Source organism: Marmota monax, unplaced genomic scaffold, assembly GCF_021218885.2.
Source record: "Marmota monax isolate L192 unplaced genomic scaffold, Marmota_monax_Labrador192_F-V1.1 WCK01_AAM20220418_F8-fsc00016, whole genome shotgun sequence".
Taxonomy (NCBI): domain Eukaryota; kingdom Metazoa; phylum Chordata; class Mammalia; order Rodentia; family Sciuridae; genus Marmota; species Marmota monax.
The window spans coordinates 21,533,664-21,677,842 of record NW_026695209.1 but is presented as its reverse complement, the minus strand read 5'-3'; the positions used below and the strand labels follow the sequence as shown (position 1 = coordinate 21,677,842).

Below are 144,179 nucleotides of genomic sequence, written 5' to 3'. Positions count from 1 at the left end.
TCATAGTAATTAGCAAGAGTCTAGTCTTTTCTAGTGTTCTAACATTCATATAAGAGATATGGCTAAACTGTGAATTAATTGGCACTGTAATTCTGCAAGTTACAAAGTCAATATCTGGGTTTGTTCTTGGTTATTTCTGTTCTCAGCAAAGTCCTGTTCTTTAAACTAGGTCAGAAGAAGTCTGAATATTTTCCTTTTCCTTGGGAGAAATTAAGGAAGTTGGTTTGTCTTTTATTTAGTTTTACTCATCAAATGTTTAAAATATTCATCTGACCCATGATGCAAGAGTTTTAATTTCTCTACAATAGAGGTAATTTGGTTTTTCAGAATTTTATCCTAACTAGTAGTCAATTAATTGTTGTTTTCCTTCTTAGCTTCTACTACCCTATTTCTTCTTTTTCTAAATGTACTAGTAATATTTCCCCTTCTTGAATTACATGAAAACTGAGTCCATTCCAGTTATAAAGAAAGGCAATGATTTTCTTTAGGTAACAAGTACTTTACATTCCCTAGCTACAATCACCACTTCATGTATAACCTAGTTTGTCCATTTAAGCTAAATACCAATATTAATTTTGGAAGAGTGGGAAAGTGATATCTTCATATTAAGGTTAGACTGTTCCACCAATTTTACCCAATGAGAGGTGCCTGAGAAAAGAAGAACAGTGCATACAGGATAGGATGAAGAGGAAAAAACATTGGATAAATGACATCCGTAGCCAAATAAAAGCATGCATGCATATAATTTTTTTTTGCCATTTTTTGGTCTTCACAATTACCACTCTTTACCCCAAGCCCCCAATACAACTTATTATGGCAATTGGAAGTAGTTTCTGTTACTTAGAGAATGAAGTCTTCTATTGCTAATTCTTGACCATGGTTCTAGAAGACCACAAGCAATAATTTTACCTTAAAGCATATCACTGTTCTATAGACAGCCAGAAATTTATTCTACATTATGAATGAAGATCCTATTTTTTCAGCCTAACTTATTCTAACTAAATATGTTTATGTTTTCTAATCCATTTTCTAGTAATAATTTCTGTATTAGGACTTTTTTCTGTTGCAATTATTAGAGACACAGTTAAGGCTGCTGTGGGCAAAAAGGGGAAATTATAATCTCATTTCATGATAGTTCATAACAATATAACTGGTTTTAGTCACAATAGTCCAGGAGTTCAAGAGATTTCACTAGTGTTTCTCTCTCTCTCTCTCTCTCTCTCTCTCTCTCTCTCTCTCTCTCTCTCTCTTCTACCATCTTCTAGTTTTCTACTTTTATTTTTCCTATTTCCTTTTAACTAAGATTTCTGCTTGAGTTGGCTAGGTGGTTAATAGTAATGCTGTCAATCACTCTAGCCAGGAACTCAAATTATCCTGACAGAATGGGCTGTGGACACATGTACATTGCTGGAGAAATTGAATGGGGTAAAGTTCCACCCAAGCTTCATAATCCAAAATTTCAGAAGCAATAGTTTTACTCAACAGATATTGGATATTGGTGATATCTTAAAAGTGCTACGAAATTTCAATTTTGAATTCTTTGTTCTGTTCTAATATTTCTATGTATGGTTTTATTACATTTAAAATGAAAAGAATGGAGAGCTATATGGCTTTCTTGAATCTGTTTCTTAAGTGGCTTTTTCCCTGAATGGTAATTCTACAAGATACTATATATACAAATTAGTTAAGTGAACAGTTGGAACATATTTTTAAAAGAGCCCAATGGCAACCAAGTATTAGTCTTAACCCTCCTAATCCCCAAACTTCCATGGTGGTGCGGGGTTGAGTGATTATGGGGTTGATCGAGTACAAAGATTTGACCACAATATGGTGATATCATATATACACTTTTCCTTTGTTCTACATTGATAGTTTTGCAAGCAGAGGAAGTTCCTCTTAGCGCAAGACTGTCCAGAGCCTATGACAAGTTCACCATTCAGAAAGGAAGAAAGTCAAGGGAGTGTCCCAGGAAGAGAAGGGATGGGGGACTGAGAAGCATGGTAGAAAATATTTTGATGAGAAAGTTTGAATGAAAGTAGTGGCCTGGGTACTTTATAACTCTGATATTAATCTTATCCATGATTGGTAGATTTTCAGCAGTTTTGAAAGTTATGCAAAGTAGGTAGACTATAAGTGGCTGAAATTCTGCTTATTTGAGCTATGCTTAGAACAATTCAATGTGTAAAAATTTGCATTCCCCATAAACAGGCTTTTGATTAACTGGCTACAGCATACTATGAATGTAAATAACTGGGATCCAATATACAAAGACCACCTTTGATTCTTTTATGTATTTTATGTACCATCTATTGAATCCTACCATGGTAGAGTGTTTTATTGAATTGTCAAAATCAAGATGGAATTTTTAGCTCACACCAGATATTTCAATAAATTTACTTGGAGAAAATAATAATTCTTTTTTTCAGACTATTCCAGGTAATTTCTTGTTATCACAGACTGATTTGTTTTTAGAAAGTTCCTTCAATCACTTTTCTATGTGTGCCTTTTGTATTTCTGTTTTGTTTTTTAGTCTGAGAAAAGTTAAAAGCAAACAAAATCACAATCCATTAATATGATATCTTGAACTGAAACTGAATGATTTTGACAAATGTTTATTTAATGCCTACTATGTGCACAGTAGCAATCAAAATCTGTAAAACCCTTATTTCATCAAGATTCCATTCTACTGGATAAAAAAAAAAAAAACTTCCAGGCTGGATTTCAGTAGAAGGATTAAAGTGTCCATAAATCTCAGACAATTACATGAGCTGAATGACAATTACATGAACTGAATGGAGGTATTTTTAATGCACCCTCTAGCATATCTGAACTTAATAAGGAACTCATCGATTAGATTACAACATGTTTTGTGAATCTTCTTTAATTTTTTATGAGAATCATTTGTGGGTTTTATAGTCAGAATTTAATTCTTTATAGCAGTAACTCATTCTTGAGCCATATTTCCATGAAGATGATTTTTTTCTTGAAATTCCCCTCCCCAATCTTATTTTCTAATGTCCAGAGTATATTTTAAAGTGCTCAGATATTTCTTACAAATTCTATAAAGACATGCTCACTTTTTCCCCAAGATTTCTGCAACATTACACCTTAGTTAACTATTTCTTTTTTTGGTCAATATTAAACAATGAATGAATAAAATTTCATTATTCTGTGTTGACATAGAGAGTATTGATCAAATATAACTCTTAGTATATAGTAGTATGGTTTTTGGAAATTTTAATTCTTACTACTATCTTACTATTCTGTGTCTTCCATGTAGTATCATATAACTCAAAATAAATAGCTACTTTCTGTAAATTATTCTGGATTGGATCATTTGAATGTGATATCACATAGGATGATTTTATCTCTAGCTAACAAAAACTGGCAAGATTTGGCTTGCTTAGTGAAAATCAGTTCATTATTTCATATACTTGTGAAGAGAAGAGACATGGACTACATGCATAGTATGATCAGAAACCTGGGGTTATTTTTCTCTGCCATTCTCTCTGCTACATACTCCTCTTTTCACCTTCCTCTTCAGTGTGACTTCTTTTATGGTTATCAGAATAGCAATGTCTAGGACAACCAATTTCCTCTCTTACATATTACGTGAAGACTTTTCTCCTTTAAGCAAGGATAAAAAGAAGCCATTCTTTGTAGTCTTACCTGATCAGTCTAAATACCATTCTTTGAAGTCTTAACTGATCAGTCTAGATCATTTGTCCAGCTCAGCAAAGTTATTGGCCTCTGTTGTGTTATAGTAGTATTTTTGATGGACACAATGCCTTTATTTTATTTGTTTTCTGTGGTTCTGAGAATCAAACCCATTGCCTCACATGTGCTAGGCAAGCATTCTACCACTGAGCCACAACACCAGCTCTAGAAGTATTTATCTATTTATTTTTTGGTACCAGGGATTGAACTCAGGGACACATGGCCACTGAGTCACATCCCCAACCCTATTTTGTATTTTGTTTAGAAACAGGTCTCCCTGAGTTGCTCAACACTTGCTGTTTGCTGAGGCTGGCTTTGATCTTTTGATCTTCCCATCTCAGTCTTCCAAGCTACTGGGATTGCAGGCATGAGCCATGGAGCCCAGCTAGAAGTATTTTTGAAAAAGCAAATTATTGCCATAGTTTATTTAGAAAAGCAGATGTGGTAGGCAGAAGAAATTTTGTATTCTTTTTATATTGCTTTGTAATAAATCAGCACATTTTATTGGTTTAAAACAATACTCATTTATTATATCATAATGTCTATATCTTGCACTCTAGGTGGGCATGCCTGAATTCTTTGCTCAGGTTCTCAAAGGGATGATATCAAGGTATTGGCAAGCTGTGTTCTTATTCAGGACATGCATTCATCTTATGGAATCATTCAGTTTATTGCTCATGGTTATAGGATTGAAGATTTTATTTTTATGCTAGCAGATGGGTCTGCTCTCAGCTTCTAGAAGCTACCCATATTCTTTGCTATGTGACTATCTCTATTTTCAAAAACTAATGAAGAATTTTCCTCCCATTGGATTCCTCTCAGGTTTAAAATCTCCTTCTTCTGGAATATTACCAGTGCCTTTTAAGAACTCATCTGATTAGGTAAGACCCATGCAGGATAATCTTTTCTAAAGGTCAATCTTGCCATAAAATATGCTATAATATAATATGATATAATCACAAGATTTTTTTCCATTCATATTATATATCTTGCTCATACTCAAAGGGAAGAAATTATATATGACATGTACATTAGGAGTTGAGAATTCTGGACATCATCTTATGATTCTACTTATCATAAATATCTACTATTATCTACTTATCTTAAATATCTATCTATTTTTTTTCTTGCAGTACTGGAGGTTGAACCCAAGGGTATTCTACAAATAAGCTACATATTCAGCCCATTTTATTTTAAAACATGGTCTCAATAAATCGTCTAGGCTGACTTTAAACCTGAGATCCTCCTGCCTCGGCCTCCACATAAATACCTGCTAAAAAATAGATGTAGTAATACTTGGTAATTTTATGGAAGTGTATTGTGGCAAATGGTGAAGTAAGAGAAGCATGTGGAATGATTTCTTGATTTCTGGAATATATGACTTCCTTTACTATTGTTTCCAAAAAGTAAATCTGAATATGAAGAAGTAGAGGGTACAGGAAAATTGTGGGTTTAATTAGAACTTTAATGGTTAAGATGCTTTTAAAAAATTTAAACACCTCATTGTTAATATTTTAAAAAGGGATGGATATAGAACCAATGAGCTGTCTGCATCTCCTTTTGGGAATTACTTAACTTGTACACGTCTTTATAAGTCTCATTACTACACAAATGATGGAAGTTCTAGAAAATGTCATAAAATCTAACAAATATAAAGCTGTATTGTGGAGATTCAAGATGGTGGATGAGAATTCTTCATTTCCACTTTCTCTGTGGCTTGGGATTCATGCTTCAGGAGCATATCCTCCTAGCAAGGTGGGTGAAAATGGATTCATTGAAATTCAACATTGGACAGTCATAGACTTGAGAGATCCAGATGCTTAGAACACAAAGGTCAAGAAAGAGTAAACTGTACCTAAGCCTGTGGCAGCAGTGGTAGCAGCAACAGTTTGCTCCAGAGGGGTAGCTGTAACATAAACAGAGTGAGACACACAATGGATAAATCTGGGACAGAAAACCTATCGAACAGAAAAGCATTCTGAACTTAGCTAAACCAGAGTCTGCACAGAGATCTGGTGTTAGAAAAGTATGTTTCTCAATTGTCAAGGAGAGCTGAGGTGGGAGGCCAAGTGCACTTTGCTCCTGTAGGAGAGAAGGACATCACAGCAAATATTATCATACTCTCTTGGAAAATGCCTGTGATGTGGCCTAGGATCAAATTAGCAGAACATGAGTGAAACAGGCACAGAGGAGAATAGACACAAGGGAATTCAAGTTAAAGATATGAAGGGGAGAACAACTTGCTTTCCATTTGAGTTTTGCAGCTCATGTGATCAGCTGAAGAAGGTCAGAAAACTGAACAGGTGGGAAAAAATGCACTTGGGGTCTGAGCCTGGAAATACTTCATGCGTGTGATAGAGAATGCAAGACATGTGGAGGTTGGCTCCCCTGACCTACAAATAGAAATCTTGGGAGACCTTTGAGATCCAGATGACTAGCAGAGGTTAACATTCTCCTAGTCCTAGGAATGTGGAAGAATGTGTTGGTCTTATCTTTCCAGAGCAAATACTAACCTAAACCACTAACTTAAAAAGCTCTAAAGGAACAAGAAGAAATGGAAAGAAGGAAGTTTGGCCTAGGCAGTGGCCATTCATACCCAGCAGAGACAATTCTTTCATTTTTCATTAAGAACTTGTGGGGTTTTTAAAATTTTGTTTTGTTTTGGTGTGTGTGTGTGTGTGTGTGTTTTCCTGATATTTGGTTTATGGACATGGATATATATGTATGCATATATGAATATATGTATGTATATATTTTCTCGTTTTTCTTTGCTTTGTCTTTTGAGGATTACTGTTTTTGTTTCTTTTGGTTTTGTTTGTTCCTTTTGTTTTTTCTACTTAATTTATTTCTTCTATTAATTTTTTTCAATCTCTTCTATAGCCATCACTGGCTTCATTCTTCTGCTATATCTCTCTTCCATATTAAAAATTCTAAAATTTCTTTTACCTTCCAACCATATTTTCTTTTCTCTTAGTTAACTGTATTTTTTACCATCCTTTAGAACTCTTTGATTTATATAATTTCTGCAAAATAATTTATATAATTGGCTGGTAGAATGGAGTAAAAAATAAGACCCAACCACATGTTGCTCGCAAAAGACTCACTTTGCAAGCAAAGACAATACTGGCTGAAATTGAAAGGATGAGAATTTATGCATCATGCAAACAATTAATACTGGTAACAGAATAATCTGATAAGAAAATAAGAACATAATAAATATTTATGCTCCAAATATTGGTATACCACATTACATAAAACAAATGCTATTTGACTTAAAGACTCAGATAGACCCCCAGTACATTAATAGTAGTGGCTTATTTCAACATACCTCTCACACCAATAGATAGATCACCCCAACAAAAACCCAGTAGAAAACATTTTAGACCTGAAATAATTATAAATCAAATTGACTTAACAGACATCTATAGAATATTTCATCCAACAATAGATTAATTTACTTTCTTCCCACCAACTTATGAATACATCTCCATCCTACACCACATTTTAGGTCACATACCAACTCTCAGCAAATGCAGAAAAAAAAAAACCAAAAACTTTGCATCTTATCATATTATAATGGAATGAAATTAGAAATCAACAACAACAAAAACTTCAGAAACTATGTAAATACTTGAAATGTTTACAAAATACTTTGGAATGATGAATGGATTATAGAAGATATCAGGAGAATTTAAAAAGGTTTTAGAATCAAAACATTTTTATAACCCACTGGAATATTATGTAGGCAGTTCTAAGTGGAAAATTTTCAGCCATGAATGCCTACATAAGAAAATTAAAAAGATCTCAAATAAATAACCTAATGATGCATTTCAAGGTTCTAGAAAAACAAGAGCAAACCATTTCACTGTGCTTAATCTGTTTGAATGACCAGCAACCTGAAGAGCAGCTGTCCTGAATAATGCAAGGAAGGAAATTATTAAGCTCAGAGCCATTATCTATAGAAGACAAAGTGAAACAACACAGAAGATCAATGAAATAATTGGTTTTTTGAAAGATAAATAAAATCAATAAATCCATAATCAAGCTAACCAAAAGACAAGGGCAGAGAATACCCAAATTAATAAAATTAGAGATGAAAAAGGAGATATCACCAGACATTGTAGAAATTCAGATGAAGTGTGGGACTATTTAAAAAACTTACACTTCAATAAATTAAAAAATCTAGCAGAAATGAATATGTTTCTAGACACTGACCTGAAAAATTGAACCTAATGGATAGAGAAAACCTAAGCATACCAATAACCATCAATGAAATAGAGGCATTAAAAATAACAATAATTACTCCACAAGCAAAATCCCAGGACCAGATTGTTTCTCAGCTGTATTCTACCAGACTTTTAAAGAAGAACAAATACCAGTTCTCCTCAAATTATTGCATAAAAAAGAAAGGGGTTGAGTACTTTCAAATTCATTTTATGAGGCCAGTATTACCCTCACACCAAAATCCAGTAAGGAAACATCAAGGAAAGAAAACTATAAACCAATATCACTGATGTGCTTACATGAAAAAATCCTTAAAAAAATATTAGCAAATCATATTCAACAACCTATTCATAAGATAACACATTATGACCAAGGTAGTTTCATTCCAGTGCTGTAAGGATGGTTTAATATACACAAATCAACATATGTAATTAAACACATAAATAGAAATAAGGACAAGAATCACAGAGTCATCTCATTAGATGCAGCAAAAGTCTTCAACAAAATTCAGCACCCGTTCATGAAAAAATACAACAAACTAGGGACAAAAGGAACTTACCTCAACATCATAAAGGCTGTGTTTGACAAACCCAAAGTCAACATCATAATGAATGAAGAAAATATGAAAACATTTCCTCTGAAATCCAGAACAAGACAAGGATGTCCAGTCTTACTATTCCTGTTCAGAATAGTACTAAAATTTTAACAAGAGCAATTAGGCAAGAAAAGAAAAGAAAAGGGATAAAAATAGTAAAGGAAATGTCAAATTATCACTGTTTTCAAATGATATGATCTAATACTTTGAAAATTCAAAAGCCTCTATCATAGCACTGCTAGAGCTAACTAGCAAATTCAGCAAAGTAGCTAAATATAAAATCAATGTATGAAAAATAACAGCTTTCCTATATGTCTATAATCTTTTGAGAAAAAGGAAACTAAAGGAAACACTTCTATTCACAATAGCTTACAAAAAATATATAAGGCATAATCTAACCAAGAGGTGAAAGACTGCTACAATGAAAACTACATACAATGAAGAAAGACATTGAAGAAGACACTAAAAGATGGAAAGAAAGATTTTCCATGTTCATCAAAAGGTAGAATTGATATTGTTAAAATGGCCATACTACCAAAAGCAATATAAAGCTTCTATGCAACCCTCACCAAAGTAACAATAGCATTCTTCACAGAACTATAAAAAAAATCCTAAAATTAATTTGGAGTATTAAAAAAAAACAGAACTCCTCGAAGCAACTCTTAAGAAAAAAAATGCTGGAGGCATCATAATACCTGACTTTAAATCATACTTCAAAGCTATAATAAAATAAACTGTATGATTCAGGCATAAAAGAGAGATCAGTGAAGCAGAATGAAAGACATGGAACAAACCCACACAGATACAATCATTTGATTCTTGAAAAAGATACCTAAAACATATGTCAGAAAGAACATAGCCTGTTTAACAAATGGTGCTGTGAAAACAGATTATCCATTTAGAATGAGACTAGATTCTTATCTCTCATCCTGTATAAATGTAAAATGAAAATGGACCATAGATTTAGGGATTAGAAAAAAATCTATTCAACTCCTGGAAGAAAATGTAGGTCCAACACTCCACCATATGGGCACAGACAAGGACTTCCTACAGCTCAGGGAATAATACCAAGAATTAATAAATGTCTGGTATTAAATTGAAAAGCTTCTACATAGCAAAGGAAACAGTTAAGAATGTGAAGAGAGAACCTACAGAACAGGAGAAAAATCTTTCTGACCAAGGATTAATATCCAGAACATATAAAAAATTAAAAAAAAACTTACCACAAAAAAACAAATAAGTCAATAATCCATTTAATAAATAGGCAAAAGAACTAAACTGACACTACTCAAAAGTAGAAATTCAAATGGTCAAGAAATATATGAAAAAATATTCAACATCTTTAATTTGGAAAATGCAAATCAAAATTACTTTGAGATTTCATCTCATTCCAGTTAGGATGGTTGCTATCAAGAATACAAACAATAAAACATTCTGGAGAGGATGTGGGAAAAAAGAACACTTTTACTCTGGTGGTAGGATAGTAAATTTTTATAATCACTATGGAAATTAATATGGAGTTTCTCAAATGTCTAGGGATGAAACTACCATATGATATTGAAAAACTATTCTTCAGTGTTTATCCTAAAGAATTAAAGTTATCATGTGATGGTAGTGCAAGCTTACCCATGATTATAGCAGCATAATTCACAACAACCAAATTCTGGAACCAGCCTTATTATCTATCAATGGATGAATGGATAAATAAAATGTGTTATATATATATACAAAATAAAATTTTATTCAGTCATAAAGAAAAATAATATTATGTCATTTGTAGGAAAATGGATGGGACTTAAAAGAGTTATGTTAAGGAAATAAATCAGACTCAGGAAGTCAAGGTTGTTATACTTTCTCTCATATGTGGAAACTAGAGACAAAAAAGAAATATGGGCAAGGATATCCTATGAAAATGGAAGAGAGACCAGTATAGTAGGGAAAATGGATCAGGAAGAGAGGGGTGGGTGGGAAAGGGAAAATATTGTTGAATAATATTGACCAAATTGTATTATAATATTGTGTGCACGTAAAAATATGTGACAAGAAATTCCACTATTATGTACGATTATAATGCACCAATGAAAATATGGGAAAAATTGTATTGTGTAAGAAAGGACAAGTTCTTGAAGAGACTCACTTCCAAGGGAAATCCCTGGGTGTGCTTTATTTTCCATTTCTTCCAGATGCACTCATTGCCATTTTTTTTTGTTAAACACTGATTTTAGTTGAACTCTTAATATTTTGATCTATATACTTTTATTAATAGAAGCTGTATCTGTTTACTTTTTCATTCCATCCACCCATAAATCATTAATCTCCTAGTTTTCAATCTGTTACATTAAGATTCAAAGCCCTATATTACTATTTTTAGAATAATTGACCTTTTCTTTTAGTGTTTTGAGATCCCTGATCTTCATTTGAACTTTACTTGTTCAGTCATTTTTGAATTTTAATCTTGGTCTTTAATCTTTAATCTTGGTCCTGGTATGCTGTATAATATCAAACACCAGAACTTCAGATGAAAGCAAAGATAAATTTCTAGAGTGAATTTAAGAAAATGTGCATGTGTTCTATGATATATTTTCACATACAGCTCTTTAAGATGATAGACTTTTTTACAGGTGCTTTTTGGTAGATTCAGTCTCATAAATATAAATCATTAGAAGTTGAAGTTTATTTATATAGACAGTTTAGTATTTATTAAATACTGTTAGTAGTATAAATCCAAAGAAAGATTTCAATTTGATTTTCCTCTAAAACATTGTCTTTCTGGGCTCGTGGGAATCATGGAATTTAATGATTAGAAAGTTGTCAGTGATTTTGAGTGGAGTTTGAGTAATGTACTAATGGCAGAAGCCAGAGAGCAAAAGGTTAAGGATAAACATTATTTCTAGAGTGATCTTTGACAAAGCAACTGGTTAATCTCTCATGATTTTGAACATCCATATTTACTAGAATAGGAAAAGATAAGGTCTTTATTATATGTCAAAAGCCACAAATAAATAAAGGGTTAGTTTCTGTAATCCATTTATTTAAAGGCCTTTGACATTCTAGTGGCACTGCTCAATGCTCATATAAGTCAAAATCAGGAAATGAAGCACATTTGCTTTCACTAGAAATATATATATATATATATATATATATATATATATATATTAAATATATTTTACATATATATATATATATTTAAATATATTTTAAAGTGGGTTTCTTATTTTGTTCTTCTTAAGCTGATAATTTGCAAGACATTGATTAGAAGGGTTCCTCCCTCCCCCGCTTATAGCTTACAATTTGACTTACATTTGTGTTTGAATGAATATAATGCTTAGTAAACAAAGCATTCTTCTTTTGTATTGGCACTTTACAATTGAGTCACACCCCAAGTCCTTCTTATTTTTTATTTGTGAGAAGGTCTCGTTAAGTTGCTTAGGGTCTTCCTAAGTTGAACAGGCTTCTGCCTCAGCCTACTGTGTACCATCACACCTGTAAGAAATGAAGTAGTGGGAAATTTACCTCCTTGGAAAATTTTGTAAAGCCGGCAAACTGACTGGATTGGCTCAGGTTATTTTAGTAAATTAGACTTGTGTTGGCAAAGTAATAAATTTTCTTATAAAGAAATTACCCATTTGATTTTATTTTCACTTTTCCTATTTTATGTTAATTTGCTAAGTAGTCAGTCCACCCAGAAAATTGATCACGGAGTAATAGTTACTAGACAAGATGATTTGACTTTTTATAATATAGATAAGTTACCCATTCATGAAATATGTTTGGCTTTTATTGATCTATCAGTTCTCTGGTCCTATAGTTTTCATTTTTGAATAACTTTAGTACTGAAGGGCGTCATAATGAAAATAGAGTGTTGATTCATTTTCTATAACCTGCAGAAGTTAGAATAGACAACTTTTTATTTTGTATTTATAATTTATATTATATCATCTAAATAGCTATGCCTGGTTGTAATATTGTTGAGAGCCACAGTTAAGTCGGAATGACGCCTGGCATTTTGCCAGAGGTATGGTTGAAAGGTGACCCTGCTCCAGGAATAGGGCGGCTCCGGGATTAGGGCGGATCCTGCTGCCTCTGGCGCCGGCTACTTTGGAGTTCCCTTTGAGTTCTCGCGGGGTTCTGGGAGAGTTGGCGCTTGGAGCCTGGTGGAGGGACTGTGTTCCCAGGAAGTGTGTGTAGAGTGCCTGTGAGAGTTGGGGAATAAAGAGTTGCTGTTTGAACCTACAAGGCTTTGTGGCGGCTTGGTTATTTGTGCCCAGCCAGACTGCTGCATAATACTGATATTTAAACCTTATTCATTATAGGTTTTAGTTTTATAAAAATAAGGGAAGAGATTTATCATCTCTTATGATCATTATAGGTTTTAGTTTTATAAAAATAAGGGAAGAGATTTATAACCATGTAATAGATGCCATCAGCAACATAATCCAGGTTTATAATATATTAGACTAGGTTCCCTGGAAGCAGACCTGGGAAGAGAATTTGTGTGTGTGTGTGTGTGTGTGTGTGCATAGTTTCAAAAGGATAAAGTAGGAAGCAAATTAAGAAAAACACTAAAAAGATGACATCAGAGGTCTGCCTCCATGTAACCTCACAGGCTATTTTGAAATAAAAATTCCACCATAGACTTAGTAGTTTCTTAAGGAAGGAAGGTCTGTCTTTTATACACCACACTAGTCAGTGACAGGCTGAGGTCCAGAGAAGGGAAAGCATAAGACCAGCCAGGAAAGTGAGATCTATCCTCATACCTTGAGATATTTGTCTCTTTACAGTAGAAAAAATGACCAGATGCTCGATCAAAGAATGCTTATGGGAAAGATTTTCCCTTACTTCTTTCTTTTGGTACTATTCCTTATTGTGTCTGGAGGCTGATCAGTCAGTCCATGTTTGTCTAATATTCAGAAAACAAGAAGATGCATGCTTAAATATGAATGTATTTTAATCCTCTGTTAAATAGTCTGAGGTGAATCCTGTCAGGAGGTCTTTAGTCTGAGACAAGGAAGAAATATTTATGCAATAAGTGACATGGAAGTCTCACAGACTCCACAGTCACATAGCTTATTGTGCCTTCTGGATCTGTTCTGTTTCATCTCAGAATTTCTACATCTGTTTAAGGAAATATTGCTCCTGGACAGTGGTGCACATAATATGTTTAGCTCATTTAGTAAAGTTCTGACTTCATGGAGACTTCATTTTAAATTGGTTCATATGCATCTGAGTCAGATGCCTGCTGGAAGCTGTGTTTTTGAATAGTCTATATTCTTCTGTTAAAGATAGTATTACCATCTCTAAGTTTTAGGATTCTGCACTATGACAGTTCCACTGAGGCATGGCAGACATATTCCTTATTTTTCTAATACATCTGAATCACCAAGACATGCTGCTGAATTTGGCCTATTTGTACCATAGTCAGATCCTGCTTTATATCTTTCTTGTTCTAGATGTCACTTAACACTGGCAGCTGTACACATCATCCAATAGATATGTTTAAGTGGTAGTCTCAAAGAGAGGAATGATGCCTCCTAAACTCAGGGGAATTTACTGGTAGGAATTTCAATGTGCAAATGATGTCTTTCAATTTTTGGCATACTGCAGACCATTAGACTGCCAAAAATTTTCTAATATTGAAGGCTAAAAATTATTAGAAGCTTATTTACTTATCATTCAGTGTGGTTTATATGCCTTTCCAAGGAATTCAGAAAACCCACTACTTCATGTTAGCACTTAAAAAGATATTTTGGATCTACCTGAGTTGTTTTCAAAATGTCTATGTTACTTGAGTACATAAATGTTCATAAGTCTCTTTGGAGACCTGGAATAATTGTTCCTCCACTCATTGTAGTATTGCAGGATCCTTCATGTGGAGCTTACTTCTTTTTTGGCCAGTGAGTTTTGGGTCCTAGAACAAACCTACAGTTTGGAATGGAGTCACTGACTGCAACTTCTTGTTGTGGCTTACTATTGATGCTCGATTCTTTGCTCTCTTTGATTATGTATATTAAATAATATCTTCCTTGGATGCCCATTTAACTTGCTTCTAAAAATACAAAGCTCTGAGTCTTCTCCATGGATACCGGAGAGTCTAGCCCCTAGCTGATTTTAACTAAGATGTCCTTTACTATAACTATAAACAGTTAGCAAATTAGCAATTATTCTTGTATATCTCATCTCATTCTCAAGAGTCCCAGTTTTACCTACAAGCATTCTTATTTGGCATAGAAGATTTGCTCACAGTGTGAATTATGCATTGTCTGAAGTTTGGGCACACTTAAGTTTGATGTCTGATCTTTTGCCACCTTTGAGCTTCACAGGCAAATGATAAGAATCTCAAACACTGCCAAAAGCTCAACTCACACACATTGCTTTAAATCAGCGATTACAGATTTGAACCGCATAATTCCTTTAAAGTTTTAAATGGTACTCAGGAACATTCAACACCACAATCATCATAATTGTGATATCCTCTAAACCTGTCAAATGTCCCACATAATGCACTAACTAGTACTTTTTCTTACACCTGTATCTCATCCCTATTTACCACAAATGAATGTACAAACAACCTCATTAATAATATATTTTTAAAAAACTGTCATATTCTACATATCACTGGTAAAGGAGTCCTGTTTACTATCCAATTGGTGAATAATCTAACTAAAGAATATAAATATTCAAGTCAGTTTCCTAGGATGACTTTTAGCACAGCTTGTTTTAGGTCAGGTTTCCTAAAAGGAGCCCAGGACACAAATTAATCTTCAAATTAGTTATTGGGGGAGTGCCTTGAGATGAACAGGAATCAGAGGAGCAAAGTAAGATGGAATAGAGAAGGTAATTAAAATTCCTGTCTTAGCTTATGCTATAGTTTGGATGTTGAACATCCCCCACAGACCCATGTATTAAAAGCTTTGTTCCCAGAGTGGTGTTACTGGGAGGTGGTGGGAACTTTAGGGTGTAGAATGCAATGGAGGTCCTTAGGACATTAGGATTCTGCTCTTGAAGGATATTGTTAGATCCCACCAGCCTTTTCCTCTTTATATTTTCCAAAGTTGGTAATATAAATAATTTTGTTCCACCACATGCTACCACCATGATAGACTGCTTTTTCATAGGCCCCAAAACAACAGGGACAACTAACTATGCACTGGAATTTCCAAAATTGAGAGGCAAATAACCTTTATCTCTATATGAGTTAATTATCTCAGGCTTTTCATTATAATGACAGGAAGTCACCTAGCACAGCTTAGAACCAGCTGCACTGTCTTCCTAAAAGAAAGTTGTGGAACACAAGTTGCACAACAGAGCTAGCTAAACTTGAGGTAAGGGAACCTAATTTGTTACCTCCTATCAGTCATCTACTTGTCAAGATAGTTAAGGATAGAGTTGAAGAGACATAGCCTCCAAGAGAAACTGACCCAATTTGGCTGAGGACAATTTTTGGTCAAAAATGTAGCAGGTATAACCTAAGATTTGCAGCTTCTTATGAGGGAGTGTGGGTGAGTGCACTAGCTACAAAAGGGGATCTGATTGCATCTGCATTATCTGCATAAAATTCCAGATGCATAGATTAATCTTTACTTTAAATCTCCCAGATCCCTAAAAGTACAGCAACTGAAGTACTTCAGGTGAACAAATGACATCTGATGTAATCTTGTTTGGTTTCCTTTGTTCAGATAGAATATCCACACTGCAAATTACTCAGATGACTGTCAAACCTCACTTTCACTTTGGGCTGTAAAATCCTATACATTAGCTTTGTTCATATTATGCTGTGTGAAATGAAGATGTGACTATTATCCTGTTATTTGGATCATCCAGGGTGGATAACTTGGGCCTCAAATTGGCTTTTCTTTTCTTACTTGAATGAATCAATTTACCTGTTTAAATTGATAAAAGTTAGATTTCAGCTTTAGTATATTGGTCTGTACCTGAGTGGGATTGGTTTTTCTGCACAACACCAAACAGTTTAGATGAAATGCTAAACATCAGGTGGCTCATATGAAGAGTTTGGCACCCCAGTGTCCATACAAAGCTAACCAAATGATTCAGCCACTTTTTCAAATTGTGATGAGTAATGAAATTGTATTTTTATTTAATCTCTGTCTATAGTTTATGCTCCCTTAAAGATAGTTGATCTGATATGATAGTACTTTTCTCATCCAGTGAAATGTGATTGCCTTTTTGCTTCTGGGGAGCAGTGGGAAGTCAGACTTAGATGCTGAAACCACATTTAAAACTGAATATTGTTCAATTTAAAAATTGGATTTGGGATTATCTGCTCTTCTAAGACTTTTTAATGCAGAAATTTGGATTACTGATCCAAAATATCACTTTAAAAATATTAGTATGATAGTATTTTGGACTGTAGAGTAAATGAGGTGATTCATAGAACCAAGTCATTTCCATGGGCATTTTAGGAAAGTATTTATTTGTCCCTTACATTTTTTATTTAGCTGATAAGAATTATATTATTAAGGAAAAAAGAATCCCTTGAGTATTTTTGAAGACTTTTCACTTTCTTGGAGATAATAGGTTAATTTGTTTATTAACAATTTAAGTGTTAATTTTGTGAGGCATATAATAAGAAACAGTAAAGTCTAACCGCCTTCTTTCTGGATTTTATAATTCACATCACTTAGAAACATTTTTGATTTTCCCAGGGTGTAAGAAAATGTCTTTTTTTGGGGGGGGATGTTTTCTTTTTTAAGTAAATTAAACAGTTGCCTGAAACTTCCCAAGGGGGAAATAAATAAGTTTTCTGCAAGGAAATATCTATAGGACATCTAAGACTACTTTTAAAAATTAAGTGTTACATAGGGGCAGAAATGTTTATGTGATTGTGTGTTTCTGTGTGTGTGTAAGTGTGTGTGTGTGAGAGAGAGAGTGATAGAGAGATAGAGAGATAGAGAGAGAATGGGAGAGAGAGAGAGAGAGAGAGACAGAGAGAGAGAGAGAGAGAGAATATATGAGTATGTTACTCGGGATTGAACCCAGAGAGCTCTATTACTGAGCTACATCCCTTGCCTTTTTACTTTTAATTTTGAGACAAGGTATTAACAGGTTGCTGAGGCTAGACTTGAACTTGTGAATCTTCCACTTCAGGTTCCTGAGTAGGTGGGATTACAGCCACTTACCACTGAACCCAGTTCAAAAACATTTCATATATTGCCTAACTGTGCTTCAAATCCTCAGTTCCCACTCACTTTGTAAAACTACACTTCCTATCATAGGTATCTTTGAGAGAAGAAATCTTTCAAGTTTGTGTTATATATTACAAGTGTTATATACTGAATACAATTATGTTAAAGTTCATAGTTGAAAACCTAACCATCAATGTGACTGTATAGAAATTTCACAATGGACCAAGGAAATTTAGAGAGGTAGTTAAGGTTAAATGAGCTCATGAAATTGTGGTTCTAATTGTCAGGTCTCAAGTCCTTATTAAAAGAGTAGGGGATACCAAAAATCTTTCTCCCTAAACACAGAGAAAAGGACACGGGAGGAAATAGAAAACAAGTGACTCTAAATCAAGAAGATAGCATTATCCAGGAACTGAATGTCCCAGTATCTTAATCTTTGGCTTCTATCTTCCAGAAAAATTCATAAATTTTTATTCATTAAGCCACTCAACCTATAGTATTTTTTCATGGCATCCTGGGAAGACTAATACAGTAAATGATTGGTGACAGGATTTAGACATCTCAAGATTCTGTCTGACTTGATATATATTAAATCATTTTCTTATTATTGGCTAAACATTTGTAGAAATTATTCAACTCAGAGTAATATTAATGATTGACTTTCTTGATGACATGATGCAGACACCAATTCTGACAGCTAATCTGATTTTCACATGGGGAATTTACTTCTAGAATCAGATAAAACATTTGTAACTATTTGTAAATAGAACTAACTCCATGTGCATTGATTCTTCTTGTTTACTTTCACTTTTTAAAAAAAATAGGGGGAGAGAAGATGGAGGAGTAGAAGAAAGAAGCACCTCACAGCAGCTCCTCAGCACTGGACTTACAAAGAGAGAAAATGCTTCTTAGGTACGAAACTGAAGGGAACCCATTCCAACTTAATAATGAACTATTTAAAAAAATAGTTAAAATTATAGAGAAGCTTCTAAGAACTTAGAAGCCCCAGCCCAAGTGCCAGCAAAGGGGAGGGGTGACACAATTAAACAAAGGAGACCATGAGGCTGGTGGATAAAGAGGAAAAAATGATGGCTTGAGGAAACCTGTGTATTAGAGAGGAAGGCTGATTTCAATAGACACAGAGGTGGTAGGGGAAACAGATTAGTGTAAGAATCAAAATTAGTGACCCCAGATAGGGAAATGCTCTGGGTATGGAAAATGCACCTGGGTAGGGAAAAGGAGAGTGCTCCTGTCTGTGGGCAGGAAAAACGTAAGTGGCTGTAACTAGGCTCCAAATGTGCATTGGGAAGGAAATCACCTGCTTCAGTAACCATGCTCCAAGCCTGTACCTCAGGGTAAAAGCCACCCCTGGTACCTGTACCCCTTTTGCATGCATGCCCTTTGGGAAAAGCACCCATCGCATGCATGCATGGTGGGAAAAGCCACTGCCACCGCTGAACCCCAGATGAGAAAAACCACTTCTGGTGCCAGTGTCACCCATGTGCCCAGCACAACTTCTAGTAGTGACAGGAAATTGGAAATACCTGCAGCCTGAGAATCAGAGAGACCAAAATATTCTAAGAGAGAACTGTACCTGAACCATTCAGTCTCTGTATCCCAAGGGAGAAAGCTAACTTTATTTCTCACACTATAGTGAAAACAGGAGCATCTGCACTCCAAGGCAGATAATCCTGTATTTCCTACATATCATGGCACAGCTGAAACCTGTGGAGGTTTTGTTGTTATTATGTTCTAAAAGTGAAATATAGATATCCTGCAGTGACAAGCATCCCCCTAGTAGTAGGGCTGTGGACAAATTCTAAGTCCCAGCCACAGAGTTCCAACAATCGGTTGACACTAAACCCCAATTACCAGAATATCCAATTTAGAACACCTGAACCAACCCTGTTACAGAAACACAATTTGTCAGCACCCAAATTGTGATAATTCACTGTATACTGAGAAATTGAAAGCTGGATTTAGTACAACCAACTATGCCCCCTAACCACAAAGGCATGCAACACTCTTGACCCAAAGGTGACAAAGTCAAAAACATATAAGAAGATTGAAATTCCATCCTTGCCAAAAGTTTTGACAACCTCAGCAGGAAAAAACTCCATATTTCTCAGCAAGATTTTTTATATATTTTTTCTTTTTTCCTTACTTCTGTATCTTTATTTTATCCATACTCCCATTTTTATTCTAGTTTTTTTTTTTTTAAAAATTAACAATTAAAAAAATTCACCAACATCATTTCATCATATTGACTTAGTTTTTACTTTTTCCTGTTATGCACAATTTTGGATATGGGTAGGTGGTTATGTGAAGGTATCTGTGTACTTAATGTAAAGATAAGTTTTTAAAAATATATGTATATTCTTATAACTTTACCTTCATGTCTTTATGTTAATTGCTTTCTTCTGCACTTATTATTTAGTCTTGATTTCTCTTGAGTGGGGTTCAAATATATGTGGGTTTGAATTGGTTTGATCTTAAGGTGCTTGTTTGCTTATGCATTTTTTTCTGGCCCCTCTTATCTCACTTTCCTTCCTCTCTTCCTCTACTAACAGACAAAATTTCCTATTCCCACCCCTTCTCTTTCTTTATTATTTTCACTTCATTTTTTATTCCTCTTCTTTACAGCTGACACTTACTACCTATGTCCTGCTTCTCCTCTAATCACTCTGTAAAAATATTTCAAACTTTCTTCTACCTTCCCACTATATTTTCTCTTTATTTAAGAAACTGTAATCCAAATGCACTATATAGAATTATATAGTTTATGCAATTCATAGTATATTCTTGCTGATATGATTATTAATACATTGGACAGCATAGTAGGCACCTGAGGTCAAATTCTGGATCTTGTTCACAGTTGTGTATTGTGGTACTGATGTTAATCACTAGCTCCATCATTCATATATAGGTGCCAATTAATGTTACAGAGGTCAAAGTAGACACCAGACATTTATCTTTACATATTAGTTACTGACATTCCTGCTTCTCCTAGCTCCTCCCACCCTCTAGGAGGACTAGATGGTGATTGGGACACTTTTCTTACAACCTAACCAAACAACACAGAATCTCTCTTCACCCAAGATCTAACCCAATGTGAGCCAACTCAAAATTTCAACTCACAGAATTGAGGAGAGAAAATTCCAAAAATCAAAACAAAGCTCTGAGGAGGAAAAAACAGAAGAGATCATCAGCTCCCCTTGACCTCTACCTATAAATCAAAAACAGAGATAAATCATAGAATTAAACAACAAACAAACAAACAAAAACAACTACACACATAAGGACACAAATATAAAAGGAAGAGGGATTCATCTCAATTTATGAACAAGTTTAGGATCTCTGAAAATAAAAGGAAACAAATAAATCTCCCTCGAAACTCACCACAACCTTAGAAAGGATCCCACTGATACAAAGTGAATGAAATTTCAGAGAAAGATTATGAAAAAAAAAAAACTTGATTATTATAATGTTTAATGAAGTAAAAGAAGAGCTAAGGAATGAATGAAGAGAATAAGTTCAGGAAATTATAAACCATTTCAACAAAGAAATAGAAATATTAAAAAGAAACTAATCACAACTCCTAAAAATGAAAACCACAATGAATCAAATAAAAAATTCACTTGAAAACATCACCAACAGGGGGCTGGGATTGTGGCTCAGCGGTAGAGTGCTTGCCTACCATGGGCAGGACCCTGGGTTCAATCCTCAGCACTACATAAAAAAACTAAATGAATGGAATAAAGGTATTGTGTCAAACTACAACTAAAAAAATAAAAATAAAAAATAAATCACCAACAGATTAGATTGCATAGAAAATAGAACTTGAGCCCTTGACTACAGATGCTCAGGTCTTAAAGACAGGATACATGAATTTGAGTACAGAGTATACAATAAAGTGTAAAAAATTAGAACATGATCAGAATATACAAGAAATCTGGAGCAGCATGAAAAGATTCAACCTGAGAATCACTGGGATAGAAGAGAACATGGACATACAAGTTAAAGGAATCAAGAACATTTTCAATAAAATAGTCACAGAAAACTTTCCCCATCTCAGAAACAATATAGACATACATGTACAAGAAGCATAGAGGACCCCAAATAGACCTCATCAACAGAAAAGTTCTCCAAGAAACATCACAAACAAAATGTCTAGTGTAGAAAATAAGGAAAGAATATTAAAAGTTGCAAGACAGAAACATTAGCTCACATTTAGAGGCAAGCCACTTCTGACTTCTCAGTGCAGACACTAAAACCAAGAGGATCTTGAATGAGATATTCCAAGCTCTAAAAGTAGACAAATGCCAACCAAGATTGCTATACCCAGCAAATCTCTCTTTCATATTAGATGAGGAAATAAAAACTTTTGATAATAAATAAAAACTAAAATAATACAGGACAACTAGCCAGCACTATACAGAATTTGCAAAGACAGTTTGCACAAAACAATAGACAAAACCCCTGAATAAATAAAAATCATAGAGGACTAATTAGCCAAATGACAATACAGAATTTAAAAATAAATAAAAATGGCAAACATATTCATAATAACACTGAGTATAAATGATCTTAACTCCTCCACTAAAAGACACAGACTTGCAGAATGGATCGAAGAACAAGAACCAACTGTATGCTGTTTGTAAGAGATTCATCTCAGAGGCAAAAGCACTCAGGCTGAAGGTAAAAAGATGGAAGAAAACATTCTATGTAAATGGAGTTTGAAAACAAACCAGAGTAGCTATCCTCATATCTGACAAAGCTGATTTCAAGCAAAATTTTACCAGAATAGACAAATAAGGCCATTACATTCTGGTAAAGAGAATAATACAACAAAAAAATATATATAACACTAGTAAATCTATATACCCTAAATGTCAAGGCAGATGTTTACATTTAAAAAAATACCCTTTGATATTAAATCCCAGGTAGATCACAATACAGTAATACTGGGTTATTTCAAAAAATCCTTATCACCAATACACAGGGCATCAATGCATTAAATCAATAAAGATATATGCAACCTAAATAATACTGAAAATCAAATGGATCTAATAGACATCTATAGACTGTTTCACCCCAGAGACCTAAGATGGTGGGCTAGAGGAAAGATGCATTCTATGTAGCTCCATGAACTGATATTTAAGCAGTGGGAACAGTGTTTCTCTGTGAGTTGAGGACCCGTGACGGTTGCTCCCATGCAGGAATCCTGGCTGCTGTGCTTGTGCCTGTCCCCAGGCCTCAGCATCAAGAAGGACTGCTGGCTGCTTGCCCACACAGGACCTCTGGCTGCCATGCCAACTAGGAACTGTGGCCCCAGTGCTCACTCAGGATCCCTGGCCGCCTACCTGCACAGGAATCTTGGCCACTGCTCCCACACAGGACCTCTGGCTGCCACTCCCATGTGGACACTCATGTACCAGTGTGGGGGTCCATCTGTTGCCTCCATCTTGGGACACTGCAACCACTGCAATAATGCCCTACACTTGGTAGCCTGCACCTGGGGACACTGGACAGGGTCTAGAGACATCCGCCAGCCACAACACTGCATACCACAGAGCTGCATCTCTGAACACTCTGCCCAATGCCACCACCCACTCCCACCTGACCCAACATCCAGTCTCTGAAAGCAGCCACCTCCGTCTTGGGACACCTTTGTTGCCATCTTTAGTTGGAGGCAACTCCCAGCTTGGGACACCAGCTTGGCCTAGAAGCAAAATCAAGGTACCTATTTTCCCTATAGTCATTAACCCAGCACAATTCTTATACCTATTGTCCCCAACTCCCCCAACTGGCTCCTGCAGCCACTAACCTTGCACAGTGCTTGCTGCTGTACGGCCATCTGTAGTTCACAAAACCTGGTCCTGAACTGTCAAATACAAAACAACTCTTTGTGGCAGGTGCACAGGCCCCAGAATGCAGCCCACAAGACCTGCAGAGAAAGAGGTACCTGAATGAGAAGCAGAAAGGGAGTGGGTGAGTGACATACAGTTTAGAGACTAAATTAGAGACTAGGAATTGTGAGGTATATAGGTGATATAAGGAAATAAATCCAGGTGCACATTTTACATGAGCAGGCCTCAAAGGAGATTCTTGGGGTGCAGTCTCCAGTTGGAGACTGGTAAGTACTACACCCCACTTCCAGGAGTTATGCTCACAAAACCAACCTCTCCACCCTAATAACATTTACCATCCTGAGGGTAGAGATACCAGCAAACAAAAGACAATCCCACCTATTGGATGAGAAAGGTAGCAGGAAAGATACTAAATGCAAACAAAAATAATCTTTGTATTTTCTTTCAAGATTTTTTTTTATTTTCCCTTTTTCTTCTTTTTTCTCTCTCTCTTCTCCTGGCTTCACAACCTCAACATTTGGGAAACAAAATACTTTTCATAGATTAGGCTACTGAGGTCTGAGTTGTCTGAATAGTTTATTACAGTAGTGTTGTATATTTTCTTATCTCCCATTTTTACAGTTTTTGTTTTTCTTAATTTTTATAGTTGTTTTCTGCACTTTATCTATTGTCTTCCCACTTACTTGTCTCCCCCAAATCACTTCCTCTCTTTTCTCCTGCTACTAGCTAACTTCTTTAGATTCCTCTTTAATGCTTCCTAGGATCTATTACCTCCTACCTCCTTAACATCTCATCCTACACCCCACTCACCAATTCTCTCTTTGTTCACCATCAAAAACTGTAAACTATTTTGCAAATCTACTATTTATATTGTAGATAATAATTGAACTTACTATTTCTGTACATTGTGATAAAACTGGAAATGTCTTAATAGGAGCTATTTGCTTTAAGACTGTATATTGTTTGTATTGAGATCTGTTAATATTGATCTCTTTCTTAAAGGACAGGTATTGGAACTCTGCAGGGACACTATAAGCCTATAGGGTAAAAACTGTAACACCCCAGACCTGCAGTGCTAGAAGGGAAAACACACAAACAACACAAAAAAACAAGGGGAGAGAGTGCCCCAAACAAACCAAGATACTATATTATTAGAATCCATGGCCAGCACAGCATAAGAAATGACAGAAAAGGAGTTCAGGATATACACAATTAAAATGTTCTGTGAATTTAAGGATGCTATAAGAGAGTGAATACAGTTAGCAAAAGGTCATTTTGATAAAGTTCTACATAAGCAAATACAGGAAGCAAAAGATTACTTCAATAAGGAGATAGAGGTTCTAAAAAAAAAGACAAACAAACAAACAGAAATCCTTAAAATGAAGGAGACAATAATCCAAATTAAAAACTCAATAGAAAACATCACTAACAGATCAGATCACTTGGAAGACAGAACCTCAGACAATGAATACAAAGTATATAATCTTGAAAATTAAATTGACCATGCAGTGAAGATGGTAAAAAACCAGGAGAAGAACATTGAAAGATTATGGGATAACAACAATACAACATTTAAAAACTATTGGGATAGAGGAAGACACAGAGCTACAAACCAAAGGAATGAACAATCTGTTCAATGAAAGAGTATCAGAAAATTTTCCAAACATGAAGAATGAATTGAAAAATCAAACATAAGAGGTTTACCGGACACCAAATGTGCAAAATTACAACAGATCTACACCAAGGCATATTATAATGAAAATGCCAAGCATACAGAATTAGGAGAGAATTTTAAAAGCCACAAGAGAAAGGAATCCAGTTACATATAGAGGGAAACCAATTAGGAAAGGAAGAGATGGGGAAGGGATCAGTTATCATAACGATAGAAGGAAGATCAGTGGAGTAGAATATAACCATAGTTTACTCATTGATTCTATTATGTACTAAGGACATAGATCAATTTATTGTTTTATTCTTCTAAAAAAATTGAGACATGATTCATGTACCATAAAATTTCACCTGTTCTTCTTTTTCTCAAGCTTTTTTGAGGTGTAACTGACAAATAATATTTTACATACTTGAAGTGTGCAATCTGATGATTTGAAATGCATACACATCATGAAAAGATTGCCACATAAAGTTAATACATCTATCAACCTAAATAGTTACTTCTTTATTTTTTTCTATTTCTCCCTCTCTCTTTGTCTCTCTCTCAATCTGTTTTACTTTTGTGCCCCCACTCTGTTTTACTTTTGTTATAATGCTTGATATCTACTATGGATTTGATAAGTGGACCCAAAAGATCATGTTTTAAAGGTTTGGTCACAAGTATGTGGTACTATTGGGAGGTGGTGGAAACTTTATAGAATAGTTCTTTCTGGAAGGCATTTAAGTCACTGGGACTTGTCCTTGATGAAGATAGTGGGACTCCAGCTCCTTTCGCTCTCTTTGCTTTCTGGCTGCCGTGGCATGAACAGCTCTCTCTGCCATGTGCTTCTCTCTTTCACGTACTTCACCCGCAGGCCCAAAGGCAACAGGGCAAGCAACCATGGAATGAAACCTCCAAAACTATAAGCCAAAATAACACTTTCCTCTTTTTAATTTGATTCATCTCAGATTTTTATCACAGTAAAGAAAAGCTCACCAGCACAATAGCTACTCTTGCAGCAATTTTCAAATATATGTTATTATTAACTGTAGTCACCTCTGTTCATTGGATCCTCTGAACTTATTCATCATATAAATAGAAAGTTTGAACTTTCTTAATATTGAAAATATTTGCACAGCATTGTGAAAAATTAACACATGTTTGCAAAGTATAATGGTCAGTTCAGAGTAATTAGGACTCAGGTGTATCTCAGTAGTATAGCACTTACCTGTGTGAGGTCCTGGGTTCAATATCAAGCACTACAAAAAATGAATTAATTAAAAAATTAAATTTAAGGGTAATTATGAACCATCTCCTAAAACTTATTATTTCTCTATGTTCTAAAACTTTGCTCTCTTCTAGTTATCTTGAAGTATATCACAAAATGTTATAGACTACAGTTACCCTACTGTGATATATAAAATACCAGAACTTATTTATCATGTCTGTGTTTTGTTAACCATTACCTCTCCTCTCTTCTGCCAATGTCTTAGTCTCTAATGACTACTATTCCATTATCTTCTTCTATGAGATTTAAAAATCTTCCATAAATGAGTGAGAACATGTGGTATTTGTCTTTCTGTACCTGACATATTTCACTTTATGTGTTGTACTTCAGTTCCATCCATATTGAATAAAATGACAATATTTCATTCTTTTTATGGTTGGGTAATGTTCCAGGGTGTGCATACATACCATATTTCTTTATGATCCCGATTGTCTATTTTTACTTTTGTTGCCTGTGTTTTCAGTGTCTTACAGAAAAGGAGAATCTTTGCATATACTATGTCTTGAAGTATTTCTTGTATGTTTTCTTCTAGGAGTATCATAGTTTTAGGTCTTACATAGAGGTCTTTAGTTCATTTTGATTTGATTATTGCATATGTTGAAAAATAGGTCAGTAGTTGCATTTTCCTTCAGTTTTTATCCATTCCCTGCCCTCCGAAACCTTTATTGAAGAAACTATACTTTTTCTACTTCTAAAGTTGGCTGTAGGTGGATTAATTTTGGGCTTCCTTATTCCCCTATGTCAGTTTTTCTATCAGTACCATATTATTTTGGTTACTACAGATTAGTGGTATGTTTTGAATCCAATGTTGTGATACCTACAACATTTTGTTCTGGATTCCTTTGGCTAATCTGGGTCTTTTGTGGTTCTGTATGAATTTTGTGATTGTTTTTTCTATTTGTGTGAATAATATAATTGATAACTTGGTGGGTATTGAATCGATAAATTGCTTTGAGAAGTATGGACCAATTAAGAAGAGTCATTCTTTCAATTTATGAACATGGAATTTCCTTCTTTTTTTTGTCTTTGGTTTCTTTTATAGTGTATTATAATTAAAATTCACTTTTTAATGTAAATAATTTGATATTTTTTTAGTATACTCACACACTTGTTTTATCATCTCCACCATCTAATCATAGAATATTTTGATTACCCTAGCAGGAAATGCCAGATGTTTACAATTACTAATCTTTCTGTCTCTACAGATTTTCATTTCAAGGACATTTGATATAAATAGAATAATGCAGAATATGGATTTGGCTTATTTCACTTATAACAATGTTCTCTAAGTTCACCATGCTGTGTGTATCACTTCAGTGCTTTTTATTATTTAAGTGAATGATCCCCAATTTACAGTGATTTTACTTACCATTTTCAAATTTGTAATAGTAGGAAAGTGATACATTCAGTAGAAACAGTACTTCAGATTCTGAATTTGATCATTTTCTGGGTTAGCATTGTGTGGGATGATACTTTTCATGATTATGGGTTGTAGCCAACAAGCCACTACTCCCCCAGTCAGTCACATGATTATGAAGGCAAATATCCAATGCTCTTCTGTGTTTCTAAGCCATGACATTCAGTAAGATAGATCTTTCAGGTTAGGACATCTTCAGTTTGTGATGAATTAATTGGGACATATTCCCACCATAAATTCCAAAGTAGCTGGATTCACCTGAATGTTTAGGCTATCTTTTGTTTACTCATTGATTATTTAATGAACATTTGGATCAGTTGTACATTTTGCCTACTTTGAATAACATTGCTATCAATGTCTGTTTTTTTTTTTTTTTGTTGTTGTTGTTGTTTGTTTTTGTACCAGGGATTGAACTCAGGGGCACTCAACCACTGAGCCAAATCTCCAGCCCTATTTTGTATTTTATTTAGAGAGGGTCTCATTGAGTTGCTAAACACCTCCATGTTGCTGAGGCTGGATTTGGACTTGCAATGCTCCTGTCTGAGGCTCACAAGTTGCTAGGATTATAGGCATGAACACAGAGCCTAGCTCAATGCCTATTTTTAAGTTTTTGTTTGGCGGTATATTTTCATTTCTTTGAATATATATTTCTCTAAAATTTCTCTAAAAGAGAAATTGGTGGGAATTTCCAATTTTCCAGAAAAGTGTGAAGTTTCCAATTTCTCCATATTCTTACCAAATACTTCTTATTTTCTTCTTGGTTATAGACATTTGGGGAATGTTAGTATTTCATCATACTTTTAATTTGTGTTTACATTTCCTCATGCGCTTATTGGACATTGGTATATCTTGTTTGGAGAAATGTGTTTTCAAATTTTCATTGACCATTAATAATTGGATTTTCTCTATATTATTATGTTTAAGAGTTGTTTTGTTTTGTTTTTGGGAGGTACTGGGGTTTGAATCTCAGTTTAACCACTGAGCCACATTCCCAGCCCTTTTTCTTTTTTTTTTTTTAATTAATTTTTTTTAAATTGTAGATGGACATAATACCTTTATTTTGTTTATTAATTTTTATGTGGTGCTGAGGATCAAACTTAGTGTCTCACATGTGCTACAACCCCAGTTTTAGCCCTTTTTCTTTTAAGACAGGGTCTTGGTATATTGCTTAGGGCCTCACTAAGTTGTAGAGGCTGGCTTTGAACTTGTGATCCTTCCGTCTCAGCCTTCTAAGCCACTGGGATTACAGACATACACCACCATTGTTTAAAATTTCTTTATAAGATACTAGCCCATATCAAATATATTTTCCTATTATGTGGACATTATTTTCACTTTTTTATAGCATTTTTTGAAATTCAAAACTTTATAATTTTGATAAGGTAAAATTTATCTACTCTTTATTAGTTGTTTTGCTTTTGGTGGCATATCTAAGGAACCATTGCTTAATTTATGGTTAGGAAGGCTTATGTCTATATTTTATCACAAGAGTTTTATAATTTACACTCAAGAATAAGAACAATTTTTAGTTAATTTTTGCATGTAGGGTCAAGATGAGGTCCATATTCATTGTTTAGAAAGTGCATCCAGTTGTCTCAAAGACATTTGTTGAAAAGATCATTGTTTCCCCAGATGAATTGTCCAGGTGCCCTTATTGAAAGTCAGTTGACCATAAAAGTAAGGATTTATTTTTGCATTCTCAATTCTTTTCAGTAATCTATGTTTATTCTTGTGCCAATATCACAATGACTAGTTTATATAGCTTTCTGCAAGTTTTGAAATTGGAAAGGGAATCCATTTTTCTTTTTTTTTTCTTTTCAAGTGAGAAAAGAGAGAGAGAGAGAGAGAGAGAGAGAGAGAGAGAGAGAGAGAGAGAGAGAATTTTTTAATATTTATTTTTCAGTTTTCGGTGGACACAACATCTTTATTTTATTTTTATGTGGTGCTGTGGATCGAACCCAGGGCCCCACGCATGCCAGGCGAGCGAGTTACTGCTTGAGCCACATCCCCAGCCCTGAATCCATTTTTCTTAAAGATTGTTTTCTTCTTTCTGGTTCTCATATATTTCCATGGGAATTTTAGGATGATTTGTTCATATCTGTTAAAAATGCATTTGGAGGTTTTCTTATAAATTATGTTAAGTATGTAGATCAAGGTTAATTCCCTTAATCTGGGAATTTTCTCAGTCTGATTTCCCATTTATTTAAATATTTAAAAATTATATTATAGTTTTCTTGTTATGGGCCAGACTATATGGGCAATGACTAAACAGACTGCATTTTATCCTGAGTCTTCATGTTGTAAAATAAATGCTTCTCCCATGGGAACACCTGCCTCTGTACCCATTAATAGTTGTTTAGTATAGAACATTTGGCGATGCAAAATGGCAGTTCTTACACGATATAAGATTGTTCTCTCTTTGGTTCCCATTTTTCTCGGACAATGTACCCTGTTGGAGAATGATTGTCTAGGCATTAGTAACCATTCTTTATCTTGTACTCATCTAGGGTATTTTTTACCAATTTCCTCTTCTGCTTATGATTTTAGATCTCATGATGTTTGTTTATGGTTTTGAATCATAGCAACAGCCACTTTTGATTAATGTGGTTTTGGGCTATGAATATGTACTCTAACCTTTGGAGGGGTAAAGGGTGTAGGCTTGCACCTACCTGTTGGCCCACCAGGCAGTGAATCTGAAACACCAGCTGAAAAATATAGATGGTTTCATCTCCTACTTTAAGATCAACTAGGTGATTTATTACAATCTCACCATAACATTCTTTCAATAGATCTTATAAATTCAGTGTATAAGTTTTGAAGTTCTTTAATTACATTTAATCTTAATTTTATTATGTTTATCCTATATTAAATGAAAATATTTTGTTAATTTAATTTTCAGATTGTGTGTTGTTATTATATGGAATTTGATATTTTATGATTTTGAATTCTGCAACATTAATAAACATGTTTCTTAACTCAGTTTTTTTTGTGGGTTTTTAATTGCTTTGATACAAGACAATGTCATTTACAAATAGCTAAATTTTATAGTTTCTTTTAGTGTTTCAAATGATTTCTTCTCTGTTTCTCTCTCTCTCTCTCTCTCTCTCTCTCTCTCTCTCTCTTTCTGTGTGTGTGTGTGTGTCTCACTCCCTCTTTTCTCCTTTGTCTTTGTCTTTGTCTAATTGCCTTGTCTAAAACCTCCAACATAGTGGTCAATAGATATAATTAAAGTATATATTAGCCTCATCTTCCTGATCTCAAGAGGAATGTTTTTAATGTTTTACATTAGTTAAAATATTATTGCTATTTTTTCATGTATTCCTTTTATCAGGCTGAGGAAATTTTGTTATATTGTTAGTTTATTGAGTATTTTTATTATAAAAGGATTTTGCCAGTTTATTCTGTGTATATTGAGTTGATAAAAGTGTTTTTATTCTTGGCTATTTATTGTAGTCATGTGTTACAATGATATATTTTTGATTGTGAACTTATTTTGCAATTCTGGAATATGTCTTGTTTGCCCATATTGATAATAGCTTTTATACATAGATGGATTCAATTTACATTTTTTTTTGAGGATTTCTCCTTTCATAATCATTAGGGAATTCTGATCTGTATGTGTTTAAAAATTGTGTTGTTTTTTTTTCTGGGTTTAATGTCAGAGCAATAGTGGCCATATAGATAAATAAGGAAACATTTCTTTCTCTTCTGGTTTATGGAAAAGTTGGCAAACATTTAGAATTAATTCTCTTCTAAAAATTTTCCAGTTACATCATTTATTTTTAAATCATTAGTTTAATCCTTTTTACTTATTGGTCTATTTGTTTTATATTTCTTATTGACTCACATTTTTTAGTATTTGTTTTATGTAGAAATTTGTCCATTGAATAATATAGGTATTCTGTTTAGTTGTAATACAATTGTTCACAGTATACTCTTATACTACTTTATATTTCTGTAACGTCAGTAGTAATATATGTTTTATTTTTATTTCTGATATTAGTAATTTAAAAATCTTTCCTTTTTTCTTATTTATTTCAAATCTTTTCAAAGAATAAATTTTGGTTTTACTGATTCTATTATTCTTCCAATTTCTATTTATTTTCTTTCTAATTATTATTCCTTTTTTCTGTTTATTTGGTTTTAGCTTGCTCATCTTTCCTTTTAGCTTTTATAGATGGAAGTTTAACTTATTGACTTGAGATGTTTTCACATTTTTTAAAAAACAGGTTTTTTTAAAAACATTTGTTTTCAGAACTGATTTAGCTGCATCTCATGTTTATGCGGTGATTTTTTAAAATTTAATTCATCTCACAGCATTTTAAAATTTCCATTTTGATTTTTTAACCTATTTGTATTATGGGATATTAAGTATGATTTGTAGTTAATATATATTTTAAGCATACTTTTAATCCATTCTGACACAGACAATCTTTGCCTTATATTATTGTCAAATCTATTTATATAAGATGGAATTTATTCATAACATTTTGATGTATGTTTTATAAGTCAAATATCTCTGATTTGCCTATTTATCCATAATAGTCTTATTTTGTGTTGAACACAAATTTTCTTGCTTACATTTTAATTTACTTTTAATTTCTTTTTATTATATTTTTGAATTATTTTCTCAGTGCTTGCCCTGACTTTTCAAAAGCAAATTTAGTTCTCATTTAACTAAAACAGTTTAGTTTGGATTAATGCCAACTTAATGTCAAAAGAACACTAACACATGGCTCCCGTGTGGCTTCATTCCCTCATGTTATTTTGTGTCCTTTACTACTGGTACCATGGAATCTATAAATTTTTACTTATGTGACCATAAATACAGGTTTATATCTATTACTATGCAGTTATCTTTTAAATCTGGAAAAAAATTATAAGAAAAAACTACATTTATACTCTTTTGTATTTATTAATGCAGTGACCTTTATCAGTACTCTGCATTTCTTAGGATAGATTTGAGTAACTGTCCTAATGTCCACTTTTATTCTAAAAGATTCATTCTAAAAGAGTTCTTATAATGGAGATCTGATAGCAACACATTTTGTTTATCTAGAAATGCCTTAAATTTTCCTTTATTTTTGAAGGACTGAATATAGAATTCTTAGTTGACAGTCTTTGTCCTACAACACATTGAAAATGTCACCCCCTTACTTTTTTTACTCCTTTGTGTTCTGATGAGACTTACCTGTTCATCTAACATACTCTTGCTGTTTTCAAGATTCTGTCTTCATTTTACTCATTTATATATGATGTGTCTGGGTGAGGATAGCTTTCAATGTTGTTTTTTTTTTTTTCCCCCCTTACTTTTAGTTGATTGAGTTTCTTGGATGTTTCTCATCAAATTTAGAAAAAATTATGGATTTTTTTAATGTTCTTTTTATCTCTTTCACTATGTCCTCCATTTCTTGGAGTTTCAAGTACTTGATGGTTTAGTACTAGTCTGTTAATTTTTTGTAATTATTCAAGATATTTAAAATAGCTGGCTTAATGACTTCATCTTCTAAGTTCAACATGTTGGTTGGTTTTTACAGAGATAGTTTCTATGTCTAATTTGTCCTCTCTGTGGAATCTATTCTTTTTCATATGTCTAATTTTGAAGATTTAAATAAAATAATGTAGCAACTGTCAATCAGATCCCACTTCCTTGCGTTTCATCATTGTTTTTAATTGTTGCTATGGTTTGTGCTCTTTGTTTAGTAACTTATGTGAACTAAAATTGGAAACTGTATTCGGGTCTTCTATGGTCACTGATATCTATCAACTCTGACAGCTTAGTGTTCAGGTAACAATTGGATAGAGATATGTTTTAAATGCCTAGAGGCAATAATCTTCCGACTTTTGCTGGAGGGGTGTAGGGTTCTGTTCACCTTCAGATCTGTGAGTTAATGTGCAGAAAGTTAGTTGAAAGTTGTTGCAGTCTTTACCTCTTTGTTTTAAAGAGCCTCCAGATCAGCTAGAGGCACTCCCAGGTCTTTTCTAAGCTAATGTCAGTCCTAAACATGAGTAAAGCTGTAGATATGTACTTGGATTCTGAGGTTCTGAGAGGAATATGACTGAAAGAGTAAGAGCATTTTGAAACCTCCCATGAATATCTCTTACCTCCTCTTCCTTTTAAGTACTATTGATTAGTTTCTTGTTTTCTGTTATTGCTTTGTTAGGTAACTGTGATTTAAACAGTTTTTGTTGATTGTTTTTGACGAACTCCTCCCAAGAAAAGGCTATTCTCACTGGATGAGTTTTTAATAACAATAGATGAAGACAAACCCTAAAAATGGTTTCTATGGAACTGCCTGACAGATCAAAAGATGGTAATTGTGTGAGAATGAGGCTTTTGAGATATAACTGCAGCATATTTCTTCAGTGGCAGCTGGACTGCCACTTTTCACTGATTGTATACCTATTAATTTCCTTCCTACCACAAAACTGAAAGGAAGAAAATAGAAATAGGACAAGTTAAAACACCACAAAGGTCATTGTTATTACTGAAATTCAACCTGTTATTTTTGTTTTCCTTAGTAACTCCATGACATTGGTTAATTTCTAGAATACTGAAAAATTGATTTTCACAGTTATTGCCAGTGTTTTTATTCCTTTTATGGAGCACAAGATGTTTGTGGGATCTACCTACAACATCCCCACTATATTCCTCAACTAGTTTTTACATTTTAATAGTAATGGTACTTAAGTAGCTTTCTAATTTTTGTTATTAAGACAAATTGTTCCAGTGTTATTTTTGTTCATGTCATTCTGTAAATGTTGGGTGCAGAGCAGGCTGAACTGTGTTGTCTGCAGGGCAGGCTGAACAGATGTTGGCTGCAAGATAGCCCATGCACTCAAACCCCCCTCTATCTGGTCCTTTATCACCTGTTTGCCTCAAGTCTGAACATTCAACCCTGCTCAAGGCTGAACACTTAACCCCCCCTTGGGCCAACAAGGCAGCTTGCAGACCCAGAGGCCCCATTAGATTTGGGCTATAAAAACTCCCTCCGGCCAGGCCCCCCTCTCTCTTGCTCTCTCTCTCTTGCTCTTTATCTTTCTTGTGCATGCTCTCTGTCTCTCTCTCCCTCTTCATCTCTTCTCTTTTCTCTCTCTCTCTCCTTCTTTCCTTCTTTCCTTTCTCTTTGTTGCACTGCTGCAATAAAGATCTTTTGGTTGCTCCGAGTCTTGTGGTCACTTTCCTTTCAGTAAATATGTGAATTTCTTTCTTTCTTTCTTTCTTTCTTTCTTTCTTTCTTTCTTTCTTTCTTTCTTTCTTTCTTTCTTTCTTTTTTTTCATATCACAATGGTAGACTTCTAGTGTTCATCATTTTTGGTTTTTCTTTTCTTTCAGGCATGAGAGTTTTGTAGGACAATGTTACATTTTCTTGACTGTAGGAAAATATGCCTGTCCATAAGACAGTTCTGGCCAAGAGACCATAAGAAGAAGTGTTATGACTATTAGGTTCAAGTATCAAATCATTGGCAAACTATCTTCTCTCTCCTGTTACGATTCTGGAAGAGCAATATTGTTTTAACATCAGAGTCAAAAGATCATTGCCTCCTAGATTACTGAGTCACTGCATGGCAGACCGGAAATCTAGTAGTCTTGTGCATGTTTATTTATATTTTATAATCATTTTGTCAATTTCCTTGTGAAAACTTGGTAAAACTTTAAGTAAGGAAATTTAATCATTTTAGTATTGAGCTTTCAATAATATTGGATATCCAATCCATGTTCTTTATGTAAACCAAAAATATTTTAATATTTTCTATATAGATGTCTTGCGCATCTTTTTCAAAAATTGATTCCTGATAGGAGAGAGGGGAGATATAATTAACACACAACATATAATGTATAGAAATGTCACAGTGAAACACATTATTTTATACAATTTATATAAATTAATATTTATAATAAATATATGTAAAGGAAAAATTGATTTTGAGCATTTTGTAATATTATTGTGAATTATGAGTGTTGAATATTTATTTCTAAATGCTTATTGCCAATGTACAAAATTTATTTTCCAAATGTTTGCTGATTTTGTTTTTTATATATTTTATCTTGCAAATTGGTAAACACATTCACTTGTTCTGCTAGTTTTTTTATAGACTCCATTGGATTTTTAAATCACAGTATTGTCATATCTTAATGCAAATAGTTAGCTTACCTTTATTTTTTTAAGTTGATGATGACTCTTCTTTCTTTCTAACCCTTTACTTTAGTGCTATGACTAGATTCTCCAACACAATGTTTATTAAAAATGATTGGATACCATATATTTGGCATATATCCCTTTAGTGAGGATGTGTTAATTTAATGTTTACTTTGAATTTTTCTCCAAATACTCTTTAACAAATTGAAGAAGTACTCTTCTATTTATAGTTTGCTTAGAGTTTTTATCATAAACATGGGTTGAACATTTCTAATCTTAAAACCTGAAAATCAGAAATTCTCTAAATTCTGTAACCTTTTGAGGATTGATTGACATGAAGTCATAAGTGAAACATTCTATATCTTGCTCATGTGAGAATTGATAGTCAAAACTTAGGTATTCTAAAAGTTATTTTATAATTACCCAGAGATTTTTATGTATATATGTGTATATATTTACATATATACACACAAACACATACATACATATATATTTTGTATATGATGTTTAGACTTGGTTCTCCAGATATATCATAGCTATGCAAATATTTCAAAATATGAAAAAATCATAAATACAAAAAATTTCTGGCTCCAACCATTTTGGATTAGGTAACTCAATGTGTATATTGTCAGTTTTGTCAAATGATTTTTTCAGCACATATTATGGGTTATATTTCTTCTTTGTAATAAAGTATATTATTAGTAAATTTCTAAACACATTCCTCTGATACATTTCAACTGGTTATATTTTCTTGCAATACATTGATGTTTTCTATTTGTTGATATTTAAACAAAAATTTTCATCCTCATGTACAAACAATATTGATTAATATTTTTCTTTTAAGATACTTGTCAAGTTTTAGTATTGTGGCTATGAAAACCACATAAAACAAGCTAAAAACTACTTCTGTTTCCTGCTGTTTTAGAAAAGAGTTGATGTCAGGTTGGAATAATATTATTTCTAAATAAATTGGATATACTTTAACAATGAAGCTATTTGTTCCTGGAGAGTTTCTTGTGGAAATGTTGGAATTTTTTGACAATGTTTATAAACATTCTGTATATGTAAAATTGCTCTATATATGGAAACTCTAAATTCATTAATTGTATACGTGAATCTAGGTCAGCCATAATTTTCTCTCAGCATATGGAAGATAGCTCTACCAACTTTTCCCTTCTGTTATCAATAATTATATGTCAAAAGACAATGCATAAAAAGAATCATAAGTGATTCTTCTGGCTTTTTTAAACAAACATTTCTCTGTGCTTTGGCATTCTGTTATGAGCATATGAAAAATTCTTTTTTTTTTAGTTGTTGATAGATCTTTATTTTTATTTACTTATATGCAATGCTGAGAATCAAACCCAGTGCCTCACACATGCCAGGCAAGTGTGTTACCACTGAGCCACAGCCTCAGCCCCGACAAATTCTGTTTATTAATCCTGCATGAGGATTCCTGAGTTTCTTGTGGTTATGGATTTCATAATTATGTAGAAATTTCCAGCCATTTTGTCTCCACCAACTTTTGGTTATCTATCATTTCTGGTTTTTCAGGCATTCTATATAGATATGTTTTACCTTCTAATTCTCTATTGATTAAGTGTGGCAATAGATAAGTGATCATTCAAAGATGCCCATATTCTACTTTCCCTGACCTTATAAGCATAATACCTCTTCATGAAAAAACAGATTTTATAGATATGTCTCCTTATTGATAACTCATTTTTATTATGATATACCAATGAATTAGACATAGATCTTGACCACTTTAAACTCATGGCCTTGTGATGAAAAAAAAAAGATAAACAAGAAAATTATAAGCTAGAGAAACATTATTAAAAGAATAAAGGAAAGGGAATCTTGAGACCATCTAGATAAATATTCTCATTCATGAGATGGTATGGTTGTGTTGATTATGCAGGTCGTTATTTGCCAACTCAATCTAAGGTCACAGCTTCACCTCTCTGATATGCAGATTACCTTTCATTTATTGTTTGTCAATGACCTAATGGTGGGATTCTGTATTACCATGTGAATCAAGTTTCTTGTGAGTTTAAGTTCTTTAAGTGTGTTCTTTAAGAACTTTCTCTAAGGAAATATTTTCCATGAGCTTTTAATTATGATGGCTAAAAGTGCATATATTTTTATATTAATTTAAGGTGATAAAGTTAGTAGGCCTACTTAAGTCTGCTTCATGTGTTTTATTTAGCTAGAATAAGACAAGAAAAATCATGTATTTTTTATAAATGTCATAGGCAAAAATTGGAATATTAGGATGGAGATAGCATAGTCAATAGCATAGGCACAGAATTAAGATCGGAAAAAGGAAATATTCAAGGGATTGTGAAAACATACATACAAATTATATATTATTGTGTATTCAAAGTGTAGGAACATATGCAAATGTAAATTAAAATTTTTGTCTCCTTAGTGAATTCTCCATTGATCCCCTAATGAACAACTTCATCTAATTGTGAACTTGCACTATTTGGATCACAATTTCTTCATGGAAAATTTTTAAAGTGATTATCATTTTCTTCTGTAAACATTTTTCTACCTTCCTCCTCTCTGACTATAGATTTTTACAACTGGTGTTTGAGCCAAACACTTGACGTTTTACCACAGAACATTAAATTACTACCCTTCCCACCCACACAAATGTTCTTATTTCACATTTCTTTTAAGGACCTTTGTTCCTACAAAACTCATTACTTTGGAAAAGCCTTTCCATATTAGCACTGACTAGAGACAAGAATTCTATATTTTTCTGATCATTACCTAAAAATAATCATAATCATGTGTGTGTATATATATATATATATATATATATATATATATATATATATATATTGAGTGCATGTCTTTCTGTATATGAAACATGATTCTTTGTTTTAGACTGAATAAAAGTAAATAAATTAGATATTTCTTATATATTGATAATAATTGCTGTCCTATCTTGAAGGGTTTCTATAAGCCAATCAGTTCCAAATTTTTTCTTGTGGAGCTCATTTAATTCTCAAAAAATATTTGAAACAAGTACTATTATTACCGATAATTTATAGATAAGGAAGATGAGACTTTAAAGGGTAAAGCAACTTGCTGCAGGTAAGTGGCAGAACACAGATTTGAACCAAGACAATATGGATGTGGAGTCTTTGTGATTATTCAGTGTTTTCCATCTGGCTTTCTACTTCCCATGTTGACTTGACTTGATCAAGCCAAAATTCTTGTAGATAGGTTTGGAGTGCATTTTTTTTTTTAAATAAGTGCATAAGTTGTCTTACATTCTCATTTTCTGATTTGTGAGAATTATCTAAAATCTGTACTTTAAAATATAGTCTCTGATAATATGTGTATTTTATATGTAATATATATACACATATATATGTATAATGACTTGAAATGTAAAGACCAGAAAATATAGTAAAAATTTATAAAAATCATTTCTTTCCATTTTATAAAATAAAATAAGAATTTAATATTAAATATTTAAAAACAAAAACAAAATGATTTAAAAAGACTGCCTAGAAATGCATCATAAGAATATTTTACATACCTAGTAATTCATTGTGATTGTATTTCTTTTATTTCACTAAGATTAAAAATTAGTTCTTCAAAGGTTTAGGTTTAATTCCCATACACATTCCAACTAGATTTCCTCAGATATCATTTTTGCATGTCTATTTACCTTCCCAAACTTGTACTTTGCTTTTAATGGTCTAATGCTATAAAACTCCTTAAAATACTGCTATAGGAGACATTTACCTACAAGCAGAAAGCACAAGAATTTTGCAGATAAGGCCTCATGCAGTGCATTGTACTGCAGTATAAAAGCCCAGCTCCCATGCATCAAACAGACACCATTTATTTGTCCTACCAACATTCTCCTAGTCTGAAGAACTTGTGGTTTTAGTTCAAAGCTGGCATATTGTCTGAAATCCTGCTTTGCTGGACTTATTTCTCCTTCTCTTTCTGATGAATCTATTTTCTTACTGGTTTCTCCTGGGAGCACCAGGAGATGAAATCTAAGGCACAGGATTGGTTTCCAGGAAAAATTACCTAAGACAGAATATCTTTATATGTAAATTTTTGTCTATAACTCTCATAATAGTCTTAATATATCTTGTTATATTTGGAATAATTTTGTCAAAAAGTGTGAACTTTTTCTGGCCTTGACATTTGTACTAATATTCATTCTTCCTAAGTTATAGCAGTGTCAATATCACAGAACTCTCTGTAATGATTTACTGCAACATTGACTATGTTTCTCAGCTTATTTACCCTATTGATGTGAAATTTTCTTAATTTTTTTATTTTTCATTTCCGTGGTATTCTGAGAGGAAGCAGGCATTTAGAAACCTGTTCTTGTATTATTTTTTGTCTGCAAGACCCAAAGATCAAAATTAACACCAAACTTAGTTTAGATTGGTTCTACATGTGTTGCAATTGAAATGAACTGTTTTTCTGAACTAAGACATAGCTTTCTATGTGGGTCTTTAATAACTAATTTGTGAGGTTTCCCCCACTCATTTTGTTTAGTTCATAATTTTAGAAATTCAGTAGTACTATTTTTTCTTATCAATACCATTTCTATTCCTTAAATGTTTTGCAATTTATCTTGCACCGTACATAATTGGTTCCAAGAATTTATGAGATACATATGTATCCTACCAACATTCTAATAGTGATGTAGTAAACAAGTGCTTTAGTGAAGAAAGTACAGTTTACTTTGGTGCGTTCTTCAGAAAAATATTTGAAAATAGGAAAGGAGTTCTTTATAGTGGATTCCATATTGTTACAGTTTGGATCTGGAATGTGCCCCAAAGGTTCAAGTGTTGAAGGCTTGGCCCCCAATGCTCAAGTGTTCAAAGGTGGGCTTTTTAGGAAGTAATTGGATCATAATAGCTGTAACCTCATTAGTGTATTGGTCCATTGATAGTTAGATGACTACTGGGAAGTTGTAAGTGGTAGGTGGATTCTGGAGGAAGTAGATCACTGGGGATATGTCATAGAAGGGTATCCCCACTGCCCCGCACTTCTAGCTGCCATGACCTAAGCAGATTGTTTCTGCCATGTTCTTTCATTATGATGTTCTGCATCACCTCAGATCCCAAGGAATGAAGCCAGCTGACTGTGGACCAAAACCTCTAAAACAATGAACCAAAATAAAATTCTCCTTTAAGTTGTTTTTCTCAGGTATTTTGTTCATAGCAAGGAAAGCTGATTGATACATATATTGACTAAAGAATTAGAATTACTGGATGAAAACAGACATGATCCATGAGAATTTATGAAGTGTTTTAGAAAAATTAAAATTTAATGTAAGGAGAATATTAACTTTAGCAAAAGCGGAGAAAGTTTACTATTGCTAGAGATGTTATCACAAGATAGTTAATGAAGAAATTTGCATAAGAAGAAGTTTGGAATCATACATAAAGGCATGGGAAACTATTGATTAATGTGAATTTGGGGTAAAAATATTGTCAGGCTTCAATGTCATCTATATAATTCAACACTCTGGATGGAAAAAGGGTTAGAGAAGGGATAAGTGGGGAAAACAAAATTAAGCATTTAGAAAGTAGTTGGAGTTGCCCTAGTGGAAAACAATGGGTGTGGATTGCTAAAATTGTACTGTAAATTAATAAATCACTTGCAGATCAAATCTAAGGCACAGGATTGGTTTCCAGGAAAACTTACCTAAGACAGAATGTCTTTACATGTAAATTAAACAGGTAATTAGCAACAACTTGTATTTGGTGGAAAAATCCAAGAAAACTGTTATCAAGTTGATATGGGGCATTTGTGAGAAGAAGGAGTGAAGGACAATGTGGAGATTTCTATCTTTGGCATTTGTAAGAAATTCTGTGTCATTCTTCAAGAAAGGAATGAGAACAAAAGAATTATGATTAATGCTGAAAATAAGACATTCCTTCTGAACATGTTTCTCATCAAATTTAGAAAAAATGTAGATTTTTAAAATTTGTTTTAATTAGTTATATATGAGAATAGAATGCACTTATATACATAGATGGGATATAATATCTCATTTTTCTAAGTATACATATTATTGGTCATACAGTCACATACATACATACAGTAATAATGTCTGTTTCATTCTACTATTTTTCTTATCCCCACATCCCCTTGCCTTCCCCTCCTTTCACTTCCCTCTACCTAATCTAAGGTAATGTTATATTTTTTTTTTTGCATTTCAATTCTTTTTTTTTAGTTGCTCATAGACAATGCAATGATCTTGACATATCTTATATTTTATTCAAATGGAGAATGAATTCTCATTTTTCCACATGTACAGGTTGAAGTATCACATTGGTTATATGGCCACATATATACATACAGCAATACTAGTGTCAATTGTATTCTGCTGCACTTCCTATTCCTCCTCCCCTCCTCTCCCATCACCTCTCTCTACCCAATCTACTGTGACACATTTCTCTCTCTCTTTTTTTTCTTCCTCCTCACATCATCATACATGCATTTTGTATAACAATCAGGGTCTGTTCCATCTTCATGCAATTCCCCTTCTCTCTCCCATTCCCTCCAACCTTTCTTCCCTATTTAGTGGTAATCTTTTTCTCATGCTCTTCCTCCCTGCTCTGTTCTTTGTTGCTCTCCTTATATCAGAGAAGACATTCAGCATTTGTTTTTTAGGGATTGGCTAGCTTCACTTAGCATAATCTTCTCTAATGCCATCCATTTCCCTGCAAATGCCATGATTTTGTTATTTTTTAGTGCTGAGTAATATTCTATTGTGTATAAATGCCACATTTTTTTAAATCCATTCATCTATTGAAGGGCATCTGGGTTGGTTCCACAATCTAGCTATTGTGAATTGTGCTGCTATGAACATTGATGTAGCTGTGTCCCTGTAGTATGCTCTTTTAAGGTCTTTTGGGTATAGTCCGAGAAGGGGAATAGCTGGGTCAAATGGTGGTTTCATTCCCAGCTTTCCAAGGAATCTCCATACTGCTTTCCAAATTGGCTGCACCAATTTGCAGCCCCACCAGCAATGTACGAGTGTACACTTTTCCCCACATCCTCGCCAGCACTTGTTATTGTTTGACTTCATAATGGCTGCCATTGTTACTGGAGTGAGATGGTATCTTAGAGTGGTTTTAATTTGCATTTCTCTGATTGCTAGAGATGGTGAGCATTTTTTGGTGTATTTGTGGATTGATTGTATATCCTCCTCTGGGAAGTGTCTGTTTAGATCCTTGGCCCATTTGTTGATTGGGTTATTTTTTTTCTTGTTGTTTAATTTTTTGAGTTCTTTGTATACTCTGGAGATTAGAGCTCTATCTGAAGTGTGAGGGGTAAATATTTGTTTCCAGGATGTAGGCTCCCTATTTACCTCTCTTATAGTTTCTCTTGCTGAGAAAAAAACTTTTTAGTTTGAATACGTCCCATTTGTTGATTCTTGATTTTAACTCTTGTGCTATAGGTGTCCTATTAAGGAATTTGGAGCCCGACCCCATGAGATGGAGATTAGGGCCGACTTTTTCTTCTATTAGACGCAGAGTTTCTGGTTTGATTCCTAGCTCCTGGATCCATTTTGAGTTAACTTTTGCGCAAGGTGAGAGAAAGGGATTCAGTTTCATTTTGTTGCATATGGATTTCCAGTTCTCCCAGAACCATTTGTTGAAGATGCTATCCTTTCTCCATTGCATGCTTTTAGAACTTTGTCTAATATAAGATAGTTTTACTTTTGTGGATTGGTCTCTGTGTCCTCTATTCTGTATCATTGGTCTACCCGCCTGTTTTGGTGCTGCAGTCTGGCTGGGCACAAATCACTGAGCCACCACAAAGCACTTGTCAAACAGGAAGATTTATTGCCCGAACTCCACCAGCACTCCACGCACACTCCCCGGGAACTCTCCCCGGAAACTCTCCCAGCTCTTCACCAGGCTCCGCGCCTTCACTCTTTTCTGAACTCTGCGAGATCTCCAAGGGAACTCCAAAGTGGTGGGCACCAGAGGCAGCAGGAATCACCCTATTCCTGGAGCCAACCTATTCCTGGAGCCACCCTATTGCCGGACAGCAGGGGTCCATATACAACTCAATACAGAGCCTGTCCCAATACAGCATCATCCAGTCATAGCAATTATAACTTAATTATCATCATCTTAATGGCTCCCTGGCATGACCTCTTAACCACTCTTTCTGGCGCCATCCCAACTCGGCTGTGGCTCTCAGCATTTTGGTACCAGTACCATGCTGTTTTTGTTACTATTGCTCTGTAGTATAGTTTAAAATCTGGTATTACTATACCACCAGTTTCACTCTTCCTGCTTAAAATTGCTTTTGCTATTCTTGGTCTTTTATTCTTTCAGATTAATTTCATGATTGCTTTTTCTATTTCTGTGAGGAATGCCATTGGGATTTTTGATTGGCATTGCACTAAACCTATAGAGTACTTTTGGTAAAATGGCCATTTTAATGATATTAGTTCTGCCTATCCATGAACAATGTATATCTTTCAATCTTCTAAGGTCTTCTTCTATTTCTCTCTTTAGGGTTCTGTAGTTTTCATTGTAGAGTTCTTTCTCCTCTTTTGTTCGGTTGATTGCCAAGTATTTTATATTTTTTTGAGTATATTGTGAATGGAGTGGTTGTTCTCATTTACATTTCAGAGGATTTGTCATTGATATACAGGAATGCCTTTGATTTATTGGTGTTGATTTTATATTCTGCCACTTTGCTGAATTCATTTACTAGCTCTAGAAGTTTCTTGGTAGAATCTTTTGGGTCTGCTAGGTATAGGATCATGTCAATCGCAAATAGTGCTAATTTAAGTTCTTCTTTTTCTTTCTTTATGTCTTTAATTTCTTTCATCTGTCTAATTGCTCTGGCCAGTGTTTCAAGAACTATGTTGAATAAAAGTGTTGAGAGAGGGCATCCCTGTCTTGTTCCAGACTTTAGAGGCAATGCTTTCAATGTTTCTCTGTTTAGAATGATGCTAGCCTGAGGCTTATCATAGATAGCTTTTACATGTTGAGGTAAGTTCCTGTTATCCCTATTTTTTCTAGTGTTTTGAACATAAAGGGATGCTGTACTTTGTTGAATGCTTTTTCTGAATCTATCGAGATGATCATATGGTTCTTATCTTTAAGTCTATTGAAATGGTGAATAACATTTATTGATTTCCATATATTGAACCAGCCTTACATCCCAGGGATAAATCCTACTTGATCATGATGCACAATCTTTTTGAAATGTTTTTGTATCCCATTTGCCAGAATTTTATTGAGGATTTTTGCATCTAGGTTCATTAGAGATATTGGTCTGTAGTTTTCTTTCTTTGAAGTATCTTTGGTTTAGGAATCAGGGTGATGTTGGCCTCATAGAATGAATTTGGAAGTGCTCCTCTTTTTCTATTTCCTGAATAGCTTGAAAAGTATTGGTATTAGTTCTTCTTTAAAGGTTTTGTAAAACTCTGCTGTATACCCATCTGGTCCTGGGCTTTTCTTGGTTGGTAGTCTTTTGATGGCTTCTTCTATTTCCTCAATTGATATTGGTCTGTTTAAATTGTGTATATCCTCCTGACTCAATCTGGGCAGATCATATGACTTAAGAAATTTATCGATGCCATCACTATCTTATATTTTATTGGAGTAAAAGGATTCAAAATAATTTCTAATTATCTTTTGTATTTCTGTAGTGTCCATTGTGATATTGCATTTTTCATCCCATATGCTAGTAATTTGAGTTCTCTCTCTTCTTCTCTTTGTTAGCATGGCTAAGGCTCTGTTGATCTTATTTATTTTTTCAAAGAACTAACTTTTAGTTTTGTCAATTTTTTCAATTGTTTCTTTTGTTTCAATTTTATTGATTTCAGCTCTGATTTTAATTATTTCTTGCCTTCTACTACTTTTGCTGTTGTTTTGCTCTTCTTTTTCTAGAGTTTTGACATGAAATGTGAGATCATTTATTTGTTGGTTTTTTTCTTTTTTTGAGGAATGAACTCCAAGCAATGAATTTTCCTCTTATAACTGCTTTCATTGTATCCCATAGATTCTGATATGTTGTGTCTGTGTTTTCATTTGTTTCTAAGAATTTTTTAATTTCCTCCTTCATGTCTTCTGTAACCCATTGATCATTCAGTAACATATTGTTATTTCTCCAAATGATATAGGATTTTTCCTTCCTTCTTTTATTGTTGATTCCTGTTTCATTCCATTGTAATCAGATAAGATGCACAGTATTATCTCTACTCCTTTATAATTTCTAATAGTTGCCCTGTGACATAATATATGGTCTATTTTTGAGAGGGATCCATGTGCTGCTGAGAAAAAAGTGTAACCTCTTGATGGTGGGTGGTATATTCTATATATGCCATTAAGTCTAAGTTATTAATTGTGTTATTGATTTCTATAGTTTCTTTATTCAACTTTTGTTTGGAAGATCTTTCCAGTTGTGAGAGAGGTGTGTTGAAGTCACCCATAATTATTGTATTGTGGTCTATTTGACTCTTGAACTTGAGAAGAGTTTTTTTGATGAACGTAGTTGCACCATTGTTTGGGGCATACATATTAATGATTGTTATGTTTTGTTGGTGTGTGGTTCCCTTTAGCAGTATGTAGTGTCCTTCTTTATCCCTTTTGATTAACTTTGGCTTGAAGTCTATTTTATTTGATATGAGTATGGACACTCCTGCTTGCTTCCGAGGTCCATGTGAGTGGTATGATTTTTCCCAACCTTTCACCTTCAGTCTATGTATGTCTTTTCCTATCAGATGCTTCTCCTGTAGGCAGAATATTGTTGGATTTTTTTTTTTTTTTTTTTTTGATCCATTCTACTAGCCCATGTCTCTTGATTGGTGAGTTTAAGCTATTAACATTTAAGGTTAGTATTGAGATATGGTTTGTACTTCCTGCCATATTTGTTTAATTTTGTTACTTAACATGATTTGTTTTTCCTGTTTGATTAGTTTTTCCTTTACTGTACTACCTCCCGCTGTTGGTTTTCATTGTTATTTTTCATTTCCTCTTCATGTAATATTTTGCCAAGGATGTTTTGAAGTGCTGGTTTTCTAGCTGCAAATTCTTTTAACTTTTGTTTATCATGGAAGGTTTTAATTTCATCTTCAATCCTGAAGCTTAATTTTGCTGGATACATGATTCTTGGTTGGAACCCATTTTCTTTCAGCCTTTGAAATATGTTGTTCCAGGATCTTCTAGCTTTCAGAGTCTGTGTTGAAAGATCAGCTGTTAACCTGATTGGTTTACCCCTAAATGTAATCTGCTTCCTTTCTCTTGTAGCTTTTAAAATTCTCTCCTTATTCTGTATGTTGGGCATCTTCATTATAATGTGTCTTGGTTTGGATCTCTTGTGATTTTGCACATTTGGTGTCCTGTAGGCTTCTAGGATTTGGAATTCTGTTTTATTCTTCAAGTCTAGGAATTTTCTAGTATTATTTAATTGAACAGATTGCTCTTTCCTTTGGTTTGGACTTCTATACCTTCCTGTATCCCAATAACTCTTAAGTTTGGTCTCTTTATGATATCCTATGTTTCTTGAATGTTCTGCTCATGGTTTCTTAACATTCTCGCTGAGCTGTCTATGTTCTTTTCAAGTTGAAATACTTTGTCTTAGTTGTCTGATGTTCTATATTCTATGTGTTCTACTCTGCTGGTAAAACTCTCATTTGAGTTTTTAATTTGGTTTATTATTTCCTTCATTTCCAGGGTTTCTGTTTGTTTGTTTTTTATATATCTTCTATCTCCCTGTAGATTTGATATTTTGCTTCTTGGATTTGTTTATGTAATTCATTGTCAAAGTGATATTTCATTGTCTGATTTTGCTGTATAATGTCTTCCTTGATACTCCAGATCATCTGAAGCATGTATATATCCTGAACTTTTTATGTGACATTCCATCTGCTGCAGATATTACCTCTTCTAATGTTGAATTGACCTGCATTGTTTGTGGTCCTTTCTTTCCTTGTCTTGTCATACTGCTCATGTTTCTTTCCAGCTTTGTGAAACTGTTATGTTATTGATTTTCCCCCTATATATTTATATTGCTCTTGTATAGTTCCAAAGTCTCTCTTTTGTGGAGAAAGACATGTTAACAGTTCCCAATATCAATAGTACATCATCTAAGCACAAGTTTTCATTATTAATACATTTATAGCTAGATGCTATGTCTACAAATGTTGGTTTCAATTATCGTTTACAAATATAGTCATTAGTTTCATGAAAGTCATACTGTTTCTGGTAGCATGAAGAAAACTGAATTTCAGATGTAAGATGTTATGTTTAGGGGGAAAGGAGTAAGTGTATGGGTTTAATCTAACTTAGCAACTTTGGAGAGCTCTAACCATTAGATGGGTAATTTATGGAAGAATACATAGATTCAAACTCCTATCTGTATTTAGAAAATTACCCTACTTATAAATAGTAAAATTTAGGGGGTTGAAAGTGGGATAGAGGGAGTAAGAAGGAAAAAGAAAATAACAAGGAAAGAAAGAGAAAAAAGATAAAGGGTAAAAGAAAATAGGAGAAAAAAGAAAAAAGGGGGGGAGGGAGGTGGGTATATGCAATTCATCTATATTATATTATTCTGGTGATTCAGTTGTTAAATACCTTTTTCATGCTCAATTCTTGGTTTCACATATGTTGAGGTTGTGAGGACTAGAGGGATATGGGTAGAGGAGACTGGATGAATGGATGAAAAGAGAGAGAGAAGAGAAAGCAAAAAAAAAAAAAAGTCTCTCAGAACTCTATTTTCTTTCCTTCCAGTAGGTGGCGTTGTCTATTCCTAGCTTGAGTCTCTGCATTCAGGGTGGTGGAGGTAGCCAGTGTGAGAGGACTTGAGCTTCCACCTGTAGCCTATCTATTCTTAGTCTCTGAGATGAAGACCAGGTGCCTGATCTGCCACAAAACCGCGCTGGTAGCCACGCCCACTGGTTGATGGATTTTAAGGGTTGGTGAGATTTTCCAAGATGAGTTCCATCTGTTTTTCTTGTAAGGTGTTTGATGAGGTGGGGACTGTTGGGGAGACCTTATGTTTGTCCAGAGCTCGGTCTGGTGACCTGCAAGCCAAGCCTCTCAGTTCTGTGCCTCCTCCTGTCTGCACCCCAGCACCTCACGCCAGCCCCTCCTCCGGGTCTGCCACAGGCCAGCTGCTGCTGGTCCCCTCCTCTGGGTTCGGTCTGCCGGGTGGGCGGCTGGGCCCCTCCTGCCTCCGGGTTGGGTCGTCTGCCTACCATGCAGGCGGCAGCTGGGTGTAGGTACAATATTAAAATGAAATTTATATTACCCATTTCCTGGATTTTAGTATGCTTATTTTTCCCCCAATAGTTTCTTTCAGTTCCTGTGTAGTGCAGAAACCTGGAGCTCTTGGCCTAGGTCTGAAACATAGAAATAAATTCAAAGAATGCAGCTCCAGAAATGAAAGAAACCATTTGTTGATTTCTTTATGTTGAATCAACTTTGCATACCTGGGATGAATCCCATTTGATCATGGTGCATGATCTTTTTGATATGTTTTTGTATTCAATTTGCCAGAATTTTATTGAGAATTTTTGCATCTATGTTCATTAGAGATATTGGTCTAAAGTTTTCTTTCTTTGATGTGTCTTTGTCTGATTTTGGAATCAGGGTTATATTGGTCTCATAGAATGAGTTTGGAAGTGCTGCCTCTTTTTCTATTTCCTAAAATAAACTGAAGAGTATTGGAATTAGTTGTGTTTTAAAGGTCTTGTGGAACTCGGCTGTGTATCTGTCCGGTCCTGGGATTTTCTTGGTTGGTAGGCTTCTGATGGCATCTTCTATTTTATCACTTGATATTGTGTATATCTTCCCAATTCAATCTGCGCAAGTTGTATTACTTAAGAAATTTGTTGATGCCTTCAATATCTTCTATTTTATTGGAATATAAGTTTTCAAAATTATTTCTAATTATCCTCTGTGTTTCTGTAGTGTCTGTTGTGATATTACCTTTTTCATCACGTATGCTGGTATTTTGAGTTCTCTCTCACCTTTATTATTGTAGCTAAGGGTCTGTCAATTTTATTTATTTTTTCAAAGAAACAACTTTTTGTTTTGTCAATTTTTTCAATTGTTTCTTTTGTTTCAATATCTTTGATTTCAGCTCTAAATTTAATTATTTCTTGCCTTTTACTGGTTTGCTGTTGATTTGTTCTTTTTCTAGGGCTTTGAGATGTAAAGTGAGGTCATATGTTGTTGACATTTTCTTCTTTTAAGGAATGAACTCCATGTAATGAACTTTTCACTTAGAACTACTCTCATAGTGTCCCTGAGATTTTGAGATGTTGTGTCTATGCTCTCATTTACTTCTAAGAATTTTTTAATCTCCTCTTTGATGTCTTCTGCAACCCATTGTTCATTCAATAGCATATAGTTTAGTCTCCAGGTGTTGGAGTAATTTTTATTTTTTATTTTGTCATTGATTTCCAATTTCATTCCATTATGTTCTAATAAAATGCATGGTAGTATCTCTACCTTTTTGCTAAGAGTTGGTATGTGGCCTAGTATATGGTCTATTTTAGAGAAGGATCCATGTGCTGGTGAGAAGAAAGTGTATCCACTCGATGCAGTTTGAAATATTCTATATATATGTCAGTTAAGTCAAAGTCATTAATTGTATTATTGATATCTATAGTTTCTTTATTCAACTTTTGTTTCAGAAATCTATCCAGTGGTGAGAGAGGTTTGTTAAAGTCACCCAAGATTATTGTGTTGTGATCAATTTGACTCTTGAACTTGAGAAGAATTTATTTGATGAACATAGCTACACCATTGTTTGGGACCCATATATTTATGATTGCTATGTATTATTGGTGTATGGTTCCCTTGAGCAGTATGTATGACTATCTTTATCCCTTTTGATTAACTTTGACTTGAAGTCTACTTTATTTGATATGAGGATAGAAACATCTGCTCGTCTCCGCCGTCCAGTATGATTTTTTCCCAACCTTTCACCTTCAGTCTGTGCATGTCTTTTCCTATCAGATGAGTCTCCTGGAGACAGCATATTGTTGGGTCTTTTCTTTTTTTCATAAATCCAATCTGCTAACTTATGTCTTTTGATTGGTGAGTTTAAGCCATTTACATTGAGGGTTACTATTGAGACATGGTTTGTATTCCCAGCCATATTTGTTTATTTTTGTTATTTAACTTGACTTGATTTTCTTTTTTGATTAGATTTCCTTTAGAGTAATACCTCCCTCTGCTGATTTTCATCATGGTTTCTTTGTTTCCTCTTTATGGAGTATTTTTCCAAGGATGTTTTTTAGTGTTGGTTTTCTAGTTATAAATTCTTTTAACATTTATCATGAAAGGTTTTTATTTCATCTTTAAATCTAAAGCTTAATTTTGCTGTATACAAGATCATTATTGGTTGGTACCCATTTTTTTTTTTTTCAGAACTTGACATATGTTGTTCTAGGATCTTCTAGCTTTCAGGGTCTGTGTTGATAAATCTGCCATTATCCTAATTGATTTTTCCCTATATTTAATCTTATTCCTTTCTCTTGTGGATTTTAAAATTCTCTCCTTATTTTCTATGTTGGGCATTTTCATTATAATATGCCTTGGTATGAATCTGTTGTGGTTTTGTACATTTGGCATTCTGTAGGCTTCTTGAATTTGGATTTCCAATTCATTCTTCATGTTTGAAAAGTTTTCTGATATTATTTCATTGACTAGATTGTTCATTCCTTTGATTTGGACCTCAATGCTTCCTCTATCCCAATAACTCTTAAATTTAGTTTTTTTATGCTATCCCATATTTCTTGAATATTCTGCTCATGGTTTCTTACCTTTATCACTGTGTGGTCTATGTTCTTTTCAAGATTAAATATTTTGTCTTCATTGTCTGAGGTCCTATCTTCCAAGTGGTCTACTCTGTTGGTAATGCTTTTATTTCAGCTTTTAATTTGGTTTATTGTTTCATTCATTTCAAGAATTTGTGGGTTTTTTTTTTTTTTTTAGAATCTCTATCTCCCTGTTGAGGTGATCTTTTGCTTCCTTTATTTGTTTATATAGCTTCTTGTTGAAGTGATCTTTCACTGCCTGTAGTTGCTCTCTTATATCTTCCTTGAGTTCACAGAACATTTTAAACATGTACTTCCTAAACTCCTTGTCTGTAATTTCTTTTACTGTGGCTGCCAATGATTCCAATGATGTGGTGTCTTCATTTGTTTGGGGTACTTTTTTCCCTTGTCTTTTCATGTTGCTCCTGTGTCTTTCTTTCCAGCTCTGTGGGTCTAGATTGTTATTGTTTTTACCTTATAGCTTTGTAGTGCTCTTGTAGGGTTCCAAAACCTCTCCTTTGTGGGGAAGGACAATGTTAACAGATCCCAATATCAACAGTATACCACCTATGAACAATTTGTTGTTATTAAGGCATTTACATTTTAGTCTCAATGTATAGAAATGTTGGATTCAATTATTATCTAAAATATTATCAGTAGTTTTATAATAAAAGTTTTACCGTTTATGACAGTGGACAATAAACTGGGGGTGAAGCACAGGACGATATGCTGAGGAGGTAGGAGGTGAGGATATAGAGTTAATATATCTTAGGAAGTATGAAGGAGAAATCTAATAAACAGGATTAGTAGCAAGAGAATAGACAGGAAGTAAGTTAGGCTAGGCAAGTATGTGGGATGACAGTAGAGTACATAAAACAAACACACATATGTATTTAGAAAAAACACAGATGTTAAAACAATAAAATTTGGAGGGGGAAAATTAAAGAAGAAAAAGGGAAAGAAAAAAAGGGCATATATAACACCTCTATATTATATTATTCAAATGACTCAGTCCTCAAAGTCCTATTTCAAGCAAAGTTCTTGGTTTCATATATGTTGGGGATGTGAGGGCCAAGGATAGAGGGGTAGAAGAGAAAAAACAAACAACCAAACAAACAGAAATTTCAAAGGAAGAAACTAGGGTTGCAGCTAGCTCTAGAGACCCATCCATCATATCTTTCTTGCTTCTCTTCTCAACCAATAGGTGGGGTCATCTGTTGTAAGCTGGTATCTCTGCCCTCTGGATGGTGGAAGTAATCAGGGTGGGAAGACTGGTCCTGGCGCAGGGCGCCTGGATGCAGGGATTGGCACCCGCCAGTCCCTGCAGGGAGAATGCACCTCACAGGTCTCTTTTTGGGACCACTAGTATGACTTGAGTGCCTGGTACTATCTCCCTCTCTTGCCTGGAGATTTCACAGTTCCTAGTCTCTCTGTTAGGCTCCAGACTTTAGCCACATCTCCCTCTTCCCTAGCAGTTCCCAATTGAGGAAACTCTCACCCCAGGAGTCCCATGAGCAGCTCCCTCATCACATTGCACACTTGTGTTGGGCAGCTACTGTGTTGGGTTACCGCCACTGGGAAGGGGGAAAGGTTAAGAAACTGGTATCTGGCCACTGGAGATCCCATCTGGGAACTGATCCCAGCTAATATGATGAGAATCTTGGCCAAGATGGTGGTGGTCTGCTTTCAGCGCCTAGGTGTCTAGTAAGGTGGGGAGAGCTGGGCCATGGAGTTGTGTTGTGAGTAGGTAGCAGATGAGTGACCTGCATGGGAGCAGAGCGAAGTCCTGGCGATCTGCAGATGTGTTTATAGGTGATTCTGCTAAGGTGCTAGCCAAACCTTTTGTGGGCTAGAACTTTGGGCTTTGGGTCCTGCTTGAACGCTGGGCATCCTATTTGAACGCTGAGGCCAGAGCCTTGCATAGACTCACAGCAGTGGTGATTTCTGCAGAGAGCAGCTGTATAGGTCCTCTAACACTCTCAGAGATGCAGTATTCTGACTAGGTGATATCTGGAACCGAGAACACAGAATGCTGCCTCCCTCTGGCCTGCCATCTTGAAAAAATGAGATACTTACCTTTAAAGGAAAGAAAAACTTTCCTTTATGACCAAAGAGAACAAGGCAAGAGTAAGTGTAAATGCAAAGAAATGCATGAGTTAGTTGGTGTTATCTCTGGAAGGTCCATTTTATTATCTTTACTAAGTGAACTACCTACTGAGGTCATTTGCTAAAAAGCACTAAAACAAAGAAAAGGATTAAGATTTGAACAAGCCACCAAATTGAGCACTGTATATATTCCTGTTATAAACTCTTTTATTTTTCACTTGGATTCCATTGCATAGTCATTTGTGTAAATATTATGTTCTTCAGTTTGTTTTTATATAACAAAAGATCAGAGTCAATTGATTTAAGGCAAATAAAAACTTAAGTGAAGATATCAGAAATGTGTGACTGCCACATCCCAGTATCTCATTTCTTACAATTTTTTAACAATTCTAGAAATGACTTCATAGTTTATAAATTATTTTCATGGCTGTTTCACTTGATACTTATAAAAGCTTTGGGACATCTAGAGGAAAAATATTATTCCTTTCAATAATAAGATAAGTGAGTCTTAAAACTTGTACATGTCTGTATTTCCCAATGTTACTCTGCAGAGCCAAAACTAGGTCTTCTTTCAAGGTATCATTCTATCTTTTTCTATAATTCTTCTCCATGTATTTTTCATATAATAAACTTGAGAAGGGTGAAGAAATCAAGAAACAGAAAAAAGGCATCTTTAATTAGAACTCATATCTGATAATCTATGTAAGTGACTTAACGTGGAGTTAAAAGCTATTCATGCTACTTTTCAGTTGCAAAACCTTTATTAAGTCCATGAGTTCTAGCTCTCTAGTTGCCTCAGCTGGGAAATGCAAGAGTTAATTTTTGCAACCACTCAGATATTACTGAGTTTTTCAATTCTCTGCTACTCTTATAACTTTGACCAGTTGATTTCTTTGGTTTACTGACTACTTAGAACATAATGGCCTATGAAGTTTTAACATAATTGTAACTATTTAAATATGAAGTCTTTTGAATTTGATGAGATAAATGATATCCTTACTATTCCTAAATATCACTTAATATTTAATTTTCTCTATGCCTTTCCACTTTCCTCATTGTCCCACGGATACAGAAGTTACTTTATTTGAAATAAAAAATGTATTTCTGACACTAACTTGACTTAGGGTTGGTACTGGAGCTCTCTAGCTTATTCTTTCCTAGATAGATGTAGTTTCCTTATGACATCTTCGCTTTTGTTGAGTTCTATTTTTTGCCTTTCTTCTCATGGTGGGAAGAAAAACTCCTGTGTGCCCTAGATTTTTGATCAGACGGCAGTGTTGGGGTGAGAAGTCAAGGCAGTTAAACCTTTGAGAGGTTCATTAGGAAAACATTAAAATGCCAGAGAGACCCTAGCAACACACAATTCTCTTTTTCTTAAAAAACAAACAACAACAATAATCAAAAAAGTCAATAATATCATATAATTACATGAACCCCACAAAAATTGATTTATCCTTGCTTTACCAACTATGTTCAAATGGCAGTCCAACCTAATGAATATCTATCTAGCACTGACTTATCTTCCTTAAGATTCTATCTACAGTGGAAACAAGGAATGTTGGTTTTTCTGTTAAGAGCTTTTCATTTTTTTTTTTTAATCACATGATGCTCTTTTACTCTTGGATCAGTTACTGCTCTTTAACTAGTCCATAATACCTTTTCATTGACTTTCCTCTAGGAACAAAAAGACTATAATGGTAGTTTTTATTTTTATCTAATTTTTTTTCAACCTAAGTCATTATACTTATTATGCATCTTCCACATTTTGGTATATATTCCCCAGCTCTTCTCTCCTCAGTGGATGCCATATCTAGTAATTGAAGGTTTGGAAGAGAAGATTCTTATAAAATAAAGTTTTAAGTATTCTCTTTTTATTTATTTTTTTTATTGGTTGTTCAAAACATTACATAGCTCATGACATATCATCTTCCATACATTTGATTCAAGTGGGTTATGAACTCCCATTTTTTACCCCAAATACAAGTTGCAGAATCACATCGGTTACACATCCACATTTTTACATAATACCATATTAATGACTGTTGTATTCTGCTACCTTTCCTATCCCCTACTATCCCCCCTCCCCTTCCCTCTCATCTTCCCTCTCTACCCCATCTGCTATTGTTTAATTCTCTCCCTTGTTTTTTTTTTCACCCTTTCCCCTCACAAACTCTTATATGTAATTTTGTGTAACAATGAGGGTCTCCTTCCATTTCCATAGTTTCCCTTCTCTCTCCCTTTCTCTCCCCCCACTCGTCTCTGTTTAATGTTAATCTTTTCCTCATGCTCTTCTTCCCTGTTCTGATCTTAGTTGCTCTCTTTATATCAAAGAAGACATTTGGCATTTGTTTTTTAAGGATTGGCTAGCTTCACTTAGCATAATCTGCTCTAATGCCATCCATTTCCCTGCAAAATCCATGATTTTGTCATTTTTTAGTGCTGCATAATACTCCATTGTGTATAAATGCCACAATTTTTTAATCCATTCATCTATTGAAGGGCATCTAGGTTGATTCCAAAGTCTAGCTATTGTGAATTGTGCTGCCATGATCATTGATGTGGCAGTATCCCTACAGTATGCTCTTTTAAGGTCCTCAGGGAATAGACCAAGAAGGGCGATAGCTGGGTCAAATGGTGGTTCCATTCCCAGCTTTCCTAGGAATCTCCATACTGCTTTCCATATTGGCCGCACCAGTTTGCAGTTCCACCAGCAATGTACAAGTGTACCCTTTTCCCCACATCCTCGCCAGCACTTATTGTTGCTTGCCTTCATAATGGCTACCAATCTTACTGGAGTGAGATGGTATCTTAGGGTGGTTTTGATTTGCATTTCTCTGACTGCTAGAGATGGTGAGCATTTTTTCATGTACTTATTGATAGATTGTATGTCCTCCTCTGAGAAGTGTCTGTTCAGGTCCTTGGCCCATTTGTTGATAGGGTTGTTTGTTATCTTGTTGTTTAATTTTTTGAGTTCTTTGTATATTCTGGATACTAGGGCTCTATCTGAAGTGTGAGGAGTAAAAATTTGTTCCCAGGATGTAGGTTCCCTATTTACCTCTCTTACTGTTTCTCTTGCTGAGAAAAAACTTTTTAGTTTGAATAAGTCCCATTTGTTGATTCTAGTTATGGACACTCCAAGTATTCTCTTTTTAGATCTTTAATGTTTCTTGGAATATTAGGAAGATATTGTCTGGTAGTATTGAATCACATATAGTATATTTCTTTGAATAAACGATTTAATGTTCTCAGAAATATTAATCAATAAAGATTAAAGTCAGATGGTGGACTCAAACTAATTTCTGTTTTTGTTTTTGTATTGGTACCAGGGATTGAACCCAGGGATGCTTAACCACTGAGCCACATCTCCAGCCCTTTTTAATTTTTATTTTAAAGCAGGGTCTTGCTAAGGTGGTTAGGCCTTGCTAGGTTGCTGAGGCTGACTTTGAATTTGCAATACTCCTGCCTCAGCCTCCAGGGCTTCTGGGATTACAAACATGTGCCACTGTTCCTGGCTGAACTAATTTCTTTATTTAAAATTTCCCAGTAGTTTGGGAATATTTTTATTTCATTTGGCATGGGTAGAATTTGTTTTGACCCATCTTATTCAAGTTTAAATTTTTAAAAAAATTTATCAGCCTAACAGTGATTGAGAAAATAATCTTTTCATTTTGCTTGTTAATTTAGGCCAATACACCTTTTTACATTCTTAGAGATTATTTTTATCATCTTGGGGATTTTATTGTACTTAACGTGCACAGATACGGTTTTGATAAATGCTCACAAAAGCATCCTAGATATTTAGAATACAAAAGAAATTTATTTTATGGACTTTATTTCCTGATGTTTATTTTCATAGCTATGATATGGCATTAAATACACAATTAGAAAAAGAAGACAGAGAGGGAGAATCAACAGAGAAAAATGCATGAAAATAACAATATGTTTCTGGCAGGTTTTTATTTTATTTTGTGTTTGTAGTTTTAATATATTTGTATAAATTATTTGGATAAAATGGATACCCAAGTGATCATGTAATTTAAGTGTAAAATTTTATAATATGTGATGTTATATTATTTAAATAATATTAAATAACAGTGGATTAATCTTTTATTATAGTCAACAATTATAACTAAGTTTCTAAGTAACTTAAATAAAATGCAAAAAGAAAAAAAAGTATTCTAAGCAACTGAGACCCCGTCTCTAAATAAAATACAAAAAAGGGCTGGGGATGTTGCTCAGTGGTTCGGTGCCCCTGAGTTCAATTCCCAGTACCCAACAACAACAACCAAAAGCATTTCTCCCAACAAGTAGTGTCGCGACCCCTTGCCCGCAAGGAAGACGCAACTCAGGAATCTTCTTTCAGCAGTTTATTCAGGCCTTTGATATTTCTTCTTCTCCCTCTCGGATGCCCCTCCCAGCCTTAATAAAGCATCTCAAGCCCCAATGCGAAGCTGCCACGTGGAGCTTTCTCATAGGGTGGTGAAAAACCATGCGCCAACTCTCCCAAATAAGGAGTTGTTTGTCACAGACCACAGCGGAGCCAGTGCCATCTTGTAATGGCGACCATAGTCTGCAGAAACGGCAGAAGCGGCTCACCACAGTTCCCCCTTTCTGTTTTCTTAAAACAATACAGGCGAGAGTAGAGGTCCTATCCCACTGTGCAGAAGTGGCTGCATAGTATGGCTCAGTCCTAAGGAGGGCCCTTCCCCAGATCTGAGGCCATATCAGCTGACGCCTTTTTACGTGGGGCGGGGCGTGGACGCATCTAACCAGCATGCAATAGGACATGCTCTCCTTGAGGTCCTCGTCAAGGATCACTCAAGTGCAGTGCCTTGCCTCGCATCCTGTATCGCGACGATGGTGGACAAAGGGAGATAGCTGAGGCTGAACTGTGGCTGTTTATAACGACAAACAAGTTGACAGCACCCTGAAAGAAAGGCACGGACTTTAAGACGATAGAAAAGCACTAGTGTGGAAACCCATCTGCGTGCAATGGCAGTAAGACCGGCAGAGTGCAAGGGCTTTCCAACACTAAGAGAATACCAAGGAAAGTCATGTCGATCCCAGTGCAATGTTATAATAACTTGGGGTGTAACGACCATGTCAAAGGTTTACTGTTTAAGATGCGCAAGCCAGACTTGAGGTGAGTTGCCATTTTGTAAAGCTGCAAGAGCTTGTATGATCATAGCCTTATCGTGAGCACTGCGGGCCTTAAGGCGACAGAGAAACCACAAACAGAGGAACATACCAAAGCAACATATTGCACCAAAAATGCCTACCCCCACCCACTCTTTGAAGAAGGAAAAAGCAGAAGATATCCAATCGGTGAATTGACCCAAAGTCACGGGATCGACACGGGTACTGTTCAAAACAGCAATCTGACTTAGTTGAGACTGGATCAAGTTTTCCGCTGCCATGGACCAATTTCCGGCCAAATATTCGCCAATGATGCGGGAGGCATTCCTAGAATCATTAAATCTGACAGAGGTTATGCATAAATGTGCACGTTGGTCAACACAACCCAAAAGCACCAAGTCAGCCAATTCTTCTACCTGAGCTTGGAGTAAATCTATTCTTTGGTTGGCAGCTAAAATCCCTGATAAAATATGTTGATTAATTGTATTTTGGGATTCAAGTATGGTGGAAGTTTGTTGAACAACTTGATTAATGGTGGCAGCAGTTTGTACTTGACTGGCCATGGCCACTTCGGCCGTAACCACTGCAGCAGCAGACACTGCCACGGCTGTCACTATAGCTGCCGTAATTCCAAAATCTCTGCGGACTCTAAGTAGCTCAACAATGGGGAATTTATCTGGGTCCGCAGTGACTGGGATTGGGACAAAAGTTGGAATTTTCATAACCATTGCCGTAGTCCAGGAGCCATTCCAACACTCAGACAAATAGCAGGAAATATTAGAACAATTAAGCATCCCCTGTGATGTATCATTAGCCAAAAGAAACAGGAACGGAGATTGGAGACAGACTGCTGCGGAGGGTAATGTAGCATTAAACAATTGTGAATTGTGTGAAGTAATTTTAATTCTCCTACTTTGCTCTGAGTCTTGGGTACTGCCAGAAACATTAAACAGCCAACTTTGGACTCCTAATATTTCCCTGGGGAAACACAAGCGCGGACTAGATTAGCCCAATCTGAGGGAGTCATGCAGTATCTAGACAGACTTTCCACCTGAGTTAGTGTGAAGGCGGCATCCACCCCATAAGTGCGCACAGACTCCGCCAGGGTCTTCACAATTTTAAAATCTAAGGGTTCATGGAATCTTCCCCTATTGTCATCCTGAAAAACTGGATAAGCAAGACCCATCTCAGCGTTAACAGCCCTTCATGTTTGGGCATGGAAAGCTCTCCCCGAAACACCCCCACCATACGGCGGTGGATCCGGGGGATCGCTTTTCTTGAGCCCCTGTTTATTTCTGTTCCCTTCTCCTATAGCTAAACTCTCTAGCTGATGAGACAGCCTCCCGAGCTCTTCCTCCTCATCCTCCTCTTCCTCTGAACCACTTTCACATGGGGGTGTGCGCAGCGTTCTGAGATCTGGATACAATCGTCTCCTCCCCTGTTTCACGCTCCGCACACTCCCATCCTTCTGAGATACCTCACTTCTTGCCGGAGACAATCGTCTCCTCCCCTGTTTCACGCTCCGCACACTCCCATCCTCCTGAGGCACCTCACTTCCTGCCGTCTCCGATTTCTCCTCATGTAATTGCTCTAGAACTTCCTGTCCTTTAGTAAGTGCTTCCTGACATCTGCCATCTGTAAGGCAACTACGGACCATTTTCCAAAGGGGTATCACCCCACCCTCTAATATGCCCTGCCCAGAAGCAAAGTCAAGATCTTTGCCTAATTTATCCCAACTAGGTACAGTAAGGCTGCCCGAAAATGCAAACCACGGTGCAGCGATATCTATCTTCTGTAAAAATCTCTGTAAAGTACTATGTTTCACTTCCAGGCCCTTGGAACGTAACAGGCCATCTAGGGCCAGGAGAAGCGGACTTGAAGATTCGGCACCCATGACACAACAACAAAAGAAGCACAAAAAACAAAAGCGAAATGAAATGACACAACAAAAGAAACACAGAAAACAAAAGCGAAAGTACACAGTGCAGCTGCAATAAAATGTAATGCTCTCTCTTTCTTTACAGAGGAGCTGCCCCGCTTTGGTCGCGGATCCCACTTACCTGGGACTAACCCCGCTTTGATCACGGATCCCACTTATTGGGACTAACCCCGCTTTGGTCGCGGATCCCACTTACCTGGGACTAACCGGTGCACCACCCCTGACTGCTGAAAGTTCTGGTTCCCGGGTCTCGGCACCACTTGTTGCAACCCCTTGCCCGCAAGGAAGACGCAACTCAGGAATCTTCTTTCAGCAGTTTATTCAGGCCTTTGATATTTCTTCTTCTTCCTCTCGGATGCCCCTCCCAGCCTTAATAAAGCATCTCAAGCCCCAATGCGAAGCTGCCACGTGGAGCTTTCTCATAGGGTGGTGAAAAACCATGCGCCAACTCTCCCAAATAAGGAGTTGTTTGTCACAGACCACAGCGGAGCCAGCGCCATCTTGTAATGGCGACCATAGTCTGCAGAAAAGGCAGAAGCGGCTCACCACAAAGTAGGCCCAAATGAAACCCAAACAAAAGCAAACCAGTTATCTTATATATCCTTTGCATTATTGTTACCATTTGTCATTTAAAAGGAGTTTTCCTTCATGGAAATTGTTTCTCAGTTTAAATTTAACTTGTAAATCTTAGCAATTAAACTAGTTCCTAAAACCTAGGGTGTGCTGGAAAAATATATTCACATTGTGTTTTTGCAATGAAAATAATTCAAAATTACAATATTTCCCAGAGGAATAACTATTTATGAAGAACAAGTTATGAAGAAAGCCTATTTTAATTATTCTAAAGTCTGCACATATCTCTCTTTTAAAAGGGGTTAGCAGACAGGATGTATGATTTACCTTTCAAGGGTCAGAATAGTAGCCAGTGGGAAATCTGCCACTGATACACAGGAAAATAAGTGTAAATAAAAAAGTCTTGCCCCTAAGCATAAGATAAAATGAAAGTTTAAATATCCCTAGGATAAGTATTAGATGAAGTAGAATTTCATATTTATGTTTTACTTTGTTTGCTCAATCAAGAGAAGCAGATGAAAGATAAGCATCTATATTTTCACAGCCTATGTATATCTTAGGTTAATAATATTTGTGGGTGAAAATTGGGCGGGGGGCGTGGCATTTGAAAAGGTAGGAGAAGCAGATTTGTCACTTAGTTAAAAATTATTTAGACAGGCATACTAATGAATTAGTTCATTTTCTTTCACTGTTACTGAACACCAGAGACCAGGTAATTGATACAGAATAAAGCTTTTTATTTGGCTCACAGTTCTGAAGAATGAGAAGTTCAAGACTGGTACTTAGCTGCATCTGTTGAGGTCCTTTCTGTTGTTGAAGCACTCTGTAAAGTTTCATGGCTGCACAGGGCATTGCATGACAAGAGAAAACAAGTTTGTTAATACAGGCCTCTTCCTCTTGTGTAGCCACTGATGTGATCATAATGGTCTTGCCTTCATGACCTCATATCATCTTAATGACTTCTCAAAGATCCCACCTCCAAACACCATAGTCAGTTTGGGTTTCTACCCTCTTGGTATCTCACATTTGGGGTTACGTTTAAACATGAGCTTTCGTGGGGGTCATTCAAACCATATCAGTAAGCACAGTTAATGTATCAGAATGGATTTTCAAAATATAAAGTACAAATGTAGTTATATAAAGCAATCGCAGTAGGTGCTGACGGTGTCCTGCCCAAATGCACTTAACTGACTATGCAGTCATCACCTAGCTGTAAGGTTAACAAGTTACATCTGGGATTATTGTTATTTTTCCTGTCCACCTGCACTCAGTAACAATATGATAGGGGAACTCTCATCTATTTGCCTTACCTCGATGGAATGTTCCTTCAATGTGATTTGTGCTCCAAAGCATGCTCATGAATCAGATCACAGCTACAATTTACATGAAAATACACTCTTACTCAGCTCCTTCCTTTTTCCTATTCAGCTTCCCTCATTCACAGGTTTTCCTTATGTGAGTGAATGCCCTCAATTAATCCCTAACTCCAGCTTTACTTTTGCATTGCTAGCATAAGAGATCCTGGGAAGAACATTAAGGACTTGATTTTAGAGATAGGTTATCAGCCTACCTGAGAATGAGTAAGCACTGAAAGTACTTGGAATATTAATAATCCCTAGCATTTTGTAGTTTTTCATTAAGACTTTACCTGTTTTAAATTGGGAAAGGATAGACATGGAATGAGGTGCACTGGCTCATGCAATATGTAATAATACTGGCATTTTAGAAGAATAGGGAATATATTAATTACAAATGGCAGTGAAACTGGTTGTTGGTGAGCACCAGTGATGCTTTCAAGAGCAAAGAGGATGAGTTCAGGATAATTATTCATCAAGCTAATGCAAAGTGTGAAAATCAGAGGGCCTTGATGGCAAACTTTAACACAATATTAATTTCCTGTAGCTGGTGGGCTGATCATATTGAGTACACTCAGGAAATACATGCAAAAATGTCAAAACTCCAAATTTTCCCTTTTTAGTTACAATAAATTTCCTATGTCTGAAAGGGAAAAAATGGAATTCTGAGATTAAAAAAAGCAACTAACTGAATATAGTATATCCACTTGAAAGCAATGGGTACCCAGATACCCTTAACCCTCTGGGACTCCAGATGTTGTTTGTAGCCACAAGTTAGAGGGTAGCAACTTCTTCCTTCCCTTATGTTTTCTTTATTTATAGTTCTTTCAAAGACCTTAAATCAAGGAGTTTCTTTAAGTGATAATGCTTTATTAGGATCTGCTCCCATTCTCTCTACAGGAAACCAAATATAATTAGGGGAAAATTTCAGTATAACTCAACTGGTCTTGAAGTGCTAGGACTACTAAAGAAGAGAAGTAAAGATAAATTATGGATTGAGAGGCTATAAATCAATGGACTCACTATGTTTTATTAGTAAGGACTGAGAGAGTATGCCAGGGAAAATGTGCTGATGGTATTAGAGTAAGGAGAACGGAATATAAATCTGCATATAATACTCTTTGTGTTATGGGGGCACTTTCCCATAAAATTATTTAAATTTGGCAATGGTATCAAAGAGAGAGGAGTTAGTTCTAATTCACTCCTATAAGGAGATTCCGTGATGGATGGGACAATAGTCAATATCATCTGCAGTAGAAATGTCACAACTTGCCCTGCTCAAAAAGCTCAAAGAAGTAGCTATGTTAAGGGGAGTTGGTTATTTAAACCACCTCTTTCCCCCAGTTCCAGTTGCCTATGTTTCTCAGGAGAATTCTCAATTTGCCAAGGGTATAAAGGATGACAAGTCAAGGGGGGCAATAGTGACATTGTGAAGCTCTTTGGGCTAGGATTTATGGTAGGAGATTCTGACCCATACTATGATCATTGACTCCTTCAAATGGGAAGTTCAGTTGGCAACACTTAGCATTCAGTAGCAAGATGAGTATAATTATCCTAATGACCACCAATATCTGAATGTTGGCAAGAGTTATATAATTGGAGGGATCTAGAACAATGTAACAAATCATGGTTTTCCTAGGTAGGAGCTGTCAGATAAAAATCTATACAACATTTTGTTACATTTCAATTTTAGATGATGTTCATTTGTTTTTACCATAAGTATGTTCTAAATTTTTTATTGTACACCATATATTAATAATATTTTTACTATGTAGGTTAAATTCAAATTTAAGCAGTGTTGTGTGTTTTTCTTAGCTGCATCTGGCAAATATATCTTATAGCCAGGATGACCATTTCACCAGAGTACTGCTCAATCTGTATAATCAAAGGTATTCAAGAATGGGTTACACAGAAGGTCAAAATCAGCTACTATCATGGAAATTCAATATTCCTGGTCCAAGTTCCACAATTAAGCCAGAGTCACACCTTGAATTCACTTTGAGTGGACAAAGTAATGTTCCTATAGAAGGGTCTACAAAGAACTTTCCAGGGCTTTTGAAAAGATTCTAAATTACACTAAAGCCAGATGTACAATATAATCAACTATACCACTCTTATTAGACTAGGGACACATAGAAATAAGGTAAAAAGTAGATTCTTTGCTCAAGTTTGTCTTATAATATATCCATTGAATCCACCACCCATCACCACTGCTCATTTCCCAGTTTCCATTAAGGGTCATTTTACTACATTATAAAATGTTCACATATGATTTTTCAATTTATTCAGATATCTAGTATGGATATCTGGATAGCTGCATAATTTAGGAAAGAGGAAATACTAGCTGAGAGGGAAGGCACCCTATAATGACGGGTGGGAGGGGAATGATAAGTGTCAGTTAAATCCTCCAAACAATCTCAAAGTTGTAGTTTTCCCCACTTATTATGCCTCATAAGTTTTCTCAGAAATTGGGACCAACCATCAATCTCTTTAATTCTGTGCTTTCTTCAAATGAACATAGTTCAAAAAGTATATTTACCCAAATTTTAGTCAGCTTTGTGTAACTGTAATCAAAAGACCCAATAAGAACCCAATAAGAACAACTATGAGAATGAAAAGCTTATTTGACTCATGGTTTTAAAGGTTTAATTCATGATCATCTGACGTCCTAGCTCTGGGTCCAAGTAAGGCACAATATCATGGCAGAGGAAAGCTGCGCAGGACATAGTAAATAGGAAGCAGGGAGAGAGGAGAAAGAATGTGCGCGAGAACAGGCACACACAAGGAAGCTTGTGCTTGCACTCTTCACCAGGGAAAAATACAAACTCTAAAGTCATATACCCAGTGACCTACTTCCTCCAGACATACCCTGCTTGCCTAGAGTTAATCCATATCAGTGAATTAATCCACTGATTGTGTCATATCTCTCATAACCTAATCATTTCACCTGTGAAAATTCTTGCATTGTCTCACACAATAGCTTTTAGGAGACACCTCATATCTAAACCATAATAACCTTTGTTTGGCAAGAAGTGAACTGGAGTGGCTGTTGTTGCCCTCATAATTGCTATACCCCACACCCCAGTTTCTGTCAATGCTGAGGTATGCTGTGACTCATGGCCTATACAGTGAGATATCTGGCTGTATAATTTTTAGAACCCAGTCAAAATTATAAATATGAAATGTCTTGTTTACAACCAAGAAAATTTAATTGCAGGCTACTTATAAAGCATTTTCTTTTTAAAATAGTCCTTCTCTTGAATTTATTCTAAGATTTTAAAGATTTGCTATTTGAAATTAAATTATTTTTGAATTATTACTATAAATGTTTCCATTTATCTTTATATTGTGCAGTTACAATATTTAACTCATGCAGAACAATTAAAATTATTTAATTCTCATTTCATAACTCATACATAACATGTATCTCATTTTTACCAGAAGTGGAAATGATATACAAAACTAGATCCACTACTTATTTTATTTCTTGATTTTTACACATTTTACCAACACTCTTACTCATGAGAAAGGAAACACTCAAAAGTAAAGGAACTACCAGTCGTCTTTTTCTTTTTCCTTCTTTTGTCATTTTCAATATGAAAGTTGTAACTGAAAAGTTAGAGAAGTTAACAGAAAAGTTACACAGAATTAACAGGAATTAAATAGATGCAATATGGTAATTTTTTTTTTTTTTTTTTTTTTTTTGCTTCTAAGTATAGAATTGCCTTGTTTCATCCTACAGAACAAAATTTTATTGGAAGGCATAGTGTAAGGTCCTGGGGATCTCAGCACCTTCATTTAGTGGTATAAACACATTTATCACTTCCCTCTTTCTGGACCCATATGTTATAAACCACTGGAGTTTGGTAGTCATGGAGCATTGTGTACGATATGTGCAATTGGGGCAAAAAGAAATGATGTACACACAAATTACATACAACTCCTGTGCACATGTTCATACTCCATTGTCTCCTTGGAATTAACAAGTTCAAAGACAGTATTATTAGTTTCAAGTCAGGGACAGGAGAGCATTGATGCAAGCATAGAACTCTTTGGAGTGTGATTCTTATGTAACTGCAGAGGTCACATGCAAATGCAAAAAACAAAAACAAAAACAAAAACAAAAACAAAAAACCCCAAAAACGACCTGAGGGATAAATGTTATTTGTGGGAGCAATCTGTAACCACCTAGCACATTATCCTTCTAATCCCCAAGGTAAACACTAAGTTGTTCAAGTCACATGAAAGCCTGGTTCCTTTGCCTAAAGACAGGTTCACTCCAGGGCAAGAGTTGTGATTCCCAGAGCAGTTGCCTTCCTTAGGATCAGTCCAAGGTTGGATCTTATTGTTGTTTGGCTTCCCCCATTTCTGTTTTCCTTTCCTTACCTCCAGGTTTATCCTGAACAGCATGTGAATGATGTCTGCTTCTGTTTTTAAAGAACCCAACCGAAGACAACTTGAGCAATTCTAAATCTTTGTTATTAAGGTTTCTTATGAAACCTTTTAATTAATTTTAATGTGTAAAAAAGTTTCTGTTGTAGTTACACTCGATTTGTGGTTTTAGGGCTTAGGCTAAGACTGCTTTCTCCCACTTTGTGGGAACACATACCTACTGGACTGAGAATGTTGTTCCTAGACACAGGCATGCCTTTCAGTATAAAAATGAAACCTATGGGAAGAGAAAGAGAGGTTTTCCAGTGGGGATTGTGGTAATAACCACAGGGAACAAAACTATAATTCACCAAAGTTTTAGGTAAAGTAGTTTCTGGGTAAGCAGACTATCTTAATTCCTCAATTAGAAACCCAATACAAACCAGGGTAAGACTTGTCAAATGTATTCTTCAGAAAGCATGAAGAAATGGTTTACATGAAAGTAAGAAAGCATGAGAGAAAGAGAGGGAACACAATTAACCTACTCATTTGTTTATAGGTTGTGAAACTATTCATTGGTCTTTTACTCTCATATAGAAGCAAGAGAGTCATTGAGGGATTGTTCTACTCTCATCAGTCCAATTTCTCACCAACATCGTTCTCAGAAACTAACATTTGCAAATGGCTTTTAAAAATCAAAGTTGGAGTAGCTTCATTTTCAATTGGCTAAATGTGATACTTTGAACTAGTATTCTTATTACCCTCTACATATGTACTTCAGAAGAATAAACTAGTAACTTTTAATACTGTCTCAATGATTGTTTCACTTATTTATATGAAAGGACTAAAAACTGTTTTCCTTTGTCAATATTTATCTAGCCTATAAATTTCAATATAATAATGATGTTCTTTAACTATTTCTACACTAATTTATTAATGGTAGCTTTGTACACAAAGAATTAGTCAGGCATGGAAAAGACTATCTTTAGCCAACTATGTTTTTCTCCTTGACTTCTTTATCCAGGTAATATTTAATGGCTCAAAACCAATATATTCTATTTCCTTAACTTAGTATGATGTCTTATCAGAACACTTGGAATGCTTATAGTTCTACACCCTTTTGCTCATAAGTCATTTCTTTTCTACCCTGCGGGGTGGCAATGTAAATGCAATCTTTGAGCTTTCTTCTCGAAAGTTGCACAATAAAAATATCTAGACTCAGTTTTACTTTCCCATTTCCCCATCTGAGTTTCTGAATTCTATTTACCCTAACAAAATACATCAACTGGATACATTTTTTTTTCACCGAATTCCTATGGCATGTTGATATTCTGCAATTAGGAAGGGATCTATTAACATGATTTTTGTTTAATAAGCCTTTTTGCACATATCCCATGTTTAGAACTTCTATTGCATATCCACTTTGTTCTCATAATGTGGTTCTTAATACATTTTTCTATTTCATTTCTTATTTCCAGTCTTTCCTTCCAATAAACATTTTATGTTACCCATAGTATTTTAGGAGTTTCTCTTACTTTATACCTTTGCTATTAATTCTTTCTATGATGTATTATGAGTTTGGACTATATACTATGTGTAAAGTGGTATTTTATTATGATTTTAATTAACATTTTATTAATTATAAAATGGGTTAAGCATCTCATGTGTATTGGCCATTTGTGATTTTTTTTGTGTGTGAAATGTCTTATATTTAAATGAACTGCCTTTTTAAAAATACAATCTAGATGCCACTTTCATTTTTATTTATATGTATATCATATATTTTCTCCTAATTTTTCCTTGCATTTTATTCCATTTTAATGGGCTAAACTCTTAATTTGAAGTAACCAAATACATTAATCTTTTATAATTAATACTTCTGTTTACTTTTTAAATAAAAATATTCTTTGGACAAAAAGTTTTATGCTGTATTTTCTTCAAGCACTTAAACATTTTGCCTTTCATATTTAAGAACTGGTACTGACGAAATTTGGCCTACCACAAAGAAAAAATCTAATTGCTTGTACTTAAATTTATAAAATTATATAGCTAAGATTTCTTTATGAGTAGCATACTATATTAAGAAGAAAGAGAGGCAATGCATTGAACGAATAGAAATCTTGAGAGGATTGGAAGAATAAGCACTAGGCTGAGGTTCCAAGAATGGTTCTAATAATAATGCATGATAGGTAGAACAAGGCAATTGTTACTTCTGCTACAATGAGAAAGTGACCAAACAGGGTATCTTTGTGCCAATTGTTGCAAATATTTTTCTCATACTTCTTTAGGTTCTAAATTTAAATCTCATATTAATCCATTCATGGGCAGAACTGAAACATCAGGATCATAGCTACAAGAAAGTATATGAAGTTTAGAATAGTAGTTCTCCCTTTATCTGCAGTTTCTCTTTCTGAAATTTAAATTGCTTTTGGTCAATTTGGGTAAGACAATATTAAATGGAAATTTTCAGAAATAAAAATTCATACATTTTAAATTGCATGCTTTTATAAGTAGCATGATGAAATTCTATTCCACCTGGGATGCAAATCACCAGTTTGGCCAGCATATCAACAGTCCATATGCTGCTCATTCATTGGTTGATTACTAACTGACTTGGTAATAGACTCTCATGGTATTTCAGTGTTTGTGTTCAAGCAAAAAGACCAATAATAGCTTAATGCTACATTACAATGTCTATGTCATTCACCTCACTTTATTTTGTCCTTTAGGCATTATCATTTCAAGTCATCACACAAAAAAAAGTGAATACAATACTATATAAGATATTATGAGAGAGAGAAAGAGACACCACATTATATAAAAGTTATGTAACTTTTATTACAGTGTATTTCTGAATTGTTCTAGTTTATTATTAGTTATTGTTATTCTTATTGTGCCTACATTATAAATTAAAATTTATCTAGGTGTGTATGTAATGGAAAAAATAAGGTTTAGTATTATATGCATTATATGCATTTCTGGCATCCACTAGCAGTCTTGAACATAGGCCATTGTAGTAAAGGGACCACTGTATTTAGCTTCTAGTCACTGTGATATAGGAATGCATATTAGGAAATAAAAAAGACATTTGGTTAGTCAGACTCACCAGGTCAGTAACAAAATATCTCAGTTTCATTCATTGAATTGGATATTTGTTCTAGGGCAGTGGTAATGTTACTTAAGTAATACTTTAGATTTTCATATAAAAAAAAGTTGCATTGAACTGGGCAGGTATGAAAGATATTATGTACTTTATTGTATCTTTTGAGTGTGTATGTAGTGGTGATGAACTTCTTTAACTGGTGGTCTGGAAAAGACTTTTTCTATCCTTTACTTTTGAAGTAATGCATTACTTCAGTACAGTAACCTTGGATGGCAGTCCCCTCCCCGCCACTAGAATTTTGAAAATATTCAACTTCTTTCTAGACTGCAAATTTTCAACCGAGAAATGTGCTTATAGTATTATGACAGGTATCACATACAAGAAAATTTTTTATTGCTGTTTCCAAAATTTTCTTTGACTTATGATGATTTGATTATAATTTTTCTTGGTATAGATTTTTGGGGGTTCATCTTCTTTGGGTATTATCAGACTTCCTTGATCTAGATGATCATGATCTTTCCCATAATTTGTGTATTAGTCTATTTGATGATGTCTCACAAGTCCTTAATTTTTTTTCATTATTTCTTTACTGATTCATGATTTTTACTTTGTTTTTCTGATTGGATAATTTCAAATGACCTGTCCTTGAGTTTTTAAATCATTTCTTCTGCGTGATTTATTCTTCTATTAAATCTTTCTAGTAAAATTTTTGATATTGTTAGGGTATTCTTGCTCTGTAATATTTCAATTTTTTATATACTTTGTCTTTTTTTTAATTCCAAATTTTTGTGCATTTCTTTCCTGAGTTTGTTATACATTTTGATGATGGTTAATTTTACTTCTCTGTCAGTTAGTTCATATATCTTTTTCATTAGAGTCAGTATTTTAGTGAATTGTTTTTGCTGCTGTGATCAAAAGACTAGAGAAGAAATATTAGTGGAGGGAAGGTTTATTTTGGAACTCATAGTTTCAAAGGTCTTAGTCCATAGATAGCCAACTCCATGCCTCGGAGCCCAAGGTGATGCAGAACATCATGTTGGAAGGGTATGGCAGAGGAAAGTGTCATGGCAACACTGAACCAGAGAGAGACTAAGGTCACAATTATATATCTCAAACTCAAGTCCACCTCCTCTACTACACTACATAGATATCTGTCCCAGATTTCACTGACTGATCTAGTACTAGAAGAAGACTCTCAGACTCTCTCTGGATGGGCTGACAGAAGTATCTTAGTCAGCTGAATCAAAGAGTTGGGGATATTTCATAACTTCCTTTAGGAATATTTTCTAGAATTGTGTGTGTAAATTTCCAATGAGATTTTGCTGTTAGTCTTTCCTTTCTTCTTTCCTTCTTTCTTTTCTGTCTTCTTGTCTTCCTTCCCTTCCATTTTTTCTTCCTTTCTTTTTCATAATCACCTGCTCCTTTTGGTTTCTATCTGAAATCTCATATATCTTCTGAGGAAGATTCAGGTAGGTGTTATTTGAAGCTCATATGTAAAAAAAGATTCTTTAACATCATTTTCCAATGTCGAATATGAGAAGATTCCCTGAGATATCAATGGAGAAGATAGACTAAAAACTCCCCCAATTCATGTCCTAATACTTAAATTATCTTAAAAAGGAGAACTTGCTTTCTTGTATAAAAGCCATGATTATATTGCATTTGCCTGGACTATATATGTTTTCCCTATGATGTTTCCTCAGGGAAATATTTCTACTATTAAAAAAAATCTAGTTTGGAAAGTTTATTTCTAAAAAACAAAGGAAATACCACTTCAAAAATCAGGAAAAGAGGATTTTTGACCCATGATTGATTATATAGTCAGGAAGTTGCCAGAATCCTGGATTTCAGTGTGAGAAAATTATATATCAGTGGTATTAGGAAGTAGAGGATTCCAAGAAATTAATCATGTTTTTGAGTAGTACATTGGGACAGATTAATAACCTTAGTTAATGTAATAAAAACTTGTGAAAGTTAGAAATAATGTGTTTTCTAATTATCATAACTAGTCATATATAAAAATTAGTAGTTTGCTGTGTCTATATGTGTGAGATCCTTTCCTTGTTGAAACTAAATGAAAATTAATTATTTGTTGTTATATTAAGAAAAATAAAATGTATATGTAAGGCAAGTTAAAAAACAGGTCAGCTAATAATTGAGATGAAGAATATGAGGAAAAAAGAGGAGTTCTTAGAAGAGGACATATGGTTGAAAGGGAATTGTAGTGTAATAAACTAGATTTTTCTCTGTTGATTTCAAAGTATTCCATGTAATCTGTTAGGCCCCTCAGAAAATGAAAGTTATTTGATGGAAGGGTGTTTTAGATAAAAGTTGTTCCCACTAAATTTATAGAAAAAAGTAGGTAAATGTATATGGGCTGTGACTGTGTTTAGATGTGATTTAGGGCCTAGTAAGAACATGGGTTTGAGAGTATTTTTTAGAGTCCAAATAAAAAAAAATCAAAACAATGACATAATAGGATATTTGAAGTTTTAAGTTTTAAGACCTGATCACTGAGGAAGATGAAGGAAGATTTTGTTGGATATAAAGTAATTCCAAATTGGAAAGGAATCACAGTGTGGGAAAAGAAAATCATGATATAGGAAAAATAATTATGAATTTAGAGACAGTGACTTGAATCCTTTGGCAAGCTTGGAAAATATATACCTTTTGGTATCATTTTGTTGACATAAAACTAAAAATACAAACCAATATAGTTATTGTAAGGCTATGGGTCATAAAAAATAAGGCTGGTACATAATAAAAACTAAATAAATCAAGGATTTTCTATTATACAAAGTTCATGTATAGATATTAGAGAACCATGGTTTTGAATACTTAAGAGATGTCTCCACATCTCTATCTCCATCTCTTAGTTTTCATTATTTCTCATATCAACCTATATCTATACATTTAAGTTCATATTTTATTGCAGCAATTTTATTGTAGCAAAAATCTCAAGGCTTCTACACCAAATAATTTTTTTTCTGAAGGAATGTAATCGGTTCTAATGTCTAACTTGCTTTTAAAACTTAGTCTAGAATATATAGTATTTTTATTGTTGGGAACTAGCTCTAAAGTTTTCTATTACATCTAAAAATCTATGTATTTATATAAATAAAACATGAACTATTTAGGAAATTCAGGTTTGTAGACCAAATTTATTATTGAATACCACCCCAGGGAAAGAACAAAAGATACAGTGCTTATAATTATTAGTTGTTCTTCAGTTACAAAGTCTACAGACTTAATACTCAGACTTGTTGATTACCATATTTATATATCTAATGAAGTAAAATAGAATATTAAGTCTTTGTTACTTCAATTTGCTATACAGCTTTTCAAATTCAAATTTTCTTTTCAAAGGGAAATGACAATGTAATTGAAAACTATCTTTAATCATTATATAAAAGCATGCTGTATTGTCATTCCAGTACTTGCTTTGGATTTCTATATAGTTGGGCATTTATAGAATTATTGGTTAAAGGAGACAATGGAGTGGTAATAAGTACTGAAATGTAGAGTTTTTGTATAATAGTTATTCAAGTAGTACACAGAAGTCAGAAGTATTTATAGAAAAATTATGAAGATTATTTTCCTTTTGTGTATTTACTTAAGATATCTATAAAAGAAGATTCAAGTTAGTAAATTAAGTAAGAAATGATGAATGCAAGTATCCTAACAAAAGAATTCTTGGACCCAATGTCATTCCAAGTAGCAATAGATGGTATTAATACTCTTGATATACAACATGACTGCAAATTATAAAATGCAATCTCATTTTGAGATATTTTTAAGTCATTAGTAACTATTTGACATTATTACATTATTTTAATGTAATATCCAAATATATATATAATGAAATTTTCTTGATAACCTGAACTGTCTTATTTACAATTTAAACACATAAATTTGAAAATAATGATAATTATGTTGCTCATCCATTTATTCTTTAAGGCTATGTACAATGTATTGGGCAAGGCACCAAGAAGCTCTCAATTAAGATATATATATATATATATACATATATATATATATATATACATACATATATATATATATATATATACATATATATATATATGTAATGTATAGAATATATATATCCAATGCTTATAATTATTAGTTGTGTGTATACACACACACACACACACACACACATATATATATAATTGTCTTTAATGATGGAACACTATAGAAGTAAGTAAATTAAATGATCAATCTACAAGTTAGGCTGTACATCAGATTTTGTGGATTTAATTGTTGGTTCCATTTTTTTTTAAACACCATTGCTATGGATACATGGTAGACAGAAGACTTCCTGCACTTTCCCTTGGTCTTAGATGATTTAATTTTTGCCAACTAGATTTTAGAGCAACATTACAAATGTAGACATGAAATATATATCACCAAGAAAAGAGTATACCTCAAGTAGTCAGCACCCCTTTAATGTGAGACATTTGGCATATGCATGAGCTTAATTGAAGCCAAGTGCCAACCTTGGCTTAGACTCAACCAGTTCCAGTCAAGATCAGCCAAATGTCATCTAACACTTAAATATGAGTGAGAAAAAAATGTATTTGTTGTTGTAAGCCACTAAATGTTTGAGAGTGTTTATCATGCATCATTACTGTGGAAAGAGAATAGTTTAAATACTGTAGTAAAAAGATAGGAAAATACGTAATATCTAACAAAGATTCTGAATGGAGAAAAGTTCTGTTCTCAAAATAGACACTGGGAACAATCTGTAGATGTTTTTTTGTTGTAATGGATCTAGAGATGCTACTTGTATCCACTCTACAATATCAGTAAATACCCAGTGTGATCACCCCAGAGCTAGAGGTTTTGACATTGAAATAAATGAAACAGAGAAGAAAGTGTTTTAGTTCATGGACTGAATTATTGACCAGATATTCACCAAAACCTCAGCAATGTGCCCTCCCAAATTGTCATATATTAATATCTTATGTATTCTTACTGCTTCTTTATTTCATGTTTACTCTTCTACTCAGAATATTGCAACTTAGAAGGCTTTCCTGATTCCAGTGTTCCTGATGATTCAAGTCTACTTGTGCATCACTTTCTACCCAACTAACTTTTCAAAAATTCAATTTTGATCATGTTGCACAGAGAACTTATATATGTAATTTTTATGACTTTCAATATCTTTTATATTTTGAGTGACTCTCAAATTCATGCTTTAACAAGATCAGACCCACTATCTCTCACGTATCATATCTTTGATTGCATATAGTCCTTTCTTTTCATTGACTATTTCCTCATTATTTTCACACTTTGAATCCATATTTAAATATTTGTTCAAGTCTAGAAATCTATGCAAAGTAATTTCTTTCATTCAAAGGAAAGGCTTTAAAGCATATGTGTTGTAAATATATGCATATGAAAATGTGTGTATATTTGCATATTGGACCTAGTCCTAGGGACTACACCCAAGTGTCCTCACTTAGTAACTTGACACATCTAATTTTATATCTACTTGTCTCTGAATTTGGTACATATAGAAAGACAACCCTGATAGTTAAACATGTTAAAATCACATTATCTTGAACAATGGAGAAAAAAAAATCTATGGATATAAAATGTTGATGTGTATATACAAGATAAATAAAGTACAACATACAATCAAATTTTGGAAAGATAATTATAATTCTCTCAACTTATGTTTGGTTTATTTTAGTACCAATACATAAACTAAGTAAAATTTCATCATGTTGAAGCATTAAGTCTGCATTTTGAGTCGAATGTGCTCTAACACAGAACTTTTTATTCTAAATCTGAATTTTTCTACTTGTCTCTTTCCTCCTAGTATTAATATCCTGATGAATAGCTGCCATTTGTGTGTGTGTGTGTGTGTGTGTGTTTATTTTGAACATCGCTTTCTGTCTCTATCCCTGTCTCTCTCTATCAGAAAATTGCAGGTATGTAAGCATATTGTTGAATAGATAAAACGAATATAGGTTCCAGTTGTAACCCTAGATTTCATGTTTTTTAAAATTTTTTTTTCATGAAAGACGATAAGGAAACAGTATGTAAAATAAGGAGCACAATTTTTCAACCTATTAATTTTCGTTAGCATTGTCTGGATAATGTTCAGTGCAAATTATTATTTATTGCCACAATATCTAATATGATTTCATGTGTACTGAATTTGAATTTGCTAGTTGGAACCATGGGGAATCTTTGTTGGTTGTAGGTTTATCACTGATTCTTATTAGACATGCAGTTCTTAATTTTTTAATTATTTTCAGTTAAGTTTCATAATAAAGGTATTATTTATCATGCATTTCTTTTTATTGTATCGTGTAATTCAAGTCATACTCTTAACTTGGTAATTTTGTGGATACGCATCAATAGAGTTATTTTAGCCAGGAATTACTTAATATCTCCATAATGCTCTTATTATTGGAATTACATAATCTCTCAGATCTATTAGAATAAGAGAAAATATCACTAACATTCAAATTGTTTATTTTAAAATCAATATCTAAATGTAATAGTATGTGAACTGATATTTCATCTGTTGTAAGAGTTTAATGCATTGGTGAAAGTTGTCTATATTAATAAAAGTAGAATTTAAAAAATTTTGATAGTCTGATTCAAAGTCAATGGAAAGTGTTCTCATATACAAACAGGAGAATGTTATAAATATGACACAAGATCAAAGAGAATATGTGGAATGCTAAAACCTATGTATTTTACTCTAATTTGATTTCTGTAATTATCACTGTTTCTTTGAATTTTTTCTCTTTTGGGTAATTATGATTAAGTTATTAATCTCTAAAATATATGGATCTTCCTACTTTAATTCTTACTGAATATAAAATATTATAGAAAAATTCCACCATTTTAGGATAAACAATTTATACTAAGAAGTACAAGATTATGGTTTCTACAATATCGATATCTTATAGCCAACATAGGTATATTTCCACATCCTTAAATTACTCAATTAAACAGCATTTTCAAAGTAGGTCTTCTAACCTCTAATAAATTTGTGACCTTACAAGTAACATTCATAATTAGTTTGAATATTTATTTTGAGGGATATATCTTTCCTTATACAAAAAAAATATCTTCTGGGTTAATAAACTTTTAGACTATATCACATTAGGTATTTGAATAATAAAGTTTATATATTGACTTATCTCCTCGAGAGAAACTACTACAATATTGTAAAGGTAAAATTAGAGTACTAAGCTTGGTCTCAAATTACGTGTTACTGTAAAATTGCAATATATCTTAATGTCTGTATAAGATCATAAATATACCTTTTGAATTCAGATTAGTGGGCTGAGACACATTGTCAATTTTACTATACAGCAGTGGATGGCAAACAGAGTTCAAATCAATTTGTTTTGAATAGCAAATTTTATTTATGTTCTTCTATGCTTTTCTAACACACATATATTCAGGGAAAACTATTTTTAACAGCTGTTTGGGGCAATGGGTAACTACTCAACTGCTTCCCAACTACACAGGCCTAAACCCTCAGAAGAATCTAAGAATCTCAAAATGAAATTTTCTACTTTCAGATAGAGTCCCTTAATACAAGAGATACATTTACAAAATTGCTTTCATTACTTACAAATACCATAAAGAAAAGTAACAGTGCTGCAAAAGCACAGAACTCCATCACCAGAAGTTAGAGTAAAAAAAAAAATGCATTTTTCTATCCAACTTTAACTGCTGAGAATGAGTAACCAGGAAAAATGTTACAGAGAATAAAATACCAACAAAGTCTTCGAAAGTGACACAAAGAAAATAAGGGGCTCATCATTCTAAATTCTGTGAGAGAGCACTAGAATAAATCAGGAGAATCATGCATTATGTGGTAACTTTTACAATTTTATGCTTCTTTACACTTTTTATTAATTGAATGACAATTTCTATTTACTGTGGAGCACAGGGAAATTTTGACACACAGTGAAGTATTCTTCTTTTCGAAAGAGTGAAGAGCAGTTCCCTTAAAAAAGAAAGAAACTAAAAATTACTTCTTGGCTATTAAATCCAGAAAATAAAGTTCTTTTTATAAATTATTATTCTGAATGATTAATTATTTTAACTTTTAATCATTAAAATTAATAAGTAAATTATAGTTTCTAATTTGAGAAAGTGCTTGCTAGACATAGACTTCTTGACAATCTGACCTAAATGGCCTCACAACATGAACCAGTTCATAGAGCCAGAAAGGTTTAAGTAAATAACACATGTTCTGGTGAACAAATATGCCTGGTGACATTTGTAAGTACAATACCTTCAACTTAAGCCACCTCCAGCTAGGATAATAATATATGTGAATATAACCGAACGACAGTATACAACTTATACTGTATGTTTAATTCCTAAATACTTAATCTTTGTGTACTTTTCATTTCATGTCCTTATATTTTTTATAAAATATGGATTTTGAGTTTGAAGCTATACATTTGTAATGTAATTAAGAAAAAGTGAAAAAAAATTATTACAAAATGAGAGGCTTAAGTATATTTTAGCTAAATACTTTTACCTGCAATGTAGAAATATTATTGTTAAAGGAAATTCAGTATATGACATGGAGGAAATTTTGTCATTTGTAAATATGATTCCATCAAAATATGGTTAAGGCAATATTTTTCTCTCAGGTATTTCTAAACTATTGGTGGGCAAATTATAGCCCATGAGCCAAACATGTCTTCGTGCTAATTTTTATAAATATAGATATACTGGAAATTAACCTGTACCCATTCATTTCCTTATTTTCTATGGCTGCTTTCACATGTCAATGACAGTTGAGTAGTTGTGACAGAGATCATACAACCTACAAAACTGAAAATTATTCTCTGACCTTTTGGTGAAAAAGTTTACTGATGCCTGCTCTAAACTATCAAAAAGGAAATATCAAATTTTTCTATATCTTTTGATTACAATACTTTATATTTTCAAATATTACATTTTAGAAAATTAATTGTGGCATTTAGAATGTTAAGAGATTATTTAAAATGTAGATTTTCTTCCTAGTCTACCAGATATTGTAATCAATATGAATATTTAAAAAAAACTGTTCCGTTCAAAAGGGTTATGCATGCTATATCTGTGGTTCTAAAACAACATAATTACTCCACAGCTACTAACACTTAAGATTTTGGTTTCATCAATACTACTGAATATTGGAACCAACTGGTCAGTATATGTTACTGGTAAAGCAAAAATGCAGTCTGATGTCACCTACATATTCGGGTTGCTTTAGAATCACCTGAGTGTCAATAGACTTTTTTAGCTTCTGAGTTAGTGGGTCTTAACAGAAGATACTCTAATGAAGGCTTTCATCCAAGCAACGTCCTTACAAATGACTAATATCGAGCTCCCCCCCCCCATTCTGAAATCTTTCTTCAATGTCCCCTGGATGTTTTACAATGTGTGAGGAGCCATGCCTCTCCATATACACTACTTACAGCTAACCTGCCCCATTATATCTCCTGAGACTGCTGTTAGTTATGCTTTCAGTTTCTTTTGTATTTCCTTCAGTCTTCTAGGTCAGAGTGATTTATACATAGTGTTGTTTCTTCTCTTGCTCCTGCTGTCATCTTCTGCCTTAATGGCATGCTTATGAGGATGGATGCTATTATTAGTCTCACTTGCTTACATAGTATGGAGCCATTATAATCTCAGTGGAAGAAGGGGAACAGAATGATTCAACTATAATGGCTTTAGTGGAAGAAACTCATGCATCATACTGTTTCTTTATCTCTTTTTATTTTTGTTTTAACATTTGACTTTTAAAACTTTTTAACCAAACTATAAAAAATTAGATTAACGAAACTTTCTTTTTGCAATTCTGATTTTTGAGGTATTTAGATCCTACACAGATATACTTGCTGTAAGAAGAGTATTACAGTTTCTACCTTTATTTCTGGATTCTATCCAGATTTTCTAACCATATTTCCATGAATGCTCAAATGAATAATTCCAATCTGGAACAACAACAACAAAAACTCAAAAACAGAGTTTTATTATGGATAACACTGAAAAAATATGTAGCTCTTCATTATAAAAAATAACAAATTTTAAAAGGCTTCTGAGAGTACTCTTTTGAAAAAAAGTTTCAAAGTAAAGTATTTTTATTGATTATTAACACAAAAATGTGATGTGTATCATTTTATTACCTTGAGACAACTATCTTAAAATAGTCTTAGCAAGAAGACATTTCTGAAAGTATTTATAAATTTTAGTTCCTTCTCCAGCTTTGAAATAGCTCCAGATTCAACTACAAGTAAAAGGATTTCTATTCTAACTTTTTCAGCTTGTCAAGAAATTAACATGTTTTACTGCCATCACACAAGACTCTGGGCCAGATAAATTTTTTTTTCAATTTTAATCTCTATTATTTTTCCATTTGCAAAGATGTGAGAATAGTGAAAATATTCCTTCAACAATCAAACTGTCAATGTGTTTTTCTGCTGATGAGTTTAGAATACCATAGACACCTTCATCTCGCCATTTCTGTATATGAATTTGCTTAGTGTCATAAAAAGTATTGTGGTTGATTCTATTGCCATAGGAAGATGTGCTTTTCTTCCACTTGCCATACTGGTCCAAACTTAATACCTGAAAGCTCACTTAGTGTGTTTAATTTTGAAGGACTGAGGACAGGCTCTGCCTGTTCTTAAGTGATCCAGGGCCCTTCATTTTGCCCAGGAGAGACTCCATATGGCAAAGGGTAAATTGTTTTGCATGAATATTGAATTTGTGCTTATAACAAATTTTCACTTCTAGAACATTGTAGGAATTCAATAAAATTTGGCTAAGCATATAAGGACACAATGTTTAATATTAGAATTCTGAATGGCTCTTTTGGGGGATTTTCTAAACAAATATATTAGGCTTATATGAAGTGCAGGGTCAAATAAAATAATCTTGACACTATAGTTAATAAATTCTTTGAAAACTAGCTCAAGAATCTAAACTTTATAAGTGTTAAATCACAGAATGATATTATGATTGTATTACCTGTTTCACAGATGATCATTAACCTATGTGTTTTAGAAGTCAATCAACCTCCTTGTGGACTATACACAAAGTTAAGCCGATAAATAGTCCTTAATAGTCCTCCTTTCTATGTAGATTGCCCAGGAGATGTTTTCCAAGAGTTTGTATGAATACAAGAAATTGTCTTAAAAAGGCTTATTCTGACTTACAACCTTGTATGGTTTTGGGCCAGTGAAAGACACTTGGTTGAATACAGGTGTTGAAGTATTATTTTATATGCCTTTGTAAGAGTCAGCACTCAATAATATTGTGTTACTGCTGCGTTGCTACCACTACTACTTCTACTAGTATGTTATTACCAGAAAGGAACCATTAGAAAGAAGATTGTATTAAAGAAATTGCCTTTGAGTAAATTGTAAATAAGATGACAATTTTACCTCAAATTCCTTTATCAGAATAAGGAAAGAAGGTGGATCTAAAGAAGATCCAGCTTTTAAATTACACTTTATATAAAGCATAATCATGTTAACAAGTTCTTATTATTTTAATATAAACTGTCAGACATAATGATAACCATGCTGTTTGACTCAGCAAGATTTAGGCATAAATTAAAAAGTGGTTTCTGGTATTCTCCTGCATATTTTATTTATTTTTTCCTGACTCTTAACAGGATCCTACCCAGCAACCAGTCCTAGCTCTTATTTCAGTGGGGAAATAAAACATACTCAATATAGTTTCCAGCAACAAATGTGTGTTATGGTTTAAAAAGTGACCATTGAAGCTACTTATGTGACTCAGAAGAATAAATACGTAAGAGCACCTATTTAAGCATGTAGAAGGAACTTTGGTTGAGAGGATTTTCTTTAGATCATATAATTCTGTTATGTAGGTTACTACTGCCCACACTATACACTGAAGGTCCCATTCAAGTAAGATCATGTCCATCTTTTACAGTTTTATTGTTTTGAATTTTTGAGTTTCCTTATATGCAATTTTCACTATAGAAAGAAGATTGTTATTAGATTCTGTCTGTTGTTGAGGGTCTCCATTCACACTACTTTCAAAGTAATTAGTGTAATTAAATAGGTAACAATGTTTTGCATTTCCAGAATGTAAATTAGATTTTAAAATTTAATTTTCTAATCTTATGCATTTTAAAATCTTACCTCTACTGTGAAAATCTGTAGCAGAACACAGTTTAGGGGTTTTTGCAGAAACATTGTAAACAATATAAAAATTTTGTTCTAAAAGTATATTTTGCCCCACTGGATTACATATACCTTGATAATTTAGAGATACAACAGTAAATTGATACCATAAACCCAACGTTCAATAACTAATAATTTGGTGTAGTCTCAAATTTGTTCCTGAAGGTGATTTGGAGAAAGGAACAGAAGAAAGTCAAATAAATATATCAATCCCTGAAAGATATCTAGATTTTTTTTTTTTAGTTCTTCAACTGAGACACTAAATAATTTAGCTCATCTGAAAGAAAATATTGAACTATAAGTTTACCACTGTTAGATGTTGGGTGTGGTGGACGCAATTTGTTGACAGGAAGGGGGTGTGATATTCCACTTTGGTGCTAAAGATAATCAGGTTTCTAGGATTCATTTTTCATTTGTTATTAAATCAATGTAATGATCTGTATTTCTCGTGAAATGATATATTCCACATAAGACTACAATTATTTTTTCTACCTACATGCTTCTCCTATGTACTTGAATCTAAATAGTAGAAGCAGCAGGAGTCTAAGGAAACTGTAGTCAAGGATGTGCTTTGGAAAAAAAATCAATGGATTGCTTTGACTGGTCAGGTCAATCAAAACAGCCAATGCATACTGAAATAACTGAAAATAATTGTAGAGATCTTGGCTGTCTCTGGATCATGATTGCCAAAACATGCTATAACTATTGTTAATTTTGGATTATTTGAAGACAAGAGAAGAGGTAACTTAGCCAAATTTTTAATCTCTACCAGGAGTTAAAATTTGGTGTGTTAACCAGTATTTGAACTCAGGAGTCATCTTACCTTTTAGAATCCACTATTTGTTCTTCAGTATGCACTCAGATTATGAAGCTCTTTATGTTTTTGTTTTTCTTCATTTTAGTAACTGTATTCAGTTCCATAGAATCTTATCAATAAGAGATGACTTTTTGAATTACTACTAGTTAATCTTCATGCACTTTAGACATATTGCTACTTTAATCTAGGTCTCATGAACTTCCATTCTAGAAATTAGATATCCATGTCATCATATGAATTGTATCAAATTCAAATTTATTATAGTTAGATGCTTACAATTCTCTTGATTTTCCATTTTACAATGAACAATTTATTTGTTTGGTTTCTGAGTTGCTGGACATGTTCAGAAAACTAATTTTATATCTTTTCTAGCAGAAGGAAAAAACCCTCAATTTTGGAGGTCCAATTTGTTTCTGGGAGCAAGAGCAATATAAAATTAAAATTGATCTGTACTTTATGCATATTATTAAAAATTAAGTTCTCTATAAAATTTGGATGTTCTATTGATGTTAATTCCATTTATTAGAACTAATCATGAGGTGATAAGATGGTATGTGGTATTCATCTGTAACTGTGGTGAAAGATGTAGCTCTTTCAAAGACTTTTTTATTTGTTTCAGGGTGAGCAGTCAATGTGGTAAAACAACCACTGATATCTTTTCATTTCTTCTCTTTTAAAATCTAGAATCTATTTAAACACAGAACATTAAAAAAATATGTGGCTTTTTCAACAAGCAGAAAGAGCACTCTTGGATAGTATATAGAAGATTATTAGATTTTCTCTCTTGAAGGTCCCCATTCATACTACTTGAAATATGAGTAAACTGCATCCAAAATCATGTAATAGATGTATTTAACCTGATTCAAGCATTATACAATGTATAAATGCATTGAAGAATTGATTGATACCCCTATTAATATATACAATATTTAGGTTTTTATATACCAATTAAAAATAAATTTAAGAAAATTGTATGAATCAAGAGCAAATTGCTAGTGAACTGTAAAAACAAAGATCTCATGTGAACTAAAGAAGTCCTTTTTTATTATTTGGATATGATTTTTCAAAAAGCTCAAATTTTTGAAAATACAGAAATTCTTCTAATGTAACAGAGAATGTGCTGTTTGGCAAAACAGGAAGATCATGCTTTCCTTTCTTGCATCCAGGTAGAGCCATATGACAAACTCTGTCCCTTAGAATATGAGTGGAAGTGATCTCCATTTCATCTTTTATTACTCATCAGGAGGATGAAGGAAAATGACCTAGTAAACTCTGATTGGTATACCTCTTGAAGTCTGATCCCTGAAGCTCTAGTTGAAAGGTTGCCTACTAAAACCTGATTCAATGAATATAGTGGAGAAACTTTATTGTTATTCAAATAAGACTTAATGGATGTTTCTTATACCAAGAAGCTTAATCTAAGTAATACATGTATGATAAGAAAGCATGTGAGATTTAATGCCATAGAACAATTCTACATATTTCAGTAATTAATGATCCTTTATGCATTTCTTCTCTGTGTTTTTGGCCATTGAACATTAAAAGAAAAATTGTACAGATTGAAACCATTTTCATCCCTTTTGATGATCTCATAGTTATAAAGAAATTTAAAATAATATAAATATGACAGAAGACAAGCAATTTTTGTTTTTATTATATATTTTGTTCAAATTAACCTAAAATAACATGACCACAAAGACACAGATATTATTTTTGAGAAACTCATGAACTACAGCTAATGTTTTTTGGTGCACAGAATCTTATTCTTCAGTGACTCAATACATAAAACAAAATTACTTTTGAATAATAATATGATGTTAAATACAAGAATGTTATATAAAATATGGCTTCCTTGTTCATTTTGGTAGTTATTATTCATTGTGAGGCAAATTTTTTAAAAAATTAAAAGGACTGATTTTAAATTACCATGATACTATGAATGCTCAGATGGTTAAGTACATGATTCCTCATGTCTATTATCAGAACCATAAAATATACTCCCTTCCAGTATAGGTAATTTCTTAGTAGTAGTAGTCTAAGGTTAATTAGGGGGTTTAGTTTATCAAAAAGCAGTCAATATCTGTATGTTCCTACATAAAAAGAGTAATAAAAATACTTATATAAACTGAAAATTCTTGAGAAACTGAAATCTTCAGATTTCTACTTTCTGCCCCAAAGTCACTGATGAAGAGACAAACCACATACTTCCCTTTGATTTTTGCAGTTACTTTGTGTTGGGAGTTGTTTCAGGGATGAACATTAGGAGCTCAGCTTCTTTCACTTCCGAAAATGCTCAATACTCTCTTGGATGCCTGATGTTTGTTCTTCTTTGAGTTTTACTCCCAGGCCATACAACTATAATTAGGGGAGGACAATTGGTACTTTGCCCCAGTTCTCCCAAATTTAGAGGGTGCATCATGAAAATAATAATTTTGAAGACTTAGCACCTACTGAGCAAGAATGATTAGCTAAAATGGGAAGTTACCAGATGGCACACATGGTTAATAACATCCATCTGTGAGCCACATCATGCATAACAGAGTTGATTTGAGGGCACATTTAGTGCTACTTATACCAAGTAAAAGATTATCACACCTCTCTTGGGCCAGATTCTCTTTTGAGTGCATTGCATACTTTTTAAGTTTAACCCCAGTCATGGCCTGACCTATCCTCCTCCTCATGATAATAGCAAATAAAGATGTACCATTTCTAATAAACTACTATTTATCAAGAACTGGTACAAATGGATAAATAGAAAAAAAAAATGGAAGATAGATAAACAAATATAGGAAATTATCTAGGATACAACCATGTAGCAGCCAGATGAGGTGTTTTCTATTCTAAAGTACACCAATTTTCAGTGTACTATGGGGGTTAAATGCTTGAAAGTTAAGACAAGACTACCTAGGTTCAAATCTCTGCTCCAATTCTCACTATCTGTGCATTTTAGACAAGCAGCTTCGCTTCCCTGTAGCTAAGTTACTGCATCCTATTCCATTTGAAAGTGGGGATGACGGCAATTACATTACCTACCTACAAGTATAAATACCAGATATATTATATTTACAACATTAAGAACAGATTCTTGTATATAAAAAGTGTGCTTTTGCCTGATTTAATAACCATTAGTTCTTTCTAATCATTTACATTGAATGATTGGCTTATGTGAACTTTGCAATGTTTTGTACTGGTTTGGAAAGACTCAATGCTAACATTTTCAATGAAATTTACTATCTGATCTAAGGCATTGCCATGGAACTAATCTAGTACAAATAATCGGCAAAAGATAATTTGAGTCAATATTCAAATGAAATAAACTTGGAGTCTGTGTGAAAAGTATAAGCCCATGTTTATTTCTTAGTAAAGATGTAAATCTGTTTTTATTCTGTCATTGATTTAAGTTATATACCTATCACTGGAGCCTATTTGATTTTTTCCTGCCATGAAATCTACCAGAAGTGAATGAAAGGTGAGGGGTACCTAGGTGAATTGCCAGAGGCCTCCTTCAGGTTCCCAAAACATCATGAACTTTTGATAAACCTAGAAATATCAACCTTGCCTTGTTTTCAGCTAGATAGTGTCGAAGGTACGGGAATGTGGGTGACTTTTTAAAGAGCTCAAAAGGCTTATACATATTCTTTTAGTAAAAGAAAAAAAATGTGAAAGAAGCAGTTTTAAACAAGCCCTAAATTACTCATTAGGCTTAAGTAGAATTAATATTTACCATGGCATATATATTTGAATAATAATTTGGTGTAATATTTATTTTTTGTTTGGAAATCATCTTTCTGGAATTCCCTTTGAAAAATTGTTGCTATTTGTCTGTAAATATATTACAGTCATTACTTTGATATTATATTTAAAAATCCCATAGTATAAATGGTGAATTTTTCAATTAAGGCTCAGTTCTATTATAAGAACACAACTAGCCACCCCTACCCCTTTTAAACAAATAGGGTTGTATGGGGTCACTGTGCATTTTGTAATTCCAAAGAGTAATTCTTATTTTTTCCCTGTAAATATGATATTTACATTAGAATAACATAATGAAAGCCTGTCTTGAGTTAATCTAAATTACTTTTTATATAGAGAGAAAATGTCGAGTCTTGGGTAAAATAAATGTAAATCTGTGAGTTTTTGTATGTATTTAAATTCATTTTATTTTTTCTAATTTTGCAAAAATTATTTCCATAGCTTACTATGGAAGTAGTCTTACTATGGAAATAGTCCATAGTCTTCCAAGTGTCACTATACTATAGCCTTTTTCCTGCTCCTTGGTGATATAACATTTATCCACGCTGCTTCTCCTTCTCCTGCCTTCTCTTTTTTCTTATCTTCCTCCTTCTTTTTTTTCTTCTTCTTCTTTCATACTGTGGACTGAACCCAGAAGTATTTTAACACTGAGCTACATCACCATATTTTTTAAATTTTTATTTTGAGTCTCAGGTTGTTCATCCTGGCTTCAATCCTGCAATCCTCTTGCCTCATCCTTCTGCATAGCTGAGATTATAAGTATATATTGTGTATATTCTCTTTCATCCTTCTGTTTATTTTCCTAATGCTGTCCAGTCTATGTTGTTCGCCTAAAAATATATATAGCTGGGACATATTCAATGCAGATGTTAGTTAACATATGTGCTGACATGATTTCAGCATATATTGACAAATGTACCAAAATATCTTACTCCTATGTCTACAAGATATATTTGCAAAACATATTAGAGAAAGCTAGAAAGGAAAAGAGGAATGTGGGTACACTTAGGGTTAGATGTAACTGACTGTAAGAAAATAAAAGGCAACCTTATTTCATAGAACTTTGGGAGAGGTATAAAGAGAAGATAAAAAAAACAAAGTGCAAATATCAATTTAATCTATTAGCAGCCCTTTAATAAGGTATGGGCAAGATCATATAATCAAATTTAAGCGAGAATGAAGGATAAGATGTATGTTTTCTTTGTTATATGACCTTGTATAAATTATAAACAACCACAACATGTCAGTCACTTCATACAACAGATGCTCACTTCTGCATCATATGGCCTGCTATTGGGCTTGGTGACATTCCTAGATACTGCATTACAAACAAGCTTTCATGATGACCATGACAAAGAGAAATACGTGGGGTTAAGAGATTTCAAGATTTCAAACATCCACCTAGGAGTAATACATATTGTTCCTTCCTTAAACAACTTGCATCAGAAAGTTCTCCTCATTAAAGCAACTTAAAATTCTTTTATGGAATATAAATATACACATATATACATATTTATATTTGTGTATATATATATATTTTTTTTTTCATATGGCTTTATTCCTTTTGTGTCTCTGTATTGGAATTAAAATGTTTTTTCTTTCCTTCTGCACTGACAGAAGCAGTGGGCTATAGAATATATTCATAAACATGTACACTTTCAGAATCTGGCCACACCCACTATCACATATTTCAGAAATTTACCTTTTCTTTTTTTACTTTCTTCCAAGTGTCACTATACTATAGCCTTATTCCTGCTCCCTGGTAATATGACATTTATCCACTGCTGCTCCTTCCTTCTCATCCTTCTCCTTTATTTTATCTTCCTCTTTCTTTTTCTTCTTCTTCTTTCATATTGGGGATTGAACCCAGGGGTATTTTAACACTGAGATACATCACCATATTTTTTAAATTTTTATTTGAGTCTCAGGTTGTTCATCCTGGCTTCAATCCTGCCGTCCTCTTGCTCATCCTCCTGCATAGCTGAGATTATAGGTATGTGCCATTGTGCCCAACTTCCAGTTTTTTTAAATATCTTATCTGACTGGAGTTCTCTAACACTTAACATATTTTATCACTCCTTACAATCTCTTTGTATTGTCTTGACTTTTTGACAGTGGCATTTCTCCTCTTCCTAGTCTTTAATTTCCTACCCTGACTATTGTGCTTTTTAGGATTTGAACTACTCCACAACTATTCTAAATCTTATTCTTTTATCATTCACCATATTTTCCTTGAATATCATTTCCTTACTTGGGTATGATTTAGAAACTATTTGCCAATTGTGGCTACAATGGGGCCCTCAAACCTGAAAGGAATTGGGATGTGGCTCATCTGCAGAAAAGGAGAAGGATATTATGTATTCCAGGAAATGACATATGTAAGACACCCAAATCTGAAAAGCAAGGTCACATGGTCATGAAAAATGCTAAATGGGTCCTAAGCAACATTTAGTGTGCTGGGTTTTTTTTAATGGTTTTGACTCTTTTATAATTCATGTTGACACTTTATCTCCGATGGCACAGTCTTGGGTGGCCCTGCTTTTGAGAGGTGACTGAATCATTAGGGCTTTTCCTTAACAGGAGGAATTAGACTATTTTCGGTCTTTCCATCCTTTTTCTCATGTGAAAACATAATATTTCTTCTTCTTCTGGAGGATACACAGAGGCATTGTCTTAGAAATGCAGACCAGGCCCACACCAAGCAACCGAGCTTACCAGCATCTTGAACTTGGGCTTTTCAGCCTTCAGGGCTGGGAAAAGTAAATCTGTTTCTTATAAATAACTGTTTCAGTTGTATTTTCAAAAGAAAAGCACACAAATGGATTAAGACACTGGGTCAGGAAAGATGAAGTATTAGGTATAAATAGGAAGCTTATAAAGTCAGATAATGGTCATTATGTAATAACTGGCATTTATTAAGAGCTATTTGTTTATGCCATATAAAAATGAACACATTCAGATTTATAGACTCTTTTGTGAATTTTTTTTCTGTAAATTATTTTGCATTTCTTAGTGTTTTAGATGTTAGAATGCCTGAACATGTGTACACTATAACTGATAGTACATCAAATTCAGCATGAATATTTATACTGTGTTTCATAATGATGACTCTAAACAGTCTTGTGTCTTGAAGTCCTGTCAAATTTTGTCATTTGATAATTTTGCAACAAACATCAGAAAAAAAAAGAAGAAACTTTTCAGTTTTCAGAACAATATAGATTTCATAACTGTGCCCAAAGGTAGGATATGCCTAAATTTTCTCATTTAGTCACTGAGAAAATATTAAATTAGTATTTATATTTACCTACCAAGACAAAGAAAATAACCCAACAATTCACAATTGGTATGTGACAAAGCTAATATTTAACCTAGGTCTCTTTGGTAGTCTTTTTGTCCTTTAAACCCTTTATAATAATTCCTCAGTGAGAACATCTGAGGAATATAAGTTTTCTTTGAAGCAGCTCTTACTTATCTGTATTTTAAAAATAAACACCTTACCATCTCAGTTTCCGATAATATTTCTATACCTATGACTTTCAAACCCATCTCTGGATTTCTTCAGACACATATTTCCAATTCTCTCTGTGTGGTGTTTGTGTGTGTGTATGTGTGTGTGTGTGTGTATTTACTTGACATTTAGGCTTCTCTAATGCTATGTGATCAAACTTTATTGGAATCTTTGCTGCCTAACGAGAACCACCTTCTTAAGATCTGCCCCCCTCCTCCTTTTCCTCCTTCTCCTCCTCCTCCTCCTCCTTCTTTTTCTTCTTCTTTTTAGTACTGGGAATTGAACCCAGAGGTGTTCTACCACTGAGCTACATCCCCATCCCCCCACTTTCTTAAATTTTCACTTTGAGATAGGGTCTCACTAAGTTGTGGAGGCTGAACTTAAACTTGTGATTCTACTCACGCTGCCTCCCAAGTCCCTGGAATTACAGGTGTTCACTAATGTGCCCAGTGAGAACCACTTTATTTAGTCTGTATCCTGTTAAAATGTTCCTTTTGTAAATCAAATAATTCCTTATAATTACTTCTCCCAAGAAATGGCTTTTTTTTGCCTGGACCATTTCAGTGAGGCACTGGGTTCTATCCTTAGCACCACATAAAAATAAATAAAATAAAGGCATTCTATCCATCTACAACTACAAAAATATGTTTTAAAAAAAGACTGTATTGTTCTTAAGTCTTTTTTTCTTTAATTACTACAATGGTTATAGTTAAAATTCTTGTGTTAATTTATAGTGCTTTTCTCAATATTAATGATATGTAAACACTTTAAATGTTTATACAATATTTCAAATTCCTTAATATGCTGTGAAAGGCCTTCCCAGAACTGGCCTATTCTAATAGTCTAAGGATATCGTTCAGCATCCCCACAATCCTCTCTTTAGTCCAATCCCATTAAGTTTTGGGTTAGTTTTTGAGTTATCTGTGCTCCACATGTCCTGGTATTAGTATGCATAGTCCTTGCTGATTTTCTATCCCTTTATGTTCTGCATAGCAACCCATTTCTCAAAATGCAGGTCAATATTCCTCCCCATGTAACCTAACAAATTACTTGAGGCTCAGTTATTTATTCTCACTTCCAGGTTCCAATGATACTTTATTCAATGTTCTGACAGTTATTATCACACTTAATTTTATTTATTCAAGTGTCTTTGACACTCAGTAGTTTGAGTTTTAGATGACAGAGAGATTATGTGAAAAGTAACCTTTCATGAAGTTTACTTATAAACTGTAAAACTTAAGGCATGATAGCTAAATGGATGAATTGGAAATTTAATTTAATTTAGTGTTTTTGAATTATACCAGTAATAAAGCATAGTGTGCTCTGAATTATCTAACTATTAAAAAATTGTTAAATGCTAGAAAGTTTGAAGTAATAAAGAACTGGTAGAGTATTACAAATTCACAGAAAAACAGTTCTTTGTGCCTACTTAGTCCTAATCCATTCTCTACTTTTATCAGCATAATAAATACCTACTGAGGAGGGTAATTCAGTGTTCTCCAATGAATCTTCTAGAAACAAACATTACATAAAATAAAATAGTTTCAATTAAATTACTAAAAGTGTCAAAATAGCTATTAGTAATCCCAATCAAGTCACTTAATTTTTTTCTCTCTCTCTCTGTCTTTGGGGGATATGTAGAAAAAAACCTGGTGCCGTTTAGAGGTTCTATTGACTAGCGACATGATAATATGAGATATGCAATATGAGAGGAGGTGCTCCACTTTTGTTTATCATACCATGGAAAAAGTGATACTTCCCTACTTTTTTAGGGTTCTTTTTATCTGTTATCTGTTAGTAAATCTATTGTTATGTTGAAATGAATACCATCAGCACAGGCTCAGAAAGTACAACTACTAAAATAAAATGGAGCACAACATTTAATAATTAATTTTGTTGAATAAAACCTCAATTAAGGGGGCTACATTACAAATGATCTTAAGTTTGAAGTTTTATCTTGAGGAAAAAAATGGTTATTTTATTGCATATAAAAATATGAACTTAAATTTCAAGGAGTTTAATGTGTTAATGTACATAAAATAAAGTCTGCTATTATAAAGCTTTTATTTTATATATATAAACTCTTTCTGAACTAAAAAGTATAGCATATAAAATTATAACTTACTATATACCCTGGAATTTATATGCACATTGACATATCTGAGTTAGTCCAAGTTCTATTAGAGGCTGACACCAAGATAGAATTAAATGGGCAATGATTTCATTAGCCTAATCACCTAAGTGAGAAGAAATGGAAAAAGAACCACAGCAGGTTGGGAAAGGCATCCAGCCATGCTGCAATTCTAATTCCAAGTAAAGGAGAGAGGGCATGAGGTGGAGTAGAAATATCTTAGACTGCTGTGCAATTTAAGAAAGGTTCAATGGGGCCATCTAGAGTCCTTGAGTTGAAGCCAGCTGCCAGAACCTTGTCTTCCAATAATGAATGTCCCTTAGTATCCTTGTTGCACTTATTCACTAACAGCAGCTGTGGGAAGTGGGAACTTGGCACAAGCTTAGGGGTGGATCTTAATATGTTGTTGACCTCAGTCAATTATGCTCCTCAAATTTGGAGACCTGAGTGAGAGACCACAATACCTTTTACACTTTTGTTTCTTTGGGGGAAAATAATAAGTGTTGGTTCCACAGAAGGAATGATACAGCTCAGTGTTCTGAAATTTGCATTACTAAACTTGTTACCTTGGAGAACTAAGTTTCTTTAACTATAAAAGATTCAAAACAGAAGCTTTCTAAGGCATCCACATATTACAAAATATGTAACATCTTTGCTCACTTGGCATGGCAAACATCAAAATTTGGCTCTTTGCCATGACTATGAGTTTTCTTTTCTGTGATAAAAGACCTGATGAAAAAACTAGAAAAGTTTATTTTTCCTTACAGTTTTGAGGTTTCAGTCCATTTGTTTCTGTTTCTCTGGGTGTGTGTTGGCTTAGGGCATCATGGTGGGAGCCTGTGATGAGCATGTTTGGTAGCTTTATGGTGACTGGGAAGTGCAAAAGAGGAAGAAGAGTCTTGTATCTAGTATTCATTTTAAGACACACCTCCAGTGACCTAACTTTTTTCCACTAAGTCCCATCTCCTAAAATTTTCATCACATTCCAATCATATAGGAATACAAGGGATATTTCATATCCAAAGTACAGCACTTTCATTTCAAATATATATATATATATATATATATATATATATATATATATTGCTTATTGATACTGTGAGACTGCAGTTGATCCTCACTTATTCCTGATCCCCTTCTTTTCTTTGTCTACTATATAAATTATGGATATTAATGCTCTTTGACTCAGATTCTCTTGTAAGCAAAGAAGCTATATGACACACTGTTGAACAATGAAATGTAAAGAAACATCTTCAGGGAAAGGGAGTTAGAACTTGTTTTATTTCCTGATAAAATGAATCTGATGTGGCAGAGCACTTCCTACCTTGTATGTGAAAGATCTCTCTCCAATTTCATTGATAGCTTGTAATGATAATGACAAGTATATGAACAAAAGTCACTATGCAAATGATAATACAATGAAAGATGTAACCAGAGCTGCCTGATATACTTGCAAATATGTAGTTTATAAGATTAGATATTCCCTTCTAAATTTATGAGTTCTATTTCTGAAGTGGTTTGATTGTGTACTCCCAGTCTTAATGGTTGATATTTTTATAACTTTCCTTAATGTTTATTTACCATATCCAAAATTAACTTTATGGCACCTTGTTCATTTAGTAAATAAACATATGTATTTTGAGTACATGGCTAGCTATTGTGACACAAAAATATGTCAGAGTATTAAAGGATGATAAAGAATTAATGTAATACTTGTATTTTTTAACTATTTCCTAGAGAATGAATATATTACTTCTAAAACAAGTTTTAAAATAAGTTGTCCTCTTTAAAAAAAAAAAAGACTTCTCCTTCCACCAGGAAGACAGTTATATACCCTACTTTGACTAAAAGCTTATCCTAGAACCAATAAATATTAGATTTCCAAGAGACTACTATATGTAAAATAGTTTAGTTGCATGAGTTTTGTTTGGGTTGAACACTTTGAGTCAGAAGTATGTTTTGGGGATGATTGGAAAAGGAAGCAAAAAATATTCCAGAAGTTGTAGGTGTTGTTACAAGTGTTTTATTTTTTGATAAAAAAGAAGAAATCCCTCCAATTTAGGATATTTTTATTTAAACTTTTTAAGCCCAACAAAGGACCAATTTTCACCATCTGCTTCAATTTCACTGTGATGCAGATTTTCTATTTTTTCTCTTTAGATAGATATTCTTGTACTTAAGTACATGTTTTTGAGTAAAAAAAAAAAAGAAGTATTTTGTCTGACTTCCTGTCAAACCAATATTTATTCACAAATATCTTTTTTGTTGTTTTCTCACATAAAATCATATAGCACTTTTCCCATGCGAAGTGTTGGTCTGTTGGTGGTAGTATGAGGTGCCAGCTGGAGCTTTTACAGTTTTGAGTATGCCAGCTGCTTTTGTGGTGGACAACTGGGTCTGTGCTTTAGCTTTACATACATTTTTTTTTTTTAATGGAAGTGCATTGCTTTTCACCAATTATGAGAGAAGAGGGTATTTCCCCTTATATTTTACATGCACATATATTGATTGCTTAGTTAACAATCACAATAGTGTTTCATTTTAAGTTATTATTCTGATGACCCACTTGCGAGAAAGGCAACCCCAATGCTAACTTGCATCTCTCTGTAAGATAAGTTTTAAATACTTCAGAAGCGTTCATTGGTTGCTCCTATCCACATGGAAAAGTTGGAGAAGAGAAAAATCAAATAGGTACTGGAATGATAGACCAGGACCTTTTACCCATGGGTGTATTCTGTATGGCATTATTGCTGAACAATTCTGTTATTTTTATTTTTTATTTTTTCGCCTGTTTAAGCTGCTGCTTCAGGAAAGTAAAGATTAGATTTGTTGGCTCTAAATCTGTTTTGAAACTACTTAACAGCAAAGGACAATATCTTAAAATTATTTTCTCTAAGTTATTTTACCACACTTCTGAAATAAAACAATATGTGAAGGGGGAGAAAGAAAAAAAAATACCAGTATACAGGAAATACACTAAATTGTCTTGGCTATTTAAAATATTGTCTTGTTTTGAGGAATCTTCTGTTTATATCTTTATCCTCATACTCTTTTTTTCAATGTATAAAACAAACTAATTTTTGCTTTAATAAAGTATTTGAAAAAAAAAGGGCATCTAGGTTGGTTCCACAGTTCAGCTATTACGAATTTTGCTACTATAAACATTGATGTGATTGTCCCTGTTGTATGCTGTTTTTAAGTCCTTTGGGTATAGACTGAGGAGAGGGACAGTTGGGTCCAATGGTGGTTCCATTCCCAGTTTTCCAAGAAATCTCCAAACTGCTTTCCATATTGGCTGCACCAATTTGCATTCCCACCAGCAGTATATGAGTGTACCTTTTACCCAACATCCTCACCAACTCTTATTGTTGTTTGTATTATAATAGCTGCCATTCTGACTGGAGTGAAATGAAATCTTAGAGTATTTTTGGATTTACATTTCTCTAATTGCTAGCAATGATGAACATTTTTATATATTTGTTGATTGATTGTATATCATGTATATCATCTTCTGAGAAATGTCTGTTCAGGTGCAAAAAAAAATTTGAAAAAAAGAGTGAACTTGCAATCTTAAAACTCAACCATTGCCTTTTAAAGATTTAAAATTATATTGATTAGCAAGAACGTTTATACTTACTGGAAAGTTAAAATGAAAGAAAATAATAAACATTAAGTCAGATTATATATGTAGCCTAAAAATTTGGAAATAAAGATATTACTGAGTAGTAAATGGATACATATTTTAAAATCTTGTGTGATTTGGATAAAAAGAGAGAAACAAGAAAATAGCATCCACTCTCTGTGATACAAATCTGCCTCAGTATACTAAAAAAGAATTTGCAGAATATTATTTTCCCCTAACTGCATGTTTTTATCCAGATAAACTACTAAAATGAGTCTTGCATATTTATTCATTCATTCACTCATTAAAAAACATTGCTACATTCGTCTTCTATGCACATCTGTTTTATACATAAACCAAATCAGGTTTAGAATATTCCAAGATTTTAACTGTTTATCAATTGTAGTAGCCTAAAAATTGAATAAATATTTGGTATAGTATTTTGGCATTTGGCATTGTAGTTCTCGGTTTATATTATGTGTACTTCAATAATGTATTTAGGTATTTATAGTCAGTTTTATGATACTTTTTAGAAGATGAGATTAACATAATATTTAGTATTTAAAGTCTCATGATTGTAAAAAATTGAACTGTATGGTAAGAACAGAGAATGCTATAACAAAGGATAATTTACTCTCTCATTAGAAATTTTAAAATGTAGGATTTTATATTTGAAGATATGTTTGACCTAAATGTCTGACATTTCAGATTTATTGGTCAGTGAAGGAAATTACATACTATAGGTGAATCATAGATGTAATACAAATTTGTGACTACTTATATTATATATATATATACATATATATACACATATGCATGTGTACATGAACATACCTGTGGTATACATGTAAATATGTACATATATGTGTTTATGTGGTGCCTGAATAACCATATTTATCATTAAGTTTTTTTGAAGTTTAGTAAGTAATTTTTGTATTGAGTTGTCCTCTTGAACTTTTAAAGGGAATATAATTGAGTTTATTTAAAAACTATATTTAAGTTAACGTGAAAATATCTATCTGTATTTATATAGATACAGATTTAAATTTCACATGTACTAATTATTTTATTTACATCTTTTTGAGATAACCCATATACAAATTATGTACAAATATCACTCTTGGATTAAAAATGAAGGCTTTATGAAATATTAGCAAATTGTTTAAGCAAGGTAATATTCAAATTTCTACTGTCAACTATTACAGATGTTATTGCTTCAAAATATAGGAATAAATTGAAGAATAAATATTTTTGCCTAAGAGAAAAATGACAATTTACTATGATCCATAAATGGAAAAGCAAAACACTGAGAAGTAACACATAATGTAAATGACTCTTCAAGTCTGATTACTCAACACTTCCTCTCTCCATATACCCAAATTCTGTTCTTACAAAAAAATAAGATATAAACAATACAAATACACAACACTTTTGTTTTGGTTTAAAATTTATACGTGTTCTATTTTAAATTATTTTCAAATCTAAAATTTGTTATAAGGATAAAAAGATATCACACTATGCTAACAGGACATCATTGTCTATTAGTTTATAATTTTAAAATTGATTGTGTCTTGCTCCATTGCTCTAATTAAATAAGTTGCTCTGATACAGAACAGTTTTGAAGATACATGTTCATTTCATATAAGTTTTACAAACAAATTAATACTTATTTATAAATAAATAGTTTAAAATCAATTTATATATTTACATATTTTGGGGGAATAAAAATTAAGTTGCTCACAGAATTTTGTGAGAACAAACTATAATCTAATAACCCTACATTTCCATCTGCTCTTTGTTTTGAGGCAAATTATTATTGTTTTGAGGCTTAACCACTGAGTGTCATCCCGAGACCTTTTTCATTTTTGAGACGAGGTCTTGCTAAGTTCCTTAGGGCCTCCCTAAATTGTGGAGGCTGGTCTTGAAATTGTCATCCTCCTGCCTCATAGTATGTGCCACTGTGCTTGGAGAGGCAAATTATTTGATGCAGTCCTCATTTTAGTTCTTCTGATGATTGCTTCCACCATTCCTGAAAGCATGCTTTAACTTTTCTTCATGATAAAATTTGGACAATATATGTAACTATGCCCTGACTTATATAGCTTCTACCACATTTTTTAATGTCCATCTTTGCCATTTATATTTTGCATTTTAAATCTGTTAACCCACTATCTATAATAAATGTAATAAAACTTTCTTGTCTTGTTGCAACCATTTTAATAGTATTTTTTGAGTTCCTGCTTTGTGAAAAAATCCATTCTGTCCTCTGTTGTTCTTGATGATTTCAATTCCCACCTTCTCTTTATACTCTGTCTTACAGCTACAAATAAGACTTTCTGGCTTTGGCCCTCAGGCTGACTCTTATATTTGAAAACCATTCCAAAATTATTCAAATTAAGAACAAATGTTTCACTAAGATTACAATTTCTTCTTGTCTATACATTGCCTTTAACCAGAGTCACACTAAATCAGTGTTTCTATTTTATGTTTTTTAAAAAAATCTGTTTTTAGAAACTTCATTATTTGCTAAGAGACATATTATAGTTTTAATTTTGTTAAAATATTTGAATCACACTTTTTGGGTGTTGATTTGCTTTGGTGATTTTTTTAGGTATGTTTGTTGTTTGCTGTTATTGTGTTTTAAGAGTAGAGCTAATTCCTCTGTCCTCAAGTTTTGCAATATTTTCATCAAAATTTCTATAGCACCACATATCCTTTGTACCTAGATCTGGTCTTGTGAAGCTGTATATCCTCTGTACCCTGGGACAGGCAAGGTGCTAATCTCTAGTATATTCACTACAGTATCTCCTGAACTTAACTAGGTTCCTGAGATACAATAGTTGCTCAGTAAATACTTATTGAATGAACAATAAAAATATTAATGAATATAAAAAATATTAATAGAAATGAATAATAGAACAAATAGAGCTAAAGACAGGAAATGAAAATTTCCTTCAGATTTGAAAATTTGGAGATGGTTGGATTCTTTATCAGAATTAACTAGTAATAACAGAATGAAAATAAGAAGGAAAAGAAGAACAAATTGCTTACTATGTTTCAGAGTCTGTATTGTTTCTTATGTATAGTCTCATTAATCTTCAAGATATTCCTATAAAACAGAGCTCAGGTGAGTTTATGTTTCTTCCATGAGGAAGTGCTAAGCTAAGACTTAAATCCATGTAATGCATGAAGCAATTGTGTGCTTAGTATGCCCTGATTTTAATGGTTTGAGAAGTAAATGGGAAGAAAACAAGTGAAGAAAGTGAAAAATATACTATGCTTTTGGAAAAATTTAAGTAGAGAATAAAGGAATGTTTATGTTGAGGAAGATTTGGAAATAGACAATACATTGTGGAATTTGAACATAAGTATGTACTAAACCAAGAGATGATTAAATTTTTGTCAGTGGGGTTTGAAATAAGAAAAGTCAATTAATAATGTAAAATCCTGGAGTCTTTGGGAGGGTATGCAATTTTGAGTAAAGATATTCCTAAAATATTCTTAATTTGAAAGAAGAGGGAACACATTTTAAGGGTGAATGTGGTAAGTTTATAATTGCAAAGTGGCACAAAGTTAAGGGACTTGATGTATAAACCATTCAGAATTTTTTTTCTTTCTTCTTTTTTTTTTCTCCCATTATAGAATAGGAATTAGAGAAGAAAAATCCATATGACTGAACAGGAAACCAAGGAAGAATGAATAATTGGTTTCAATGATATTGTTGGTAAAACAGCATATTGCAAAGATAGAGGTAAGAGAACACCTGCTGGGCTCTCTCTCTCATGAGGTTGAATGGGCTCATTCTCACCAAATTGTTGCACCTATGATTAATAAATAACCTCCAGAAGACTTTAGTAATTGCTTTAATGATCTCTATATAACTTGTTTTACAGACATCACATTGCATAGTGGACCTTGAGAATTATAAGTAGGTTATATTTGAATTATTATTTGAGTCATTTGAGACTTAGAACTATGTTATAATGTTGTCAGTTGCAATCCATTGGTTATTACAAAAGAAAGAAAAATAAAAGAAACAAAGGAGGGAGAGAGGGAGAAAAAATGACTCTAACAGATTTAGTTTGTTATTAAAATTCTAATATAATGATATTTGTACAATACATTGAAAATTGCATAAAACTGGGTTTCAAAGGTTTCAGTGGTTGATTTATAAGCAGTAAATCCATATTTTTTTTCCTTTAATACACATTACACATGCTCAACTAAGTGTGAGTTAGTATTGTGATTATGAAAAAAAAATATAGTAATATGGAGTATGACCCTTGCCTTCAAGAGACTAATAATGTTTCTGTAGTGATAGAAAAAAAACACATAAAATAATTAGAGCATATTCATGAGATAAACTATAAAATTGGATTTCATATACAAGAGAAGAAAGAGAAAGAAAAGGTCAGCATCCGCTAAAGTAATCAAAAGAATGCTATAATGAGGTAGATGGAACCTATTCTAGGTCATAAGAAATAAGTATGATTTAGATAAACAAAAAGAAAGGTGAACACAAACCAGAATGGCCTAATACCAGGAGTCAGGTTTGAATGTGATAAAGGACAAGGGTCTTGGAGGATGAAAATGCTTCTGCAAGTAACTAAAGTCATCAGACCACAATCAAAAGTAATTGTACAAAATTCTCAGTAAAAAACAAACAGTAACTGTGGCAGATATTCTGACTGCCTGCAACATTAAGAGGAGCAGATCCACCAGATGGGATGGCAGAAACCAGAGAGGGGTGGATCTTTTAAAAATAGGCATCAAGCTACCCATTAAATTGAAAAGCAGAGCCCAGGATGGTGACAGGTTTTGAAAAGAATGGGCGGAAAGAAACACAAGTCACAATTTGGTTTTTCAGAGTCACACTTGTATAAATGGAAAATATCTTCAAATATGAAAGATGAAAATGCAAAACACAAACCTCAAAGCCCTTTAATTTTCAATTTGTATTTTTTCTGAGTTTTTGCACTTCACATCCTATTTCTTGTGTCAAATTGTTATCCTCTGATCTTTGTATACTTAATTTCTCTAATGAGTTCACATGAATAAAAGTAAACTTTGGATAATATCCAAATCAGCAATAAATAATATCAAGAGAAAATAGTGCTTTTCAACTGCTTGACAGCACTTTTAAAAGTTCAATCTTACTCTTTATTTCTAAAATCATTTTAGCTTCTTTTTTTTTTAATTTGTTGCTTTCCTTCTGGTGTGGATTTGACTCATCTCTCTTAAATGTTTTATAAAAGGGAAATATTCCTTTTGCATTTATTTGGGTTACAAAATAGGTCTTGATTGAATTTATTGGCATCTTGGAGATCCAAATGATATGTATCCCTACTTTATATAATTGGTAAGTCCACATGAAGTCTATCAAGAATATGAGATGTTCAATACATCTAGATACAATAGATATGAACAAATAAATAAATAATTGGCCAAATGAAACAAATGATTAAACATATTTACGGATTAAATAAGTAATAATAGTTTATAATTTTTTAAGATTTTTCTAATGTTCTAGTGTTATGAGAATGTAAGACAACTATACATTTTTGCTGATCTTTCTTTTTCAAGTGGGGTAAAACATACTGTAGGAAAAAAAATAAGATAATAAACTTGTTATGCTCATCTTAATGAGCTTTAATTTAAATGGATTTTAGACAAAATATATGGTTAAAAAACTTTTCTTTGTGCCACAGTGAAGAGATTTTATTTTTATATGCTTCTTTACCCCATTCCTAAAGGATGATATATATAAAATAAAATGGAACAGTTAAATAGGGTACAGCTTATATTATGAAAAAATAATTGGCCTTAGTTATATTAATGTTTGAAACAATTATAATTATTATTCAAAAGTGTTTCCTTCTTATAGAATGTGGCTCAGTATTCATAAACTATGACCATTTGGCAGGCTGGTAGAAATAGGCACACAGATATAATTATAATGATAAAATTATTTTCATATTAAATCTATTTTATAAAATAAATTGATTATATTATATGAGTTTTTGTATCATGTAAAAGCAAATGTGTGGGAGAATGAGTGTATCTCACAAAGTGATTTTCATCTTTATCCCCAGAATTGGTGAATATCTTATTATATCGTATTCAGGACTTAGTAGATATGATATAATTTAGGATCTTGGGATAGGGAGTTTCTCTCCTGTTTATGATGTTATTACAAGGGCACATACAGGAAGGAGACAGGAATGATAATAATTAAAAGAAACTCACATGATGACAAAAACAGAGGTAAAGTGGTACATGGTTACTTTTAAAGGTGGAAGAATGGACCACAAAACTGAAATATGGGTAGCCACTGTAAGGGGAAAAAGGTAAGGGGACACACCTCCAGTTTTCTCCAGAAGGATCGAGCTCTGCCAACACCTTGATCTTCAGCTCTTAAAAACTCATGTTGGGGCGGGCATAGTGGTGCACACCTGTAATCCCAACAACTCTGGAGGCTAAAGCATGAGGATCATGAGTTCAAAACCAGCCTCAGCAACTTAGCTAGGCCCTAAGCAACTCAGTGAGACCCCATCTCTAAATCAAAATATAAAATAGGGCTGGGGATATGGCTCAGTATTTAAGTGCCCCTGAGTTTAATCCCTGGTACTCCCCATCCAAAAAAAAAAAAATGTATGTTGGGCTTCTGACCCCAGAACTGCAACCTAATAAATACTTGTGACTTCAGGCCATTGAGATTCTGGTAATTTGCTACAGCAACAATAGGAAACCAATGCAGTCAGCTGGGTTTCTCTACACAGTGCATATGGGAACATATAGAAGGAGCTTCTTAAGGACATGCCTGATATTGTTTGGGCCTTAGAAATCTGAAAATGCTGACTTAATTTTGCCTGTTCTCCATTTGAATTGAAGTGACTTGTCCATTGGCTTCCAGCCAGAAGTAAAGGAACTCCTTTCTAGAAGGAGACATGTCATCTATAGCTTCAAACATGTTTTAAATATTTGTAAGAAAAAATTTCAGTAAAAGATCAAAGTTTCATCCAAAATATTATGAGATATAATAAAAATGGGAAAAAGATAATTGAAATCAAACAGTAAAATAATAGATAAGACCATGAATAGATTATTAATTATGTTTAAATTTAAAGGATTCAAAACTACAAAGGACAAATAGCATACCTTAAGTATAAGACAAAAGAAAAAGGTAAATCAATGGATGTGTAATTGATGTGATTCTGCAATCTGTATATGGGCTAAAAATGGGAGTTCATAACCCACTTGAAGCAAAGTGTGAAAGATGATATATCAAGAACTATGTAAAGTTTTGAACAACCAACAATAAAAAAAAATAAAAATAAAAATAAATAAAATAAAAAAAGAAAAAGGTTGATTAAAAGAAATTAAAATAATACAATGAAACCACAAACCAAATAAAATATTATTTATTTATTCCAATGTTAAAGTCAACTTTAAGTTAGAACAATGAAAAGAATTTTGAAAAAAAATCACTCAAAACAGATGAATCCTTCTGGGTGTAGAGGCACAATTATCTAGTAGTAGTTATCCCAGCTACTCAGGACGCCTTGGTAAGAGTGTTAAGTTCAAAGCCAGCTTCAGTTACTTAGCAAGACCCCCCAACCCACCCCTCAAAAAAAAAAAAAAGCTGGGGATGTAATTCAGTGGTGTAGAGGTAAAGCACCCTGGGTTCAATCCACAGGAAGATATTCCAAACATAAATAACTACACAACATAATAAAAGAGCTTCAGAATACAGAGAGAAAAAAGAATATTTAGAGATAACAAGGAATAAACCAATCCATATTCTTATGAAAATATATTAAAAACAATTATACTGTGATAAAACAAGAGATTTAAAAATCAAGAGTGAAATAGAAAAATCTGATAAAATACAATTAAGAGCCTTGACAAAATTTACATATATTGAACAATGAAAACAGTACATTTTCCAAAATCTAGTAAAATCTTTCTAAACCTACTAATGTCTTAGTCATAAAGCACAATAGTTTCATATGACTGAATCAATTCATAGTCTATTCTCTTAATGCAAATAATTAATATGAATACATAAAAAATTATCCAGACAATTTCCAAAGTTTAAACAAAAATTGAACCAAAGCATTCAGAGTTTGAAGTATGAATCATAATACCAATAAGAAAAATATTTTGAGATGAAAAATAACAAAAAATAGAGTTAAAACTAGAGTCTCAAATTCAGAAATGAATGAAAAATGATCTCTGTGTGTATACATCTCAGTTTTAAAATGCATATGTTTATATAACAAAATAAAAAATGAAAAAAGATAATAGCAGAAATGATAAAACAGAACATAAAAATATAAGAAAATCAACTATGAAAAAACTAAGTTCTTTGAAAAGCCAATTATTATCCATAAAATAAAACATAAGAATAATTAATGAATTCACTGATATTTGCAATGAAATGTTGACATCATTATAGTCACTCCAAATGTAAAAATGATAATAAAGAATATTATTAACAACAAATGTGAAAAAAAAATAGTTACATCTGGTAATGAAAATGAATCTGAAAGAAAATCCGTCCATGAAAATCTCCATATGACTTCATGAATTAAATTTCTCAAAATATATAAGGTAATAAAATTAACAAAAATTGTTCCAAAAAAGTAAAAGTAGGAGGAGAAATTTAAAGTTATTTAACTAAATCTTTCATAATTTTTGCTAACAGACCTTATAAAGATAATAAGAAAGGAAATGATACAATACCTGTTTTAAGCACAGATAAAATAAAAACTAAATAAAGAATTAAAAAGTGGAGTGCACATATATTAAAATATGATAGGTAATAACTCAACTAAAATTATTCTAATAATGAAAAGATCACTTAATATTTGAAAACTGGTGAAAGCAATTTATAAACTAATGGAATAAAATATAAAAATTATTCAATAATTTTATACTCGCAGAATATGTATTTCCTAATACTTACAACAATCTTATAATATATAATTTATCCAGTGTCTAGTAATTTTTACTTTGATAAAGTATTTCATTAATGACAATATAGCAAATATTATATTTTATGATACTGAAATACTAAAAATTTCCCCTTTGATATTATCAGTGAGAAAATGGTGCACATTCTTACAACTTATACTTAGCATTTATTTCAGATAATCCAGCAAGAAAAAGCAAAAGTGTTTTCAATTGGCAGGATTATACACTCAGATGATCTAAAATAATTTATACACACTATACAGAATTTAGAAGCAATTTTTTTAAATGGAAAGTTTCAACTATATAAAAATGTTCACTCAAATTTTTATATACTAACAATAGATAAAAATAAAATTTTGAAAGATACTATTTTTCAATAGCAGCAATGTCAATTACTTAACACATAACTTAAGGAGCAACACACAAGAATACTACATAAAATAAAACATACAGATTATTGCTGATAAATATAAAAATCTAAATAAGTGGAGGACTATATTAAAACTAAAAGTGAATCAACCAAGTGGTGTTGTCCATTTTCCCACAAAGCTACTGAACAATCCAACTGAACAATCTAACCTGAGTGTCTTCCTGAAAATCGCTCTGGGAAAAAAGTTGAATATTCCATCTACCCGCACATGGATCCAGAAAACAGCAACTCCAGCTCATCTTCTTGCAGGACAGTTATCCTGAGAAACTTGGCCTACAAAGGCCCTGAGAAGTTCAATGGTCATCCCACCTACCCTCCCAGTATTGAGAAAGCATTCAGGCAGGCTTTCCTGAGCAAGTAGACCTCTTGGGGCCCTTCAAAAGCATGTGTAAAATATTCAAACACTGATGAGTGTCCTGCAAGGGTATAGTGATATAGTAGGGGCCTTGTCCTCAAATATTGACAGATGACCTCCTACACTAACAGACACATAACATGAAACATTCTTTGGAATTCTAAAAAAGTTCCACACCTTTATGATGCTATCAGAACCTGCAATGCAGCCATGTCTTGATTATATAAGCCTTCCAGAGCAGCCATTTCCCAGGGGAAATGATGGGTTCTCCAACCTCATCAGTAGGCATAGTACCCCATTGAACCTACCCTTCACAGTGTGTTGCATTTCAGATGGTGGAGCAATGCCACTAATTCCTTTTGCATAGGCCACGGAGGAACCCAGAGGTATCACCAACATAGATTACAGTTTAAGATGTTATATGGACCATATGCTACTGCACCTATTGTGAAATAACAACCAGCGAAGCTGACCCAACTGACATCCTAGGACAAATTCCCAGGAAAAGATCTTTTACTAGAAAAAACTGTCATATAAAATTGATAGAGAAAATTGATCTGCTCTTACACACATAAATGGAGGAATTCAATAAGCAGGAATGAGCAAGATAACATGATATTGACTTACTATCAACATATCATAAAGAAAATTAAATCAATGAACTGGAAAAAAAGAATTTTAAATAAAGTTATTTAAGTAAATGAAATAAAATTCAAAAGATTATAGACAGGCAATTCAAAAAAATTAGGAAGACAATTTATTTTCTGAATAGGAAATTCAGCAAGCAATAGAAATTATAAGAAACAATAAAAAATATGTATCTAAAAGACATTGAATACAAAATTTAAAATACAGTTGAAACCCCAATATCAGATTAAATTAAACAGAAGAGAAAATTTCTGAGACTGAAGACAGGTCTTTTGAAAAACACTAATCATAAATCTTTTTTTTGACTAAAAATAATGAGGAAAGACTGAAATATATGGAACAATCTTAAGTGAAAAAAAGTTTCACATTACAGATTTTACAGAAGGTAAAGAGATGGTTTATTGAAAAAAAAAACAGTTTTACATACATGAATATTAAGAAAAAAATATTATCACTACAAATCACCAAATCCCAAAGATCTGAGCAACAAGGGAGGGATAAAGTAACAATTGACAGATTCTAATATAATAGGAATTGGGGACTTCAACAAATAACTTTTGGCAATGGACATATCATCTAGACAAATATTAATGAAAACAATTAATATTTCCATTAAGAAACAATAGACTTCAACTATACTGTAGAAAAAATGACCTAAAAATAAAGATCATTTTGTCCAAGAGATGGAGAATACACAATTTTAAGCAGCTTATGAAGCATTCTCCAGTATATATCATATGTTTGGATACAAAATATTAAAAAAAAAATTGGTCAACAATTTTTAAAAAAATCAATATTATATCACATATCTTCTTTTACCAAAATGGAATAAATGCAGAGATTTCTAATTGCAATTAGAAATATGCAAAAATTTAGATATTTTGCAAATACTTGGAAATTAAACAACAATCTGATGAAACAATAGGTAAACAAAGAAATCTAAAATTATATTTAAAAATTCTTGAAACGGATACCCCTAGAACAGTATATTTCAAAACCTATAGGACAGAGAAAGAGAAGTGCTAAGAAGTAATTTTACAGCAATACTTTCTCACATAAAAAAGAGAAGGATTTCAAACATATAACCAAAGATTCAACTCAAGGAAGTAGAAATAATAAACTAAATAAAAAATTATCAGAAGGAAAGAAATATAAAAGATAAAAGCAGAAATAAATAAAATGGAGACAAAAAATACAAAAGATTAACAAAGAGTTGGATTTCTGGAAAAGTAAAATCAATAAACCTGTTATTTGCTAGACTAATAACAAAAGTTAAATTAAAAGGCAAATTAATAGAAATTAGAGATGAAAAATTTACATTCTAACTTATACCAGAGAAACACAAAGAATCATTTAAATTATTATTAGAAACTACATGAACAAATTGGAAAACAGATGAATTATAAACTTTTGGAGACATATAACCTATTAAAATTGAACCAGAGACATGGTAAATTTAAACAGGCCAAAAATGAGTCTATAAATTCAATCAATAATAAAAAGTCTCTGAACAAAGAGATGTACAGGACAAATGCCTTCATTGCTGAATTTTACCAGTGCTGTGTAAGGAAAAATAAATAAATAAATGGCATCAAAATAGCAAAGGTGGAATTCAAGTTATTTAACTACAGATAATTTTATATGTAGAAAACCCTGAAGACTCTACCAAAAAAAAAAAAAACACCATTTTGTACAGATAAAAAAATTCAGTATTGTTGAAGGATGTAAAAATATTACATAGAATTTCAGTAACTAATGTATGTAAAAAGAAATGAAGAAAACGATTCCATTCACAATTGATACAAAATATATTAAATACCTGGGAATAAATACCCAAGGAAGTACATACTCTACAATAAAAAGTGCAAAGTTGATTAAAGAAATTTAAGTGGTCACACACACACACACACAAAATGGCAAGGAATCTCATATTCATAGATTGGAAGAAGAACTATTGTTAAAAAGTCCATACTATCCAAAATGATTTAAAGATTCAATGCAGTCAATCCCCATGAAAATATCAATGGCATTGTTAACATACCCATGAAGGAGACAATCTAAAATTCAAATGGAATAACAAAATGCTCTCAATACCCCAATTTTTTTTAATGGCAGTAAAGTATACTTTGAAATAGTAAACATACATAGAATAAGTATAACTTGTCCCATTTAGGATCTCTTTATTGTGGTTGTACATTATGTGGGATTACATTGGTCATGAATTTATAAATGAGGATAGGAAACATGTCCAATTCATTCTACTGTCTTTCCTATTACCATCCTCCCTTCCTTCCCTTCATTCTCCTTTGTCTAGTCCAATGAACTTCTGATCTTTCCCTCCCTTGTTAGGGGTTAGCTTCCACATATCAGAGAGAACTTTTTTTTTTTTTTTTGGTGGGGATAACTGGCAGTTCCATCCATTTTCCTACAAATGTCATAATTTAATTCTTCTTTAAGAATAAGTAATATTTTGTTATTTATATGACATTTTCTTTATGAATTCATCAGTTGTAGGGTAAATAGGTTGGTTTCATAGCTTGGCTATTGTGAATTGAGCCATTAGGAGCATTGAAGAGGTTGTGTCACTGCAGTATGGTGATTTTAACTCCTTTGGGTATGAACCACGGAGTAGGATAATTGGTTCAAATGGTTGTTCCATTACAATTTTCTAAGGAATCACAATAGTACTTTCCTGAGTGGTTACACCAATTTGCAGTCCTACTAGCAATGTATAAGTGAACCTCTTTTCCCACATCCTCTACAACATACATTGTTGCTTGTATTCTTGATAATTGCCATTTGGAAGAAATTGAGATTGAATCTCAGTGTAGTCTGGATTTGCATTTCTCTGATTGCTAGAGATATTAGAATTTTTTTCATATAATTTTTAATCTTTTGTATTTTTTCCTCTGTGAAGCACCTGTTTAGTCCCAAAGCCTATTTATAAATTGGGTTATTTGTTATTTTAGTGTAAAGTTTTTTGAGTTCTTTGTATATCCTGGAGATTAATGCTCTCTCTGTTCTGGTGGTAAAGATTTTCTCCCATTCTGTAGGCTTTCTGTTCACATTATAGATTGTTCCCTTTTCTGTGAAGGAATTTTTAGTTCAATGACATCCCATTGATTGATTCTTGATTTTATTTCTTCTACTTTAGGAGTCTTATTGAGAAAGTCACTTCCTAAAATAATATGGTGAAAAGTTAGGTCTACTTTTTCTTCTAGTAGGTTCAGAGTCTCTAGTCTAATGTCCAAGTCCTTAATCCACTTTGAGTTTAATTATGGGCAGGGTGAGAGAGAGAGGTTCAATCTCATTCTACTACATTTGGAAATAGCCATAGTATCAAAATGCTATGCACATTTAAAGCAATTCCTATTAAAATTCAATGACGTTCTTCATTGAAAAAGCAGTCATGAAATTCACTTGGAAAAATAAGAAGCCTAGAATAGCTAAAGCAATACTTAGCAAGAAAAGCAATGCAGGAGGCATCACAATATCAGACCTTATATTATATTACAGAGCTATCATATCAAAAATGGCATGGTATTGGCACAAAAACAGACATGAAGACCAATGGAACAGAATAGAAGACACAAAGTTAAACCCACATGGATACAGTTATGTCATACCAGATGAAGGTGTCATAAACATACATTGGAGAAAAGATGGCCTCTTTAACAAATGGTGCAGGGAAATCTGGAAATACCCAGTACAATCTTGAGGAAAAAAGAACTAAGTTGGAGTCATCAGAATACCTACCCTTAAAACATACTGCAAAGTGACAGTTATCAAAGCAGAATGGTAATAACACAAAAAAAATTCTAAAATTCCCTGAAGTATATAGACAAATGGGACAAAAATAGAGGACTTGAAAAAAAAATCTACACATTTGGCCAAGTGATCTTCAACAAAGATACCTGAAACACATTGGAAAAGGGACAGTCTCTTCAATAAAAGATGCTAGGAAACCTGAATATTTATAAACATTCAAAGAAAATTTGACCTTTATTTCTCAACTAAAACTACATCAAACTAAAATTTAAAACCTAAAATTGTGAAACTACTAGAAGAAAACATACAGGAAATACATCAGGGCATTCATATATACCAGGAGTTTCTGGAAGCTGTCAAAAATATAGGTAGCCAGGCCTGGTGGCACAGCCCTGTAATCCCAGCAGCTTTGGAGGCTGAGACAGAAGGATTGTGAGTTCAAAGCTAACCTCACCAATGGTGAGGTGCTAAGCAACTCAGTGAGACCCTGTCTTTAAATAAAATATAAAATAGGGTTAGCGCTGGGTCTCAGTGGTTGAGTGCCCCTGAGTTCAATTCCTGGTACAAAAAAAAAAAAAAAAACAAAAACAGGCAATGTAATTCCAGAAAACTGGGAGGCTGAGCCAGGAGAACTGCAATTTGAGTGAGGCTCAGCAACTTTGTGAGACCATGTTTCAACATAAAAACAAATAAAAAGGACTTAGAATATAATTCAGTGATAAAATATTCCCGTATTTGATTTGCAGTTCCAAAAACAAAACAGTCAAAACAAAACACTTCCAACAAACGAAGAAGTAAAAACTATTTAAAAATAGACAAATGGGAACATATCAAACTAAGAAGGCTCTGCACAACAAAGGGCACAATCCATGGAGTGGAGACAACTTGCACCATGAGAGAAAACATTTGCAAATATTTTTCAAGGAATTAATACACATAGTGCACAAGAGACAGAAAAAAATGACAACAACAAAGTATAATATTAATGAAATTTAAATATGGTCAAAGTATCTGAATTGATATTTCTCAAAAGAATATTCAAAGAGCCATTAAATTTACAAAATGCTCAACACTATTAATCATCAGGGGATTTAAATTAAAACCATAATAAGAAGTCATCTCCCCCAAATTAGAATAGCTGTAATAAAAGGAACAACAACAACAACAAAAAGCTGGGAAAGTTATGGCGAAAAGTTAGTAACAAAAGTTATTAGTGTTTGCTTCTTTTGGGCCAGCTAAATACCGTACAGATTTTATGCAAAGAAGTGTAGTGATTCCTCAAATACTTACTGATAGAAATACCATATTATCTAGCTAGCACTTTACTGGATATATATCCAAAGAAAATAAAATTAATCTATCAAAGAAATACCTGAACTGCCTTCCTTCAATATCACATCACTATTCTCAGTACCAAGGTATGAAATCAGCTTAGGTGTCCATTGACACATAAATGAATTAAAATTCTGGTGTATATTCACAATAGAATATTATTCAGCCAACAGAAGAGTCAATTTCTGTCATTTGTGCCAAAATGGAGGAAGGCCTAGGACATTATTTTAAGTTAAACAAGCCAAGCAGAGAAAGACATGTACTTATATTGTGGAACTAAAAAAACGATGGTATAGAAGAGCAGTGTAGGACAGTGACAAAGGGATTTTAGAAGTGTAGCGGGGAGGAGAGAGAAAGGAGCTGTATAACAGTCACCAAAATACAGATAGAAGGGATAAGTTGCAATATTCTATAGCAGAGTAACATCACAATAGTTCACAACAATTTTATATATAATTTACAAAGAACATATCTAGACATAGAATAATGAATGCTTAAGAAGTTGAAAATAGTAATTATCCTGATTCAATCATTTCACATTATCATACATATATGGAATTATCACATTCTATACCATATATATGTATGTCACTAAATATTTCTTAAAATTATGAATAAACAGATCAAATAACAAAAAAATAAAAAGTGATAATATTTAAGATTCTGTGATATATTTCATGGACAGTACTCAAGAAATGCTCAGACTTATGTAGTTACTTTATTCATGACAATAATGTTTACTATTGCAGAAAGGAAATGGTAGTGTTTTCAAAATAATGTTAGGCCAATTCATTATTCATATTGAAAAAAGTGAGTTTGTATCTGCCATCATATGTAAATATTAAATCCAAATGGATGCAACTGTAAATGTGTTAGGTAAAACTATAAAATCCTAGATTTAAGCATCGAAGTTTATTCATGACACTGGAGCAGGAAAAGTTTTTTATTTTGTTTTTAAGTAAGACATGTAAGGAATAAAACCAAAGTAAAAGATTGTTAAAATGGACTGTTGAGAGCCACAGCCAAAGGGGCCCCAGCAAACTTCCAGCTGCCAGCAAACTTCCAGCTGCTGGCTGATGATTGGCTCACAGCGGCCCCAGCAACATCTAGCTGATTGGCTCCTCGGCCCCAGCAACATCTAGCTGATTGGCTCCTCTGCGGTGATGCTCATTGGGCTGTTTCCCTGCCCTTTCAGACCACGGAGCTGCTCATTGGGGGACTTTTTTGGCTCCGCCCACGTGACCCAGCCAATCGGCCTCAAGAGCAGGAGGATTGTGGGAGGTGGAGAGAGGCTTGTGTGGGAGAGAGAGGCTTGTGGAAAGCCGTTGGTGGCAGTTGAGGCTCTGAGGGTTTTTCCTGAGAGGCTGTTTTGTTTGGCGTGTGTGGTTCTAAAAATAAAGTTAGTTTCTTTTGACAAGTGGCTCCTGATTGTGCCCAGCCAGACTGCGTCAATGGACATCTTTAAAATTAAAATTATTTATTAAAAGGTATCAACATGAAAGCTGATTTAATATAAGACAGATTTAAAGAACACATTCATAATATATTTGTCTAATAAAGTATTCCTATACAAAATATACAAAGAAATTAAAGTTTAATAAGAAAAGGGATAGGCAGCCTCCAATGACAAAGAGTTAAATAAATGATATTTATAAAAAGGTAATCCTTATGGTTAATAAACTCATAATAAAATGCTCATGTTACTTGCTAATCATGGAAATAAAAAATTAAAATTACTGTTATGTGTAACTACTTTCACTGGCATGTTTTGAGGTATTGTTGTGTATTGGCAAAGATAAAAAACCCTGAAACTTGTATATTTTGTATTGTGGTGCATTGATCTGAGTGTATTTAATTATAAACGCTTTGAAGAAATCTCAGTTTACAAAGCTCAGTGCACAGGAGGCTGAAGACAGTCTGTGTATGTGACTGTGTGTATACACTTGTGCAAAATGATATCACTTGAAGTGTTGGTAATATTCATGATGGTTCATTGCTGATCCTTCAGTAAGAATTCATCAAATTATTAACATTAGGACTTCTCAACATTTCTTATTAGTTATGTATTAGTGTCTAGGGTTGCTGTAGCAAATGATCTGAAATTGCATGCTTTTAACAAAAGAAATTTAATCTCTCACTTCAGAAAGCTGGAAGTCTCAAATGGAGGGAGCAACAGGGATATTTCCTTCTGGAGTGTTTGAGAATCTGTTCCATACCACTTTCCTGGCTTCCACTGGCCAGTCTATTCCTGAGTTCCATGGCTTGAAGATGCCTGTCCAACACTCTGTCTTCACATGGCCCTCTATATATCTATATCTATATTTATGTGCATATATATATATATATATATACATATATGATAATATAAATGAAACATGGTTAATTTTTAACAAAACTATATTTTATTACAGTGCTTTTCATCATTCATACATGTTGGTTGTTTTTCTGTCTTTGATAGAATGGACTTAAAATTTAAATTTCACAAAATGAACAAACAAAACAAAATTATTTTGTGGAAATTAATCTGCTTTAAATAACTACATTTCTAAGCTTAAAGTAAGTGACCACTGAATGAATTAGTTATTATATTTTAAATAATTATATACACTAATGTTATAAAATTTAGTGTGATTAATTTAAAATTTGAAAGACAAAAGGCCTAATTTTTCATATTGTCACATCATTTAAACATTTATCCCAAACACATATTAGATTAAAGCCACTAATCACATAAAAGTTTTATAGATTTTCTCCTTATAAAAAAACTGATTTTTTTTTACATTCTAAAGACAATTTCAGATTTAGCTCTCACCTTTTCAAAAACCAATTTCTTTCTTATTTTACATGCAATATGTTCATCATGATTTTCTATGTGGCATATTGTAATTCTATCTTTAATCCATATAGCTTTTAAACTAAATCTCAATTTCCAAATTAAAGAGTGCTTTAGCATTTCTTGTTTATATGCATGCCAAAATACCTTATCTTGGTTTATAATGTTGTTTGTAAGCTCTGGAGATACTAATGCTAATTTCATCTTTGTTACATTCTTGGATAATCTGTTCTGAGGCTTTGTGTATTGCTGACATACAATGTTCAGATTTTATTTTTCCTTAGTGGAGCCTGTTGTTTAGTCTTGCTATCACTAAAGCTTGTTATCGTTTATCCTGCTCATTCAGCTGCAAGGTTCAATCCCTGTCCATCATGCTCTCTAATGCCCAATCTCTGTACTTTCTTGCAACTTATTGTTTTTGTTTATTGGCATAAGCTCTTTTTCCCCTTTGGGAAGATCATAGTTTGTCTTATGGTAAGAACCATTTAAAGTTTTTCTTTTATTTCCAAAACGTAGTACAGACTAGCATTTGTTTTATTGTTGGAAAATAGACTGGTGTCTCTCAGTAACAATATATTTAAAATGAGAAATTATAATTATTAGAAAATAAGGTTAGCTAGTATTGATTGTAGCATATATTAAACAATGTTAGGTTAGCCAACAAAGTGTGTTTATAAACAAAACAATACCGCCTTTAAAATAGTCTAGGAGAAGCATTAAACACAGAACCACGTAAAACAATTCTCAAACACAGTGGTATAAAGTTCAGTTAATAAGATATTTACAAAATGGAACTGTAGAATTTCTGCCATCCCGAAACACATGGATTAGCAAACTTCCATTACCATTAATAAGCATGTGCTACATAATAACATTTCAGACAAAGACAAAAGACATGTGATTACAGTGGTTCTATAAGACTATAAGGAGCTAAAAAATTCTTATCACCTACTGATATTATAGTACTCGTAAGATCATAGCCCAATACAGTCCCCAGGTGTCTGTGGTGATGTGGTGTAAACCAGCCTAGTTTGCTACCAGTTATATAAAAATATAACCCATACAATTACACACAATGCACATTTGACAAAGATTGTTTGATTGTGGCTTGTTTGTGTATTTGCTATACTAAACATTTTAGAGTGTGTACCTCTACTTATAAAAACATGTAATATAAAACAATAGGCTGTGGTAAATGGACAGCATCTTCAGACATCTCCTGTTTATCTCTGGATTACATTATTTTTTCATGGACTTGATTTCATCTTGTGTTATTTTGCTTATCAAGCCAATAGGATATACCATAAGTAGATATTCCATAAAACCTAGGTGTGTTATAGGATTTAGATTACAGTTATTGTAAGTATACTCTATGGGGTTTATATAAGAATTAAATTGTCTGATGACAGGTTTCTCAGAGTGTATTTTCATTATTAAGTGGCTTATTATTGCATTTGTAATGTAAGAAGTAATAAATAAAGTTCCAGGTTTATGAACAATGTCCCATTCCACATCATCTCGGCATTCACCATTCCATGCATTTAGAAGTCTTGCTGCTGGAAATTACTGCTGAACTTAATGACTTTATCACAAGCATTTTCCTAGAAAATGGGCCCAAAATGCAAGGCAAAAAGATGCTGTGGAAGAAGTCCTCATCAAATGATGGTATACGAGAAAAATTGTCTTCAATATAGAGAAGACAATACATAGGTAACTTAGGACTATCAGAAGTCCACAAACTGTGAGAATCCACATTAAGTGAAGGCTTGTTAAAAGTTCTAGTGATCCATGCTAGGCCTATTGAGTCAGAATCCTTTGTGGAAAGACTTCAGAGTCTGTTTTATTTAACTAGGTCTCCAGGTAGACCTTATAAATGCTAAAATTTGAGAAGAATTGTTTTATACCTGTTGTCCAAAAATCTTTTCTGTGAAAGGTTATGTTTCCTAGTGTGAGTGTTTCAAATTAGCACAAATTTAAATCATTAAAACAACACAAGTTTATGATCATACAGTTGTGGAGGTCAGAGGTCCAACATCCTTCTCACTGGGATAAATAAAGTCAAGCTATTAGGATTGATTCCTCCTGGATATTCTAGTGGGAAATCTGTTTCCTTGTCTTTGCCAATTTCTCGAGGTTACAAGTATCCTTGACTTGTGATCCTTTCTGCATCTCAAATCAGCAGTGTTGTGTTGCTATGCTTTCTTCATGGATTCTATTTCTATGTTCACATTGCCTTCTTCAGTCTTGTTCTTTAGCCTCACTTAGAGTTTCTGGAGATTACAATGTGGGTATCTTTGGAGCACCATTATTCAGCCTGAAACAGTTAAGATGTAAATATACTTAGCACTGTCTTTCAAGAGGCAAAATTGAAACTGTTATGTAGGCATCTTCTATATTCAGAGAAAAATCTTCAACCTTGCTTCATTTCTTGTCATGGGCCTTAGGTGTGTAGCTGATAGTGTAAAGTTCTGCCTCCTCCTCCACCCATCATTTTCATCATCTGCCCTAGGAATATGCAGATCCTTGTGCTCTTTTCTTCCTAAAGAATTTCGTAGAGCTCGGGTTGTGGCTCAGTGATAGAGCACTAGCCTAGCTTGTGTGGAGTACTGGGTTCAATTCTCAGCACCACATAAAAATGAATAAATAAAATAATGATATTGTGTCCAACAACAACAACAACAAGTTAAAAAGAATTTTGCAAATTCGTTTTGGGTGGCTGTACAGAGATGAAGCAACTTTTTGAATCCTCAATGACAACCTACACTGAAATTGCAATGCTCAGTGCTCATAAGTTTCCCACAGAAGGATTCCCAGTGTGAAAATGAGTTGGGTCCTGTGCATTAGTAAGGTGCAGGCATTGTAGACCACAAAGGCAACTGCTAGGAGTAATAGGTTCAAAGGTTGGTTATCATGATTCTCGGTGTTAGATTTCTAGAATGGTGTCTCCCTCCACAGGGACAATAAAAACCTCATTCTATCATTTCCCTAAGGTAACCCCTGGGAATGAGCATCATCATTGTAGTAAGTAAGGCATGCTTTTGGAACAAGCCATGAGATTGGGGATGAAAGTGAATGAAGTTGCTCATACCAGTGCCTTCTACTTCCTTCCTTCCCTTTTCACCCATGAGGCCCTCCTGCCCCACTATGCTTCCTGTACTAATGTTGTGACTTAGCTATTTGGACTTAAATCTGCTCTTCAGGAGTAGCCCTCATCCACACATCTAGGGCCTATTGTGGTCAGAGATAGTAGAAATGTTTGTAGGAGTAAATTCTATTCATCAACTCTATACAAATTATAGGCCAGGCATAATAGTGCATGCCAGACTCAGCAGCTTAGTGAGGCCCTATCTGTTTTAGTCAGCTTTTTCTCTGCTGTGACTAAAATATCTCCCCAGAACAATTTTAAAGGGAGAAAAGTTTATTTGAGGGCTCACAGTTTCAGAGGTGTTAGCAGACAGAAGTCTGGTTCCCTTTCTCAGGGCTCAAGGTGAAGCAGAACATCATGTTGGAAGAGTGTGGAAGAGGAAACAGCTCACATGATGATTAAGAAGCAAAGAAAGAGGTCTCCACTTGCCAGATATAAATATATACCCAAAAGCCATGCCCCTTATTTACCACTTCCTCCAGCCACACCATATCACTTCTGTTACTACTCAGTTAATCCCTATTAGGGGATTATTTCACTGATTGGGTTAAGACTCTCATAACCCAATAATTTCTCCTCTGAACCTTCTTGCATTATCTCACACATGAATTTCGGGGGGGGGGGGCACCTCACATCCAAACCATACCACTATCTCAAAATAAAAATGAATAGAAAGGATAGGAGATGGAGATGGAGATGTACCCAGTGGCAAAGCTTCCCCTGGCTATATGTATGTGTCTATATCAATATGTCTATACTAATTATAAACTAATTATACACTTTATTTCTAATCAGGTTTTTTTTTAATAGATAGAAAAGTTTTCTTTTTCTAATGCTTTTATATTTGCTTTCACTTTTTTCCCCATTGTTTATTATCATGGTATTGTATGTAGATTGAAGATTATGGTAATATTAATAAGGCAACATACACAGAAATTACCTAAATGGGACAGAAGAGAAAATTATCTAAGAATATAAGAAAATTTGTTACAAAAAGCCCTTCTTTTTGAAATTAAATTGCTTAAGCTTCTAATATTTAAAAATAATTCTAGAATAATAAAGAACTATTCATGTTTTTGCCAACTTGTCAGGGTAGTCTCAAAGACAACGAGTACCTAGCCCTCTGCTGAAGTTCAAATAGTGTTTCTCTAGTACAAACTCAGAATCCAAGTTTGAAGTCAGAAAAACTATTTGTTTTCATTGAGGTGAAAAGATGACTTTAAAAATACTTTCATGTTTATAAAAAAGTCATAGTCCTTTCCTAGGGCAATATAAATGGAACATGTGAGAGACAGAATATTCAGAAGTGTAATGAACATATTTCAGTTACTACTTAATATGTTTTAGTTAGAAAATAAAATCCAATTTTTTAATCTAACACTAAAGAACACTATATTTTTTACATAGTTATGTGGCTAATGCAATAATAACTCACATTTTTCACATTTTAAGTAATCAGGCTAACAGTTTTCACAACATATCCTCTTCTAATACCATAATTAGGGAGAGACATTTCATGTAGTATGATTGTCACCAGCTAGATTCCAATTTAACTATAATAATGTTAACAAGTAACAGGGCATGGAATGAGCTCTATAAATTGGCAGCATAAAGAGATGATTTCATATCTATATTCTGCAATGTGAACACTACCATGTTAGTGCCTCTGTGATTGCTCACTTTCCAGGTAAAAATAAGTACAATGTTCATTAGTACTGAGCTTTTCTTACACTTTGCCCTTGGTATTTTAATTAGAGAAACTACAGCTAAATTGTGACTTATTTTGAAAGATAAATTTTATTATCTATGTTATTGTTAAAAATGGAATGTTAATATCTCTACGTTAATTTTTACACTATTTTAAAATTTTTGAGATACAATTAACATGATTATGTCAACATATTCAAAATTCCCAAAATTTGATTTATGATAGTGTGTAAGACTCATAAAACAATTATGATAGTTAAGATATTGAATGTATTTTAAAATCTATTTTACATCCTTCAAAATTCTGTGTGATCCTGGCTAATCATAGTCTTCTACTATGACAGATTATCTAAAAATATTTGTTTGGTTATTTTAGTGGTTGGAAGTTTAGCATATACTATTAACTTTTCAGAACTTACAGTGACAACATATCACTAAACATATAAGAACCTTTGAATAGGTAGAAATGGAAATAAACCATTTCCTCCTTTTCTGGCCATTCTGTTATTGTTGGCATAACACTTATTTCCTCTAATGTTATAAACTCCACACTTCATTATTATTATTTTTTGTTTAAACAATTTTGTACTTTTCAACTTTCATTTCTGTAACACATAATATACAAATTACCATGTTAACCATTTTTTAAGTGTACAAGTCAGGGTATCAAATACATTCATATTATTGTGAAACTATCACCACCATCCATTTGATGAACTTGTTTCATTTTGTGAAAATGAATATCTATCTCTGTTAAACAATAAACCCTAATTCTTCTCTTGCACATAATCTTCAAAAATTATTCTACTTTCTCTCTATGATTTTGATTACTCTAAGTTCCTTGTATAAACAGAACCACAACATTTATCTATTTGTGACTAACTTATTACACTTTACATATTTTCTTGAAGGCTCTCCTATATTGTAGCATATGTAAGAATTTCCTCCCTTTTTAAGGCTAATACCAATATGTGCATGCTTGTGTGGGTCTCACATTTTACTTATACTGTCATCCATAAATTGTCCCTGAGTTTGCTTCCACATTTTAACAATTGTGACTAATGCTGCTACCAATATGTATATACAATTTGTTTTAAGACCCTATTGGAAAATGTACCACGTGTACTTCAGAATCACATGTATTCTATTGTTGGGTACAATATTCTTTTGTATATATTATTAAGTTTAGTTGGTTTGTTTTGGTCAAGTTCTGGGTTCCTTCTTTTTGTTTTGTTCTATGCACTGTGAGAGTGAGGTGCGAAGTCTTTAAATATTGTAGAAACATCTATTTTTCCTTCAATTCTTGTAACTTTTGCTTCATTTATATTAATGGTTTCTAATTAGGTGTGTAAATGTCCAAACTTGTTACATATTCTTGCTTCATGGAATGTTTTATTAATATAGAATCTTCTTTGTCTTGTAATAATTTTTAATTTACTAAGAATATTTTTTTTTTCAGGTTTTGGGAATCAAACCCAGGGTCTTGCAAATGCTAGACAAGCATTAAATGATCACTTAGCTATAACCCCAATCCTAAAACTTTTTTAAAAATTTTAAATTCTATTCTAATTTTAATACATCCATCATGATCTATTTTGATTACTATTTGCAAAGATTATCTTTTTATTCTTTCACTTGTAACTGTCTTTTGGTCTAAAGTCACTGTCTTCTTGTAGATGGAGCATAGTTAAAATAGTCATTGCTTTAAATACATTCTGTCGTTATTTTTAATTGATCTTTGACATTTGATTGAAAAGTTTGATTAATTTACATTTAAAGTAATTACTAATAGGAGGGTCTTACTTCTATCACTGTGTTATTTCTTTTATATATGGCTTATAACATTAGTTCTTTATTTTTTGAAGTATGGTCTCACTTTGTGTTTAATTATTTTTGTAGTAAAATGAATAAATTCCTTTTGTATTTTTCTTTGTGTGTATTTTAAGCATTTCTTTGTAGTAATCATTAATATCCTAAAGCTATTATAGTTTTATTTAAATTTTTACCAATTTGGCTTTAGTAAAATACAAAAACTGCTTTTTTTGTAGCTATAGTCCCATAATTTTCAGTTGCTAATATCTCAAAATTACATCTTCATATGTTGTGTTTCAAAAACAAGCTATAAATTTTAAAATACATTAATCTCCTAAATTATGTGGAAAATAAAAGGAAGTTACAAACTATTGTTACAAAAATACCATTTTAAAAATTGTTTCTTATGTATTTTAATGTATTACAATCCTTTTTTCTTCATATGCCTTTGAGTTATTGTCTAATGTCCTTTTATTACAACCTACAGGACTCCTTTTAGTATTCTGGTAGAGAAAGGAAACTAGTAATAATCTTTCTTAGCCTTTGTTTATCTGAGAGTATCTTCGTTTCTCCTAACTTTTAAGTAACATTATTGTAGGATTTAAGATTTTTGGATGAAAATGGGTTTTGAATTTTTTTTTGTCTTGTTCTTTTTGTTATTTGTTTTCCATTAGAGAACTTTGAAAATATCAGTCCAATGCCTTCTCACCTCAAAAGTTCAGATAAGTAATCTTATGAAAATATTACTGAGAATCCTTTATATAGAAGGTTTATGTCTCTCTTGCTGCTGTCAAGACTCTCTCTTATGAAAGTTCGATTATATTTTGTTTCAATGTATGTCTCTTTACTTCATCCCACATGGACTTCAATGAACTTCTTAGATGTTTTTATTCATACCTTTCACCAAATATGTAGTGTTTTCACCTATAATTTTATCAACTATCCTCTCTGACCTTCTCTCCCATTTTTATCCTTTTGGTATTCCTGCAAAGTATATGTTTATATCATTTATGGTGTCCTATAGTAAAATGAATAAATTCCTCTATTCACTTACTTTACTTTATTAATAACCTCTATTCACTTACTTTACTTTATTAATATTTTTTGTTACCAAAGATTGAACCCAGAGGTACTTAACCACTGAGTCCCATCCTAGCTCTTTTCTGTATTTATTTTTAGAGACAGGGTCTTGCTGAGTTGCTTACTAAATTACTGAGGCTGGCTTTGAATTTGTGATCCTCCTGCCTCAGTCTCCCAAGCTGCTGGGATTACAGGCCTGTACCACCATGATTGGCTATACTCACTTTTCTTCAGTCTTCTTTCTTTCTTTTCATCAGTCTAGATAATTTCCATTATTCCATCTCCAAATTTATTGATTCTTTTAACTTCATAATCAAATCTGCTTTGAATTCCTCTAGTGAATTTTTAATCTTAATTATTACAATTTTCAGCTCCAGAATTTTTCTTTTCTTTATTTTTTTAGGTTTGCTGTCTCTTTATTGATAAACAATTGTGTTCATACTTAGTTTTTGTGATCTTCTCTATGTCTTTCTTTAGTCCTTTTGACTTCTTTAACACAGCTATTTTAATGTCTTGGTCTTTTAGATGAACTATCAGTTCTTTCTCAGGGATAATTTTTTTGATAGTTTTAGATTACTTTATAAAAACGCTTTATAAAAATGCTCACAGTTTTGAATGGTTAAAGTATACAATTGAACAACCCTGTAAGTTTGACATTTTGTGAGTGACCCTGGCACCATGATAAGAGCACATGAAAAGGGAAGTGGTCACATGGAAATGTAGAAAGTAACAATCTGGGAGGGGGTCAGTCTTGTTCTTGTATCACAATTCCATCCCAGTCTTGCTGTTGTGTAACTACCTCTCAAGAGAACTAACTGGGGTTCCATGAGAAGTACTTTAACCTTTTCCAAGACTTAACTATCTCCCATTAGATCCCATCTCTTAAAGGTTTAGACATCTATTAATATTATTAGAACCACACTTCAAAAATATGAAACTTTGAGAGAAATACTTTTAACCTGTATCCAAACCAGAGCAATTTATGTTGATTTTTTCCCCTTTCAATGTACCATACTTTTCTTTTTCTTCATATGTCATGTGGGTTTTGTTGTGGTTGTTGCTGATATTTTTGTTTTGTTTCCTTTTGATTTTTATAGATCATTTCTGTCATAAGGATCAGCCTGAGTTGTAAACTTAAAGTCTTATCAGGTCATTTATGAACCTGCATCTTTTTCTGGGTCGGTACATTAGCTTTTTAATTTCTTCTTATATATAATTGATTTTGAGTGGTCTTTAATTTCTTCTTATATATGATTGATTTTGAGTGGTCAAATTGTTAATTTGGGAGGGAAAGGGAGAGAGAAGGGAAATTGCATGGAAATGGAAGGAGACCCTCATTGTTATACAAAATTACATATAAGAGGAAGTGAGAGGAAGGGAAAAAAAATAAGGGAGATGAATGAATTACAGTAGATGGGGTAGAGAGAGAAGATGGGAGGGGAGGGGAGGGGAGGGGTGATAGTAGAGGATAGGAAAGGCAGCAGAATACAACAGACACTAGTATGGCAGTATGTAAAAACGTGTATGTGAAACAGATGTGATTCTGCAATCTATATACGGGGGAAAATTGGGAGTTCATAACCCACTTGAATCAAATGTATGAAATAAGATATGTCAAGAGCTTTGTAATGTTTTGAACAACTAATAATAATAAAATAAAATAAATAAATAAATAAATTAGTTCAGCTTAAAAAAAAATGGTTTAAAACGGAGAAAAAGGAAGAAAAATGGAAGAGGCACTGGCTCTTTAACTCCCATGGAAGTCACTTCAGTTCGAGTGTGAAGACATTAAAATTAGAGTTTTAATCCTTTTTCTGTTGCTATAACTGAATACGAGAGACTGGGTAATTTATAAAAGATTTTTTTTTAATTTATTTTTAGCTCACAATTCTAGAAACTGGGAAATCCAAGAAAATATAATACTAGCATTTGCTGCACATCTGGTGAGAATTTTCTTGCTGTATCACATGACAAGACAGAGCACATGTACTCAAGAGAACTTACCTTTATAGGAAAGTTACTCCTGTCACACATGAATGACTTAATCCATTTATGAAGACAGAGTCTTCATGAGCCTCTCACTTCTCCAAAATCCAACCTCTCAACACTGCTACATTAAGGAACAAGTTTCCCACATGTGAATTCCAGTGAGACATGTCCAAACCTTGAGGGGTTGTGAATGTAATAGTAGCTGCCTGCCTCCATGCTTATAACTCTTTGGTTAGAATCAGCTATCTGAATACAGATCCCATATATTTCTGGGACAGGATCCTTATTGTCCAGCCAGGATTGATAAAACCTGCTCCAAGAACTCACACACAGTTGCTTGCATGGGACTGAGGATGGCGAGAAGCTGGTACATAGCTAATATGAAGCTAAGAGATGAAATTGACCAAAATCAACTGCAATTTACCACCCAAGCCTCTTACTGGAATTTGAGAGCCTTCAACAAACTCCAGTATTCCAAAATATATGTAACATACTGATTCTGCCAGTGTAAATTTCAGCTACATGGAAAAGAAATTTCTGCTGCCTTTCTACACAGTTATCTTTCCAGAATCCTCATATAAGCAAATAATTATCAAAGCAAGAATTAAATAGAGATGAAAATATATGATACATTTATATAAGTAGTTATCTTTCATCTTTTAGATTCATATTTCATGGTTTCTTTTTTCTCTGTACAGGAACTCCATTATTATTTTTAATTGTGTAAGTCTGATGTCAACAAATGTTTTAAAACTTCTGTATGTGTGCTTAAGTCTTTATTTTGACTTTATTTTTGAATAATATTTTTTTACTGGACATTGTATAATAAATGTAAGTTTACAATTATTTTCTTTTAAAACTCTGAATGTATTACTTGGGTGTTTTTCACTTATTGTTTCTGATGAGAAATCTGCTGCTGTTTTTATCTGTCCCTTTTTTTCTGTGATAATTTCTAGAACCTTCTCTTTAACATTGATTTTGAACAGTTATGATTATGGCGCAACTTTTGGTAATTATTATATTAAAATTTATGTTTTAGTTGTAGTTGAACACAATACCTTTATTTATTTATTTTCAAGCGGTGCTGAGGATTGAACCCAGGACCTCACATGTGCTAGGTGAGTGCTCTACCGCTGAGCCATACCCCAAGCCTGATAATTATTTTTATGTGCCTTGCACCTGGGTTCATGAAACTCTTTAGATATGAGTTGATATTTTTCTTCAGAATTATCAGTTTTTCAGTTATTAACTCTTTAAGTATTTTCTGCCCCTTCATCTACTTCCTTTTTAAAAAACTCAAATTATGCATTCATTATATTAACTGATTTGGAAAACAACTTATTTATGTTCCTTCATTTATTTTAAATAATTTTCCCACTGTTTATTTTGAATTCTATATTTTCTTGTATTTAATACAATGAATATTTTATTTGCAGTATCTAATATATTATTTATATGATCCAGTATAATTTTTTATGCCATTGATTTTTATTTCTCTAGGAGTTCATTTTGGATTTTATATATATATATATATATATATATATATATATATATATATATATATATATATATATATATTCAATAGCTTTACTACAATTTTTGTATTTTAAATATAACTATAATAATTGTTCTGTCTGCCTATGTCAGTTCTGGGTCAGTTTCCATTGACTAATTTTCATTTTCATCATGGGTTGCATTTTTTTCTCCTCTTTGCATATATAGCAACGTTGATCTCTTTGCATATCTGGCAACTTTGATCATTTTGTAAATATTTTAAATTTTATTTCATTCAATGATGGATATCTTTCAAGTTTTTATGAACATTCTTGACTTTTGTTCTGATAGTAATTCATTTCCCTGAAATGTGTTCAAACCTTTCAGTATTACTTTTAAGATTTATTTTGTAAGAATAGAGTGACAGGGGCTGGGATGTGGCTCAAGCGGTAGCGCGCTCGCCTGGCATGCGTGCGGCCCAGGTTCGATCCTCAGCACCACATACAAACAAAGATGTTGTGTCCGCCAAATACTAAAAAATAAATATTAAAAAATTCTCTCTCTCTCTACCTCTATCTCTCTCTCTCTTTTTGAAAAAAAAAAAAAAATTTAAAAAAAAAAAAAAAAAAAAAAAAAAAAGAATAGAGTGACACTTACACTATGGCAATATCTGCAAGATCCTTCTGAGCACATAATCCAATGCTCCATGAATTCTGAGGTTAACACTCTGCCTTTATGATTTCTATCAAGTCACTTCTCCCTTGGACAAATTATAACTCATTTATGTGAGGATTGCTTTTAAAACTTTCATTAATTTCTTCTCTAACTAAATCAACAATCTCTGCATTTACTTCAATACTGTTTTACATTTTGGTTGTTGTAAGTTTTTAATATTTGGGTCTTTGTACATTTTTTGTGTGATTTTTGAGTACATTTAAATTAGTTTTATTTGTTTTACAGAAAATTTTTCTGAATTTTATGAAACTTTGCTGCAGGCTTCTCATTATTCCTCTTTTCAATAATAAGTGTTTATTATTGCTCTCTTACACATGCTCATCATTGTATTTAACTATGTAGAAAAAGTGACTTTATTTTTATTGTATTGTTGCTCTAATTTTTATATTTTATACAATAGGTTTCTAGATGAAATGAACTTATCCAGAACTGAAGTGAGGATTGCAATGCTCTAGATTTCAAGATAAATGCTGTGATTGGTAAAACTTTGGGAGTAACATCCATTGGGAGTGGTTAAGAAGGCAGACTGTGGTAGATTTTACTGCCTAAATGATTTGCTTTCTTTAAAATGTTTGTGTATTCTTTCCTCTTGCTATAGTCTATTCTTTACTGTTGCTATAAGGATTTTAGTTCCTCCTGGTCTGTGAGAGAAATACCACATCATATTAAATTTGGATATGGCCATGTCAAATAATAATAATAATTATATTATTAATATAATAGTTGTTGTTGTTGTTGTTATTATTATTATTATTATTATTATTATTATTTGTAGTGGGGACTGAGCCCAGAGACATTTTACCACTGAGCCACATCACCAGATTTTTTTTTTCTTGCTGACAGGGTTTTGCTAATTTGCTTAGGGGCAAGATAAGTTGCTAAGGCTTGTCTCAAACTTGGTGATCCTCCTGCCTCAGCCTCCAGAGTCACTAGGATTACAGACACACTCCACTACTCCTGGCTGTTGTTGACCATTCAAATGTGAGCAAATATAGCTCAGACTATAATAGAGTAGCAGTGGTACGTTCAACTTTCTATCTGCTAATCTGATTTTTTAATGACACAGATGTTTCAACCAAAGGTTATTCCTTTAGCTACATCCTTAAATGGGAAGACACATGCAGCAGTGTAGCAGTTATAACCACATAGACTCTGACAATATTTTATGTCACTGAGAATTTAGAGCTGTTTGCTAAGCATAGCAAAGCTATCTCACACTCTCAAAGCTATCTCACAGAAACCTAAAAGAACAATTACAAAACAAATTTTAATCGTCGGGGGATGGTTGATAGATGGAATAAAATTGTGCAAATTCCTCTATCTTTCATAGTTGTGATGCAGTGCTTGTTTTTCTATATTGAAGTAGTATGCTAAAAATAGAATACATGACTATAACCATTTAGCAATCTTTTTTAGTCCTCTTCCACGCTTATCAGTATTAAGTAATATTTATCAGAAGTTTAGCAAACACATACCCATTGTAGTATAACTTTGTAGCAACTCATATCATCATTTTTAGTTTCTTTTTATATTCTTAAATCTGGGCTATCCTTGTGTTATGTTCTGGACAAAGAAACACAAAGGAAATGAGAGTGTGCCAGCTCTAAATTTAGGCATCCAGTGGTACTGAATACTTCTGCCTGTATTCTTGGACTCATGCCACCACAATGAGCAGGATAGCCTACTGGAAAATGAGAGACCGGGGGATGCTAGCCAGCTCACAGTCCCATGTAGGAGCCATTGCGTGCGTCTTTTCCCAACTTCACATTCAGTGACATCACATTGGTAAATCAAAATTTTCTTCAAAGCTTAGTGTTCATCTGCCTCATGGATCAAAATATTTTCTCAATTTTATCTTTTCATATTGAAAAGATATTTAGTTTAGTCAGTTTTTCAACATTTAAAAGCTCTGTATTTCTGGAAACGTGACTGCTTTTTTCCTAAATTTATCTATTTCTTTTGGTAACTTTCTTAAAGAAACCATGAACAATTCTACCATTATTCTTTAAGTAAACTTTCTATCTAAGTGTCTTGGATAACCAATATTTCTTCTAACTTATTTCAAACAAAAGTTTTTATGAAATTTTAACCACTGAAAATATTAGCTTTAAATAAAACTTTTGCTTCATAATCTGCTGAATTTAGAAGCCAATAATATATAATTTATTTTTTAAAGCAACACTCTACTTCTGATGCTATGAACAGGGGCTCATCTCCATATTATCTTCCTTGCAGAGAATGAATTCATGGCGATACCACTGTCTACAAAGATATAGGTTGTTGTGGCAGTAGAAATGAGACATGGAAAAATATGTGTTATGTCCTAGTAGTTTTTCTTCTAAAAATAAAAATCTGACTTCATATAATTCCTGGTATTGCAAAGTTAAACCTATGATTTCTTCAGAAAGAAGTGAAGTGAAAAGTCCAAGAATAACATTAATCATTACCATGGTAACTATTAAAAGGACATATAATAGAAGAACATGTATATAAGATAGAAAGAATGGCATGATTAAAGTAAGAAAACCATGGCAGTCATTGAAGAAAGTGTTCATTAGTTTTCTGGTGCATTGATATAATCACATGCAGAGTGCAAGATTGGGTATGAAAAGAGAGTCAGCATTTGGATGCCTGCCACAGAGAGCATCTATGGCCAGATAGTCTCAGCAAGCACAGCAGGAATAAAGACAGGAGAACTACAGCAGTTCCCAGATGAGTAACTATACGTCTTTTTCCATTATAGCAGAGGAAAAGGGAACTTTGAATAGTGAGAAGAAGAGTAAAAGAGGCATAGCTTCACCCTTACTCCATCTGCTTAGCTTTTGGCAAGAGGAAGCAAACATTTAAATGCAGGTTAGGTTGAAATTTTTAAGGTTGGCTAAATCTTTGTCTCTAACTGAAATGATGAAAATTTGAGGAACATACACAGGAATTTGCTATTTTGAAATTGGAAGGGGATTAAAAATAAATCTGAATACAGTGGTTGTGTACAAGTAAAATGAATACTGTCAATTTCTACTGTTTGTGATAGTTACAATCTATAAAGTCAACAAAAATACTGAATTAGTAAATACTGAACCTTTAGTCCAAAGAAAAACACAATAATATTCCTGACTGCCTCTAATTACAATATTCTTATTAACTATTTTGTCATAACTTTGTTGTGTGTGTGCTTGGGGGTGGGATGGAGTTTTAACACAGGAGAGTTCTATTGCTGAACTATATCCCAGCCTCCTACCTCAGCTTCCGAAATCTCTGTGTTCACAAGTAGCCATCTGATTTGTGTGTGGATTGAAGTGAGAGGTGTTTTGCCACTGAGCTATCTCCCAAGTTGTTTTTATATTTAATTTTAGTCAGGGTCCCATTAAGTCAGTCAGAATCTTTCTGAATTGCTGAAGCTGACCCCTAACTTACCATCCTTTTTCCAGTCATAGAGTAGAGTTGTTGGAATGATAGGTATATGCAACTGCTCCAGATGGGTGTTTGTTTTTAAAGCTATTTTATTGAATACATAGTTGATTCATTGGTATTGAACTCATGGCCAGTGGCGCTATTAACTCATGCCTAGTTGCACTCCATCTAATGTATTTTATTGGTAAGGCGCATCATAGACCTGCACTTAGAAACTCTAGACAACACTTTAGAATTAAGCTTGAAGACCACTTTAAATAGAAACATCAGTGACAAGAAACCCACACATATGTATGAAATATATAGTGTAAACTGTAGTATGTGGCTTAAACAAGCTGGAAGATATATATCTTTGGTTGACCTCAGCTAGGAACATGCACATTGGGCAGCTCAATTTTTTCACTCCTCTTTCCTTGTCTGGAAATGATCATTGATTTGGGGACCAAAAATAAACTTTAGCAAGTAAATTAATGTATAAATACATAATATGTAAATCATGAGATTTGAGTGTGTATAAAATACCAATGATTATCATATGTAGAATGTACCTTATGGGACACATGCTCAAGTTATGATGGTGGTGAAGAGACTATGCAATAAAGTTTATTGCCTAGTGATGAATGCAAACCCTATAGACAGATTGCAAGGATTTAAATCGAAGCCCCTAAAGCCATCTCTCCAAGTCTGAACTCCTTTGTATGTAAGGGTAATGCTACCTATTTCATTCAGTTTTTGTGATACTTTAATATAACTTATACACATGTATGTGTATATATTTACATGTGCTAAAGGTTGTATAATATTAATCTGTAGAAAGTTTCAGAGTAGCCTCCAGAATGGTAAATGTTTTGGAACTGAGTTTGAAATAGGAATTTGCTATGCATATGTGCACATTTGGAGATGGAGTCAAGCTACACAGAGAGAATATCTACAGAAAGACATGAAAACAAAATGTCTTCTGGTATTTTGGTGGGCATGTAAGAGATCTAAAATGTGATGAAAAAGTCCAAGATTCTTAGATGTATTTTGAACCACGAGAAAAAAAAAAGCTATTTCTGAGGTTGGAGTATGGAGTTCTAGTTTGGAGTTTGAGAAAAACAACTTTGAAGAAATATTTAGTTAATTTTGAACAGATAATGTGGATCAAAATTCAAAAGAAAGAACTACAAAAAGGTATCAAAAGTAGAAAAATACCTAAGTCCTCTAACTATTTGGAACCTGCTGCTGGAGGGCAAATATTGTTATGCAGAAGGAAGGAATCTAGAAAAACTTGGTATTCCAGAGGAATTTTGATGGGTCTTTTCTGGATTTAGATGAGGATTGTGGTGCATTTGTGGATACTATGTGAAACAATATTACTGAAAAAAAATTATGGCGGAAAATTGTGAGGAGGCCCAAAGTAGAAAGAAATTTATCAATTCCAGATTTAGAAATAGGCATGACCATAATTTGGTTGTTTTTTGAATCCTGAGTTTTAAATATGTTGAGTATTATATCCATTTAGATGAGAAGTACATTTTTAATTTTATTTCACCGGTAAGGTATATTTTTAATATTCAAAGGAAACCTTTGCCTATTAATTTTTATCCCAGTAACTTATTTTAGTAGAAAGTGATTATAAAAGAATACAAAGAAACTAAATCAAACAGTAAAAAGAAATGAATAAAATAAAATATTGTTTGAATTGAGTAGTCATTTCTGATTAGTTTCAAAAGCTTTGGAGTTTTAAACAAACTCACCTGAAATAGTTCTACAATCCCATGAAGTAGGGGCAGGCATTATAATCTTTATATTACAGCTGGAAATCTCAAGGCACAAAGCCATTTAAGTGATATGTCCAAGGTCACTGAGCAAGTCACTGGTGAGGCCAAAAATAGAATCCCAATTCCTCAGCTAGTTTTTGTTCAGGAGACCATATTGGTTCTTTTATTACTCTGAGGTAAAAATTTAGCTTTATATCAGAGGCTTTTTCCCCCCTTATAAGCCTACCTAAAAATCAACATTTAAACGACCATTCTATTGCTATTAAATCAAATCATATTTCATGCTTGAGATTTTCAAGTTACTCTCAGAAAAGTATTTTCTTTTTGTTTAAGAGAATACTATCCATAGGTAGTTTTTCACTGTTATCTCAAATCATAAAACTTTTCTTCCTCCCCTAAATATTTAATGGCTCTATTTAACAATGAATATGTTCTGGTTTCTGCACAAGGAAATGCAAGCCATAGTAATTGGCTTTTCCTTCAGACAGCTGAGTCAGCAAGAAATCAGGCAGCCTATAGAAACCTTTTTATTTGCTATCAGTTTTTGAGAGTTTCAAGCATTGAAATATATTGAAAAAATATGGGAGCCAACTAAACCATGAAAATTAACCTTATATCTGCTTTATATGATGCTTGAACCTCAAGATTTGTAATTCCTTATCTGTGGCTGCTCAAACAATTTTCTGGTTCACAATGCTGTAGGTGCAATAGTAGGAAAGGAAAGTGGATTATAGTTTCGAGTACATATTTGTGTAAAAGTACTTGTATTTTTCCAGTTATAAAAAGAATCCTATTCTCCTCTTGTGGGAATTTTTGACAACTAGAAATTCTATTTTTTTAGATTCCTATCTACATATATGGTTTTTGTGTAAAATAATTTTATAAGGTTCAAACTTGTTAAATATGTTCATATACACAAAATAAGACTATAAATGTGTTTAATTTGTCTTTATATAAATATAATAATAAATAATTATATTAGGCCTGGAACGCCTTAGACCTCTTTACATATAATATTTCATTTATACTCATCACAACATTATAAAGTGACAATTATTCTTATCTCCATTAACTTAATGAGAAAATTGGGACACTAAAAGGTTAAGTCAATTGCCTGAAGTTATGTAACTTGTCAGTAGTAGAGCAGGACTATAAACAGAAGTAGCTTAGGTCTCCTGCACTTTGTGGGAAAAGAAATCATTGGCAAACAGATGAGTAAAATAAAATACAAAATCTAGTGGTTTAGTTAAAACTGACTAAAGACACAAACTGAGATAAAGAAATTGTAAATGTCTTTCACAGGTTATAGAGAGAGTCAGTTCCTAAACTTGGGGTATGATTTAAGTGGTTTTTCACTATAGCTCTCTTGAATAAATATCATCAGACAATGTCAACATTTGCAGACTAAGTAAGAACTATCTTTTATACTAATTATGCAATGAACAGTTACTCTAATTAAACATCTAGTTGCTGAGCCATTTTTCAGCTGAGATAATTTAAAAGATTAGGTAAATAAAATATTTTTTATTTGTTTAATTTTCTATTGATGTTCAAACTTAGTTTTGTTTTTTGTTTTTGTTTTTGTATTTAACCACATTTAGGGACTTTCATACTTCCATAAGGTTGGTATTCAATAACTTTTCTTCACTCTCATTTATTATTCAAACTACTTCTCTCTAAATGCTAATCAAATGCCTTTTGTTAAGACAATTAGATCTGTAAAAAGCTACATTTAATAGAAAGCATTAGTATTTATCTCAGGGGAACTTTTTGTAGGATTTGATACTCTTTTTTTATTATTTTTTATTGGTTGTTCAAAACATTACACAGCTCATGACATATCATCTTCCATACATTTGATTTAAGTGGGTTATGAACTCCCATTTTTTACCCCAAATACAAGTTGCAGAATCACATCGGTTACACATCCACATTTTTACATAATACCATATTAGTGACTGTTGTATTCTGCTACCTTTCCTATCCCCTACTATCCCCCCTCCCCTTCCCTCTCATCTTCCCTCTCTACCCCATCTGCTGTTGTTTAATTCTCTCCCTTGTTTTTTTTTCCCCCTTTCCCCTCACAAACTCTTATATGTAATTTTGTGTAACAATGAGGGTCTCCTTCCATTTCCATAGTTTCCCTTCTCTCTCCCTTTCTCTCCCCCCACTCGTCTCCGTTTAATGTTAATCTTTTCCTCATGCTCTTCTTCCCTGTTCTGATCTTAGTTGCTCTCTTCATATCAAAGAAGACATTTGGCATTTGTTTTTTAAGGATTGGCTAGCTTCACTTAGCATAATCTGCTCTAATGCCATCCATTTCCCTGCAAAATCCATGATTTTGTCATTTTTTAGTGCTGCGTAATACTCCATTGTGTATAAATGCCACAGTTTTTTAATCCATTCATCTATTGAAGGGCATCTGGGTTGATTCCAAAGTCTAGCTATTGTGAATTGTGCTGCCATGATCATTGATGTGGCAGTATCCCTACAGTATGCTCTTTTAAGGTCCTCAGGGAATAGACCGAGAAGGGCGATAGCTGGGTCAAATGGTGGTTCCATTCCCAGCTTTCCTAGGAATCTCCATACTGCTTTCCATATTGGCCGCACCAGTTTGCAGTTCCACCAGCAATGTACAAGTGTACCCTTTTCCCCACATCCTCGCCAGCACTTATTGTTGCTTGACTTCATAATGGCTGCCAATCTTACTGGAGTGAGATGGTATCTTAGGGTGGTTTTGATTTGCATTTCTCTGACTGCTAGAGATGGTGAGCATTTTTTCATGTACTTATTGATAGATTGTATGTCCTCCTCTGAGAAGTGTCTGTTCAGGTCCTTGGCCCATTTGTTGATAGGGTTGTTTGTTATCTTGTTTAATTTTTTGAGTTCTTTGTATATTCTGGATATTAGGGCTCTATCTGAAGTGTGAGGAGTAAAGATGTGTTCCCAGGATGTAGGTTCCCTATTTACCTCTCTTATTGTTTCTCTTGCTGAGAAAAAACTTTTTAGTTTGAGTAAGTCCCATTTGTTGATTCTAGTTATTAACTTTTGTGCTATGGGCGTCCTATTAAGGAATTTGGAGCCCGACCCCACAATGTGTAGATTGAAGCCAACTTTTTCTTCTATCAGGTGCAGAGTCTCTGATTTGATATCTAGGTCCTTGATCCATTTTGAATTTACTTTTGTGCATGGCGAGAGAAAGGGGTTCAGCTTCATTTTGTTGCATATGGATTTCCAGTTTTCCCAGCACCATTTGTTGAAGATGCTATCCTTTCTCCATTGCATGCTTTTAGCGCCTTTATCAAATATAAGAAAGTTGTAATTTTGTGGATTTGTCTCTGTGTCCTCTATTCTGTACCATTGATCCACCTGCCTGTTTTGGTACCAGTACCATGCTGTTTTTGTTACTATTGCTCTGTAGTACAGTTTGAAATCTGGTATCGCTATACCTCCCGATTCACACTTCCTGCTTAGAATTGCTTTTGCTATTCTGGGTCTTTTGTTTTTCCATATGAATTTCATGATAGCTTTACCTATTTCTACCAGAAATGCCATTGGGATTTTGATTGGCATTGCGTTGAACCTGTAGAGAACTTTGGGTAATATCGCCATTTTGATGATGTTGGTTCTCTTGATCATTTTTCTCTTCTGGAAATTCCTTTGGGTTTGACTCCATTCTATTTTGTTTCCACTAGAAATTTTTTAACTCTGCTTCCTCTTATTTCTCTATGAACATTCCTTTAACAAATGTTGATTTTTCTCAATATAGAGTTTGCAGGATCAATTTTTTTCTTTTTTTTTCTCTATAAATATCTCATAGGTAAGTGTGATCACATCTTCTGTAATAAACATGTTTGGATAACTCTGGTAGGGACCATCACACGTGTATATGTGCACAGAGAGAGAGAGAGAGAGAGAGAGAGAGAGAGAGAGAAACAGTGAGCCTCAGATTTCACTTATTTATTGTGTTTTCTCAACTAACCATTATGGAGGATAGAGAGCATTTAAATGTAATAACCAGAGTTAACCATATGGAGACAAAGCACTTAAGCTGAAAACTAAGGCCTTAAAACAATCCTGATATATGAATGTTAACTTGCATATTATTTTTCAAAAAATATCTTTTAATAACTATACTCAAATGATACTATGTAGTTACATTATCCTGCTAAATAGAAAGAAGGTCATTAAAAAGCCAGATCCAACAATTTTTCTAGGTCCCTTTCAGATTCCCATTTAAGACTGACTTGAAAAAAATCAATGCTTCAGTCTCAAATCAGTAATATTTTCTCCCTATTATTTCTACTTGCAGTATCAGCTAACTTTACCTTGACCTACAGAAAGATGGAGATAGGAAACAAAAATTATGATCCATACTTTGGTGCTTTATACAATTTTCTTTCCTCCTTTTTAAAAAAATACTCATTTGTCATTTTAACTGAGCCCTAAGTAGGAAAAAAACTCATTTTAGACGATCTTCAGCTGATGGCCTTTATATTTCCCAAATACCCATCTCCCTTTACCAACTTCACTCTACAAATCTGTAGGTGAAATGGAATACTACCACCTCCAGTTTTGTCTACTCTTTTTAAGACTTTTGGGTTCCTGCAGATTGTTACCCTATGGAGAAACTTAGAAGAGGTATTCTTCTATGTCTTCTACAATCAGTGCTCTTTCCTCTGTTCCTTCTCCTTCCAATTATTCTTTTTCTCTATTCAGTTAGCCTATCATTAAGTCCTCCTTTTAAGCAGATACATGAACAAAGAAGCAAAAATATTTGTTTTGCCAATCTTTAGAAAGAATCTTACAGAACCCCAACTCATGTCTTTATAAGGGAGGGGTCTATGAATAGGAAGCTCTCTAAATGTCGTTCAGAGTTTTATTTACCACTACTTATATGAAAATATGCAGGGATATTGAATAGGTGACCCATGTTTGTTCTCTAACTTGTACTTCTCAATCATTCCAACTGCCAGTGTCTCTCTGAAAAAAATATTTAAGACCTTAGATTCTCGCCTTAGATTCTCACCTTAAGCCATAATTTTAGAACAGAAGCAAGCATCAATGATTTAAAAATATATTTTGATGAACAAAAAGATAATTCATGGGAAAGGAATTAGAAATTGTAAAAGCTCTGAAGTAGGAACTCACTTGGAACTTTAACAAAGACCCTGACTTAGTTTTTGATGTTTAGGTCCTGCCAGTTTTTATCACTTACTATTCCCTTTTCTCTTCTATTCTACATCTGAGAAAGTTAATAAAAAGACTAGATGCTTCCTTCTTTGGAAGGGGCAGGAAGTTCAAACCCTGAGAGCCTCAGCCCATGCACAGGGACCTTTACCCTAACTTTATTGCCTAATCATAAAGAAAGCCAAGTCAAACTCTTTTCTCTACTTTCTCAAGCCACTGTTTTGGATTTGTATGGGAAGATTTCCCTATTTTCTGCAGAAAGCTTCATTATGGGAGTAATATTAAAACTTTTCAGAGCCGCATGCTGTGGGTGTTATTTAATCAACTTCAACACCATACCAAAGTTCATGTAAGGGTTGTCCTTCTGACATCTGTGGGATGAACAAAACCATTGGAACTATGAGGCAGATGGTCTCTTGTTCTCCCTTGAGTTAAGACATAGAATCCAGAATTCCTCTTTGTCAATTTAGGTCATGGAAATAAGAGCCCCTTTTCCCCAAAGTCAACCATAAAAATTCACAGTATAAATCTATTTTTTAATACAATTTTCTGTTAAGAATTGGCCACAAAGACATTTTCAGACTTAACCCTAGTTGATTATAAGTCATAAGACTCCGTCCCATTGCAGAAAATGTCCTGTCTCATAACCCTAAAAAGGATTGCTTCACAGAGAGCCAAAAAGAACATGAACACATACACCTGTGTTGGTTTTCCGCCAAGTGTGTTACTATTAGATTTTAACCTTATTGTCTAGTCATATTTCTACATGGATTTCCATGTTTCATCAAACATAAGCATGAAAATGGATTGTTTAGGTCTTTGAATCTTCCTTCTGAAGGTTGAGGGGATACATGAAACTATGATTGGATAAACTTATTGCAGATTTATTAATCTTTCCATTGCCAGTTTATTTTAGCATACTTCAATATCGAACCTTTTGCGTGAAAGTTTGAACCTCCTTATAATATGTCTCAATCCAGCATTAGCTCTCATCCTATTAAATATTCAATGAAAGAAAAAGAAAATGACCCAATGCAATGTCAGGAAACATTGGTGATTGTCACATGGAAGACGAGTAGTTCCTGTGCAGCAGATGATTGATGATTTAAACAAATTCCTTTTTATTCTTTCTTTCTCTTCCACCTCACTAAGGAGTTCAGGATGAAGAAAGTGGAAAAATAAAAATAGGACATTAATAGAATTGCTGATGTGGATAAGGTGAAAAACTAACATTACAGAAGAGTTGATGTGGATAGTCTTTAGTGTCTTGATTCATCTCTTTGCATCCTCATTTCTCTCATGAAGGACCTTATCTTGCTCTATTAGTAATGGTTCCAGGAAGTAGGCATGCATTGGTGAGAAAGATGTTTTAGGAAGTGTTTTAGATAGCTTTTTGTAGCTCAGACTGAAATACCTGACAAGAACAATTTAGAGCAGAAGTGCTTTTGGAATTCATGGTACCAGAGTTTGTGTACGTTCAGCCAAATCCATCTGGCTCCAAGCAGCTGAGCAAAGTGAAACAAATCCTGGGGAAATAATTTCCTGTGCAAGGAGAGTGCCTCCAGCATGTCAAACTAGTTTTCTTTTTTTAGTGCCTTGAGGCTTTCATGGACATGGTGTTGCTGATTCCTGAGATGCCTTCCAAGCATTGTTCCTATTGTATCTGTGCAAAGTACTTAGTTTCTCCTTGGTAGTGATAATCTTTTCAGCAATCATACCTTCCTTGGCCCATTTTATATGTGCTTCTTTTCAGAATAAAATGCCAGCTTGTTCAGTCTTTTTCTTCTGCTTTCCAGTTGTCCTGAGCTGATCAGCTTTTCTCTACCATACTCTTTCACCATGAAGTAATCTTTCAACTCTTCAGGCCCAGAGAAATGGAATCCTGCAACCATGGATTAAACATCTGAAAGCATGAGCTGAAATAAATTATTTCTTCTCTAAGTTGTTTTGTCAGGTATTTCAGTCACAGCAAGCGAAAGCAGTGACAAACACAGGCAGTGACTGGTGTCTTCCATAGAAATGAGGAAAGGGGAGATATAAGAATTCCCAGGAATATAAGACAAGTAAAGAATCCTTTATTTAAATTTTTCTGTACAAAGAGTATTTCCTGAAGAGGAGCCTTAGGCTGTTCTAACTTTTTTTCACTCTGCCAAAGGCAGTTTAGAGCATTTGAGAAAGTTCATGTTTTTGTTCAGCTTTTCTGTCTGTGATCAACCTCTCTTTATTCTAAACCATTTGAGACTTAGTTTGATGGATTTAAAGTTATAATAAACATTATTTAAAGTTATAATAAACATTATTTAAACAAATAAAGTGTTGAAAGATAAGTACAAAATGAATTATTTTATATAGTGTACATTAAAATACATTAATGTCTGCTTTAAATAAAATGAAAAAATTGCATGTTTATTATCTATTTCAGAGTTCTGAAAATTAAATATCAAATGATCCTTAAGTCACTGTTTTTGATTTTCATTTCTTTTCTCTTGTTTTTTTTTTTTTTTTGTTTGTTTGGTTGGTTTGGTTCTTTATTATTTATCTACATCAAAAGTTCTTTCTGATTTTTCTTTTGAATCCAGATCTTGCCAAGTAGCTTAGAGGTCCACTAAGATGCTGAGATTGGCCTTGAACTTGCCATCCTCATGCCTTTATCACCATACCTACATTAAGTCTCTAGTTTTTTTTTTCTTTTTTGTTTATTGAGGATTGAAGGAAGAATGCTTTTCCAATGTAATACATCATCTGGCCTTTTTTATTTTTTATTTTGAAGCAGGATCTCACTAGATTGCCTAGGAGCTTCCTAAGTTGCTGAGGTTGACCTCAAATTTATGATCCTCCAGCCTTAACCTCCTGAATTGCTAGAATTACAAATTGAGTTATTGCTTTTTGATTCAATAAATAGTAGAGAAGAAAAGGTTACTTTTAATTAATTAATTAATTTTGCAGTATTAGTGATTAAATCCAGGGACACTTTACAATTAAGCTACATCCCCATCCCTTTATGTTTATTTATTTATTTTTTTAAACTGGCCTTGCTAAGTTTCCCACACTGGCCTTGACCTTGCTGATTCTGTCCTCAAATTTGCAATCATCTCTTCTCAGCCACCTGAATCATGGGGATTAGAGGTATACACAACTGCACCTGGATAAAGATCACTTTCAAAATTGCCTTTTCATTTTACATGTAATGTTTATTCAATAGAGAATCTTATTAATATTATTTTCATGTTTTTAGAAAATATGGATATGGTTTAGTTGTCAGTTACTAAAAAAAATATTTAATTAACATCTAGTAAGTTACTTGGCAAAAAAATGGTATGTGAAGATAGAAGAGAAACATTTAGGAAAATAAAACATAGGCATGAATCATAATCTTTATTCCCCAGATACTTTTAAACCTTTCCCTTATTTCTCCAGAGATGCAGGATATATATAAACAGTATCTCTGTGCCTTTGTCGTAGCCATCATATTTTAGCAAAATTGATGATTTATCATCTGTTCTTGTCATAAAGTTGTAAACACATTAAAGGACAGATATTATTGATTGTTTTTTCTCTCTAGATCTCCACTGCTAACCTTTCTGCCTGCTAAATGATGGGTTCAATAAAGTTTTGATAAGTAAGTGTTGAATTAATGTGGACCAAAAGGAAACAAAAGAGTATAAAGTAAAAATACACAGAAGTCTATCAGAAAGAGGAAATAAATATTAGTTTACAAGAAAAAACACTAAATTTATCTTTTTCGAAAGGTATGAACAAGAAACTCATAACATTGAGTTACAAGAGCTGCAGATGATTCATAGGTGGGATTTCAGCTTTCAGCTTGATCTGCGAGAGAGCTAATGTCTGAAGAATAAAAGAAGTTACCTTAATACCCATAATTTCACTACAAGGTGTCCTGTTGTTTGGGTAAATATTTAAATTACAAATACTTCTCTAACCTTCCAAAGAACAATAAGAAGTTCTTAAAAATAAAAGGATTTGATAGGATACATGAAGATAGATATAAGCCTGGAAATTACCTGTAAATCTGGAAATTAGAATAATCTACAGCTTCATTTTTACATTGGAATTGAAAAACAGCATTAAAGTTTCTTGCAGGGCTGGGGTTGTGGCTCAGTGGTTGAGCACTCACCTAGCATGTGCAAGGCACTCAGCACCACATAAAAATAAATAAATAAATAAAATAAAGTTATTGTGTCCAAATACAACTAAGAATTTTTTTTAAAATTTTTTAGAGATTACTACTAATGGCTATCTTGAAATACAAAGCTTATGCTATTTCCCTTTGTTGTTGTTTTAAAAAATGTGTTGTCATCTTTTCAGTTGTTTACATTGAAGTTTTAAAATCATCAGTGATGGTGCCCTTTACTTCATCTCTAAATATAATTTAATTCCTGCTACGGTTTGCACGTGTCCCCCTAAAGCTTATTTATTGAAACCTTAAATTCCTCAATGCAAAAAAATGAGAAGTGGCAGTGTCTTTAATGAAGGTGATCAGGCCAATAAGAGGGATTGATGCCTTTCTCATGAGAATAAGTTCTCATTTTTAAGGGACTGATTTAGTTAATTTGAATGCAAATTGTTAAAAAGGAGTCAGCCTTTCATGCTTTGTTACTTCTATATGCTCCCACTTGTTGTCCTGCTTTCTGCTCTGAGTTGAAGCTGCATGAGGACCTTATCAGGTGCTGAGTAGAGTCTGGTGCCATGTTCTTATATTTGCCAGTCTCCAGAAATATGAGCCCAAATGTCTTTTATTTACAATTTACTCAATGCATAGTATTTTGTTATAGAAACAGAAAATGGATTAAGATAGCCTCCCAAACCCGTCAATTCTCTTTCTTACCTGATGCTCACTTATTATCTTACCTGTTTCTGTGGTATTTCAGGAGAGCATCTATCATGGCACTAAGACACTTGAAGTAATGCTTCTCATAACTGATTGTGCATTTAAATAATAGGTGAATATTGGTAACATCTACATCTTGATTGAGCAGTTCTGGGGAAGATCCTAAAATTCTTGTAGGTTCTTCTGAGCTTGGGCCACATGTTGTGAAGAAAGTTTTCAGTGGTTTCACCAATGTCCCCAACACTGCCAACCATATCATTCCAAATTAAACAAAAAAGGAACAATTAAACTCACTCCATGTTATAAATATAAGGGTCCTCTCTCGCAATTTCTGGGGACTGTGCATAGTCGATGACTCTGAAGCCGAGCCAACACGCTGGTGGCAGGGAGCTGGATGTGTTGAAAAACCTATGTGACCCCGCGCAGACCCTTGGAGAAATCCTGCTTAGAGCAAAAACTGAAGCTGATTGATGAGTATGGAACAAACACAAGGTCTGGAGGGTCAAATTTACTCTGTCCAAAATTCGCAAGGCTGCCCTGGAATTGCTGACGCTGGACAAAAAGGATCCCCAACTTCTGTTGGAAGGCAATGAATGCCCTGCTGCGACAACTTGTCCGCATTGGGGTGCTGGAGGAGGGCAAGATGAAGCTGGATTACATATTGGGCTTGAAGATTGAGGATTTCTTTCTAAAAGACCTGCAGACCCAGGTCTTTAAGATGGGCCTTGCCAAGTCCATCCACCATCCATATGTGCTCATCTGTCAGCTCCACATCAGGGTCCGCAAGCTCCTATGGACATCCAATCCTTCATTGTCTGCCTGGACTCCCAGAAAGAAGCACATTGAATCCAGGTTTATTCTGTCCAGTATGATTTTAGATTCTGAGGTTATTCTCTCTAGGTTTCATATGGGGGTGGCCGACTAGGCCACCTGAAGAGGAAGAATGCTAAGAAGGGCCAGGCTGGGCTGGGGCTTGTGATGATGAGGAGGAGGATTAAGTGCTCCCCTCCTAGGCTGGAGGACTTTTTTCCCTCAGATAATAAAACAGGATCAACACTTTAAAAGGGGGAGAGGAGACTAGGGGTAGGGGGAAAGAGGAAGGAAGGAGGGAGAGAGAGAGAGAACAGAAAAGAAATAAGTATAAGGGCATAGAGAAAATGTTCTAGTACTTTTAAAAATGCATTTTAATGGAAATTACAGTATTTGAAATTCTATTACATTCTTCTTCTGTCTATTGAGTAATGTAACTCATGTATTTCTGTTTTTATTTTTGCAAATAATATTTTGTGTTAAATCTTTACCCCTCTTTGCAAAACGGTCTTAAAAACAAAATAAACATTATTACATAATTGTATCTGACTAGAGTGTTAAAAAAGACAAAAAATGTAAAAAAAGTTTACTTTTCATTATAAACTAATTATTTAGGCTAATAGTCAAGGCTCACCATCAACTGACTCCATCTAACCTAACTGACTTTATCTTATATTTTCTAAATCTTGAACTCTTTATTTTATCTAAATAGGTCTCTAAACTACTTTGGAAAATGTTAAATGCATTACACACTTTTTTTTGGCCTACTCTTTTATTTGTTATAAGTAATACTCATTGACTATTCTGTCCAGTATAATTTTAGATTCTGAGGTTATGTTAGTATACAAGACACATGCAGTTCTTTTTTCCTATGAGATTCACAGTTCAGTAGGAAGACTGGGATACTTTTTACTTTAATTACATACACGATATTATCATGATTTCTGTTTTCATAATATGGAAAGACTTCCATATTATGTGTAGAAGCCATGCAGGTGGGGTTAATGTATGTTTCAGTGGAGGCTTTTCTAAATATGAGACACTAATTTAAAACCTGAAGAATAGTAGGATTTAGACAAATGAAAGTTAAAGAGAATATCTATGACAATCTGGACACAGGGAGAATTTGAGCATCTCTAATAAAATGAAGTCCAAAGCAGACAAATTACCATGAATGTAGTTGAAATGACTTGATAGGCCTTTGGAGAAATTGGTAGTGACTAGATCATATAAAGTTATAAAGGGTGGGTAAATAATTTATTTTTTCTAAGACTTTAATCATTTTCCATCCACTGTCTTAATTTTTTTTTTTTTTTGGGGGGGGGGTTCTGTGTTAATTCTCATCTTCCAATTTCTATTGCCTACAACCTAATCATAGTGGCAAATAGTTAATGAGTGCCTACTA

At 33.5% G+C, this 144,179-nt stretch overlaps 1 pseudogene; it reads left to right on the top strand.

Annotated features, from left to right (window-relative positions):
* The first annotated feature begins 22,892 nt into the window (after positions 1 to 22,892).
* Positions 22,893 to 142,962, top strand: LOC124083754 (small ribosomal subunit protein uS4-like; annotated as a pseudogene).
* The last annotated feature ends 1,217 nt before the right edge of the window (positions 142,963 to 144,179 follow it).